Source organism: Mesoplodon mirus (genome assembly GCF_964341445.2).
Source record: "Mesoplodon mirus genome assembly, chromosome: 5".
Taxonomy (NCBI): domain Eukaryota; kingdom Metazoa; phylum Chordata; class Mammalia; order Artiodactyla; family Ziphiidae; genus Mesoplodon; species Mesoplodon mirus.
The window spans coordinates 48,416,446-48,553,649 of record NC_138980.1 but is presented as its reverse complement, the minus strand read 5'-3'; the positions used below and the strand labels follow the sequence as shown (position 1 = coordinate 48,553,649).

The 137,204-nt window shown below is 38.8% G+C and overlaps 1 protein-coding gene and 1 pseudogene across 4 annotated transcripts; both read right to left on the bottom strand.

The window, feature by feature from the left end:
- Positions 1-24,367: 24,367 nt before the first annotated feature.
- Positions 24,368-91,384, bottom strand: CLINT1 (clathrin interactor 1). Of its 3 annotated transcripts, none has more exons than XM_082621582.1 (12): positions 91,148-91,384; positions 54,074-54,178; positions 53,445-53,541; positions 51,572-51,680; positions 50,455-50,619; positions 47,199-47,376; positions 43,149-43,395; positions 40,961-41,030; positions 33,679-33,753; positions 29,692-29,984; positions 27,841-28,045; positions 24,368-26,642 (listed from the first exon to the last, which is right to left on the bottom strand). In XM_082621582.1, the coding sequence occupies exons 1-12, from the start codon at positions 91,186-91,188 to the stop codon at positions 26,296-26,298; spliced, it is 1,932 nt and encodes a 643-aa protein (XP_082477708.1). In that variant the 5' UTR covers positions 91,189-91,384; the 3' UTR covers positions 24,368-26,295. The 3 variants fall into 3 exon arrangements, with proteins under 3 accessions (XP_082477708.1, XP_082477709.1, XP_082477710.1); XM_082621583.1 differs by having other exon boundaries at positions 27,841-27,991; positions 91,148-91,383; XM_082621584.1 differs by lacking the exon at positions 91,148-91,384 and adding an exon at positions 67,491-67,509.
- A 13,363-nt stretch (positions 91,385-104,747) lies between these two features.
- LOC309805481 (RNA-binding motif protein, X-linked 2-like) lies at positions 104,748-105,768 on the bottom strand (annotated as a pseudogene). Its single transcript has one exon. The product of its transcript is annotated as an RNA-binding motif protein, X-linked 2-like (transcript).
- Between the last annotated feature and the right edge of the window lie 31,436 nt (positions 105,769-137,204).

The window sequence follows — 137,204 nt, the reverse complement described above, 5'->3', positions numbered from 1 at the left end:
ATGCCCAGTAGTGGGATTGTTGGATCATATGGTAATTCTATTTTTAGTTTTTTAAGGAACCTCCATATTGTTCTCCCTAGTGACTGTATCAATTTACATTCCCACCAACAGTGCAAGAGGGTTCCCTTTCCTCCACACCCTCTCCAGCATTTGTTGTTTGTAGATTTTCTGATGATGGCCATTCTGACCAGTGTGAGGTGATACCTCATTGTAGTTTTGATTTGCATTTCTCTAATAATTAGTGATGTTGAGCAGTTTTCATGTGCCTCTTGGCCATCTGTATGTCTTCTTTGGAGAAATGTCTATTTAGGTCTTCTCATTTTTGATTGGGTTGTTTGTTTTTTTTAAATATTGAGCTGCATGAGATGTTTATATATTTTGGAGATTAATCCTTTGTCTGTTGATTCGTCTGCAAATATTTTCTCCCATTCTGAGGGTTGTCTTTTCGTCTTGTTTATAGTTTCCTTTGCTGTGCAAAAGCTTTTAAGTTTCATTAGGTCCCATTTGTTTATTTTTGTTTTTATTGACATTTCTCTAAGAGGTGGGTCAAAAAGGATCTTGCTGTGATTTTTGTCAAAGAGTGTTCTTCCTATGTTTTCCTCTAAGAGTTTTATAGTGTCCAGTCTTGCATTTAGGTCTTTAATCCATTTTGAGTTTATTTTTGTGTATGGTGTTAAGAAGTCTTCTAATTTCATTGTTCTACATGTAGCTGTCTAGTTTTCCCAGCACCACTTATTGAAGAGACTGTCTTTTCTCCATTGTATATCCTTGCCTCCTTTGTCATAGATTAGTTGACCATAGGTGCATAGGTTTATCTCTGGGCTTTCTATCCTGTTCCACTGATCTATATTTCTGTTTTTGTGCCAGTACCATATTGGCTTGATTACTGTAGCTTTGTAGTATAGTCTGAAGTCAGGGAGTCTGATTCCTCCAGCTCCGTTTTTTTCCTTCAAGATTGCTTTGGCTATTCAGGGTCTTTTGTGTTTCCATACAAATTTTAAGATTTTTTGTTCTAGTTCTGTAAAAAATGCTACTGGTAATTTGATAGGGATTGCATTGAATCTGTGGATTGCTTTGGGTAGTAGAGTCATTTCACAATGTTGATTCTTCCAATCCAAGAACATGGTATATCTCTCCATCTGCTTGTGTCATCTTTGATTTCTTTCATCAGTGTCTTACAGTTTTCTGAGTACAGGTCTTTTACCTCCTTAGGTAGGTTTATTCCTAGGTATTTTATTCTTTTTGTTGCAGTGGTGAATGAGATTGATTCCTTAATTTCTTTTTCTGATTTTCACTGTTAGTGTATAGGAATGCAAGAGATTTCTGTGCCTTAATTTTGTATCCTGCTACTTTACCAAATTCATTGATTAGCTCTAGTAGTTTTCTGGTGGCATCTTTAGGATTCTCTTATGTATAGTATCATGTCATCTGCAAACAGTGACAGTTTTACTTCTTCTTTTCCAATTTGTATTCCTTTTATTTCTTTTTCTTCTCTGATTGCTGTGACTAAGACTTCCAAAACTATGTTAAATAATAGTAGCGAGAGTGGTCATCCTTGTCTTGTTCCTGATCTTAGAGGAAATGCTTTCAGTTTTTCACCACTGAGAATGATGTTTGCTGTGGGTTTGTCATATATGGCCTTTATTATGTTGAGGTAGGTTCCCTCTATGCCTACTTTCTGGAGAGCTTTTATCATAAATGGGTGTTGAATTTTGTCAAAAGCTTTTACTGCATCTATTGAGCTGATCATATGGTTTTTATTCTTCAATTTGTTAATATGGTGTATCACATTGATTGATTTGCATATATTGAAGAAACCTTGCATCCCTGGGATAAACCTCACTTGATCATGGTGTATGATCCTTTTAATGTGTTGTTAGATTCTGTTTGCTAGTATTTTTTTTTTTTTTTTTTTTTTTTTTTTTTTTTTGCGGTACGCGGGCCTCTCACTGTTGTGGCCTCTCCCACTGCAGAGCACAGGCTCCGGACGCGCAGGCTCAGCGGCCATGGCTCACGGGCCCAGCCGCTCCGCGGCACATGGGATCCTCCCAGACTGGGGCACGAACCCGTATCCCCTGCATCGGCAGGCGGACTCTCAACCACTGCGCCACCAGGGAGGCCCTGTTTGCTAGTATTTTGTTGAGGATTTTTGCATCTATATTCATCAGTGATATTGATCTGTAATTTTCTTTTTTTGCTGTGACTCTGGTTTTGGTATAAAGGTGATGGTGGCCTCGTAGAATGAGTTTGGGAATGTTCCTTCCTCTGCAATTTTTGGAAGAGTTTGAGAAGGATGGGTGTTAGCTCTTCTCTAAATGTTTGATAGAATTCACCTGTGAAGCCATCTGGTCCTGGGCTTTTGTTTGTTGGAAGATTTTTAATCACAGTTTCAACGTCATTATTTGTGACTGGTCTGTTCATATTTTCTATTTCTTCCTGATTCAGTCTTCGAAGGTTATACCTTTCTAAGAATTTGTCCATTTCTTCCAGGTTGTCCATTTTATTGTCATAGTGTTCCTTGTAGTAGTCTCTTATGATGCTTTGTATTTCTGCAGTGTCCGTTGCACCTTCTCCTTTTTCATTTCTAATTTTACTGATTTGAGTCCTCTCCCTCTTTTACTTGATGAGTCTGGCTAAATGTTTATCAATTTTTTTTATCTTCTCAAAGAACCAGCTTTTAGTTTTATTGATCTTTGCTATTGTTTTCTTTGTTTCTCTTTCATCTATTTCTGCTCTGATCGCTATAATTTCTTTCCTTCTACTAACTTTGGGTTTTGTTTGTTCTTCTTTCTCTAGTTCCTTTAGGTGTAAGGTTAGATTGTTTATTTGAGATTTTTCTTGTTTCTTGGGGTAGGATTGTATTGCTATAAACTTCCCTCTTAGAACTGCTTTTGCTGAATCCCATACATTTTGGATTGTCCTGTTTTCCTTATCATTTGTCTCTAGGTATTTTTTGATTTCCTCCTTGATCTCTTGGTTATTTAGTAGCATATTGTTTAGCCTCCATGTGTTTGTGTTTTTTACATTTTTTTCCCTGTAATTTATTTGTAATCTCATAATGTTGTGGTCAGAAAAGATGCTTGATATGATTTCAATTTTCTTAAATTTACTGAGGCTTGATTTGTGACCCAATATGTGATCTATCCTGGAGAATGTTCGTGTGCATTTGAGAAGAAAGTGTAATCTGCTGTTTTTGGATGGAATATCCTATAAATATGAATTAAATCTATCTGGTTTATTGTGTCATTTAAAGCTAGTGTTTCATTATTAATTTTCTCTCTGGATGATCTGTCCATTGGTGTAAGTCAGGTTTTAAAGTCCCCCACTATTATTCTGTTACTATTGATTTCCTCTTTTATAGCTGTTAGCGTCTGCCTTATGTATTGAGGTGCTCCTATGTTGGGTGCATAGATATTTATAATTGTTATATCTTCTTCTTGGATTGATCCCTTGATCATTATGTAGTGTGCTTCCTTGTCTCTTGTAACATTCTTTATTTTAAAGTCTATTTTGTCTGATATGAGTATTGCTACTCCAGCTTTCTTTTGATTCCCATTTGCATGGAATATCTTTTTCCCTCCCCTCACTTTCACTCTGTATGTGTCTCTAGGTCTGAAGTGGGTCTCTTGTAGACAGCATATATATGGGTCTTGTTTTTGTATCCATTCAGCGAGCCTGTGTCTTTTGGTTGGAGCATTTAATCCATTCACATTTAAGGTAGTTATCGATATGTATGTTCCTATTACCATTTTCTTAATTGTTTTGGGTTTGTTTTTGTGGGCCTTTTTCTTTTGTGTTTCCTGCCTAGAGAATTCTCTTTAGCATTTGTTGTAGAGCTGGTTTGGTTGTGTTGAATTCTCTTAGCTTTTGCTTGTCTGAAAAGCTTTTGATTCCAGTGTCTTCCTGTCAATGATTGTTCAGCAGTTAGTTGTGATTCCGTTGCTCTTGCAAGAGGGAGCCCAAACTTACTTTTATATTTTCATTAAAACTAGTATTTTTTCCCTGTCAAAAATAAGATAGTTCAATTACTGGCAATCAAACTAGTGTTTTCAAATTGCCAAGTATTTCTAAATGCCCTTTATAGTAGTGTATATATATATATAGTTTTAAGTTGATGATCTGTTGATTTCACATGCACTTTGCAAAATATTTTTATTTTATTTATTTTTGGCTGCATTGTGTCTTCGTTGCTGCACACAGGCTTTCTCTAGTTGCTGCGAGTGAGGGCTACTCTTACAGTGCACGGGCTTCTCATTGCGGTGGCTTCTCTTGTTGCAGAGCACAGGCTCTAGAGCACAGGCTCAGTAGTTGTGGTGCATGGGCTTAGTTGCTCTGCGGCATGTGGGATCTTCCCAGATCTGGGATCGAACCCATGTCCCCTGCATTGGCAGGTGGATTCTTAACCACTGCACCACCAGGGAAGTCCCTCAAATGCAATTTAAAAACCCTACATTTGTACTCTCCTCCCTTCATGTTTACTGTTTTTGATATCATATTTTACATCTCATTGTTTTGTGTATCCCTTAACTGCTTATCGTGGATACAGTAACTCTCCTACATACAAACATTCTGTTCTGAGAGTGCGTTCATAAGTTCAATTTGTTCATAAGTCCAACAAAGTTAGCCTAGGTACCTAACTAACACAATCGGCTATATAGTACTGTACTGTAATAGATTTATAATACTTTTCACACAAATAATACGTAAAAAACAAACACAGAAAATAAAGAAAATATTTTTAATCTTATGGTACAGTACTTTGAAAAGTACTGTAGTACAGTACAACAGCTGGCATACTGGGGCTGACACTGAGTGAACAGGCAAGAAGAGTTACTGACTGGAGGAGGGAGAGGAGGTGGGAGATGGTTGAGCCGAAGGATCGTCAGCAATAGGAGACAGAGGGCAAGCTGCAGTTTCACTCACACCTGACGTTGATGGCAGAGTTCTGGTTCCTTGCTGGATTCAATTCTATCTAACCTGAAAAAAATGATCCAGTGATGTCTGGGTAGCAGCTCTTTTATTCTCATCATAGATGACACAGTAGCACTGGTTTGCATTCTGAACGGCTGCTGCAACCTTTGTGTACTGTTCTACGTTCAGGTCCTGTGCCTCAAAAACTAGCAGTGCCTCCTCAAATAAAGAAAATCCCCTTGCCATTTCCTGTGTCGTGAATCTCTTTGTTTCTTCAGTTACTTCTTCCTCTTGTCTCTCTTCGTCCTTTCTCTGGGCCTCCAGTTCCATCAGCTCTTCATTAGTAAGCTCCTCATGTTGCACAGCAAGTTCCATCATTATCGCTTGGCACTTCTCAGCAGTACCAGCTATATCACCACTGCTTTTACGCTTGCTTCCGGACATCCTGGGCTTGAAATAAAGATACTGTATAGAGTACAGTACAGTAAAGTCCACAAAAGCACAACCACTTACAGTGGATGCATGCACGTGACAACGTACACCAAACAAGGGAAGTAACTTATGTGACTGGACATGCGAACACAGGTTCGCATCTTTGAAAGTTTGCAGCTTGAAGGTTTGTATGTAGGGGACTTGCTGTATAGATAATTTTACTATTTTTGGCTTTTAAACTCCCTACTAGCTTTATGTGTGGATGATTTCCTACCTTTCCTGTATGTTTGCCTTTACTGGTGAGCTTTTTAATTTTATAATTTTCTTGTTTCTAGTTTTGGCCTTTTTTTTTTTTGCCTAGAAAAGTTTCTTCAACATTTGTTGTAAAGCTGGTTTGGTGGTGTTGAACTCTTTTAGCTTTTGCTTGTCTGTAAATCTTTTGATCTCTCCATCAAATCTAAAAGAGAGCCTTGCTGGGTAGAGTATTCTTGGTTGTTGGCTTTTCCCCTTTCATCACCTTAAATATATCATACCACTCCCTTCTGGACTGCAGAGTTTCTGCTGAAAAATCAGCTGGTAGCCTTATGGGAGTTCCCTTGTATGTTATTTGCTGCTTTTCCCTTGCTGCTTTTAATATTCTCTCTTTATCTAATTTTTGTCATTTTGTTTACAATGTATCTTGGTGTGTTCCTCTTTGGGTTAATCTGGTATGGGACTCTCTTTACTTCCTGGACTTCAGTGACTGTTTCCTGTCCCAGGTTAGGGACGTTTTCAGCTATTATGTCTTCAAATATTTTCTCAGGCCCTTTATCTCTCTCTTCTGGGACCCCTATAATGCAAATATTACTGTACTTGATGTTGTCCCAGAAGTCTCTTAAACTGTTCTCATTTCTTTTCATTCTTTTTACTTCTTTCTGTTCAGCAGCAGTGATTTCCACTACTCTGTCTTCCAGCTTGCTGATCCATTCCTTTGTATGATTTAGTTTACTGTTGAGTCTTTCTAGTATATTTTTCATTCAGTTATTGTATTCTTTATCTCTGTTTGATTGTTTTTTATATTTTCTAACTCTTTGTTAAAAACTTCTAACGTCTCTGTGTGTCCATTCTTCTTCCGAGTTATTTGATCATCTTTAGATCATTACTATGAACTCTTTTTCAAGTAGATTGCCTATCTCCACTTCACTTAGTTCTTCTTCTGGGGTTTTATCTTGTTCCTTCCTCTGGAACATGTTCCTCTGCTGCCTCATTTTGCCTAAGGTGCTATTTGTTTTTTTATGTCTGTGATTAGTTACATTTCTTGACCTTGGAGAAGTGGCCCTCTGTAGGAGATGTCCTATACATCCCAGCAGTACACTCCCCTCTGGACACCCAAGCAATATGCTCTATGGGGTCCCCCTAAGAGGGCTGTGTGTGTCCTTCTGTTGTGGCAAGCTAACTACGTGGGTGGTCTGGTAGGCTTTGTTGGCCCCTAGCCTGGTTGGTTGCCAGGCCCTGCTTTGTGTGGATGCTGCTGGCTAGCAGGGCCTGGTCACTAGGCAGCTGACTGTTGAAACCTAGGAGGTCCTGGGGCTAGTGGTGGCTCACTGATCAGCAAAGTCAGGGTCCAGAAGACTCTGGGGCTGTTGCCCACCCACAGGTGGGTGAAGCCAGGTCCTGGGGTTAGTGCTGGACTACTGGCAGGGCTACTGGCTGGACTACTGGCAGAGTTGGGTCCTTGAGTCTGTCTGGCTGCAAGGCTCAGGGATACCAGAGCCAGTGTCAGATCACTGCAGTAGGGTCTGGGGGAGAGGTCTGGTTCCTGGCACACAGTTGGGTATGGGGTCTGGGGTGTCCTGAAGCTTGCGTTGGCCTGCTAGTGGGCAGGGCCAGAACACAGCTGGTCTCACGGCAGGGTCTGGCCTGCTATGGGTGAGCTGGTTACACAGCCTGTGGGATTGTGGTTTTCTTCTGCCTGGTGCCTGCCCACTGCTGGGTGGAGCTGGGTCTTGGCCCTCTAGTGGGCAGGGGCATGTCTAGGGGTGGCTGCGTGCTCAGGAAGACTTTAGGCAGCCTCTCTGCTGATGGATGGGGCTGTGTCCCCACATTTTGTTGTTTGGCTTGAAACATCCCAGTACTAGTACCTACAGGCTGTTGGATTGGGCCAGGTCTTGGTGCTAACGAGCTAGAGGTAGGATTCCAAGACAGTGGCCACCAGCAGGAGTGTCCATGCAGTAGATAGTTCCCAAATATGGCTGCCATCAGTGTCTATGTCCCCAGGGTGAGTTGCAACCAGCACCCTCCCCAACCTTGCCTCTCTGGGAGACTCTTCAGGACCAGCAGGTAGGTCTGGCCCAGGCTCCTATCAAATTACAGCATTTACCCTGGGTCCCAGTGCATGTGAGATTTTGAATGTGCCCTTTAAGAGTGAAGTCTCTATTTCCACCAGTCCTGTTGGACTCCCCAAATTAAGCCCCTCTGGCCTTCAAAGCCAAATGCTCTGGGCTCATCTTCTTGGTGCAGGACCTCCAGTCTGGGGAGCCCGACTTGGGGCTCAGAACTCTCACTCCTGTGGGAGAGCCTCTGCAATTATAATTATTCTCCAGTTTGTGGGTTGCTTACATAGAGGAATGGGACTTGATTATATTGTGAGTCTGCCACTCCTACCCATCTCATTGTGGTTCCTTCTTTATGTCTTTAGTTGCAGAAGATCTTTTCTGGGAGGTTCCAGTCTTTTCTTATCGATGGTTGTTCTGCAGATAGTTGTGATATTGGTGTGCTTGTGAGAGGAGGTGAGCACACCAAGACTCAGGGTCTTTCTACTCTGCCATCTTAACCCCTGAATGTTTCTAAATGCCCTTTAAAAATCCTATTCTAAAGATGTCAATTCAAATATTCCCTTAAGAGCACCTTAAATCTAGAATTTCCACTTCTACTTTTATTTGGTGACTGGGCATCTCAATTCTATTTCTCAAGTACAAGAATCACAGGAACAAATTAAAAATAGCCTAGAGCACATAATATTTAGAAAACATTGCAGTACTCTTTTTGAAATGGATTTCCTAAACAAGTAATCCAAGACCATCCATCTGTACTGTGGCTTGCTCTTAATACGTCTTCCCATCCCTTGAGGAGCCTTTGTGTTACACTACTCCAAATCTGCTGGAATTTTCTGCCTTTGAGATTTTTAAAAAATTATTTAATTAATTAATTTATTTTTGACTGTGTTGGGTCTTCATTGCTGCACACGGCTTTCTCTAGTTGTGGCAAGCGGGGGCTACTCTTTGTTGTGGTGCGCGGGCTTCTCATTGTGGTGGCTTCTCTTGCTGTACAGCACGGGCTCTAGGTGCACAGGCTTCAGTAGTTGTGGCACATGGACTCAGTAGTTGTGACTCACAGGCTCTAGAGCGCAGGCTCAGTAGTTGTGTTGCATGGGCTTAGCTGCTCTGCAACATGTGGAATCGTCCCGGACCAGGGATCAAACCCATGTCCCCTACATTGGCAGACAGATTCTTAGCCACTGCACCTCCAGGGAAGTCCCTGACTTTGAGATTTGGTTAATGTCCTGTGCAAGTTATATCACCATTCCTGCAAAAGAAATCAAAGGGTTACTCTTCAGAATAGATCAGTTTTTATTCGCTCTGTGGCTCATCTCCAGCTGGTAACCTTTAGAAAATGTAAAAAGACTTCATAAACATTCAGTGCTTACTTAAAAACATAATAGTTAACCATTTACTAGCGGTCTACTATGTGTGGCATCTGGGACAATGTGGTCAGAGATCAGGGATACGTAACAAAAAGCTGACAGTACATCTGTATGGCATGTACAGTCTTTAAATTGAAAGGTCTGAAATATTAATAGAGGAGTAATGAGGGATAGTGGAATAAAACTGGATTTGGATTCTAAAAACCTATCCTAGGAGACATGGCTTCACTGACAGCTTTTGCTCTCTTGGAGCCTGTTTCCTCATCTTTAAAAAGGGGATAATAACTGTTTTACCTTCTTAGCTTAGGGCTATTGTGAATATCAGGGAGCAAATGAGTGTGAATCCATTCTGTAAACTAATATGCAAAGACAAGTTATGACTATTTGAAATACTCAACTTGTCTTTATAAATGCCCCTTAGATACTAAAAATTCATATCTTTCACATATAAATTCACTATTAATGTATTTCAGGTTCAACAATAAATATCAAACTCTTGCCATACAATTTCCACTCAAGTTTTTAAAGCCCAAGTCAAGTTTTTAAACGGAGCCCTGTGATACTCTGTAATGACCTATATGGGAAAAGAATCTAAAAAAGAATAGATATATGTATATGTATAATTGATTCATTTTGCTGTACAGCAGAAACTAACACAACATTGTAATCAAATATACTCCAATAAAAATTTAAATATAACTAAATAAAGTGAGCCGTATGACAACCATGGCAATGAAAGCAAGCCATGCCTTTAGAATAAACCACCTCTGGTGGTCATAGTTTCCTCTGAGGAACTTTTGAGGACAGTGAAGTAATCACTTACCTCAGCCCCCAAAGCGATGATTATTTCTTTTAAGCTTTTAAACTCTAGTACAAATTATTAAGAGTATAGGAGACTTTCAAGATGGCAGAGGAGTAAGATGTGGAGATCACCTTCCTCCCCACGAATACATCAAAAATATATCTACACGTGGAACAACTCCTACAGAACACCTACTGAAGGCTGGCAGAAGACCTCAGACCTCCCAAAAGGCAAGAAACTCCCCACGTGCCTGGGTAGGGCAAAAGAAAAAAAAAATCAGAGACAAAAGAATAGGGATGGGACCTGCACCTCTGGGAGGGAGCTGTGAAGGAGGAAAAGTTTCCACACACTAGGAAGCCCCTTCACTGGCGGAGACTGCGGATGGCGGGGGGTGGAAGGTTTGGAGCCACGGAGGAGAGTGCAGCAACAGTGGTGCAGAGGGCAAAGTAGAGAGATTCCCGCACAGAGGATGGGTGCCGACCAGCACTCACCAGCCCAAGAGGCTAGTCTGCTCACCCGCCAGGGCGGGTGGGGGCTGGGAGCTGAGGCTCGGGCTTTGGTCCGATCCAAGGGAGAGGACTGGGGTTGGCTGCGTGAACACAGCCTGAAGGGGGCTAGTGCACTGCAGCTAGCCAGGAGGGTGTTCAGGAAAAAGTCTGGAGCTGCCTAAGAGGTAAGAGACCATTGTTTTGGGGTGTGTGAGGAGAGGGGATTCAGAGCACCGCCTAAACGAGCTCCAGAGACCAGTATGAGCTGTGACTATCAGCGTGGACACCAGAGGCAGGCACGAGATGCTAAGGCTGCTGCTGCAGCCACCAAGAAGCCTGTGTGCAAGCACAGTTCACTATCCACACCTCCCCTCCCGGGAGCCTGTGCAGCCCGCCACTGCCAGGGTCCCGTTATCCAGGGACAACTTCCCCAGGAGAACACACGGCGCGCCTCAGGCTGTTGCAACATCACTCGGGCCTCTGCCGCTGCAGGCTCGCCCCACATTCCATACCCCTCCCTACCCGCGGCCTGAGTGAGCCAGAGCCCCTTAATCAGCTGCTACTTTAACCCCACCCTGTCTGAGCGAAGAACAGACACCCTCAGGCAACCTACATGCTGAGGCGGGGCCAAATCCAAAACTGAACCGAAGGAGCTGTGTGAACAAAGAAGAGAAAGGGAAATCTCTCCCAGCAGCATCAGGAGCAGTGGATTAAAGCTCCACAATCAACTTGATGTACCCTGCATCTCTGGAATACCTGAATAGACAACGAATCATCCCAAAATTGAGGCGGTGGACTTTGGGAGCAACTGTAGACTTGGGGTTTGCTTTCTGCATCTAATTTGTTTCTGTTTTTATGTTTATCTTAGTTTAGTTTTTACAGTTTATTATCATTGGTAGATTTGTTTATTGGTTTGGTTGCTCTCTTCTTTCTTTCTTCTTTTTTTCTGTTTTTTATTACTTTAAAATTTTTATTTAATAAATTTATGTTGTTTTTTTCTTTCTTTTTTTCTCCCTTTTCTTCTGAGCCATGTGGCTGACAGGGTCTTGGTGCTCCAGCCAGTGTCAGGCCTGTGCCTCTGAGGCAAGCGAGCCAAGTTTAGGACATTGGTCCACCAGAGACCTCCCGGCTCCACATAATATCAGGTGGCGAGAGCTCTCCCAGATATCTCCATCTAAACGCTAAGACCCAGCTCCACTCAACGACCAGCAAGCTACAGTGCTGGACACTCTGTGCCAAACAACTAGCGAGACAGGAACACAACCCCACCCATTAGCAGAGAGGCTGCCTAAAATCATAATAAGGTCACAGAAACACCAAAACACACCACCGGACCTGGTCCTGTCCACCAGAAAGACAATATCCAGCCTCATCCACCAGAACACAGGCACTAGTCCCCTCCACCAGGAAGCCTATACAACCCACTGAACCAACCTTAGCTACTGGGGGCAGACACCAAAAACAATGGGAACTACGCATCTGCAGCCTGTGAAAAGGAGACCCCAAACACAGTAAGTTAAGCAAAATGAGAAGACAGAGAAACACACAGCAGATGAAGGAGCAAGGCAAAAACCCACCAGACTAAACAAATGAAGAGGAAATAGGCAGTCTACCTGAAAAAGAATTCAGAATAATGATAGCAAACATGATCCAAAATCTTGGAAATAGAATGGAGAAAATACAAGAAACGTTTAACAAGGACCTAGAAGAACTAAACAGCAAACAAACAATGATGAACACCACAATAAATGAAATTAAAAATTCTCTAGAAGGAATCAATAGCAGAATAACTGAGGCAGAAGTGACCTGGAAGATAAAATAGTTGAAATAACTACTGCAGAGCAGAATAAAGAAAAAATAATGAAAAGAATTGAAGACAGTCTCAGAGACCTCTGGGACAACATTAAATGCACCAACATTCGAATTATAGGGGTCCCAGAAGAAGAAGAGAAAAAGCGACTGAGGAAATATTTGAAGAGATTATAGTTGAAAACTTCCGTACTATGGGAAAGGAAATAGTCAATAAAGTCCAGGAAGGGCAGAGAGTCCCATACAGCATAAATCCAAGGAGAAACATGCCAAGGCACATATTAATCAAACTATCAAAAATTAAATACAAAGAAAAAATATTAAAAGCAGCAAGGGAAAAGCAACAAATAACATACAAAGGAATCCCCATAAGGTTAACAGCAGATCTTTCAGCAGAAACTCTGCAAGCCAGAAGGGACTGGCAGGACATATTTAAAGTGATGAAAGGGAAAAACCTACAACCACGATTACTCTACCCAGCAAGGATCTCATTCAGATTTGATGGAGAAATTAAAAGCTTTACAGACAAGCAAAAGCTAACAGAATTCAGCACCAGCAAACCAGCTTTACAACAAATACTAAAGGAACTTCTCTAGGCAGGAAACACAAGAGAAGGGAAAGACCTACAATAACAAACCCCAAACAATTAAGAAAATGGTAATAGAAACATACATATTGATAATCACCTTAAATGTAAATAGATTAAATCCTCCAACCAAAAGACATAGACTGGCTGAATGGATACAAAAACAAGACCCTGGGCTTCCCTGGTAGCACAGTGGTTGAGAGTCCGCCTGCTGATGCAGGGGACGCGGGTTCGTGCCCTGGTCCAGGAAGATCCCACATGCCATGGAGCAGCTGGGCATGTGAGCCATGGACACTGAGCCTGCACGTCCAGAGCCTGTGCTCTGCAACGGGAGAGGCCACAAGAGTGAGAGGCCAGCATACAACAACAACAACAACAACAACACAAGACCCATCTGTATGCTGTCTACAAGAGACCCACTTCAGACCTAGGGACACATAGAGACTGAAAGTAAGGGGATGGAAAAAGCTATTCCATGCAAATGGAAATCAAAAGAAAGCTGGAGTAGCAATTCTCATATCAGACAAAATAGACTTTAAAATAAAGACTACTAGAAGAGACAAAGAAGGACACTACATAATGATCAAGGGATCAATCCAAGAAGAAGGTATAACAATTGTAAATATTTATGCACCCAACATAGGAGCACCACAATACATAAGGCAAATGCTAACAGCCATAAAAGGGGAAATTGACAGTAACACACTCATAGTAGGGGACTTTAACACCCCACTTTCACTAATTGACAGATCATCCAAAATGAAAATAAATAAGGAAACACAAGCTTTAAATGATACATTAAACAAGATGGACTTAATTGATATTTATAGGACATTCCATTCAAAAACAACAGAATAAACTTTCTTCTCAAGTGGTCGTGGAACATTCTCCAAGTTAGATCATATCTTGGGTCACAAATCAAGCCTTGGTAAATTTAAGAAAATTGAAATTGTATCAGTTATCTTTTCTGACCACAATGCTATGAGACTAGATATCAATTACAGGAAAAAATCTGTAAAAAATACAAACATATGGAGGCTAAACAATACACTATTTAATAACCAAGAGATCACTGAAGAAATCAAAGAGGAAATCAAAAAATACCTAGAAACAAATGACAATGAAAACATGACAACCCAAAACCTATGGGATGCAGCAAAAGCAGTTCTAAAAGGGAAGTTTTTAGCAATACAATCCTACCGCAAGAAACAAGAAACATCTCAATTAAACAACCTAACCTTACACCTAAAGCACTTAGAGAAAGAAGAACAAAAAATATCGCCAAAGTTAGCAGAAGGAAAGAAATCATAAAGATCAGATCAGAAATAAATGAAAAACAAATGAAGGAAACAATAGCACAGATCAATAAAACTAAAAGCTGCTTCTTTGAGAAAATAAACAAAATTGATAAACCATTAGCCAGACTTATCAGGAAAAAAGGGGAGAAGAATTCTATTCAAATCAATAGAATTAGAAATGGAGAAGTAAAAACTGACAGTGCAGAAATACCAAGGATCATGAGGGATTACTACAAGGAACTATATGCCAATAAAATGTACAACCTGGAAGAAATGGACAAATTCTTAGAAAAGCACAACCTTCCAAGACTGAACCAGGAAGAAATAGAAAATATAAACAGACCAATCACAATCACTGAAATTGAGACTGTGATTAAAAATCTTCCAACAAACAAAAGCCCAGGACCAGATGGCTTCACAGGCGAATTCTATCAAACATTTAGAGAAGAGCTAACACCAATCCTTCTCAAACTCTTCCGAAATATAGCAGAGGGAGGAACACTCCCAAACTCATTCTACGAGGCCACCATCACCCTGATACCAAAACCAAAGATGTCACAAAAAAAGAAAACTATAGGCCAATATCACTGATGAACATAGATACAAAAATCCTCAACAAAATACTAAGAGAATCCAGCAGCACATTAAAAGGATCATACACCATGATCAAGTGGCGTTTATCCCAGGAATGCAAGGATTCTTCAATATACGTAAATCAATCAATGTGATAAACCATAATAACAAATTGAAGGAGAAAAACCATATATGATCATCTCAATAGATGCAGAAAAAGCTTTTGACAAAATTCAACACCCATTTATGATAAAAACCCTCCAGAAAGTAGGCATAGAGGGAACTTACCTCAACATAATAAAGGCCAAATATGACAAATCCACAGCCACCATCGTTCTCAATGGTGAAAAACTGAAACCATTTCCACTAAAATCAGGAGCAAGGGCTCTCCTGGTGGCGCAGTGGTTTAGAGTCCGCCTGCCGATGCAGGGGACATGGGTTCGTGTCCCGGTCTGGGAGGATCCCACATACTGCGGAGTGGCTGGGCCCATGAGCCGTGGCCCTGAGCCTGTGTTTCCAGAGCCTGTGCTCCACAATGGGAGAGGCCACAACAGTGAGAGGCCTGCGTACCGCAAAAAAAAAAAAAAAAAAAAGATCAGGAGCAAGACAAGGTTGTCCACTTTCACCACTCTTATTCAACATAGTTTTGGAAGTTTTAGCCACAGCAATCAGAGAAGAAACTGAAATAAAAGGAATACAAATTGGAAAAGAAGAAGTAATGCTGTCACTGTTTGCAGCTGACATGATACTATACATAGAGAATCCTAAAGATGCTACCAGAAAACTACTAGAGCTCATCAATGAATTTGGTAAAGTAGCAGGATACAAAATTAATGCACAGAAATCTCTTGCATTCCCATACACTGATGATGAAAAATCTGAAAGGGAAATTAAGGAAACACTGCCATTTACCATTGCAAACAAAAGAATAAAATACCCAGGAATAAACCTATCTAAGGAGACAAAAGACCTGTATGCAGAAAACTGTAAGACACTGATGAAAGAAGTTAAAGATGATACAAACAGATGGAGAAATATACCATGTTCTTGGATTGGACGAATCAACATTGTGAAAATGACTATACTATCCAAAGCAATCTACTGATTCCATGCAATCCCTATCAAACTACCAATGGCATTTTTCAGAAAACTAGAACAAAAAATTTAACAATTTGTATGGAAACATAAAAACCCTGAATAGCCAAAGCAATCTTGAGAAAGAAAAACAGAGCTGGAGGAATCAGACTCCCTGTCTTCAGACTATACTACAAAGCTACAGTAATCAAGACAGTATTGTACTGGCACCAAAACAGAAATATAGATCAGTGGGACAGGATAGAAAGCCTAGAGATAAACCCACGCACCTATGGTCAGCTTATTTTTGATAAAGGAGGCAAGAATATACAGTGGAGAAAAGACAGCCTCTTCAATAAGTGGTGCTAGGAAAACTAGACAGCTACATGTAAAAGAATGAAATTAGAACACTCCCTAACACCATAAAATAAACTCAAAATGGACTAAAGATCTAAATGTAAGTCCAGACACTATAAAACTCCTTAGAGGCAAACACAGGCAGAACACTATGACATAAATCACAGCAAGATCCTTTTTGACCCACCTCCTAGAGAAATGGAAATAAAAACAAAAATAAACAAATGCCACCTAATGATACTTAAAAGCTTTTGCACAGCAAAGGTAACTATAAACAAGACAAAAAGACAACCCTCAGAGTGGAAGAAAATATTTGCAAATGAAGCAACTGACAAAGGATTAATCTCCAAAATTTACAAGGAGCTCATGCAGCTCAGTATCAAAAAAACAAACAACCCAATCCAAAAACGGGCAGAAGACCTAAATAGACATTTCTCCAAAGCAGATATACAGATTGCCAACAAACACATGAAAGGATGCTCAACATCACCGAAATATAGCAGAGGGAGGAACACTCCCAAACTCATTCTACGAGGCCACCATCACCCTGATACCAAAACCAAAGATGTCACAAAAAAAGAAAACTATAGGCCAATATCACTGATGAACATAGATGCAAAAATCTATGAGGTATCACCGCACACCAGCCAGAAGGGCCATCATCAAAAAATCTACAAACAATAAATGCTGGAGAGGGTGTGGAGAAAAGGGAACCCTCTTGCACTGTTGGTGGGAATGTAAATTGATACAGCCCCTATGGAAAACAGTATGGAGATTCCGTAAAAAACTAAAAATTAGAACTACCATATGACCCAGCAAACCCACTACTGGGCATATACCCTGAGAAAACCATAATTTAAAAAGAGTCCTGTACCACAATGTTCATTGCACCTCTGTTTACAATAGCCAGGACATGGAAGCAACCTAAGTGTCCATCGACAAATGAATGGATAAAGAAGATGTGGCACATATATACAATGGAATATTACTCAGCCATAAAACGAAACGAAATTGAGTTATTTGTAGTGAGGTGGATGGACCTAAGGTCTGTCATACAGAGTGAAGTAAGAAAGAGAGAAACAAATACCATATGCTAACACACATATATGGAATCTACAAAAAAAAAAAAAAGGTTTTGAAGAACCTAGGGACAGGACAGGAATAAAGACACAGATGTAGGGAATGGACTTGAGGATACGGGGAGGGGGAAGGGTAAGCTGAGACGAAGTGAGAAAGTGACATTGACATATATGCACTACCAAATGTAAAATAGATAGCCAGTGAGAAGCAGCCACATAGCATAGGGATATCAGCTTGGCGCTTTGTGACTGCCTAGAGGGGTGGGATAGGGAAGGTGCGAGGGAGATGCAAAAGGGGGGAGATATGGTGATATATGTATATGTACAGCTGATTCACTTTGTTATAAGGCAGTAACTAACACACCATTGTAATGCAATTATAATCCAATAAAGATGTTTAAAAAAAGTATAAAGTGTTTGTGCACTTTTAAAGGGAGGGACTGTGACTCATTTTTTTAAATTGAAGTATAGTTGATTTACAATGTTGTATTAATTACTGCTGTATAGCTAAGTGATTCTGTTATACACATATATACATTCCTTTTTTAAAATATGTATTTTTTTCATTATGTTTTATCATGGGATATTGAATATAGTTCTCTGTGCTATACAGCAGGACCTTGTTGTTTATCCATTCTATATATAAAAGCTTACATCTGCTAACCCCAATCTCCTACTCCATCACTCCCCCGACCCCCTCCCCCTTGGCAACCACCGGTCTCTTCTCTATGTTAATGATTCTGTTTCTGTTTCATAGATAAGTTCATTTGTGTCATATTTTAGATTCCACATATAAGTGGTATTATATGGTATTTGCCTTTATCTTTCTGACTTACTTCACTTAGTATGATAATCTCTAGTTGCATCCATGTTGCTACAAATGACATTATTTTGTTCTTTTTTATGGGTGAATAGTATTCCATTGTATATAGGTACCACATCTTCTTTATCCATTCATCTGTTGATGGACATTTAGGTTATTTTCATGTCTTGGCTATTGTGAATAGTGCTGTTATGAACATAGGAGTGCATGTATCTTTTTGAATTATATATTTATCCAGATATATGCCCAGGAGTGGGATTGCTGGATTATATGGTAATTCTAATTTTAGGTTTCTGAGGAACGTCCATACTGTTTTCTACAGTGACTGCACCAACTTACATTCTCACCAATGGTGTAGGAAGTTTCCCTTTTCTCCACACCCTCTCCAGCATTTGTTATTTGTAGACTTTTTAATAATGGCCATTATGACTGGTGTGAGGTGGTACCTCACTGTAGTTTTGATTTGCATTTCTCTAATAATTAGTGATGTTGAACATCTTTTCTTGTGCCTGCTGGCCATCTGTATATCTTCTTTGGAGAAATGTCTATTTACATCACCTGTCCATTTTTGGATTGGGTTGTTTGTTTTTTTGTTGTTGAGTTGTATGAGCTGTTTATATATTTTGGAAATTAAGCCCCTGTTGGTCGCATTGTTTGCAGATATTTTATCCCATTCTGTAGGTTGTCTTTTGGTTTTGTTTATGGTTTCCTTTGCTGTGCAAAAGCATGTAAATTTGATTAGGTCCCACTTGTTTATTTTTGTTTTATTTCTATTGCCTTGGGAGGCTGACCTAAGAAAACATTGGTACCATTTATGTCAGAGAATGTTTTGCCTATGTTCTCTTCTAGGAGTTTTATGATGTCATGTAATATGTTTAAGTCTTTAAACCATTTTGAGTTTATTTTTGTGTATGGTGAGAGAGTGTGCTCTCACTTCACTGATTTACAGGCAGCTGTCCAGGTTTCCCAACACCACTTGCTGAAGAGACTTTTTTCCCATTGACTCCTTTGTCGAAGATTAATTGACCATAGGTGTGTGGGTTTATCTCTGGGCTCTCTATTCTGTTCCATTGATCCATATGTCTGTTTTCATGCCAGTACCACACTGTTTTGATTACTGTAGCTTTGTAGTATTGTCCGAAGTCTGGGAGGGTTATGCTTCCTGCTTTGTTCTTTTTCTTCAGGAATGCTTTGGCATTTGTGGGTCTTTTATGGTTCCATATGAATTTTAGGACTATTTGTTCTAGTTCTGTGAAAAATGTCATGAGTAATTTGATAAGGATTGCATTAAATCTGTAGATTGCCCAAAGCACCTATTATTACCATGTCCTTGCTTATGTCCCCAGTCCCACTCCTTCTACATCAAGCTCTGGACACACCCTACTAAACTTCTGACGTTTCTTGTCTTGGGGTGTTCACGTGTGTAGTTCACAGGGCTGGCTCCTTCTCATCTTTCTTCAGATCTCTGCATGCACAAACACATGGAAGAACATGTGTGTGGTGGTCCTCTGGTTTAGTGGCTCATTACCACATTGTAGTCTTGTTTCCTAGCTGGGAGTGTTTGGACTTTCTACACTTTTATCATGACTGTTTTGTGATTGTTTTCCTAGATTTAAATTTTTGATGACTGAGAAGTGAAATATCATGAAAAAAATCTAGGAATACTGGAACTCAGTCTACTACCTAATATTTTAGCTACATTTTAGAAAATACAGTCCACTAAAACTGGTTTATAAATTACCAGACACAAAAGATCAAATCTTCAACACTTCACTCATTAACAAAAGCTGATTCTGTTACTACTATATGCATGTTACTAAAACAGAGCTCTTCTGATATGGGAGGGAATTCTGCCTAGGATTTCCTTCCTATTTCCATGATTAAAACTCTGCCAGGCATACTTACTGAAGGGTGACCATGGTGATCAGTTACTGGAAGTCTGTTTTGGGGACCCTGCACAACAATCTTTGCAAAGCTACTTTTGGTTAATTTGTTTCTGACACGCCTGTTCTGTATTTATCAGAGGGAGGTCATTGTTCCATAGGTTATGACAATGAAGGGAGCTGATGTATATAAGGACAGAGCTAGCTACCGCCATTTCATGAAGAGGATGGAAATCTTGCTGGATTCCTCCTCTGTTAGGGATAAAATTTATCTAGGATTCATAAGGAACACTATGAATATGGATGCACTATTTCTATAGCCATATCCTTCTGTGAAGTATTTGACAGAGAACAGTGTACAAAATTGCCAGGCCCCCTTGCAAACAACTCAGAGGCCTTCAGGTTTGACCCGTTTTACTCTCTCTTCTCAAAGGATAGAAAAGGGGGTTCAAAAGGTTTAAAATTCACCAAGCACTCAACACCCAGTCTCTCAATCTAAGCTTCCCTAAAAAAACCTAAAGTGGGTAAGACACTTACTTCTTCATAATTATAAAAAGCTAGTAAATATGCACTATGTATCTGAAGAAATAATGTTGAAAACTGAGCAAGAGCTCTGGTGTCACCAATTTTTAATAATCAGGGTCCAGAGAACAAGTTCATGACAGGCATTTTGCTTGTGACTGAAGTGAAAGGCAAAACTAAATTTTTTGTACCTCAAGCAGCTCACCTTATAAACAGAATAAATCAAGTAAATGGATACATAGTTACTAAGAAATACTTATCTGTTAATTCTCAACAGACAGGAGCAGTTACCTGTGGCCTGAGGACAACTGGGGAGCCCTGAGACCCATTCAGGGGACCTGCGAGGTTCCACCTTTTCCAACCATATATTTCTGAGGCCGGACTTTTTTCATGTATTTCTACCAAAACAACATGGCACAGCAGATCGAATGCAGAAGCAGGTAAGAGAATCTTGCTGTATTCTATTAAGCCAGGTAATAAAGAGATTTTCAGAAATGTAAAACAATGCCACTCTTCTCACAGATTTTTATTTTGAAAAAGTTTTTAATAAAATTGTAATTTGGCAGGTGATGGGCTTGCTACTATAAAACCAATTAATATTTTTAAAGTTTCTCAGCTTTTATTTCAAATTTTCAAGTTTCTCACCTTTTATTTCAGTTAGTATTAACAGATAGGACCCACATAAACAAAAGCTCCTTGGGGTCCTCATTAGTTGTTAATGGCATTAAGGGCGTCCTGAGGTCAAACTGTTCCATATACCAACTCTAAGCACTCTTATCTCAAATGGAAGAAAGTGCTTGGAGCATTTGAAAAACACAGATGGACAGTTAAGAAAAATCAAATGGAAATGTAGGGTTCCATAGTCCAGGACTCAGTTATTTAAAGTAATGACATTTATGATTTTTATTTTTTTGGCTGCACCACGCAGCTTGCAGGATCTTAGTTCCCTGACCAGGGATTGAACCCCAGGCCATCGCAGTGAAAGCGCCAAGTCCTAACCACTGGACCTCCAAGGAATTCCTGACACTTGTTTTTGTTGTTGTTGTTGTTTTTTGCGGTACGCGGGCCTCTCACTGTTGTGGCCTCTCCCGTTTGCGGAGCATAGGCTCCGGACGCGCAGGCTCAGCGGCCATGGCCCATGGGCCCAGCCGCTCCGCGGCATGTGGGATCCTCCCGGACCGGGGCATGAACCTGTGTCCCCTGCATCGGCAGGCGGACTCTCAACCACTGCACCACCAGGGAAGCCCCCTGACACTTGTTTTAAAGGGTAACAAATGAAAATTATGTTTGCCCATCAGGACTTTCAAATCCATTCAAAATCCCTGGGAAACTAAGCATCTGAATTGGCTGCATGCTGATTCTTCCCCCACTGGGGTAATCCAGTGCAGTGTGAAGGGGTGCTAGGAGCTACTTATTATGTCTGTGAGAGCAGTGCATTAGCAAGGCTGCCATTTTCATAGAAGGAAGACACATAAGAATTAAGGTCATGGGCTTCCCTGGTGGCGCAGTGGTTGAGCGTCCGCCTGCCGATGCAGGGGACACGGGTTCGTGCCCTGGTCCGGGAAGATCCCACATGCCGCGGAGCGGCTGGGCCCGTGAGCCATGGCCGCTGAGCCTGCGCGTCCGGAGCCTGTGCTCCACAATGGGAGAGGCCACAACAGTGAGAGGCCCGCGTACCGCAAAAAAAAAAAAAAAAAAAAAAAAAAAAAAGAATTAAGGTCATAATGAGTTAAAAGTAAACATAAAATCTTCTTTTAGGGACTTCCCTGGTGGTCCAGTGGTTGGAACTCTGTGCTTCCACTGCAGGGGGTGTGGGGTTTGATCCCTGGTTGGGGAACTAAGATCCTGCAAGCAGCCAAAAAGAAAAAAAAGAAAGAAAGAAAAGAAAAGAAAAGGAGAGCAAATAATCCTCTTTTATGTTTTTGTTTTTTTAGTTTTTATATCAGATTGCTTCTCTGGATATTAGAATAACAAGATCTTAGTCAAGAAAATTGCAAGAAGTCAAGAGAAAAATTGAGATCTCTACTGCTTCTAAAAGCTGAGAACATTCTGAGGGTTATTTGTGTGGCAAGTCAAGAGCTCACTTTCATAGTTCTCTCCCTCACATCTGCACTAATGTGGTAAGTGTAAGTGAGTCAATACATTCACAAAGCAGCTCGTTTACAATTTGCTTGTTGGTTAAAAAAAGAAAGTAGAATTAAATACAGGCAGATAGGAAAATGCTCAATTAGAAATCAGCTTAGTAACAGTCTCTCAGGCTTTCTTTTATTTTTTAAACTTTTTTTTAAAATTTATTTTTGGCTGCATTGGGTCTTTGTTGCTGTGCACAGGCTTTCTCTAGTTGCGGCGAGCAGGGTCTACTCTTCATTGCAGTGTGGCGGCTTCTCTTGTTGCGGAGCATGGGCTCTAGGCGTGCAGACTTCAGTAGTTGTGGCATGCGGGCTCAGTATTTGTGGCTCGTGGGCTCTAGAGCACAGGCTCAGTAGTTGTGGCTCATGGGCTCTAGAGCGTAGGCTCAGTAGTTGTGGTTCACAGGCTTAGTTGCTGTACAGCACGTGGGATCTTCCTGGACCAGGGCTCGAACCTGTGTCCCCTGCATTGGCAGGTGGATTATTAACCACTGTGCCACCAGGGAAGTCCCTCAGGCTTTCTTTTTTTTTTCTTCTTTTTCTGCGGTACGCGGGCCTCTTACTGTGACGGCCTCTCCCGTTGCGGAGCACAGGCTCCGGACGCGCAGGCTCAGCGGCCATGGCTCACGGGCCTAGCCGCTCCTCGGCATGTGGGATCTTCCTGGACCGGGGCACGAACCCATGTCCCATGCATCGGCAGGCGGACTCTCAACCACTGCACCACCAGGGAAGCCCCCTCTCAGGCTTTCTTAACTATACACTCCTTTTAGGAGTATGAGGTTTTGGGATTTGCTATGTGATTAAATGACGTGCATGTAAAACGGTTAGCACAGTGACTGGCACGTAGGAAGTTCCTGATATGTAAGCACATTTGCATAAATAATAAAAATGTGAGGCAGAGAAACATTTACAGCATATATATGTCAGTGCTGCTGATCTCACTTATTTTAATTATCCAACACTTCCAGATTTTAAGTTAATTTTAGAAAAAATGTATTAGGGCCCAGAAAAGTCAGATCAATTGATCAAGGTGTCACACAATGAGGGCTTGAAATGGGATTAGATCTGTCTGCTTCCAAGTCCATGCTCTTTCCACAATGCAGTGCTGTCTCCCAGGAGAGCTGATACACAAAGCCAGTTTATTACAGAAATCTATTTACCGTAAGGTGTGTTCTGTGCTTAGGACAGTTAGCTTTTAGTGTTTCAAAAATATTTGAGAAGAAAAAGGTATTAACCCTTCCCTCCAAATATAAGTAACTATAGGCCTCAACTTATTAGTGACTAGCTCCAACGGCATTATGGGTATCATTCAGGCAACTTATTTTAAACAAAAAAGTAGACATCCCAAGTACTGTATAAGAACACTGTATCTATTTATGGTTCCTGAAGATCATATCAGAGAAGTAAAAAACATTTTAAGAGGGAAAAAAATGAATCTGGAATGGCAGGGGAGATTCACACATTATATGTAAATTGCAGGAACAGTAACTAATTCCTTCTCTCCCCAAAATAGTAGGCAAAATGAAAAACAGATACAACAGAGAAGCTATTGAAAAAGGAAAGAGGTACAGCAAGGGCAAAAGGGAGCCCAACAGATTATTAAAGAAGAGTATTTTCTTGCCAGCTCCAAACTATTTTGGGGTATTCAGACCTTTCTTTAGGTATCACTTAATAACCCCTTCAGAGACAAGTCATTAAATTGAATGGAACCCCAATGAGGCAATTCTTGTTTTCTTCTTTCATGGGCTCTGAAACAAAAAATACTGGTAAGACAGCAGACTGTACGTTGAGGTACAGTAATAACTAAGGTAGGGGTTCCCTTCTGTCTTCAGAACACAACATTGGAAGAAGGCATAGTAGTAAAGAAAATGCTTTAGAAATAAATCAGTTTTAATGGAAAGAAATTTTAAACACGAAAGTTTAGAAACAAAATATTTATTTCCTTTAAGAACCATACATATTTGAAAGGGTGATGCCATACCTCTCAATTTAAAGAAAAAATTCATTTAAGATTGCGGGTTTTAAATATCAGTGAAGATATTCTCCAAGCTGCCACCAGAGCCTGGCTTGATTGCTCTGAAGTAACAACACTTGAAAGCTCCTATTCTTTGAAACTAATTTAAACACATTGAATTGTTGAAAGATTAAAAACCACAGTCAGCTAATTACACTCTCTCTCATCTCTTATTCAGCAAATGAATCACTTTTCATTACCACTTAGCTGAAGTACATGAATTTCTGCCTAATTAGAAATGTTGTAGATGGAACATTAGCAAGAATGGAGCAGGTCAGGATATCTTTGCTGCTTCATTTTTAATTCCTAACAGCAGAGTCCGATAGGAAGGAATAGAGAAGTCATTAAATAATTTTAAATTATTTATAAAAATTACTTTGCCCAAATTATAATTATTTTTTCCCCAAACGGTCTCTAATGTCTAACATAATGAAAGAAAAAGCAGTTCAACATTGATTTTAATGAACATTTTAATGTTATGTATAACAGAACTATATTATGAATACAATGGAAATGAAGTTTTATCAATTTAATTAAAAAAATTTCAACACAAAGTAGGGAGGTAATAATTTGATGCCTATATTATAGTATTTATTTTAAAAAATATTCCCAGCTTGAGGGTGAAACAATTTTGCATTCCAAACTCTAGAATAATGATTTTCATGTGACCTTAATGCAGAATTACAGCAGGAAAACAAAAACATTTTAATTTCCTTTATTTGCCATTAAATCAATAAAATCTTTGACTGCTACAGGTCTCCTTTAATAATATATATATTTAACTTCTCTCTATTGGAACCATATTGCTAATGCCATATTAATACACTCGAAACCAAAACAATACTGTATAAAATCTAAAAGCCAACGTTGTTGAGTTCTAACATTTATATTTAAGGTCTTAATGGATTTTTACCCTTTTCAAAAATTTTTTGAAGACACCAAAAAAAAAAATAAATATTTTTCTTTTTGACTGTTCCTGACTATTACATGGTGGCTACAGGGATAAACACAGAAGGAAGCCTTGCCAAGTTATCACTGCAAAGTGTAAATAATGACTGCTAAGAACAAATAAAAATACTGGAGGTTTTTTTTTTCTTTTCTTTTAAAGGAAACCATAGAGCAGTCCTGAAAAAAATATTTTTCCGAGTTCTGCACAGGATAATTATAGCAGAAGAAATGGGAAAAGTCCCATAGCTATCACCAATTGCTTAAAGAGGTTTTGTTACAATAAAAATTTGGATAGTATAATAGCAGTATTGCTGGAACATTAGCAAAAGTATATACATTTCAGTTACCTTTGATTTAGCCATAATCACATATGTATGCCTTTTTTGGACAAAAATATATATTTTTATAAAAAACTGATCATCCAACTTTAATGATTTCATATATGGACTCAAGAGTGGTAGTAAAAGGAACAGACCCAATTGTGACAAGGCGATTCAGGGACAGAAAAATCAAGTTCTTCAGGAAAAGAAAAGTATAAAATTAGAGATTCAAACACATTTATTCAGCCCTATTCTAGTACTCCCACATATTATGATATTAAAATGGGCTCCTCAATTTATAAAGGCTTTCAGTGGTCTCACTACCCCATTTGTGGTCTAGTCTCATTGGGAAAAATGATTCTGACTGCCTCATCTGAAGCGCCCTTGCCTGGCCATCTGAAATACTAGATATTTCGTTTTTATAAAACAACCTTTTTGGTTCTTAATGTAGGTTTATTTTAATTAATTGATGAAAGAAAGGGGAGTTGACTTAGCATTTTCCATCCCAACATCACCTATCTGCACCACTAAAAATCCTTCATTCAATCTGCTCCTTTACAATCTCTTATTTGCTAAAGTTGGCGAAATTTGCAAAGGCATCTTGCTTGGGTTGCACAGTTCCAGAAGTCATGGCTAAGCTGGGCATGCCCATTCCCATTGTGCCTGTCAGGCCCATCCCAGCAGTTGACATCCCTATGTTCATGTTCATGCCCATCATGCTCTGGTTCATCATTGGACTATTTCCAAGAGGGGCCATTCCCATGGTGCCAGTCATCACACTGGGCATGCTCATAGGCATGGGTCCCCCCATCAGAGGGTTAGTTTGGGGCCGGACAGGAAGCATGTTCGATGGAGAACTGAGGTTTACAGCTCCGAAACTTTGGGTCATCACATTCATAGGCTGTTGCATATCTAACAGAAGAAAAGAGACAAAAGAACTTTATCACACTGAATTCTTAGATTCACAGAGCAGAAAAATAATACAATCTTCCTGACCATGAATACTTGTAAACTCCAATAAAATTACTTTATAGTGATTTTTTAAATAAAAGAAGTCAATTAACTTGTATTGTTTACTCTTGAGAAATATTCAGTAGCTGTTAGCTCTGATTTCCCCAAGATGTAGAAACAGTAAGAGTGGGCTGGCAGAAAACATCAGACACTTTAAAACCATTCCTATAAAATCTACTACTGAATCTAACCTAACAAGTTGTCAAGAGCTACTGTGTATCAAAACCTTAAGAAGTTTATATCCTTTGACTCGCTCTATTTTTAGAACATTATATTAAGGGAAAAAATCACAAGTAAAAAGATTTATACAAAATCATGGAGTTATTTATAATAGGAAAAAAGCTGGAAACAACTGAAATAACCAACAATAGAGGAAATGCACACTAATATGATGGATAACTATAAAGATCCAAAAATCACGCTTTCTTTTTTTTTTTTTTTGCGGTACGCGGGCCTCTCACTGTTGTGGCCTCTCCCGTTGCGGAGCACAGGCTCCGGACGCGCAGGCTCAGCGGCCATGGCTCACGGGCCTAGCTGCTCCATGGCATGTTGGATCTTCCCAGACCGGGGCACGAAGCCGTGTCCCCTGCATCGGCAGGCGGACGCTCAACCACTGCGCCACAAGGGAAGCCCCTTGCTTTCTTTAAGAATATTCAACACAGAAAAAACAATAATGTTGAATATGAACTGCAAGAAACAAAATATAGACAGAATGATCTCAAGTATTAAAAATGTGGTTAGAAAAGATGGATTATGAAGAAATATGAATTAATGGTGATTATCCCTGGATTATGGAGTTCAGATGATTTTTGTTTACTGACATATCTGCCTATATTAAAAATTCTTTCTCAACAAATACTTTTATTTTAGTGATCAGGCTCCCAAAACTCACCACCATACAATAAATGTTAACATGTCAAGAGCAGAATACAAAGCAATTCAATGTGCCAGGAGTGATACCAGGTATTGTGTGAAAAAAATCTTAAGTGAATACACAGTTGCTTTCAGTACAGTTTTATTTCATGGCTTGAAGTAGTCCTGGCATAAGGGCAAAGGATTACAAGTACACAAAGAAATGGGATGTCTTGCAGTAACTTACTCTGTTGTTGAATCATTGTATTGAGCGATGGCTGCTGGGGTTTGGAAGGCTGCATACCAGGTAGTAAGTTGTCTAGGCTGATGTTTACACTGGGGTCAGACCAAGTAGAGGGCAGGGTTTTGCTGACTGACTTCTGGACCATATCTGTATTCTGATTATAGAGAGGATTAGGCTTCTGCAGCACTGTGCTAACATTTTGCAAAGGCTGGAAAATAGGAAAATGCTCTAAAAATTAAGCATCTGCTCTATAAAGATTACCAGACGGCAATTTAATCATAGTAACTCCAAATATATACAAAAATTTGTAATAAACTCTTGAAACCAATAAGAACAACAAATGTTCTACATTAAGGTCTTCAATATCCGGAATTACCAGCTTCCCATAATATTCCTCTGAAGTCCAAATCATGTTTGGGGTGGGGAAAAAACTAACATATTTACACTAACAGTTATCCTCCCATCACCCCAAGTCTAGAAGCCACAAGCCTGGGGCAACTATTAACTTCGGGTTAGTGCAACTATAAAGAAATATACAAGTGGAAATTTATTCTTACAAAATGGAATTCGGGATATGATTTCTCATGTTAAAAAAACAAAACCATCAAAACAGCAAATTACATTCCACATAACCTGACTGACATATCCCTGCTCCAAGTATACTTCTATTGCCTAAAGCGAGCAACACTAGTGGAATTTGATACAGTATGGACCAATACAGAAGAAAGGAGAAATTCAGGAAAAAGCAGCAAAGGTGCCTGGTAGTTACTACCAGAATAATTTTAACAAGGACAGAAAAAGGGAAATAAATACAAATAGGAAGAATCATTAAAAATGGACTAATGCAGACTCACAACACAGTTGCAATTAAGATTGAAAATTAGTAGATTGGCTTTATGCTTAGACCATATGAAAGAAACAGAGTGAACTGGCTTGAGTTTGTTCAGTTCAATTTAATGGTACTGGTATGGCTTTCATGTCCTTTTTCTTAATGTTAGGTCTAATATCTGTTATACAGATCAGTCACCTTTCTGCTTCTTTCTTCTCTTCCTTCATCCTAACACCCAAAACAGGAGATTCTACATATTAAAATGAATAATTAGCCTCATAAACAAATATTCCGAATAGCCTGAGTCAAAAATAGCAAGTTCCTGATACAACTCAGACACATATATTCTGCACTTGTTTGAATTCTAAGCTAGTATTAGGTAATTTAGATTTAATTTTAAAAAGTGAATTTAAAAGTTCCTGTTTAGTTATTTTCCTTTATGAAAATAAGAGTTGAAAGAAGAGCCTATATAAACATAATGTAGAGCAGGTCCAGAATAGGGAAGAACATTTAGAGAATAATTTTCTATATTAGCAATATATCTCTATTCCTTCTTCTTCTCTTTTTTTTAATGTCTTTAATTTTTTATTTTTAGGCCGTGCTGCACAGCACAAGGGATCTTGGTTCCCCAACCAGGGATCGAACCCACATGCCCTGCAGTGGAAACGCAGAGTCTTAACCACTGGGCCACCAGGGAACTCCTTTATTCCTTCCTCTTAAAAACAATTTTTTAAACTATTAAATTCCAATTTGCTTATTATTAGTTCAATAAATTTTCAACAAATGCCTCCTCTGTGCAAGCCATCACACTTGGCTTTGCATGGACAGCAAGATGAGTGAGGAGGCCTTGCCCTGGAGAACCCAAATGACTATTCCAGGGGAAAGGACACAAGGTAAACGCAATGTACAAAAGTAATCTATGTGTCACCTGCTTATTTTTCTGTTTTATGCTAATCTGCCATTAGATTAGTTAGAGCATCTCAAAGATTATGAATCACAATTTCCAAGGGAGGCAGACAACTTACCTGTGATCTTGACATGGGCAAACCCAGACCTACAGTATTAGTGCTCATCATAGAGAAATTCATACTCTGGGAAGATGTCATTGTTGCCTGCGATGAGCCCATAAGATCAAATAAGTCTGAAGAATTTGAGGCAGCTGGAGGTGGGCCTGAAGCTGGTTGTGAGCTACTGACAAGCTCTACAGCTGGCTGTGAGGCACTGCTGAAGAGCTCACCACTGCCAGCAACAGGGCCTGACGGGGCTTGGTTGAAGGCACTCCAGTCACCAAAGTCTCCATTCCCACTTGCTGCTGTTACTGAGAAAGAAGGAAGGGTAAGAAAGTTTCTGAAATGCACAGAACACATATGACAATCTTCCAACTGAAACAAATTAGAGCTGATCTGTGTCCATCCAGATTAACATCTGCAGGTACCATCTCCATCTGGACATTATTCTTTCTCATGAATATTCCACCAGTGTTAACAAGGTGGCAAAGAAAAAAAACTTCCACATTTAAAGTAAAATCCATCTCTTGGCATTGGCAGGTCTGAGGTGACACAAAGAAATTACAGAAACTAAAACTTTCCTTCAACCTAAGTTTGCGTATCAAATATGTTTCTAGCTAAACAAATATGAACTAGCCTGAGATCCCCAAAAAACAAGAAAAAAACTCTAAACTGGTTAAACTCTTTGCTGGGAGATCCAGAATCCTCATGCAAGGAGTAACTCAGTAAAATCAGACAGTTCAACTCATTTTGTTCATTCATTATTTGGAAAGGTTCAAAGAGAAATCAGACTATGATTTATACCATCTCATGTAAATAAAACCCCAAATTCATTAAAAAGAAAAACCCAAAAACTCAATAAAATTAAGACTAGGATTACTAAATTTGTGTAAGAAGTTCTCACCCATTTGGCCATGCTTCCACTGACAACACAAAGGCTACAGAGAGCCATGATATATAACCTTAGTACATTGTTTACTTCAAATGGGACTGTTCAATCTATTTAAGTAAAAAGCGGGGTATAGTGTTAAGAGGGGAACTCACGCTAATATTTAAAAAAAGAAACAAAACTATCACTATGCTTCAAAGTATAATTATAACAAGTTTAAGATTTAATGCATAAAAAAGATTTAATGCATTTAATAATATAAAAATTAATAGGTTAGGGCTTCCCTGGTGGCGCAGTGGTTGGGAGTCCGCCTGCAGATGCGCGGGACGAGGGTTCGTGCCCCGGTCCGGGAAGATCCCACATGCTGAGGAGCGGCTGGGCCCATGAGCCATGGCCGCTGAGCCTGCGCGTCCGGAGGCTGTGCTCCGCAACGGGAGAGGCCACGACAATGAGAGGCCTGCGTACCCCCCCCAAAATTAATAGGTTAATTAATAGACTGAAATATTTAAGAGAACGGATTTTGTATTTTACTGGCTGTGTGACCTTACTTAACCTTCTCTATGCCTTTGTATTTTTATTTTATTTAAAGGAGAGCTTTTATTTATTTATGTGGCCACACCGTGAGGCATGCGGGATCTTAGTTCCCCAACCAGGGATCAAACCCATGCCCCTGCAGTGGAAGCACGGAATCTTACCCACTGGACTGCCAGAGAAGTCCCCCGTGCCACACTTTTTAAAAAATCTAAGTTGTGAAGATTGAATAACTTAATATATAGTAAGTGCCATTTGAGGTTTATTGTTACTTTGGATTAATTGTGAAAAGACAGAGGAGAGGGAAAGCATCACACTTTCTTTCCTTTAGGTATGCCATATAAAAGTATAAGTCAAGCTTCTATAAATTCTGCATACATAATACTATTTGGAACACAATAAATATAAAGGCAAGTGATACTTGAAAAAAATTTTTTTAAACTAGGCTATACTAAGTAAACAAACTTTGCTTTAAGAAAGGGACAAACAGATAAATATGAATTAATGGAAGTTGAAAAAAGCAAAGGTGAAGAAAGAGCTACATATAAACTGTCATCTGAAAGCAAACAGTATGTAGTTCAAGTTAATTAACACCATTTCTTTGCACTACATGTTCACTTACAACTAGGAAATACATTTTGTCTAGCCTAAAAGGTAACCAACCACTGTGATACTGTGTCTCATTATGCTAAATATCAAGAGAACAATAACATTAAGTTTTAAAATTATATCTTCTATTACCATTTTGTAATGTAAGCACCCTCAAAAGAGAAAATAATTCACTTAGAAACCCCAAGTTCTACCAACAATTTAATATAAGAACTGGGCTGATATTCATTACTTCTGGATTTTGCTAAAACACGTCTTTGATCTTCTTCACAAAAAAGACTGAATTAAGAGTTTTACAATTAGTTCTATGTATTAAACAATTTAAACAATTTAAGGAAGACTGCTGGATAAAGGTAAACTTTATGCTGATTTTCTATCTGCTTGATCTAGAAAACAGAATAAGAATGGAAACTGGGGCAAAATGTGTTGCCCCATCTGAAAACTTTATCTGAGATGATTAATCATGGGAGGAAGAGATTTCTAGTGAGGCATATATTGTTCAGCAATCATTAATCATTGTTGCAACAGTTTCAGCCCCTTGCATAATGGTGATCAGGTTATGTTAATCACATAAGATGAAGAGATGTTATCACTTAGCAACATTAACGTATTTGAATTATTTGCACTTTATATACATAAAAACTTTGAGAATTACACAGGCAGTCTGTAAAATTAGGGCAATGTTTATTTTCCACTTTGATTTGCCTAAAGCAAGGTATTAACCCTTACAAGGTATAACCACACTTCTAAAATGAAGTAGTTCATTACTCATTAAAACCTATGCATCTTTCTTCCTAAATCCTCACTAACCTAGACAGTACTAAATATAAATTTTAATCCAATTAATGGGGATAGATAACTCTACTTGAAATGAATAATAAAACTAATTCAGTTAAATATTTCCTCCTTGCCTCACCTCATGTTTATGATATTTATAGCTAAATTTTTTATATTATCTCTCAAACTTCAGACTGACCAGATTTTATGGAAAAAAACATTAGAACCAACCCCTTTACAACCTAAAAGACACTTAATAATGAACTCAGACCCTATTCTACACGTCTCTACAGACGTTACTCTATCCTTATAAAGAACCATGACAAGTAGCATTATTCCCAATTTTATAAAGGTGGAGGCTCAGAGGCTTTCATAAAGTTAAATAGCTACCAAAGTATATGGCAGGGGTAGTAAGATAAAAATATTAATAATAAGGAGGAAAAATACAAGCCCTTCACCTCAATCCATTATGTTAAGCCTATATTCTGCTTGGATGTTAGCTTTTTTTTTTTTTGCCATTTTAAAAAAATTGAGGGTGTAATTGACACATAACATTATCAGTTTCAGGTGGACAACATAATGATTTGATCTTTACAAATACTGTGAAATGATCACAACAAATTTAGTGTATTTTAAAATTTCTAATTTAACATGGAATGAGGATTTTTTTTTTGCCTGAGGTTCAACTGCTCACATTTAAGGATATGCCAAAATGAAGTTCAGTTATTTTTCATAGAAATTCTTTTAAGATATCTAAATTATAAAGAAATGAATTTTGGTAAGATGGTCTGCCCAACTCCAATGTCCCCAAATTTCATTCAAGAAAATCATATAAGCTAAACATAAACCATAATATTCTTCCTGCTAAAATGAGATTTATACTTATTCACACTCCCTATGCACCTACTCCCCACACCCCCGCCCCCAAAAATAAAACAAGAGTCACTTATGAGTGAGGGCAATTCTATTTAGGTGTACCTGAGTAGTCTGCAACCAGATTAATTCGTCTGGCACATTTAGGATACTGGCCCAATAAAGTACCTTTGTGAATAAATTCTTTGGGAATTGGGAATTATAAACACTACTACAAGTAGAAAATGGCCAAAAGAAGCAGATAGGGGTGGGGTGGTGAAGAGTTGTTTTGTTTTGGTAACATTTCCACTGCCCCTAGATTTCTGGCCAATCAAATCATATCGTACCTTGGGAAGGGAAATTGCTTGATGCAGCAGCTGAGCCAAAGTCAGCAAAGCCTCCAAATAAATCCGCTGATCCTCCTAGAAATTAAGTATGAGGAAAAAAAACCTGTCAGAACCACAGCACGATTGATAGCACTTTAGGAAGCCATTTTAGCACTGCACTCAAAAAATACCCAGTACTAGAGCCCCAAGACCCATCAGAACAGCTAGTTAGTTGACCCAGCTTTTCATGTCACCATGTGCCCTTTAAGCTACCACAGGACAGACTCTCTTACAGTATCCCTCAGTTCTATAACTAGTAATATGATAGATACTACAACTGTGGTTACAATTACCCCTTACTTACATTTCACGAACATAATGTAGGCATGCAGTGTATCTGGCCAATCATGCTCTTTTTAAGAATCTTCAATGGATGCTAAAACCTGGGTAAAATGTTGCTGAGTAATCAAATCATCACTCCACAGATTACTTACAAATAAAAAGAGATTAAGCTACTTTTACAGTGCAGAAATCAGATAAGTACCACCTTAAACAAGTGCTCAAACTTAATGTCACTAATAATCGGACAAAATAGCACTCATGGGTCTTCTAATATAAAGGGACTAAAAAAGAGATCATCACCCAAATTCTTCCCAAAAATATTTAACTTGACTCCAATCATGAAGGATCAATCAGACAAATACAAATTGAGGGACATTCTGCAAAACAGCTCTCAAGACTCTTCAGAAAATGTCATCATAAAAGAAAAAGACTAGGACCACTCCAGATTAAAGAAGCCTAAAGAAACATGACAAGTAAATGAAATGGGTGATCCTTGACTGGACTCCGGATATTTAAGTAAGTGCTATACTGAAATGACGTAATTGAGACACCAGGGAAATGTGAATATGGTCTATTATACAACAGTACTGTTTTAATGTTAAATTCCCCAAGTATGATAATTATATTATGATTGTGAAGGAGAATGTCCTTGTTGTAAGGAGATATGTGCTGAAGTATTTTAGGGGCAAAATGTCATGATGTTTGCAATTCTCTCAAACGGTGCACAATAAATAAACAAAACCAAAAAAGAACTAGAGAGAGACAAAGAAAATGTGACAAATTTTCTGCAGTTTGACTTTTTTTTTAAATAAAAGGGAAAAAAAAAAAAACAACCCAAAACCCTTGAAGTTGACCTGCATAGTAATCAGTTTTAATAGCTATAAGAAGAAAAATGAATGCAATGATTTAGGTGGACTATTTTTTCCTATTGTTTACTTGCAAATATTTGCAAAATACTTTCATTTTTAATCCTTGAAAAAAAAAACAGTAGCTTTTTGTTACTTCCAGACTGGTGTTTTTAAAGGGGTGAGATTCAAATCATAAGGCTGCAGATCAATCTGCATGCACAGCATCACATTCTCATACCAATTTTCATTTGTGAACACTAAATAGGTAAGAATATTTACTTTTATCTATAAGTTGAACAGTAACATTGTTAAATTTTATATTCCACTTCTCCTCAATTCAGTTATCAATGAAACATCAATAGTCAAAGGATCTAAAACCTTAAATAGTTGTCCTTATTTTTGTCCTTAAAGATTTCACCTCTTAAGAGTCACAACCGTAGAAATTTAGAGTGGCACTTCAGTTATAGTGCTTTTAGTGTTATGTGAACATTATATAGGTTACATCACAGCTGCTTAGCCTGCAGTGCTTAGAAACTAGCCAGGTGGGACTAGAACATCTGGGCTGCACTCAAATACCACCAGGGACAGCTTCCAACATCTGGTGCCATTTCTGAATTGTCTTATCACTGCAGGACATTCTGTCCCATCTGCTACACTCAACTGGGTTAATTAAACTAGAACCATCTCCCCTTCTTAATAAATAGCCAGCAGTAATAAAAGGAACAAATCAGTTTCTGACGCAGGTGAACTTGGTATTTCTTTTTAATGCACATTTACTGTAGTCAACTATCAGCAGGCCTAACAAATTCCTTATTCCTTCACCTCATTACAGATGCACATATTCACATATATGCTCACTCACCGTGAACTAACTTCCACCAAGGCCAAGGTTCTCTACTCCTAGCAACAACTACAGCTCATATGTCTGCTTGTGCTTTATCCAGAGGAAAATATCACAGTGATTTTTCTCTTCTTTAAAGGTACATAAAAATCATAATAAATGTGACAATAGGTACAAAAGATCAATGAGCTATATTTTAAAACTATATAAACAAGCACATATATTAATAAAATCTAGCAGGGAAATCAATGGTGTGAACAGTTGCTGCTTAATATTCATAAGTATGTCTTCTGTAATATTCCTTCATGTTAAAAATATTGATCAAAGTATACTGTTAGGTAACAGAATGATAGTTCATCTTTTATTATAACATTAGGGATTTGAAAATAGGGGATTATTTTCATTTTCTTCATCCAAGCAGTGAATAAACATCAATATGTAATTATTATGCCAAATGAGTTCGGAATTTTCAAATCTTATCCAGTCTGAGCTACAAAGAAAATTCATGCTGAGGAGTATAGCACTGAATACTGTGAATCACATCTTCAAACTGGGTGACATATTTTATTTTTGTCATATCCTGAATTTAATATTTCAAATAATTATCTATTTAGTTATTCTATTGCTCTACCTTCTAACACCTAAGCTAAAATTATACTATGTTCATAACTTGTCTATAGCAAATATTATTCTTTCCATCCACACTACAGGGAGTTTAATTTCAAACATGACTAATTTAAGAACACTGGAGGTAAAAGAGTGGAAACACACACATAAGAATTTAACAAATAGAAGCCACCTTTCCTTGCAAAGGATTTAACTTTTCTCCATCTTCGGAAGTGCCACAGATTTATACTTCTACTGTGTTTTACATAATGTGATCCTCAACCTTGGAAACTATCTCAGAAATTAAAAATCTCTTATTTCATTTAGCAAAAGTTTCTCCCTCCTAGGAGGGACTATCCAAACCTATATGCATGATGTTATTCGTACCAATGCCTTAAATTTAACAGACATTTTCTATACTTAAGCATTTTCCCCAGATAACTTCTATCTAAGGGAATTTAAATAAGAGTCTACCAAAAAGTGCTGCATGTGGAAGACTGCTAAATTTCACAATAAGAGCTGTCCTTCAAGATTCCCACATGAGAGGTGTCATTATAAATGAACCATTTCCATCTGCCTTTTCAGGGAAGCAAGGAGGTTATTTACAATCACCAGCTGGGAACATGTATTTTCCAAAGCAACACTGTGAACAGGAAAAATATAGCTGAACTAGACAGTGCTTTAACTATAAATGGAAATTTTCTTTAACAAAGAATTTAATCTAGATTACATTATGAAAACTTTTGCATGAGGAGTTCTAATAAATACAAAATTAAAAGAAATGACAAAAAATTGTAAATATATGATGAAGAACTAATATAAATAAGTTTTAAAAAAATCGACAAGAATAAACAACCCCAATTTTAAAAAAAGGACAAAGGACATGAATAGACAAGTTACAACTAGCAATATAAAACCATGAAAAGTTTCAGTCAGTCATCAAACACATGCAAAATAGAATGAAATATTATTTTCTCCTTACCAAAATGGAAGATTTTGAAAGATGCTACTTCACTACTTTATAACAGAGAGAAGTTTGGAAACAAATCAAAACCTAATGTCCAAAAAATAAGAGGCTGACTGGTCAAGTAAATTACAGCATATTTACACAATGTTAAGATTATAAAGCAATTAAAAGGTCCGTAAAATACCAACTATAATAAGGAAATGGTCATGAGATTTTAGATGAAAAAGAGTTTACAAAAAAATATAATAACAATAAAATCTTTATCTAGAAGCCTGAAAAAGATTTGCAACATAATAAATGCTTAATTTACAATGCTTGGTGTCAGTTTATTTATCTCTTGTAAAAATAAAATACACTGTGTGTGTGAGTTGTGAATAAATAAATAAATAAATGCTTAAATAAATATATTGACTGATTATATAGAAAATGTTTAAAGAAAGACTATTCACCAAAATTATTAATAGTTAACTTTATGTACCTAAGTTACAGTGAATTACTTTTCCATAAAGTTTCTAAAATGAGCACACACTGCTTTTAATTAGTGAAAACAGAATATGGTAAAACATTTTATTCTTAGTAAACTTAGGTTAAACTAGAGACAACGCCCATGAAAATTCTAATATATAAGTTGGGTTGTAATAACCAGTAACTTGGCTATAACAAGGTGGTTCACATCCATGTAAATATCCTCAACTAATTTTAGTGATAACAGAGTACAGGGCAACAGGTTCAAATGTAAATGTAATGAACATTTTGGATTTTATACACGTTAATCTTAAAAAATATTTTTTAACAACCAAAAAATCAAAAGATATTGCAAGCCCTGTAAAGTCTTTATACTTTCTCTTCAACCTCAGTCATTGTACTAGAAACAACTTACCTAGTAGTATGTTAATCAAGACCTAAATTCCTTAATTACAAAAGGGACAAAGGAGACAGTGAAAACTCTGAAGACGAGATATACTAAAACTGAAATGGAATGGTTCCTGGCATTATATTTGTAACTGGCTTATTTTCTAAATACATTATTATTCATTTAAAAAATGTTTACTTAGAAACATACTATATATAAATGTCACCAAAATATCATTTGAGTACAGATTTTAAAAGAACATCACCAGAGTGGGACATTTATCATCACAGTCTCAAGAAAATCTTGATGAATGGGTTTCACATGTGTATTTTTAAACTTGGTTGATATTCCACAATGATTTTACCACATATACTTCTGAAGATGCTAACAAAAAGGATGAAATAACACATAAAAAAAGAAAATCTGAGCATTTTCTCCAAGGAGACATTTATCTGGTGAATGGTACAGAAGCCATATCTGCTTAGGTTTACAGTTCATGTCCATATTACTTGCATGACAGCAGTATTATAAATATAGGCACATATGGTAAATGACACCCAAATGGCATACCAAATAGCAATGCTAATATGGTAGATTCTTAGACTTTCTTACATGTAGGTGCTAAAGATTTAACATCCAATTCTTTTTCCACTGCTGAATTCAATTTAAAATATATTATTACTAAAATATTTAAATAGAAATTCATAGTAATGAAATTCATCTTACTGATTGGAGGGGGTTCTACACAAACTGGTTAAACAAACTGTTTCAAGTAGGAGAGAACTTTAAAAAATAATTATGGGGACTTCCCTGGTGGCACAGTGGTTAAGAATTCTCCTGCCGATGCAGGGGACACGGGTTCGAGCCCTGGTCTAGGAGGATCCCACATACTGCAGAGCAACTAAGCCCATGTGCCACAACTACTGAGCCCATGTGCCACAACTACTGAAGCCCGCACGTCCAGAGCCCACGTGCTCTGCAACAAGAGAAGCCACCGTAATGAGAACGCAACGAGAAGCCCGCACACCTCAACAAAGAGCAGCCCCCGCTCGTGGCAACAAGAGAAAGCCCGCGCACAGCAACGAAGACCCAACGGGGCCAAAAAAAAAAAAAAAAATTTATTTAAAAAAAAGAGTGACCGTAATAATAAACAGTGAACAATTAAAAAAAAATTATGATGTCAATCCACTTTCGGTTGGTTTTTAGAAATTATTAAGATAAACATTAAGGCAAGAAATATTCCAGATTTCATTCAGACTTTGTCTCAATTACTGTATTAATATTAATTGCTAGTTCTATTTAATTAGCCAATCTACTGCTTGCACTGGAGAAGAAAAACCACTCAAACGTTTCTTGCCAAGCAAAGGAAGCATGCTGGTATTTAATAATTCTCTCTGTTCAAAGCAATCTGGCTAACACCAAGGAAAAAAGTTAGATTCACTCATCTGACCTTCCTAGTTAATTCTTCTCTGATTGCTCCATTAAAAATTTTCACAGATGCATGAAACGGGCTCTTTAATATTTCATACTAGGAAATCCAAAATAGTTGATATTCTGTGACACCAAGTCTGTATTATATGACTACATGCTAACTACCAGTTAATACTACTATTAAAATCTTCAAGTACAAAAAGACAGCACATAAATTGTTAAACAACTAATGTAGTTGTTTGCAAACTTGGGTATGACAGTTCAATAGAGTTTAAGGAATAATTTTACGAACAGTTACATTTACAGAAAAAAGGAAGTGGGAATTGAAGAATCTCAGAAATTGGACTGAACCAGACACCCTAGTAAGTTCACACCTAGTCTAAGAATTAATTTTATGATAGTAGGCAAGGGCAGGGAGAAAATAATAGGAGACTTTAAATTAATCATATGTACTAAACTATCAGTGAGAAGTAATTTTCATCATAAACACTAATGTAAATTTTAAAACAATTCAGTTTTGAAAAATTACACACAACTAGAAACAACAGATTTACTTTGACATTATTTCTATGTCAATCTCGCCAGTTACATTTTAATGTGAAATGAACTTTAAACATAAGTTTTATTTCTTAAGCTGTTTTGACTTGCTGTACAGTTTATTACGACTCCATAATCATCAAATGCAACCTAAAATAATCAATTTTCTTGAAAACAATTTATAGGGAATTACTCAAAAAAAAATCTAGCACATATTGGACATGAAACTGAAGAAATCATTAATCTTCTCTGTGAGAAAATCTTGGTAAATGGACTATTCTTTTGCTGCAGCCCTTTTTAAAATATGTCACACTTTCACAGAATGCGCCTTTCCTCCAAAGCACTCTGTATGTTTGTAACTAGGTAGCTATTTGTGACTCTTTGATTAATGATTACTTCCTCCACTTGACCTTACCATTAGGGCAAGAACTGTTTTACTAAGCATTATACCACAAGCACCCAGGCCAGTGTCTGGTTCGATAAATGTTTAGTGCATAAATGAATGAAAAGTTTAAATGAACTCTAGGCATGGGTAGTTTGACAGCCAGAATTAAGATTTATGGAAAGACAGTGAAATGGGCAGAGCAGTCCATTTCGCTTATAGAAAAAGCAAAGGGACCCCAAATACTCAGTGCTAGAGAAATTGAGATTACTGAATTATCAGTCAAATATTTAAGTGCTCACCTTCCTTATTTTAGGCAATTAAACACTTCCTCCCAAATAATGCTCAAAGTGAATTAATTTCACATTAAAAATAAATCTAATGCAAAAAAAATTTTTTTTAAATTTTCATTCCATCTTTTATTTGCCATTAAAAAAAATTACTCTGAAACCAAGGACACTATTGATAGAAAGAAAAAGCCAATGTGGAAGCTTACCTGTTGATTGGCTGGTGCCATCAAACAGATCAACAAGGTCACCAGATGACTTGCTGCTAGGCACTGAAGTCTGAAAACACACACAGAACTAAATAAGCTTAGAAAACATATTTCTACTATTTTTTTTTTAAAAAATCTGCTCTACTCATCTCTAATTCCCAACTGAGACACAAATACCTGTAATTATCTTAATAAAGGTAGATTTCCTTTTCTGAAAAAAGAGAAGTGACCTTGAACCCTTATGGAGAGAGAGTATTTTTAAAGTAATTCTATGCCTAGCATTGTAAAAGTCCCTAACATCCACACTCCTCTTTTCCCTAACTCACTTCTTTTCGGAGATCAGACAAGATTAGGCAGGTCCACTACTCCTGGGTTACTTTCTCATTTCTTACTGCATTTCACTCTGAAAAAATATACCTTCCAGATCCCACTCAAATCTTAACACAGAATCACTTGAGAAGCATTAAAGAAATATATATGCCCAGCTCCATCACAACATACTGAATCATAATTGCCCAGGTTGGGATCTTGGTCTGTACAGTCTTAGAAAGCTCCTTTAGTAATTCCAGTGCATAAGAAGGTCTGAGATCTACTGGATTGGAGGCCAACATCCTATCTAGCTCTAAAATTTTATGATTCTGTGAACTTCAGCAACACTGTTTGTATACCATACAGGTCAGTATAATTCTATGTTGGTCTGATATACCTTGACATCTGTTTTATATTTAGTTCCCAAACTAAACTGTGGGCCTGGAGTTGTAATATGATTTTTCTCCTATACATAGTTCTAAGCACCCTAATGCATAGGTCCTGTATGTTCAATACATACATGTTAAATTAGAACAGAAGTGCTAGGCAATAGGAAAACACTGTAAATTCCTAGGCATGTTAATTTGAGCTTTGAAGATTAAAACACTACATACTGTGGTTCAAAAAGGCCTTGAGGTTGAAAGAGATTTGAAGCAGCTGAGTAACTTGCCGAGAACTTCAGAGTTCTATGCATTTTTTTGGTAATAAAAACAAAGTCAAAAAGCTTACACTATAAATTTAAAATATTTATGGCAGTGACATACATTCAGGCTGTACTACAAATTGATATTTAAAATCCTTTTAAGATATAAAAGTCTCAGTTTACTGTTAAAAAAAGTTATACAGGTTGGATGATTTTCCCCATGCAACCATAAATGAACTCTCCATAACAGCCATCATGTAGTATTTGGGTTTTAATTATGACTATCTACCAGATCTTAGACAGTCATCAGTAAGCTAACTGTATCCACAGCAGGGGAAAACTAAGACCACAAGGAAATAACACATCCATTTCCCCCTTTTAACTACAACTAAAGTTGAGTTGTAATTTTGAGGTTTTCATCAAAACTAAAAAGAGCACAATATGGGTGAAATTATACACCAGAAGATATGTGGGAAAACTTGACACAGTTTTTGACACTAAGTAGGACTAGCTCTATTTTTAGAGTCACCTGCAATTTGCAAGATACATTAGAAAAATATTTTCCCTAGCTTTCAGCTATATTTGATGCAAAGATACAAGCTGGGTGAATACTAGTGGGGGGAGAGTAACAAAACAACTATTGAGGCTTTCAGGGCAAACCTCCCTCTTAGGCAGATTTCTGTCCAAAAGACTAGCTTGCAGCCAGGTATCTAGCAGGTAGATTTCATTTCTGTGGTGAATAAAAAGTGAAGACAGTTACAAGAATTAGTGCTGCTACTGATCAATACTGACCACAGAGCAAATAAACCTCCTTTTCAGAGGAACGATCTCTGTATTAAACAAGACCAGTTCCGCTATATAACTACTTGTCATATATACAAGTGGTCATTTCTTACAACTTCCAAACACTACCATGTTTTCCTTAGTGAATCTCACACTTGGTACCAGTGGTGGTGTCTAGAAGGAAACAGATGCACTACATTCTGATTCACAACCTTTCCCAAATGAACCAAGAGTGTTATTACTGTTTTCATAGAAAGTACATAGATAATCATTCAGCAGTTGGACAGGTTTCTTCCTCCAAAGAGATTTCTTATTATTAATGACTAATACATGCCAGATGATCTATAATTAATATGATTACCTAGAAATGCCTGAGCCTACTAATGCAGTAATTCTAAAAGTAATTTATAAGAATAAAACTGTGTATAATGTGTAAACTCGTGTCGTTCCCACCTTAACTGCAGACTGAGGTGTATGAGCTGAAGCATTCTGATCTGGACTTGCTTTGTCCCCCGTGTAATGTGCTGCTGCTCCAAGATCAATGGTTTTGGAAGGATTTGCTGTGCGCTTGTGTCTTGTGGTGGTGGTCTCTGTGGCCTGTGTGATATGGATATGTTTTGTCGTCACAGTCTCCTCTTCATCTTTGAATTCACCTTTGGGAGATCTGCCTCTTCTTGCTTTCTTTTCCTCATCACTGTCACTAAAAGATATTAAAAATGAAGGAAAATAATAAGACTAAGGATTACTTTAAAATGGAGCCCTCAGTGATTTGAGCTAAAGAATTTCAAATGCAGTAACTCCAAAATTCCATACTTTGACTATTTGACAGGGATCAAGAGAATGTTATCTAAGCTATCTGAATAATCATACGTATGCACTGGGGAGTGGAAGTGGGAACCCATCAAATTCCCCAGGTAAGTCTAAAATACTGCTACAAAAAAGTATTTACATAAATGTGTACAAATAAAAAAGCCTGAAATAATTCAAGTGCTTATTTATTATAGATTTAAAGCTTAATTAAAAAATAAAATAGCAGGGTTATTATCATATCAGAATCAATTGATTAGAGTCTAGGAGCTCAAATAGCTGCATTTGATAACCATTTTCTTGAAATGGACTGTGTGCAACAACTACAGTTTCATTTATATAACATGATTCTGTCACTGACTCTCATATACTAATGCAAATATATAATAAAATACTGTAATTTCAATGGATATCTTTTAAATATTATCCTATCTGCATTCAAATGATTAAACTCTCATCTGTAAATGCAGAAAAATGAGGTAATGCACTTTACAAGCACTGTGCTCTATTTTACTATATAGAATCACGAGATCAAACTTTTACAAAACTAAGAAAACTGCTTTTCAGAAAATTTAAATATATTTAAAGTATTTTAAAAGAATTCCTTTTCAGGCACATTCAAAGATTTTTTCTTCTTCTTAACATGCAAAAGGAAAAAAATACAGACTGAGTAAAGAACTGTGTCTTTCATATATGCCCCAAATTAAATGTGTCAGTACTAGTGTGCTCTCCAGTAATGACGCATTGGGTTTTTTTTTTCTGGTGCAAGTAGGACAGAGAGAGAAATTGCCTGAAATACGTTCCATTACCTATTATTTCTTAATTTCAGAGTAGGTGGTTTAAATTATAAATATTCTGAAGTAAAATACTTAAAATTCTCCTTAAAACTATGACTATTATTACTGATGCAATTTAACTCGGACTAATCTAAAGCAATCTCTACTTAAATATAAATCAATTTGGAACCTGTATAAATCAAGAATCAAGAAGAATGGCTTCCCACACTGAGCAAAGGGGTTAAATGTATTTTTATCTATAAACATTTTAGGGAATCTACAAGTTCTGATCAAGTGTTCAAAACCCCTTGTCACTTACTAATTTCTCAGCAACAAATGACCTAAAAATTCCCACCATCAGTCCTCTATCTAAGACTGAAACTTCTTACCTTTCTGATGTCCAATTTGATTACAGTGCAAGATAATTTCTTTACAAGGTGAGAATATAAACCTGACTAGCACACAATGAAATGAAAGCTTCATATATGATCAGTGTTCAAGAATTCCTGAATCTAATAATGAGCTAATAAGTCTAAAATTCTGATAGCATGCCAGATAGGTCCCATGCAACTTTGTCTAAAAATCTATTCTTCTCTCACAAATACTCCAAGATGTAAGTCCCTGGTTTGCTCTTTAGTTACTAAAACAAATAACATACACTATATTTTCACTCTTTTAAACCTGAATGTATGAAAGATTTAGGAACTCTAGCAGATCCTGTCTTACAGGCAAATGTAGAAAAGAAAAAATCAAGGGAGAAACAGAAAAAAAAAAAGAATAGGAAGACAAAGCAAGGAAAGAAAAATTGAGGGTGGAGGGCAAAGAAGAGAAAGTAACAAAACAAGAAGGTACACAGTTAGATTTCTAAGCAGCCTACCTACCTGATTCCCATACTTCTTCAGGAAATAGCAACAGAATATGTGGCTACTATGTTTTCTAAGTCAAACCCAAGTGTGAACACAAAGGCCACAAGAACATTAAAGAGGGAAAAACAGCACAGAGTATTTGAGGTAGGCATCGTTTTCCAAAGTTTAGTTATTTATTACCATATGCATACACTTTCAGTATAAAAGAGCTAGAAATATAGTTGTAAAATATATTCAAAGTATTAAAAATAAATTCTGGTTCTTCAAAGATCATATTCCAGAAACAGACAGGAATTCCACAGATTTAATAAATATGGAAACATACTGAGAAGACACTAAAATATTTTAGAATTTGAATAGTTTCAAAATTATTATTTTTATTTCTTTTTAATGACCCCTAAATCTGAACTGTTAAGATTTTTTTATAAGAGAAAAAGAGATGGTACTTAGTTACAAGAACTCACTTGAAGTTTTGGTTGCATCTCTGTGTTACTTTAGGCAAGTTCCACACAGCCTGATTGGGCTTCAGTTCTTACTCCAAAAAAATAATGGTAAAATCCTTGCTCTAGACTATCTAATAGAGATACAGTGAGGCACAAATAACAAAGAACTTACAAAACTTGCTTTGCAAATTAAGTGCTACATATATTGTCCTTACAACTGGCAGAAAAACTAGTTAATAGCTGTACTGGTAGGTAAGAAAACGTGAATGCTAAAAGGTTCCTAGTGCTGTTCTATGTAAAACTAAATACAAATACCCCATCATCAGAAAATGTAATCTATGAAAATATAGGTCATACTCAAAAACATTTAGTCCAAATATCCATCTGGATTTTTCTTTTTCTGGTATAAACTGGCACAGAATCTTAATGCAATGTCACAGAAGAATTTTCAAACCCCTAACTTTTGTTTAAATCTAATAAAATAATAAACTTCATTATCCCTCAGCAATACCTTAGATCCCTGGATCATCAGATGCCCAATTGCAAAATAAGCTGTCAAAGTTCTTACTGGGAAAAAAAATTCCAATAAATGGCCTGAATAAAAACATACAGGAGGGCTTCCCTGGTGGCGCAGTGGTTGAGAGTCTGCCTGCCGATGCAGGGGACACGGGTTCGTGCCCCAGTTCGGGAAGATCCCACATGCCGCGGAGCGGCTGGGCCCGTGAGCCATGGCCGCTGAGCCTGCGCGTCTGGAGCCTGTGCTCCGCAACGGGAGAGGCCACAACAGTGAGAGGTCCACATACCGCAAAAAAAAACAAAAACAAAAAAAACATACAGGAAATGTGATCAGTTTTAGAAATAGACACAGACAAGGAAAGTGTGTCAATACTAAATGCAAATAATGTCTGACATAGCATTTTATAAACAGCTGCACTGTATATATGATGTGTGTGTGTAAATACACACACACACAATATATATATATGTATAAATCAGCAGCAAATATACTAAAACTGGAACAATACAGTGAAAATTCGCATGACCTGGGAATTCCCTGGCGGTCCAGTGGTTAGAACTTGGCACTTTCACTGCCATGGTCTCGGTTCAATCCCTCGTCAGGGAACTAGATTAGCCTGCCCCCGTGCAAGGCTGACATGCAAATTCATGAATTTTTCCATATTTTTGCACAAGGCATTTTTAGGGGAGTGAAACTACTCTGTATGGTTCTGTAATGGTGGATACTATGCATTTGTCAACTATACAACACAGTAAACTCTAATGCAAACCGAAGAGTTTAGTTAATAATACTGGTTATCAATTGTTAATAAATGTACCACACTAATGCAAGATGTTAGTAACAGGAGAAACTGTGTGTGTGTGCATGCATTCTTGCACTCGGAGAGGTGGGGTTATTTAGCAACCCCCTGTACTTTATGCACAATTTTTCTGTGAAGCTAAAATTGCTCTAAAAAATAAAATCTATTAAAGAAACAAATAAAGCTGAATTTCAGACAATGCCAACACCCAAAACAAATAAACAAAAAAACCCAAGACCCAGCTGTGCCAATTTAGTACCCTTACCAAGAGACCCAGGAGACAAAGTGTTAATACCTGCATCTTTCTGGAGAGTCTTCTCTATCTTTCCTCCGGAACTTGCTGATGGTGTCGTCAATTGTGCTTCCAATTTTATCACTCAGTTCACCTAATTTATCACTGAATGGAAAAGCACTCTTGTTTTTATCCCAGTCCTCATCCCATTTTGATTTAGGCTCAGGATCATATCTTTCACCTATATAAAGCATTAAAAAAAGAAGCAACTCTAAGGACATTAAATTCAAAAGGTGTCTATAGTCCTTATTTCTGAAGCTTTTCCTCATAATAAAATAGTTTTCAAAGGAAAACAGAAAGCTCCCACAGTGCTGAATCAACACAATTGCAGCAAGGCACAGCATGTAGTGCCAGTCATTAAGTGGCAGGAATGCAGATTCAAAAGCTTTTGTTTATGAAAACTAACACAACCTCAATGCACAGCACAGCATATCAGGAAGTTCTTAAGGGCTGCTGAAAGGAGTAGAGGAAAACACAGAAACCAACACGAGCTACATAAGCAAAAGAGAAATGGAAATCTTCTGTCTTCACAAAAGTCACTTAATGCATTATATTTCATTCCCATTTCTTAATGGTTTTTCAATTATTAGAAAAGCACTGGACAGCAACCATCTCTTACAAAACACAAACTACAGGAAACACTACTCTGAATGCTACATATCCCAATATGCTGTAAAGACTCATAACTGTCATTCTTTACCATCAAACTAGAAAAATAAATGTACTTCATGGCATGGGAAAGCACCCTTCAATTATTTTAAAAAGAAAAGAATATTCTAACTACCAAAACCTATACAGACTAGAATCATGAGATATGCTCAAGCGGTTCAGAACAGTGATGATCTATTCAAACACCAAGCCCACACATTATGCTGGGACTGGCAAAACCTAGGGAGCCTCTGTGTGGATTTGATAATGGAGCCAGTAGATCACTGGCAGTGAAAAAAAGCCCCCAAATGTCAAGATTTGTTTTAGTCCTTGACTTTGAGGGCCTAAAGAAGAGATAGGAATTACAGGCACTAAATGGAACCTTCTCCATGTCCATCTTCATGTCCAAACTCAACTTAAGAGGCAAGAGTACAAGGTGCAGAAAAATCATGTGTGGTTAAAAGAGGACCGAAAATTAAGGCAGGGTGCAGAGAAAAAGGAAAGACCAATGAGAAGCAGCAAAATAATCAAAAGGTGGATAACTGAGCTTTTGTTTAAACTTTGGTTAACAAGTTCTGATGGCATGCAGAACTTTGGAGATCGAACAAAACCATTTTGCTGAATTACTCAGTAAAACTGCAAAGCCAAAATTTTCTGTGAGAGTTTGAGGACTTAAAAATACGTCTACTAAATCTGAAAGTGACCACCAACTTAAAGAGAACATGACAAAATGTTTTCTAGACAAAATTTAAGCCAGGATGGTATTATAAAAATGAACGGCTCTCCAACAATGTATATGTACACTTCAATAACAATGTGATGAACCAGACTTTGAAAAGAAACAAATTTACAGGATAAATGAAAGCAGATGAAAACTAAATTAGCACAGTGGACATCATACTAAATGAGTGCCAGAGATACTGGATATTGGCAAAACATTATCTAATGTCAAAATAAAAAGCATGTAAAATAGTTAAAGTTGATTAAGTCTCTGAATAATATATATAACATTAAAAATAATTTATAAAAGAAGGCAATGCACATACACAGGACATTCAACTCTATCTCTAATGCAGATGATGTAATTAGTTCACTCTAAGTCTAAAAACTTACTCAATTGTCTAAATTTATCTAATTATATATTGTGCTGATTTTAAAAAGGACTACTAGCAAGTAGAATGAGGAAAGGAGTGGTGAACAGCTCTTTCTACTCAAAAACGCATTAAACTGCTAAAGCTACTTTGAAAAATCTAAAGAATAAAATATTTACTTGGGTAAATAATTAAAAGACTTCTTACTCCCCTAAACAAATAAAAACGCCAAAACATATTTATGTGATTTATTTAAGAGAAACATTTTTGCCCAATTCAAGAACTGACTTAAATGTGATACGGGACGTTAAAAAAAGGAATTTTTCTGCTGTTAGAAAAAGCATTATTAACCAATTAAGTGCAGTATTTTTAATTTGAGGGTAAGAAAGCAGAGGATCAAAGGAGCGAAGACATTTTATAGATACTTGCAAGGTAAGAAATAGAAGACTTTTACACAGGTACAATGAAGGAGTTATGAGATCTCAGTATAATTCAAATATAAACAAACTTAGATATGGTTGGGGGGCAGTTAGAGAACCCCAATATGCAGCTGCTAAGTATACGTGGCCCTGGCCTGTCTGTGTGTATACAAAATGACAAGGGACTGTCAGTGTTCACAGAAGACAGAACGAGTCCAAAGGAACATCCTGTGAAAGAGAGTTCTTATTTTCTGTATGTTTCAAGCACCTACCTAGTGATCTATTTTAGGAAAACCATATTATTACATTAAAAATAAACATCCGGGTGGCGCAGTGGTTGAGAGTCCGCCTGCCGATGCAGGGGACACGGGTTCATGCCCCGGTCTGGGAAGATCCCACATGCCGCGGAGCGGCTGGGCCCGTGAGCCATGGCCGCTGAGCCTGCGCGTCTGGAGCCTGTGCTCCGCAATGGGAGAGGCCACAACAGTGAGAGGCCCGCGTACCGCAAAAATAAATAAATAAATAAATAAAATAAACATGAGAGATGAATGTTCTAGCTGTTCTTAAATATGTTAGGAACAATACAGTGATAGGCCTAGATGAAAAACTGATGGTATTGTCAGTTACCTTTTTCTACGTCAAATTAACGCAGTGCTTAATTAAGGGGAGAGACTCAGGATGGACTAACCTGTAGCTCTATTTTTGGCCAAAAATAGAACTAAACTGGTTTTGAATTAGGAGGATGAATCTCTTCATCAAACTTTTTTTTTTAATGCTCTACATGGTAAGTTACAGAAATCCTTTTTTCTTCTTAGAATGGGAACCCCAAGAGGAAAGGGCATATATCTATTTTATTCTCTGTATGTCAACTCAAAGTTTGGTCATTCAGTAATGCTTAATGGTTAAAATCATATTCTTGAAACACAAAAGTAAAAAATAGAAAGATTCCTAAGATCTACAGGAGCCAAAACGAGTATTACATATATCTCAATATTGTATGTATTCAAAATAGCATTTTTGTCTTCGGTATTTCAATGATTCTTAAAATACACCCAAGAAGCTAAACTGATGCTTAGGTGCCAGTCTGTCTTTGATACTCACTGTATCTGAATCCTCCAACACTGTCTGAGGAAACCCCAACATATTTGTCTTTGTTCTTCTTTGCTTTCTTTCGCTCTTCACGAAGCCTGTCATCATCCTGGGCAAATTCAACCAATTCTTTCACCTTCTGGCGAATATTTATACCTTGATCCTTGCCATGCTCATCTGTGAGGATGGTAAGGGAGAAACAAAACCTTAAGAATTCAGTTAATATGTATCAAACTCTTTAACACACACAAAAAAGACATGAAAATTTCAACACAAGAAACCAACTTCAATATTTTACAGTGAATAAAAAGAGGCAAATTGTGTTACTGAATTTTGTCATTTCCTCATCAAATCCTAAATCTTGAGATGCAATTCTGGCTTATAAGAGAGTGCAAAGATGAACTAAAAAGGACCACAGATAACGGTTCTATGCAAAATCAATTAAAGATCCACTAAAAAGGATTACTAACAATAACCATACAAAATGGGCTAATATCCAAAAATGTTATTTTCTTTTTCTATGGTATTTTAACAAAACAAAACAAAACGTACATTTTAATGACTGAAAAGCACCCAAACGCCTTCATCTCCCCAATACAAGTTTGGAAACACTAATTACCAGGATTTAGTGTAGCTGAAAAACTGAATTTTTAAAGTGCTTTCAACTGGGGTATGCTACAAAATGAAACGTGGTTCATTCTGTATCCTCTTTCACATTCAAAACACACTCTGGCCTTGCTGCCTTTGCACAGTAAATATTATTTGGTGGGAGGAAAAAAAAACCCCAGCTTCAAACAGATGTGTGTGTTTTGGAGCTCTAACCTTTTCTTCCCATATGATTAAAGCTATTCCTTTATGGACACCACAGGGGACCAGTCTCCAGTGCATATTTTAATATAAACCCGAACACTCATGTTGTGTTGGTTCTGTTGTTATTAGCCAGTATTTTCTGCAAGTTCTTGTCTTCACTAATTAATACTCTAGGGCCCCGCGTCTTGGATTCTGCACTCGTCACACAACCAGCAACAGTCACATTCTAATTAGAGCAGAGAAGCTTCTAAGCTGGTTCAGGTGACTGACAACTCCAACTACTGTTTTAATTTGCTTATAAGGTTTTTCCATTGCTCACCTACAAAGTGGTAATTTTCCAGGGATCGCAAATCATAAATGTGTTCTCTGGCACTTGTAACAACACGCTCTGATCCATTCCTTATGAGGTAAGCTAGGAGCAGCAATGACTGTAAAAATACAAAGCACCAAATGAGATTTAATGAAATAAATTCTGGTAGAGCTCTGGTAAATGGCTAAAAAAAAAAAATTCTAACATTAGCAAATAAATAATCTTTGTGTGTGTATGTGTGTGTGGGTTCTTTACCTTACATTAGACTTTAAAAGTACCTTTAAAAACTCATATTATCAATTTAAAGTTCCTCTTATACCAAGCGTACTAAATAATTATAAACTGTCCACTGGATACACGGGGCTTCCCTGGTGGCGCAGTGGTTGAGAGTCCGCCTGCCGATGCAGGGGACGCGGGTTCGTGCCCGGTCCGGGAGGATCCCACATGCTGCGTGGAGCGGCTGGGCCCATGAGCCATGGCCGCTGAGCCTGCGCATCCGGAGCCTGTGCTCCGCAACGGGAGAGGCCACAGCAGTGAGAGGCCCGCGTACCACAAAAAAAAAAAAAAAAAAAAAAAAAGATTAAAAAAAAACTTTGATGTTAAATATCTGAATGTATGATATAAATGAACACTAAGCTTTTAGAAAGCTGGTTCAGTTTTAGTGTTAGAAACATCAGTTTAAAGAGGACAAGTATTTGGTAATTATATGACCTCACAGCATTTTTCCCAGATAAAATTTAATTTGGGAGGTTTATGATATAGCTTGTGTTTAAAAAAACTTGCTGCTTGTTTTGGAAAATATAGATATTTTCTGCTAAAAACGTGATTTATGCTGACACGTAAAAAAAAAAAAGAATCAAAGGGAAAAAAAAACTTGCTGCCAGCAAATATGAGAAAAGAATGTTTACGGGATTTCTTTTTGAGGTGATGAAAATGTTCTGGTTTAGACATTAGTAACTACTCCACAACTTTGTGAATGCACTAAAAACCAATGAATTATGAACTTAACTTTGTTTGGAACAAACTTCACATAAAGATGATTAGATCTATGAAAATCTAGTTAGGTTGAAGAAATTGAGGGGGAAAAAACCCTCATTCTACCAGGAATTTATTCGTTAAAAAAGTAGTTTACCCAAGAATTATTAAAACAAACAAAAAGCTCTAATTTAAAAAAATTAATTTATAGAAATTTAAACTATTTCATCACTACTACTGTATAAGCTAAAGGAATGACAGTGAATGTTTTCAGAGACAAACAACATCAAAAACATGGAACTAAATAAAGCATTGATTTTCAATACTGAAAGCCAGAAACGTTGCTTTCAAAGTTTCAAATATAAATATAATAACACCATTTTGGAAAGCACAGAAAAACTTTCTGAGCAGCAAGAAAATATCATGGGGATGGAAGAACAGATTACTATCTTGTTTTAGAATTCTACATTATATGATGAGATCAGTATTAAATGAATCTAACAAAAGAGTACATACTTGCAAATTTTAAAATGTTAGAATTTTAACGCTTTAGAATATCCTGTTATACTTAAATTTAACATATTTTTGGTGCACAATACTGTAATAATACTGGCAAATTTTTATGTAGAGATGACAAAGCATATTAGAGGGTGGTTTTCATCTTAATTGCTCATACACTAAACATGCATATTACTATAGATTCATTACTTTCGATATGCACAAATATATGAAGAGTTGTTTATGGTGACTAGAAAACAGAACACAAACAGCAAATCTACTACTTTTACCTGTTTTAGAATATTCTATTCTAGGATTCAACATCCTTCATAATCACTTATATACACCTAAAAACTTCAAGCATTTGTCTTCAACGTGTCAAATAATAAATACAGACTAAAACCCATACCTTATAAACTCTTCTCCAATTTTTTTTGTTGTCTTTTAACATTCGTGACCAAAGCATGTTCATAAGTTCTGGAAATTGTTCGTACATAAATGTAGCCCTGAAAAAAGAATAATTTTCCTTAAGAGTTTGCAGTGTTTTAATTCTGACAGTAGATGGCAGGCTTGTTCTGTGTTTTCCTAAAGAGCTTTAAAAAATTAATAAGCTTAATTCAAAAAAATTTAGATATGCTTCCTTAAAAATGTCTTTCTTATATTTTATACAATATCAAGCACATTCATAAGTCCCACTAATTAATATCATATTTTACAAGCCCTTCATTCACTGGCATAATCGTCCAGATGTTCAACAGGGAAATATTTTCCTAGCTTTAAGTCATTTTATATGCATTTGTCAAAATTTTAACAAAGTTTGTCTAAACTTCATTGAAAAAGAAAAATTTTGTTTTACTTTTCTGAGCTAATATCTAAGGGGAATGGATCCTCTGTAAAATTTCCCCCATTAATATCTGAATGATTATATGCAAAATTTATATCTGGCAGCTGAACAGTTTAAAACTGAAAGCAAATTTCACATTTCTAGGTGAAGATAGTTGCATTCTTTCTGCACTGCTGAGTCAAATTATCACTTACTTGGCAATCTCTCCCATGAGTTGCCCAGAAGGTCCCCAAGGATCATCATTCGTTGCTTCTCGAACCTTAGACTCTATCTCTGAATAATTCATAACCACATTGGTGCTGCAGAGAAAAAAAATGCATGCACATACGCACAAAGATTAGCATCAAAACTGAGAAACACATGAAAACTTAATAATGACACTACTGGGTGTCCTAATGAGATACCTCTACAAGGTGGGAAAGAAAACATCTTTTGTGCACAAGCTACCCTGAGGACACTATATAACACATTTAAGTTATCTTTAAGAAGATTTTACTATTCCATTAGGCTTCAAGAATACAGATGAGAGATTACATTAGAGCTGGCATAAGTCCAGTAAAAAATGGCTTTAGGTCAAATTAAAAAGGAAATTGAACATGCTACAGTCTATTATAAAGCTAAGTTGTCATTTTGCTGACCAGACCTGGTTTACATGCAGTCTTAGGTTTCCTGTTCACAGAAATTCTTTAAATTAATGAGCAAAATTATATAAAAGCTAAATGTTATTTATACAGTATAAAAAAGCAATGAAAAATCAAAGATAACAGTCTAAAGATGTTTAGAACCAGTATGAACATTTAACTGTAGTCCTTGTCTTTTTTCACTTACTGTACCACATGTGTTTTCTGTCACTGTGTAGTCACTGTAACCCTCAGTGTTTTTTTTTTTTAATTAATTAATTTATATTTTGGCTGCACTGCACAGCATGTGGGGTCTTAGTTCCCCAACCAGGGACCGAACCCGTGCCCCTGCGGTGGTAGAAGCGTGCATGGAGTCTTAACCACTGGACTGCCAGGGAAGTCCCAGCCCTCATTTCTAATGGCTACATAATATTCCATCTGGAGACTGTATGATAATGTATTTAACTTTCACTTAAGACTTCACCAGTGGTCAAGAACATGGATTCTAGGAGTCAGAAAGATATGACTCCAATTAACTTTGTGATCTTTGGCAAAATTATTTTTTGGGTTGGCCAAAAAGTTCGTTTGTATTTTTCCCCATAAGATCTTACAGAAAAACCTGAACGAACTTTTTGGCCAACCCAATACTTCTCTTAATGTTTCCTCAAATGTAAAATGGGAACAAGGAAGAATACTACTACTATCTCAAAGGGTAACATATCAAATGATACACAATGGTACAGTGTCTGACATATATAGGAAGTGCTCAATAAAAGTTAGCTATTATTATTAGAGATAATATCACCTATTAGAATTTTAAAATATCAATATTAAGTAATATTTTTATAAGAAAGAACTCACTTTGAAAAAAATACCTTACAATTAAGATATGAGATGGCAAAATGTGTGGTTGTTAAAAAAGAATTTCTCATGCTTATATGGATTGAAGAATTCAAAGACATTCTGAGGAATACATACTGCGGAAATGTGACATATTATAGTAGTACTCATTGGACATGTAACACTCCAATTATTACTGAACAATTGTTAAAACAGATGCCTGTAAATATGGTAATTCAAATCTTCCACTTAAAATTGAGTTTTAGAAATAGCGAAAAAATAAGAATTTGGTAATAACTCTTATTAGTTATATCTACCCCACTTTTGCTGTATGGTTTTTCAGTCATCAAAAAGTTGTTTTAGGGCTTCCCTGGTGGCACAGTGGTTGAGAGTCCGCCTGCCGATGCAGGGGACACGGGTTCATGCCCCGGTCTGGGAAGATCCCACATGCCGCGGAGCGGCTGGGCCCGTGAGCCATGGCCGCTGAGCCTGTGCGACTGGAGCCTGTGCTCCGCAACGGGAGAGGCCACAACAGTGAGAGGCCCACGTACCGCACAAAAAAAAAAAAAAAGAGTTGTTTTAAATAAGGAAGGTTTGATTATAATTGGCACTCGAATCTCTCAAATATAAATTTCAAATTTATTACAAATACTTCAATTAATAAACAGTTCAAATTTTAAAGGAACCATTATGCATATAAATGACTTGACAAATCACAGAATAAATATGGCTTCTAGATTTACATTCAGAATACTGTTCTATTAAGGTAGAAAAGCGAAATCCTATTACTTTCTTTCTCCTAAAATACCAACTGTTTGATAACAAATACAAATTATTGCCATGCCACTAAAATAAATCCCTGGTCTCCACTGCGTCCTTCAAATTTTAAGACTATTAATGAATGGATTTTTATAAAAACCCATAATCATTCTATTAACAAAAATTTTATATATAAATATAAAGAAATAGTAACTTTTAAAAATAATTTTGCTAACAACTGAACCAAAATAAAATTAAGGTGGCCAATGACACATTTGCAATTTAAGATGCCACAAAATAATGGATTTCAAAATGCTGTTGTTTATCTTACTGGCTGAAGAATGCACAGCTTAGGCAGTTAAAAGTGCAGCTGTGGGAATGAACAATAGCAATTAGGATTATAATTCATTCAAGCATTTCATGACCAAGAATGCACTTGAAATTGTTTGCACTGTTTAATTTGTTGGAGAACAAGATGAAGAGTTAATCCCTAGGCCATGTACATGAAATATTTTTACTAGAGCCTTCATAAATGCTGTAGCTTTCCAAACACTACTTTCCTTGTTCAAGCTACAAAAACCCATGGGTCGAATGAGAAAGGTCCTGTTTTCCCTAACCCTTCGCAAAATTCTTAGCTGAAGGCCTATATGTGTTTGAGTGCTGTGTGTTTAAGAGGAAGAGGTGGCAGAGAGCCAATAGCTTAAGAATCTCCTTATTTCCTTGGTTGAGAAACAATGGGAACTATGTAAAAGGACAACTTGCCATTAGAACACACAACATAAAATATAAAATGGCAACAACATGGAAAAACATGGCAACAATAGTAACAAAAAGTAACAAAGTTAGAACTCCTCCACGGAGAGTATCAGGCTGTATTTTAAAACCATTTTCTAACAATACCGCTGCTTTCCAGAAACTGGAACGCTCAAGATGAGATCCGATGGCATAAAGAATTCCAAAACAAAGTATTTTTAAGCTGCACTTAATTCAGAAACAAATATAAACTAAAACAAAACAACACTGTATAGTTTGGCCTTATTCCAGGTCATTTAAAAATAACTGTTTCTAAAAAGGTAGAAATGGCATTTTGATCCTTCCTTTCCCATGTTTTCTATTGCCCTCAATCCACACCCTACCCATAATTCCAGTGCCCTTTTTAAGAAAGGAAAATAATTCCTCCCCTCTCCCCCAAAAAAGAAAAGTTAAAAAAAAAAAGTTATGTCCAGATGTGAAAGGAAAAAACATCCAGCTTATTAATTCCTAAAACTTCTTATGATTGACACAAATGTTTTAAGAATGGATAATTCAGACACTAGAGGGGGATCTCTCATCAGTTTTTTAAAACACACAAAATTCAGACAAAGGTCAAGGATCTGTTCTGCAAACAAAATTAAAGGAAATTACCAGGGAGTGAACAGAGTGAGGAACATAAGAAGCTGCTCATGTTCTGAAGATTTTTACCTTAAAGTAATATTGAACCACTGCTTTTTATAAGGATAAAATCCACAATTAAAATCAAACCAGTGTTTTCACACACTTCACATGTGCTCCTCATAGCACCCCAGCAACAGGCAGGTAGGACAGGACTAAGAGTCCCCAAAGAGAGTACTTAACTCTGCACTACCCAGCACTACTCACTCAGTTGGATTTTTAATGCTAACTACTAAAAGTTACCATCCTCAAGTCCTGTACACATGCTTCTATGGCTATATGAACACAGCCAATATTCAACTAAGTCAAGGGTTGATTATTCAATTTGTTAATGATTAGTGTTCATTTGGGCCCTCCTCTTTATTCCCTATTTTCTGCTTATTTCACTGGTCACTACTGATAAATATCAAGTTATTTTTACTCGGTAACAGTTTGGGTCCAGGTTTTAGAGGCAAAATTGGTTGAAAGTAAAAGCTAAAATGGAGCTTTACCTATAGATGGTCAGTCATTCTTCTAATCTGCATTAAGAATAATCAGTATAATGACTGACAAGAAAAAACTTGAATAGTCTTATGGTATTTTTTCCTGCCAAAAGTTCAAGAATACGCTTTGCTAAAACAAAACGACAAACCAGGAGAAAAGGTAAAGTACAGGTATAATCCAGTCTTAACTTAAAGGAATACGAAAATTGAAACAGATTTAGTAAGAAGCCTTTTTCCTAGCCTGCCTTTTAAATTTTACTTCTTTCTAAACAAAATGGAATCAAATGGGTCTGTATTTTTAATATGGTTTCTTATTTTTGTTTTAAAGTTATTATAAAGACTTTAATCATTCCGAGCTCAGGAAAAAATATTCAGCAGTATTTTCTATTAGATGGTTAAACTTGTGTTTTTTCGTACGAACATCCACACTTACAAACACAAGAGAGTCAGAAAAACAGAGGCAGCAAGAGACAGAGACAAATACAGCATTCAAAGTAGTGGCTTTAAATAATGTATTTTTTTTTCTTCAAACTGTGTTTTCTTTTTTCCTATATTTTCCAAAATCTCCCCTATGAACATTATATTGTAACCAAGAGAAAAGTATTAAAATGCCATTAAGAATACAAATGGAGTACTATATCATCATTAGCAACATTTTAACTATTTATAGGCAAATAAGCATCATGGTAGACCAAATTAGTATTATTTGTACTTCCAATGTCTTGTTATCAGGCTAGTAAGTGTAGCAAACTAGTAACTAAAATATATGTATACAAACTAAAATATGTATACCAAATGCTATGTGTGTAAAACCACAGGGACAACTTAGGTACCTAATATTGAAATTAATGCGATTAAAAAAAAAACTGTATTAGGGAAGAATAATTCCCAACATTAAAATCTATATTTAAAAGTGACCTCTTGATCTTAATGCCACAGACTTCAGAAGATACTTTTACGATATAGGTAAAACTCCCTCTAAAAATATCACTCTTTAAGAAACTTTTTAAAAACAATAAAACACCCTTAAAATGAACACTGAAAAAGACAGTTTTCTCAGGTAACAAATTACTTATGCCAGGAAAATCTGTTCCTTTTTTAAAATATTTCTAACCAAAAGAGCAGAGAAACAGTTTTAAGAATACTTGCTCTAAAAGCTAGATAATGGACCATGTAACATTCATTTTTCATCAGGGGATGATGGTCTTCACCACATTACCCTTATTTGCAAGCTGAACATTTACAGGTTCAATACTCATATTGCTACCCATCCAAAAAAAAAAGCTTTTTCTTGATCTGAAAATGAAACACAAAGCAATGAATTATGTCTTAACACAAGCAATGGTTCAGTAGAAGAATTAATGTTGCTAAAGCAGATGTTATTATCATATTTGATTATACAGTAACATAGTTATATAGCTACAGTGCTAAAACAAGGAAAAAACTATAGTACTCCATCTGTATCATAAGAAGAAAATAATGAAATATTGATAAGTACAGAAGAAACAAATAACAAACCTGATGCTTGCCACTTTCTCTCTAGTGCTACCACACTGCCATTACTAGCAAAAGCCCCCCTACCAAAAAATAAATAATTTAAAAATTTGAGTGAGGAGAGAGGGAAAAATATTTAATAGCATCTCCTTAGTAGAGAACTTTAAATAAACTTACACTCAGGATCACATGACTAGTAAATAGCAATAGATGTCCAAATTTTGTTAGGTTTTCTAATTCTAATTAAATGTAGCCCATTTTCTATTACGCCATAATGCTCTAAAATCAGAGAATTAGTAGTATCATCTGAGCTAAAAGTCTACTAATTAATATATAAGATGACATCACAAATTGTGCTACTAAAAGAACTAAATGCTGAATTAATGTTTAAAAAGATATATTCTCGGTCATGGAAATTACATTTTCCTTGGTTTTAGTAAAATTAAAAACAAACTATCCAGTTGAAAAGAAGGAAACCAATGTACCCCTCTTAAACATACATATTCTTAAAAGCAAGGTAAAGAAAACAGTTTAAATAGGAAAGAACTGAAATTGAAGACATCTAAAATCTGAGGCTCTCAACCATTCTTCTGCAGTAACAAGATTTCAGAAAAGAATAACCTGCTTACTTAAAAAAAAATACCCTATTTCAATCCACTTATAGGTATGTAGTATGCTCATGTGCATATTATTCATGACTTCACCTATTTACACGGAGGACTGTGCTGGATTATGTACCTTCTGTTTTCCTCTTCACTTTTCAAGAGGGAACATTAAAATGCTAAATGCTACAATATTTAATTGCTACTTTTAAAAATAATCAGCAAGAATATGCACTGAAATATTATACCTCTTCCTTTAGCTATCACAGTAAAAAAAAAAAAATTAAACCCAAATAAATATTAAAGAGCAATCTGCTGCCAGGTTTTATTGAGGGAGGAACGGGGTCCCACAGTCCTTTTTAAAGCTTCTAAGTTTTCAAATAATTCTAGATACTTAAAGATCCAGTTATAAAGATCGTATTATAACTAGATACCTAATACATTTTAAAAACATGGCACAGACAGAAAAACTAAGTCCAAACTCAAGCAGCCTGCCTATATGACATTAAAACCACAGAAAATGTATTAATGTTCAAAACACCATTTTAATTGTTCCCTCCCCACATATTATTATGAAAAGTACTCCTAACTGACATAACTATTTTTGAAATTCTAATTGTTTTAAGTTGTAAGAAAATTAAGGACTATATACTCTTTTCTTAATCAAAAGCTATTCTCACATAAATTCTACTACCAAATTCTTTGATCCATTCTCAGTGATGCTGGCCTTCAATTTCAATAAATAGTTCAGACCAGTATTATCATGGGGTGGAGAAATGAACTATAGAATTTTAATCACCTGTGATGTTTTACTATTACTGAACACTGTTGATAGATATGGCTCAATATTCTCGTAATCTTAACTCAAAATTTTACACTGCATTTGTACTACTTACAGATAAAGTGGAAAGATAAATTCTACAAAACTGTTTTCTATAAAAGTATTTTTCATTCTGCGGGGGGCAAAGCAAACAGAGAGCAAAATAAACACTAAACACTACTCTGCAGGTAGAAGAAACTATAATAAACCCCTAACATTCTTGGAAGATGAGCTGAAGACCTTTGTGTATCTTTAAAACTGTGAAAATAAAAATGTTAATGTAGACTCCTGACAGTCTCCCAGATTCAATCAAAAATTAAAGTATCCTGTGCATATTATACTTCCTTAACACAGGGTAACCAATATTTAGATTAACTAAATTTTATTTCTTAGGTGAGAAACTTTTGCATGGCAGAACATTTTCCATAAATTTCTTTTACTGATTCCATATGGATTTGATTGTGTCATCAGTCCAAGGTATGACCAAACCCTTAACTGTGTTCCTCTTTAAATACGCGTAAAACTTCTATTTTCTGCCTGTGAATCATCATTTCTTAGGCTCTGCCACATTCAATACCAGTACCAGAGGCTGGCTTTCTTTTGAGTCGTTTTTCACACACAAAAAGTTAAGGTGTTACCACAGCCCCAGAACTGGAGCACAACAGGGCTGAGCTGCAAGGTGGATGCCAGTGACTGGCTTATTAGCTAAGTGACTAGTTCCCATACTGCAAGTCAGATTTGGATCATAACAAAATTATACATTATTTCCTGTTAACAAATCTTCTAAGATCTGTTCTAAAAAGTCAAAACTCTGAACAGAAAAATCTATCAAGACTCTACCGTAATTTAGAAAGGAGACCGGTTACACAGTAGGAAATGTAATGCAAAAAAATTTTATCTAAGAACTTTTATCAGTAACTGACACCGATTTATAACGTACTTTCTCTTCCAATCTCTAAAAACAGCCATTACAGATTATCAGTATTCTAAATGATATCTTTATCTAAAGATTTCAAGCTTAAAAGTCAGCATTCCAAATCTACACAATTTCACAATGTGCATTAAAAAAATACTTGGGCCCTTGCTTATGTAACAGTTTACCGAACATTCCATGAAAATTTCCAGTATTGATTCAGTATCAGTTTGCACAAGCCAAAATTAACCAGACCCACATCTAAAATTTCTGAGATTCCTAACTGACTTGTTCATCATTTAAGTATAAAGTAGTCCTAACATGTAACTAGCAGAAATAATAAATCTTATGAATTTCCCCCCCCCAAAAAAACCCCAGAAAAATCATTATTTTATGGTGTATGTAGAATTCAAGGTAAGGGTACATAAGATGAATAATCATTAAAGAAATCAATACTCCAAATTTAATTTCAAATGGCAAACTTTGTACCAGACTAGAATGTATACATAAATTGATCACTGGAAAGATAATTTACAGAAGCAGTAACTAAAATACCTCATTTTATATGAAAGATCATTAAATATTTATAGTCCAACATAAGGTCTTTTGGGAAACACTAGAAACCACATATAATTATTTCAATTTTCAAAAAACACAGGAATTGATCCAAAACAAAAAAATACTTAAATTGGGATGGTAGTTGGATTTCTGCCCCTCAAAATCTGTCATTTAATTCTTTTTTCCAAAAGGTACCGACCTCTTTATCACTATTAAGTGTGACTTAAACTGGCACCTTTTCAAGAAAATAGTTTAGTAATTTATGTAACAGATGTGCAAAGGAAAACTACATGGATGAGATAAGCCAAGAAAAACATCCTGATGTCCACAACTAAATTATGACCTGTGGGAGAAAGAAACTATAAAACTATTTCCCTTTCCTTACAACTTCAGTGGTTAGCAATAGCAAATTACATAATCCATTTTATAGCAGCCCTTATTCAGACATTAAAATGAGCCTTGACTCCAGGAACTGTTCCAAAACACAAGGCCACACTAGAGGAAAACAGTGCACATCTAATGTATTTTCATGATCTGATTCATCTTTTATGGTTATTTGTAGAAAAGCAAAGTAGTATGTATATTAATTGATCAATAATTTATTAGAAATGAATAGGGCCCATATCTTGTCTCTGATCCTTGGACAAATCAACCACTGATGTGTCCCAGTTTCCTCATCTGAAAGGTAGTTCCTATGTATTACAGAGATTAAATGAAATGACATGTAAAGCATTTAGCACACATGGTTACTTTTCTGCCAGTATTTATCATTTTTAGTTTGAAGATATTCTTTATATGGCCCCTTAGAGTACACTGGCATGAATACTTATTACTTACCCATCTCATTCACTGCTGTGGGACTTTACAGTCATGGTAACTGGCAGCCTATCTGACCCCGGTGTGCACACTGAAATGAAGATTTCGAGCACATAACTATACAACAAGGCAGGATGGCTATTATTTAAAAATGGCCAAAGATCTGGAAATGAGTTTCACTAAGAGACAGTACAAGTATCAATACAAGCCCTAGCACAGAACTGCCATTTTACGCTTAACAGAGTTTGTATTTTGAAGTTCACTCTCTTTAATCTTGGTACACCACCAACCATGAGCTAGGGTTTTATTTTTACATTAAGCAGCAATTTCTCCTGTGGTGGTAATCTGACATCATCTGATAATGTCTCTAACATTTTTTTGGATTCACTAAACTAACTCATAAATATCAGCTACTGAAGCCACACATCCCAAAGCAGATTACACGAAAAACAAAGACTTTTAAGCTATTATAAGAAGAAACATATTTAGCATGAAGTTTATATCTACAATTTGGGGATATTGAAAAAGTTGCAGAATTCTGAGCTTCAAAGTACCAAAAATAAGGCCCATGTAACTCACTCCATGAGGTGTCTAGCTGAACAAAGGATGTTAGAAAAGCCATGACACCCAGTTTCTCTATCCTGTTTCCTCTGTAACAGCAAAATCATTATACTAGGAAATGTCTGGATATTCACGGGTCTTGATGGTTTATATGGAAGCCCTTCTAATGTCTCTCTAGCATAAGCACTGCTAACATGACCTGGGCAGCAGACGATAGGCTTAGAAAAAAGCTGTCCCAACATAGGCTAGTCCCACAATGCTAAGGAGTTATTATTTTCCAGAGAGGCACTCTGGCAGCATTAAGATTTGGGGAGGCTGGGAAAAGGGAAGACCTTTTGAGTGGTTCAGGGAAGCAGAATGAAAAACTGCTCCCAAGATGTTGCAGAAATGGTGCTTGGAACAATGTAGCAACAGAACAGGCAGAGGCAGCCACCACTAGGAATTTCTTCCTTTCATGGCCATAGGAAAAAAGCTCTCACAACACAAAACTGTATGAATATTAACCACTACCAACTATATAAAAACACATGTGCATGTGGACAAAGCCTAAAGGAAAAAAGCCCATAAGAAGTGTTGGGGTGAAAAAAAAAAAAAAAAAAAGAAGTGTTGGAGTGGAGGCACATTTGTTTAAAATTTCACTTACACAATGAAAAAACATGATCTTTTTTTAAAGAAAAGAAAAACAGTACTTGTATATAAAACTTCTTTTCACTTGCTAGGTAAGCGTCCATTGGCTGGAGGAGGATCAGCTTGCACTCCCCTGCCTCAGCAGCCTGTGTGTTACATCAATGCTCTGTCTGCACAGATAAAAAGCTTTCTAAGACAGCTATGGATGGAGGGCCAGAACGTAAAGGTATCAGGTTGCTCTCTGCCCCTTGGCTCCTGCAGAACACTGCTGCTTCAACAGGAGACATACCCAAGGAATGAATGCCAGTCCCAACCCAAATCCATTTTCTTATTTCCAGCTGACTTTTTCCTTTTTATCACGTATCTCTGTAACTGTTAAGATTTTCATTTTTTATTTTCTTCTGAAACAGTACTCTAGTGTTTTGTGAAAAATGCTCTGGGAGACATTAATAGGTGTTGTGTGAGAAATGTGTTACATGGTAAGGTTTAGGAAACGTTACGTAAAACAAAGGCAACTTTATTACTGCAACACTTGTTGGAGGCTTTACTATTCTCAAGTGCGTTATGGGTCTCCAACAGGGACTATATTAAACATTGCTAAAACTTTGGGGACAAGACACCTTTTCCCTTGTGACATTTTGAAAGTGTCCCAAGAAACCCACTTTGATGTATTTTTTTAAAAAGGCCCTTTTTTCCAAACTTCCAAAAATATTGTCAGTTGATACCTTTTACCTTACCATTATTTTTAGTATCTGTTATTTCTCATTTTTAACCTAATAAAAGCCTTTTATGTTTTTAAACTCTTATCTGTTGACTGGCTTTCAGCCTTTTACCTTGCTTTACTTCTTACTTATTTTTATCACACTTAAAAAAAACCTCTTGATTGAACTTTATTGTTGATCTAAGTTATACATATACTTTTTCTTTTTTTAAATTTGGCTGTACCATGCAACTTGCAGGATCTTAGTTACCCGACCAGGGATTGAACCCAGGCCCTGGCAATGAAAGCACTGAGTCCTAATCACTGCACCGCCAGGGAATTCCCTCAATATTATTTTAAGACTCATCTATTTTACTCTTTTTGTAAAGTCCTTTCTGCATTGGGTTTTAAAAAACTTTAAAACTTTATTCTAACCCCTTCAAAGTTCTCACTTTATTTCAGCTTCAAGTTTTAATTTCTTAATCCTCATTTAATAACCATTATGTTAAACATCTTTATCTCCTATATATTTTACTTATTTTATGATATTTTATAATGCACAGCTGAACAAGAACCACAGCAAAGAGCTCAGGAAAAGAGATGGATGGCCTCTCCCCATGGCTCCTTACTCTCACACTGGTAGCTGCTTTTCTAGGCTCCCTCATGCAGAGCTAACATTTTTCAAAAGGATCAATTATATACATATATGAGATACCCCAAAAGAAAGTCCCAAGAGCGAGAAAAAAATGATTATTCTTACAAATTAGAGCTGCTTTTTTTTTTTTTTTTTTTTTTTTGCGGTACGTGGGCCTCTCACTGTTGTGGCCTCTCCCGTTGCGGAGCACAGGCTCCAGACGCGCAGGCTCAGCGGCCAGGGCTCACGGGCCCAGCCGCCCCGCGGCATGTGGGATCCTCCCGGACCGGGGCACGAACCCATGTCCCCTACATCGGCAGGCGGACTCTCAACCACTGCGCCGCCAGGGAAACCCTAGAGCTGCTTTTTAACAATAAAATGTTCGTTCCTATGTATTTGAGAGGTACAACATGAAGGTAGCTTCACTGTTTTTCATCCTAATATATGATCTCAGGGCACATCATAAAGCTGGACAGGCTGGGTGCAGTTGTTGGGATGTCTGGAGTCATCTTCAGGAGTCTTTTCCCTCAATGCCTACTTCCCATTAATTTCCAAAACCTGTTCAATCTGCATTAAAAATACAGGCACTACCTCTAGCCTAGACTCCTACAAAAGCATTTAACAATCTCTTCATTTCAGGTGTATTCTCCTTTTATTCATCCTCCAAAGCACAATCAGATTCATCTTCCTAATATTTAGTGTTGGTCATGTTAGTCTACCACAAACTCATTACCACCTTCCCCTTAAAACATCTTCCTCCTCCTGTACAGTGAACAAACAGTACCATCCTGGGTTATGGCTTGAACATCACTATTGATTACTTCCTCTCCCGTCTGCTAGCTAGCATCCAATCCATTCCCAGGTCTTTTCAACCCCATTTTCTAAGTATCTCTCAAATATGTCCATCCACTTCTAGCTACACACACTGCCACTACCTTGGTCCAGGTTGACCACCATTTCTCACAGGGATTCCTGCCAACAACCTTGTAACCAGGCTCTCTGCTTCCCCTGTATCTTCCAACAGGCTAGAAACAAAGTCAACTCTTGCCGAAATACAAATCCTATCTATCTCAGCTCCCATTTTAAATCCAGCAAAGTCCTCCTTATTACCTTCGAGATGAAGTCTACATTCCTTCATATGAGATACCAATTTATTTCTTCAGTCCCATCACTGTTATTTTCTCCAGGTCTCTGAACATGCTATTCCCTCTGTTTCTAAATCCTCTGCCCAAACATCCCATCCCCCCCCACCTAATCCCACCTTATCATCAGATTTTAGCTTAAATGCTACTTCTTCCAAGAAATCTTCCTTCAACTCTGGGGATCTGCCTATGTGCTCTACACAGCAAAGTACATTATGTGCTTTCTATTACCTTGAACTAAAACTAAAACCAGTGCACTATATAACGGACGTGTTTGTTTACTTGCCTGTCTCCCCTTCTAGACTGAAAACATCCAGAGGACACAAATTGTCTAACTCACTTAAAATCCCCAGTACCAGGAACAGGCTTGGTGACAGCAGATGTTTAATAAGTATTTACTGACTAATTAAACAAAAGGATTAAAATCCTTAAATAGCTTCTTTCCTCTGACTAAAAAAGTCCTCATTGATCATGCAGGTGATCAGGACCTACATAATCTGGACTCAACCTATCTGTCTAGCCTTTTCTCCCACTACTTCTGTTTCATTTACTTTACAGGATAATCATACTGTATTACTAGTTGGAATTTAAACATGCCCTTTACTTTCTTACCTGAGTAACTGTTCACTCCTGGAATCCCCACCTCTTCTTTCAGTTAAAATCAAGCCTAGTTTTAAACGAAGATGCAAAAATGAAGCCTTCCTGACTCTTTCCAGCCCATAGTCTCCCTTTCCTATGAAGAAATAAACATTAATTTATAACTCTTATGAATTATATTCTGCCCATACAATGGCTATGTATGAATTTATCTTAATTCCCTTAATACAATGTAAGTTTTTAAAATGCAAGTAGAGTTGATTATTTGAGGACTCTGTATTTGTTAGTTTATATTTGCTCACTGAAATGTATTTTTAACACCAAAATCAATATTCACAGTGCTTTTGTGGTCATTTGTGAAGAGTGCAGCAAAATATTTGAGTCATCTGTCCTGCATTCTCAGATGAGGTCAAAAAGGTGATGCTCTGTCTTCTTGTTTCAGTTCTTGTACTGTAAACAAACGTCCGTTCTCTGGTCTAATCAGTGTTGCTTTTTCACATCTTTATGATTTTTCTTGATTTCATTGTTTAATATGGCCCCCAAGCTGACTGCTGAAGTACTGTCTAGTGTTTCTAAAAGTAAGAAGGTTATGATGTGCCTTACAGAGAATATACCTACGTTAGATAAGACATGAATTATAGTGTACTTGGCCCTGAGTTCAATGTTAATGAATCAACAATATACGTATTAAAGAAGGTGTCTTTAAACAGAAACACACATAAAAGGTTACTAATTGGTTGATGAAAATGTGACCAGAGGCCTACAGGAAACTAACCCTGTATTTCCCCTATGAACAAAGGTTCAGTGTTTGCAGTGACTTTTTAAAACATAACTACCTCAAATCATCAGAATTGACTGTACTTATATGTTATGCATTTTTGTTTCCCTCTCAGTGCCTAACAATGAATGCCTCACATAAAATGGGTATTTAATAACTGACCAGTGAATACATAAATGAAATCTATGATCTCCTGGTAACAGAGGGGGGGGATGGAAGATAAGGAAGCTGAGATTAAGATATGAATAGAGAGGACTAAAATAAACACCCACTGACCAACAAATACACAAAAGAGAATGACATAAGAAATACTACCCTCACAAAATTTCTTTTTTAAAAAGCTGACAGAGAATGTTTCAATCTCAGGCTTTTTGGAATCACAGCAAGAAAGACTTGTTAATTTACTATATCCCTTAAAATTAGCTTACTGACCCCTAGCAAAGACTTAAAAAGTTAAGATACCTTGGCATAGGACTTCTGTGTCCCACAGAAACATGTAAAGAGCTAAATATGAAATTTAAGGCTAAAAAAAAAAAACCAAAAAAAACTTCAAAGACTTTAAACTCATGCTCAGTATCAACTATGAATTTGAGAGCATCATAAATTTCACTTCTCTAGATGCTGGAATTCTAATATACAAGCAGCCCTCCCTTTGCATGGCACCTTGTTAACTGAAACTCATACATATTGGACCAGGCCCTCACTTGGCACAATCTATTACCACAGAAGAACTAAGCAAAGCAAAGACTGCACAGCAGTAATTCTTGTGTGCTCCTTCCAAAGTAACACAAATGGCAGAGGTAAATAAGCACATGTTATCGCCTGCTTCACATTCTATTCCATAAGATGGCCATATATATTTGCTTATTGGTTCTTAAACACTTCTGTAACTCTACAGGCCCGGCAATGTCTAAGCCCTTTAAAAACAATTCATCTAATTCGCCTAACAACTTTATGAGACAGTATTATTATCCCCATTTTACAGATGAGGAAACTGAGGTACAAAGAGGTTATCTCACTCTAGGCCACACAACCATTAGTGACCTCAGTATTTGAACCTAGATGATCTGACTCCAGAGATAAAGGTCCAGAGCTTACACTCCTAACTGCTATGCTATAATCATGACTTTAACCAGTGCCCCGCTTCTACGCTTGTCCCCACCCTCAATCTATTATTCAACTCAGTACCAAGAGTAAGGTACATAAGTGAGATCATTTCACTCCTTTGCTTATCAAAATTCCTCACTGGCTTTATACACTTAAAATAAATCCAAACTCCATGAATGGTCTACAAGTCCCTGAGCCTACCACTTCTCTTCCACATGCTCTTGCCATATTGTTCTCTTTCTCACCAGCTCTTTCCCCACTCTGTGTCTTTGCTCACTCCATAATGCCCTCTCTCTGGAACACTCCTCCTTTACTCTGTGTGCTCTAAATTCTTTAAGTCTTAATGTAGATACCATATTCTCAGGTCTCCTCTCACCACCCTAATTAAAACAGCCCCATTCATCATTCTCTACTTCAGCCCCTTTTCTTCATAACACTCAAAAAATACGTAATTATTTTGCTTACTTGTTCTTTTTATCTCTCCCCACCAAAACTTGCTTACAACTATACTTCAAGTATCTGAAAGAGTTCCAGATGCTCAGTAAATATTCATTAAATGAGTAAGCCAGGTTATCCTGTGGCTTCCTGCAATCCTTAGTACAACACCTCATTCTACCTTCTCATGGGTATCTGGCATGAGAAGCATACCTATAATTTGAGTTTTCTCTATCAGAGATTATCTAAGCATTAAGAATATAACTCATTCATTAAAAGATGATCATCACCATTTATTCTAAAAAACTCATCTGAAAAATGTTATCAGTCTAAAGGGAATGTTAATTATGTAGTTATTATTTTCAAATTATTCCTTATAAATCTCAACATGACCAAAGGGATATTACCTATGTTAAATTCAAACACCAGTGTTGTATCTCCAGCAAATTTCTCAAGCTCTTCTAACTCTTAATGTTCAAATTACTTTTATTTAATTATTTAAAATTGTGTAATTTTGCTGTGTTTTAACATTTATGCATATATAGTTATTTTTTTAATTGTTCAGAAAATGAGACTCAACATATGGCCAGTTTTTTCCAATTTAAGTCATAAGTGTTTCATATTCCAAATGAGTTATCTATTTGGTTTGGGGGTAAAGTAGGCATAAGTCTACATTTAAGCTATACATCCTAAGATTATCTACAGGAAATTAATCTTCAATACTTATTTCTACAAATGTCACAAACATAAGTATTTTACATTTGCTAGCTAAATAAAGCACCAACATCCAGCATTCTAATTAGAACAGTACTGCCATAATTAAGTGAGACTTAAATTACTCAGTAATCAGCTGCTAGTATAAACAATTCAAAAGCCAAACAGGAGATATAATAAAAAGTATGTGAAGTACAGGTAGATGGTTGTAACATGAAATACCATTAAGAAAAGTGTACTCTGTGACAGCATTTTATTGACATAATCAGATTATCTACAATGTATATACTTGTATAGCAAGGGCTTTGATTTTTGTCTTTTCATACTTAATTGATTTACTGAAAGCAAATTACATTGCTGGATGTGGGAATAGCAGGAGAGAATAGCAACGCAGCATCCTTCACAAATCTTATTCTCTTAAGGTTTAAAAATATGAAAACAAAATGTTAAACGTTAATTATCCAAAAGAAAAATACCACCACCACATTTCCAAAGAGGTCTTTATCCCATGTGCCACCTCTCTGTACTGTAGGTGTTCCTAAATGTAAGAAGCTCTAGCAACATCTTAATTATGACAAAAATCTCTCTAATCTACCATATAATCTCTTTTTAAAATCTGTCCCACTGCTAAAAAGAACCAAAGCCAGGGGTCCTTGCAGAAATGGCTGACTCCAGGGCTGAAGCAGTGAAAATACAGGACAAGCTTGAAACACCTTGTGCCAGAAAGGGCGAAAAAAAATAAAACGGCATGACGAAAGGATACAGGCCAGCTTCACAGGGCTCTCACTGGCTACATCAGTGACAATTTGAGTACTGAAGTAAGTGGCAGACAGTAATAGATTACAATCCACTGAATAAAATGAAAATCCATGAGAGAGGGATGGAGGAAAGAAAAAAAATAACAGCTCTTGCTTAAAGTAAACTGATAACTCTGAAGAGAAGGGGAGGGATGAGCATCACTATTTTTAACCATTATAGTAAAGACTGGCTCAAGCAATCATCTGTAGATGCTAAATCCAGGGGGGAGTCTGATGAGCAGGGGGTCTCAGAGTATCTCCCCACAGATTGCTTATCAGTTGCAATTAGATAAATAGTGACTATATGGTAGAGGAGTCAGACAACACCTTGAATGAGTGACCAAAATTAACATCACTATTGAGCAACATACAGAAATTGCTTTCCCCCCCGAAAAGGACACAGCATCACTTAGTGTAATTTTCCAGCTCAGAATACATAACCTGAGGAAGTACCAGCTAAACTTAAATTGAGGAATATTTTATAAAATAACTGGTCTATAACCTTCAAAAGTGCCAATGCCATTTTTGTTAGGAAGAAAGGTTAAGGAACTTTTCATTAAAGGAGAGTAAAGAGTCATGACAATTAAATACATGATCCCAGATAGAATCCTGTACTGGAGTGGGATAACTGGCAATATTGGAATATGGGCTACAGGGAGATAAAATTATTGTTTCAATGTTAAATCTTCTGAATCTGATAACTATATCATAGCCATATGGAGAATAAACCTTGTTCTCAGAAAATACACACTTAAGTTTTGAGGCAAAGGGGTCATGTAACCTACTTTCAAATGGATCAGATGAGAGAGAGAGAGAGAGAGAGAGAGAGAGAGACAGAGTGTGTGTGTGTGTGTGTGTGTGCGTGTGCGCGCAGACAGAGAAATAGAGAGTAGAAGAGGAGGGAAATGACAAGTAATTATGGCAAAATCTTAAAAATTGGTGAATATGGATAAAGGGTATACAGGTATTCTCTTTGCTATTCTTAAAACTTTGATTTCAAAATAAAAAGTTAGTTAAAAATCTGCCTCACTGCACAACACTGTGAATGTGCTAAACACTACTGGATTCAATACTTTAAAATGGTTAATTTCATGCTATGTGAATCTTAACGGCAATAAAAAACATTTTTTTTCTAAAACTATCCCTCTAAGTAACACAAATAACTTGGAACTAAGTCAAACTTCATGAAAGGATTGATTGGTTTATTTCTTTTTCATTTCAAGCTGTCATTTTCTTGATTCTATAATTTGGAGAACATTTATTTCAGTGTCAAATTAGGCAGTAACTAGCTTTCTCAAGTGCAATCATTCCTCCATTAAAGCATCGAAGAGTTTTGATAGAGTGAACACTATACATTATGCTTTTAGATATAGAATGCATCAGTTTTAATGTAAAGGAAGTTTATCACAGTTAAAATGCATTATGAAACTTAGGCTCACCTGACTTTTTATAATTAGTATCATTCTATTTTATAATTAAATTATAGTAAAAAAGAACAATTAGTAACATAGCATATGCAAATCATTCTTTTGGTACACCAACTACCACACACACACACCCCAAACCATTTTAACATGTCAAGCAATGTTAAGTACTTATATGAGTAAAAAATCCTAAAGGTTAAACATTTCACACAACTTATAAATAGGCCAATCACACCCTCAAGGACTCTCTTAGGATTATTCTAGTTACAAAGTTCCCATGAAAAACAGTAATCTATTACCATTTTTTTAAATGACAAAAGTTAATAAAAGCTAGCTAAATGTTATATTTAGATACAACAGTAATGTTCTATTTATGACTCTAAATAACTAGGACACCCATTCCCACTTGCTAGAAAAACTTTTAGTTAAATATTTAGCATAAAGTATTTATTTGAAAATTGTTCTGGAAATACCAGTCATTACAAATTCAACTGTATATCTTATGACACACATTAACAATTCAAGCACAAGTTCCTCAAATGCAACTTCTAATAAATTTTGAAAGCGTAAGCTCCTGAGGTCCATATTTTTTTTAAGTATGGGAATATTACTCCTATTCAACAACCAGAAACAGTCCTTCCCTACTTTAAGCAGCTTCAGACTTGCATTGTTTTGTGTGTAAGTTTAATTGTGAAACAATCTTTCCTATTGCTGACAGTTGCTTAAGGTCACTTGCTCAGGTTACTTAGTAAATCATTTTTTTTTTTCCAAAAAAGAAAGGACAGTGTGATGTTTTTCTTATCAAGAGATGTCATATGTTAAACTGGTTTCAGAAGCAAATCAAATAACCCAGTGTATTAAAAAAAGAGCATAGCATAAGAATTGTTAGCATCATAAATCCCAATTCTAGTTTTTACAGGTATGATAAAAGAGTAGCTACTAAAATAATAGTAAAAATTTTTACTGTTAGAGGGGTTTAAAGTTTATTAACACTTTTTGCCAACTTTTAAATTCCTACTCTTTAGAACTAATCTAAGGAATGACAGTTTTTGTTCACCTCTATCTTTTAATTTTAGGTTACACCTTTTTAAAGCTATCTCATAATGACCAAACAAAACAAAAGAACAAGAATTTACTGAGAACACAATGGTAAACCTTTTCACAATATATTAACTCATTTAATTCTCTCATCATTCCTGGAAGGTAGACCTTATGCCCATTTCATTCAGAAATGCACAAAAAGTCTCTTGACTTATGATGTCTTCCCTCAAATTACTCCTCCCACCCCTCATTTAAAAATAAAACTGAAACCCAAAGAAGTTTACTCAGCTTGGGCATACTCATAACAAATTATCTTTTAAAATATGTGGCACCCTATTTAAAATACCCTATTAAGGTAATTTTATTAACTATATTATGAGACTCCTTCAGGAAAAAAATCTAAAAGAAAGTACTAAAATTACTTAAGCTTAAAAAAAAAGCATAAAAGCCTTCTAAGAGAATGAGAAAATTATGAAACATCCTGCACTGGGACAATATGTGAAAACTGCAGTGGTTGAGAGTCCGCCTGCCGATGCAGGGGACACGGGTTCGTGCCCCGGTCCGGGAAGATCCCATGTGCCGCGGGGCAGCTGGGCCTGTGAGCCATGGCTGCTGAGCCTGTGCGTCCGGAGCCTGTGCTCCGCAACAGGAGAGGCCACAGCAGTGAGAGGCCCGCGTACCGCAAAAACAAAAAACAAAAAACAAAAAAAAAGTGAAAACCACATCTTTGTAGACACAAATGCTTGACGTTGTACAGTTTGATCACATCGCTTATAGATGTTTTCACTTCTATGTGATTAGGTTCAGATGCACTACCAAATATCAAACACTAACTGAAAGTATATCACTAAGAAATCCTATCAATAGAATAATAAAATGAGAAATCCTGCACCTCAGCAGTGATAAGTTTGTAAAACTACCGGTAAGTGAACTCAAATAATTTAAAATTTTTAAATAAAATTTAAAACTTAAAAATATTAAGTAAGTCAGCAATAGTTTTTCCCCCATTTTCATCCATGATGGATTAAACTTAGATTTACTCAAATGCATTTCCAAATCCCAAAAACTAGGCTCAATTTTTCTGACATGAAGGAAATTGTTTCCAGAACCTCACTACTAAAATTTTGAAGCCTAAATAATTTATTTCCCCTCAAACTCAAACAAACACAAACCACCAAACATCTACACTTTAAATTATTTAATCTGGACTATGAGATTGGGGTGGAAGGGGGACCTCCCTTTGCAACAGAACAGCTTCTTAGACAGTATTCAGGAATGTCATCCTCTGCTTGGAACCATTTGGGAGTAGGTTCTTATCAGTGAGCCCACATCGTTTGACCTGTCTTTAAGATTTTTCACTCCATGTCTGACTCCTTATTTGGCCTTATCCTCCTTTCAGCAGACACATATTTTGAAATACCAGGATCTATCTTTTTCATTAAGCCTTTGCTCTGTCTTAATTGTTCTTTCCATTCTCTGAATTTCTACAGTATATATACCGATACCCCAAATTCAGATATCATATCATCTTACATTATTCTGTCTTTTTCATGTGCTTGTCCTGTGCATCCACTTCACAGGATCATAAGCTGCTACTGGAACTATAAGGTCTGTCAGTCAGTTTACATACTGTACAGTGCTTGTTGTAGATATTTAATAAGCACTCACTGAAAGATCCTTAGAAGATATGGCGAAGATTAGTAAGGGTATCAGTAATATATTTTCAGTTATTATATACCATTTAAACATTTACAACCTATGCCAAAAACATACTCCTTGGATAGGTACATAATGAACTAGGGAAAATTATTCCCAAATTATTCAATCTGAGCATAAGAAAAATTGGGAAAAGTTGTACATAAATCAGAGAGTAGTAAGACATAGCACTACAGGCACAGCTAACTGACCACAATATAAAGATCAAACAATTGTGTGAAACGTAAGCTGGCTACAGGGGACTAATTCTGAAACACATACTACAGCTCATGACTGTCATGACATTTTTTTTAGGATTAATTACAGTGAGCAAGTTCATTACAAGAAAAAAAAGACTTCCTTTTTCACCTACAGCTGTTTGCTTCTCTATCATTGAGGGGCATCCTACTTACATTGTTCAGAGTATTACAAGAGGCCAGAAAAATTTTCTTTTATGACTGGTACATATATGGAAAAAAGGAATAAATACTCATTGAATTTGGTTCAGAAGCTTATTATAAACTTTTTACAAGTAATTTTTAACTTGTTTAAGGCATACACTAGTAATTCACCTCTATTACAGTGAATAATGTCTTGTACAAGTTAGCAAAAACTGTTAAATATATGTTCTGAAAGCAGACACTAGATTTAAATCTAGACTCTATTTTCTAGATGTGTTACTTCGGGCAAGTTTCTGGACTTCTCTGTGGTCATTTTCCTCAACCACAAATTGAGAATAATAATAATGTTGTCACTATTGTTCTTGGCACATGACAAATGCTCAATAATGATTTGTTTTTTTTAAGAAATATCTGTAATTAAAAGATTTCCTCAGTAATATAAAACAACTTACCAAATTTAACATACTCATTCAAAAAAATATTTATTGAACACCTACTGTATGTCACACACTGTACTTGGAGTAAGTAATATAGCAGTAAACAAAACGAAGTCCCCGCCCTCAAGGAGTTTATATCCCAGAGGCAGCGGACAGAACAGATTATAGGATTAAAACTTTTATATGCCTTCATGAGAAATGAGCCACACTTCAGAAACCCATTCAGTACCAAACTTATAATTATAAACCAAACATATCAAACTAAGGATATTATTTTTAACCATTATGGTTTAACTTCAAGTAAAAAGTGTTTATCATACAATCTTAAGTCACTTTTAAAAATTACAAGTGATGAATATGCACTGTTCTTTAATGATTTGCTAAAACTGCTAAAACTGCATAGAAACAAATAGCAAGAAAAACAAGAAATTGAATTTTAAATATATGTCTTCTTTCTACTATAAAAATAAAAGCTACCTAAGGAAATTCCCTGGCAGGCTAGTGATTAGGACTCCATGCTTTCACTGAGAGGGTCCCATTCAAGCCCTGGCCGGGGAACTAAGATTGCATAAGTCATGTGGCACGGCCAAAGAAAAAAAACCCTATCTGGACGAGAATTTTTTTAAGTGAAACATTTTTAAATGCATACATACACGTTTATCACATAATGGTGAGTTTGTATGGAAGTTATAAAAAAAAAATTATATTAGAATTAGGTAGAACTTACTCTCCTAAGAATTTCTAAAGTAAATACAATTCGTATGTCAAGAGAAGACACTCCAAAATAATTGGTTAACTAGACTTAAGTACAAAACATCTTGGCTATTGTTACACATTAACAAAATCACTCATATTTACTATAGTCCATAGTCATGAGGAGCTATCAATACATGGGAATGCATTATGTTATTTTACCTGTATGAAATTTTCTGGCTAAAGGGCTCTGGTAAGCCAAAAGAATTTCTTGCCAGTTTGGGAGAGTGTACTGAAAAACTGGAAAGCACACTGCAATGTGCCTTCCTTATATATACTGCTCATCCATCATCAGATTATGAATTGGATATCACATTTTAGAGGATTCTTTTTCTTGATTTTGTTCAGTTTCTTTAAGGATAGACTGTCAACTTCAAATTGCCCTCATAAAATAAATCTTTTTATATTTTAGAAGAAATATTTTAGATTAGCAGCATCTTTAAAATCTTGAGAAAATACAAAACAAGCTGAATAAAAATTAGCAGATGGAAATGCAATATGTCCTTCCAAAGACTTTATTCCTTACTTATGTCTTTTGAAAGAGTTATTTCTGTAATATGCTTTACAATATTAAAGGCATTTGTGATTTGGTGAACACAACATAAGGCACACATTACAGATATTTTTATAAGTTCTCCTATACATTGCTTAACATGTCTATTGAGGTGAATATACATTGAAAATGATGATTTATATATTGAGACACAGCTCTTACATACTTGTAAATAATCTACTCTGACATTTTCTTTATTCCTTCAAACACTATATTCCTTTCACTTTTTTCTACACGTTATAAATTACTTTTTTAACTATACAATAATGACAGTGTTTCAAGACTTTATTTTATGTCAAGTGCTATGCTAAGTGTTTCACATAAATATAATCCTCACAAGAACCCTGTAAAATAAATACCATCCTATTTTATAGATGGGAAAGTTTGGAGATACTGTCCCAATCCCCAAGATCACTATTTCTTAGTGGTGGACCTAAGATTTCAATCCAGTTCCGATCTCTGAACCACAAACTTCTTCCCAGATCCAGTAAACATCACGTGGAGATGTCTAAATATAAGAGTGTGTATAGGACTTCCCTGGTGGCACAGTGGTTAAGAATTCGCCAGCCAATGCAGGAGACACTGGTTCGAGCCCTGGTCTGGGAAGATGCCACATGCTGCAGAGCAACTAAGCCCGTGTGCCACAACTACTGAGCCTGCAAGCCACAACTACTGAGCCCGCCTGCCACAACTACTGAAGCCCACGGGACTAGAGCCTGTGCTCTGCAACAAGAGAAGCCACCACAGTGAGAAGGCTGCGCACCACAACGAAGAGTAGCCCCTGCTCACCACAACTAGAGAAAGTCTGCACGCAGGAACGAAGACCCAAAGCAGCCAAAAAAAATTTAATAAAAAAAGTGTGGATAGCTAGCAAATTACTATAAAAATATATAGATGGGACTTTCCTGGTGGCGCAGTGGTTAAGAATCCACCTGCCCCGTTGCAACATCACGCCAGCCTCCACCGCCACAGGCTCGCCCCGCATTCCATACCCTTCCCTCCCCCCAGCTTGAGTGAGCCACAGCCCCCTAATTAGCTGATCCTTAAACCCCATCCTGTCTGAGTGAAGAACAGACACCCTCAGGCGACCTACAGGGAGAGGCGGGGCCAAATCCAAAGCTGAACCGCAGGAGCTGTGCGAACTAAGAAGAGAAAGGGAAATTTCTCCCAGCAGCCTCAGGAGCAGCGGATTAAATCTCCACAATCAACTTGATGTACCCTGCATCTGTAGAATACCTGAATAGACAACAAATCATCCCAAATTGAGAAGGTGGACTTTGGGAGCAAAGATATATATACTTTTTTCCTTATTCTCTTTCTGTGAGTGTGTATGTGTATGCTTCTTTGTGTGATTTTTGTCTGTATAGCTTTGCTTTTACCATTTGTCCTAGGGTTCTGTCTGTCCACTTTTTAAATTACTTTTTAATTCTTTTATTTTTAATAATTATTTTTTATTTTAATAACTTTATTTTATTTATTTTCTTTCTTTTTTCTCCCTTTCCTTCTGAGCCATGTGGCTGACAGGGTCTTAGTGATCCAGCTGCGTGTCAGGCCTGTGCCTCTGAGGTGGGAGGCCAAGTTCAGGACATTGGTCCACCAGAGACCTCCCGGCTCCACGTAATATCAAACGGCGAAAGCTCTCCCAGAGATCTCCATCTCAATGCTAAGACCCAGCTCCACTCAACGACCTGCAGCAAGCTACAGTGCTGGACACCCTATGCCAAACAAATAGCAAGACAGGAACACAACCCCATCCATTAGCACAGAGGCTGCCTAAAATCATAATAAGGCCACAGACACCCCAAAACACACCACCAGACGTAGACCTGCCCACCAGAAAGACAAGATCCAGCCTCATCCACCAGAACACAGGCACCAGTTCCCTCAACCAGGAAGCCTACACAACCCACTGAACCAACCTTCGCCACTGGGGACAGACACCAAAATCAACAGGAAATACGAACCTGTAGCCTGCAAAAAGGAGACCCCAAACACAATAAGTTAAGCAAAATGAGAAGCCAGAAAATCACACAGCAGATGAAGGAGCAAGGCAAAAACCCACCAGACCTGACAAATGGAGAGGAAATAGGCAGTCTACATGAAAAAGAATTCAGAATAATGATAGTAAAGATGATCCAAAATCTTGGAAATAGAATGGAGAAAATACAAGAAATGTTTCACAAGGACCTCGAAGAACTAAAGAGCAAACAAACAGTGATGAACAACACAATAAATGAAATTAAAAATTCTCTAGAAGGGATCAATAGCAGAATAACTGAGGGAGAAGAATGGATAAGTGACCTGGAAGATAAAATAGTAGAAATAACTACTGCAGAGCAGAATAAAGAAAAAAGAATGAAAAGAATTGAGGACAGTCTCAGAGACCTCTGGGACATTAAACGCACCAACATTTGAATTATAGGGATCCAAGAAGAAGAAGAGAAAAAGAAAGGGACTGAGAAAATATTTGAAGAGATTATAGTTGAAAACTTCCCTAGTATGGGAAAGAAAATAGTCAATAAAGTCTAGGAAGCACAGGGAGTCCCATACACCATAAATCCAAGGAGGAGCACGCCAAGGCACATAGTAATCAAACTACCAAAAATTAAATACTAAGAAAAAATATTAAAAGCTGCAAGGGAAAAGCAACAAATAACATACAAGGGAATCTCCATAAGGTTAACAGCTGATCTTTCAGCAGAAACTCTGCAAGCCAGAAGGGAGTGGCAGGACATATTTAAAGAGATGAAAGGTAGAAAACTACAACCAAGATTACTCTACCCAGCAAGGATCGCATTCAGATTTGACGGAGAAATTAAAACTTTTAAAGACAAGCAAAACCTAAGAGAATTCAGCACCACCAAACCAGCTTTACAACAAATGCTAAAGGAACTTCTCTAGGCAGGAAACACAAGAGAAGGAAAAGACCTACAATAACGAACCCAAAACAATTAAGAAAATGGTAATAGAAACACACATACCAATAACTACCTTAAATGTAAATGGATTAAATGCTCCAACCAAAAGACACAGACTGGCTGAATGGATTCAAAAACAAGACTCGTATATATGCCATCTACAAGAGACCCACTTCAGACCTAGGGATACATACAGACTGAAAGTGAGGGGATGGAAAAAGATACTCCATGAAAATGGAAATCAAAAGAAAGCTGCAGTAGCAATTCTCATATCAGACAAAATAGACTTTAAAATAAAGACTATTACAAGAGACAAAGAAGGACACTACATAATGATCAAGGGATCGATCCAAGAAGAAGATATAACAATTGTAAATATTTATGCACCTAACATAGGAGCACCTCAATATGTACGGCAAATGCTAACAGCCATAAAAGGGGAAATCAACAGTAACACAATCATAGTAAGGGACTTTAACACCCCACTTTCACCAATGGACAGATCACCCAAAATGAAAATAAATAAGGAAACACAAGCTTTAAATGATACATTAAACAAGATGGACTTATTTGATGTTTATAGGACATTCCATCCAAAAACAAGAGAATACACTTTCTTCTCAAGTCTTCATGGAACATTCTCCAGGACAGACCATATCTTGGGTCACAAATCAAGCCTTGGTAAATTTCAGAAAACTAAAATGGTATCAAGTATCTTTTCTGACCACAATGCTATGAGACTAGATATCAATTACAGGAAAATATCTGTAAAAAATACAAACATATGGAGGCTAAACAATACACTACTTAATAACCAAGAGATCACTGAAGAAATCAGAGGAAATCAAAAAATACCTAAAAATAAATGATAACGAGAACACAACGACCCAAAATCTATAGGATGCAGCAAAAGCAGTTCTAAGACGGAAGTTTACGGCAATACAATCCTACCTCAAGAAACAAGAAACATCTCAAATAAACAACCTAACCTTACCCCTAAAGCAATTAGAGAAAGAAAAAGAAAAAAAAAAACACAAAGTTAGCAGAAGGAAAGAAATCATAAAGATCAGATCAAAAATAAAAATGAAAAAGAAATGAAAGAAACAATAGCAAAGATCAATAGAACTTAAAAGCTGGTTCTTTGAGAAGATAAATAAAATTGATAAACCATTAGCCAGACCCATCAAGAAATAAAGGAAGAAGACTCAAATCAATAGAATTAGAAATGTAAAAGGAGAAGTAACAACTGACACTGCAGAAATACAAAGGATCATGAGAGATTACTACAAGCAACTATATGCCAATAAAGTGGACAACCTGGAAGAAATGGATAAATTCTTAGAAAACCACAACCTTCCAAGACTGAACCAGGAAGAAACAGAAAATATAAAAAGACCAATCACAAGCACTGAAATTGAGACTATGATTAAAAATCTTGCAACAAACAAAAGCCCAGGACCAGATGGCTTCACAGGCAAATTATGTCAAACATTCAGAGAAGAGCTAACACATATCCTTCTCAAACTCTTCCAAAATTTGGCAGATGGAGGAACACTCCAAAATCATTCTATGAGGTCACCATCACCCTGATGCTAAAGCCAGACAAAGATGTCACAAACAAAGAAAACTACAGGCAAATATCACTGATGAACATAGATGCAAAAATCCTCAACAAAATACTAGCAAACAGAATCCAACAGCACATTAAAAGGATCATACACCATGATCAAGTGGGGTTTATCCCAGGAATGCAGGGATTCTTCAATATACGCAAATCAATCAATGTGATACACCATATTAACAAATTGAAGGAGAAAAACCATATGATCATCTCAATAGCTGCAGAAAAAGCTTTTGACAAAATTCAACACCCATTTATGATAAAAACCCTCCAGAAAGTAGGCATAGAGGGAACTTTCCTCAACATATTAAAGGCCATATATGACAAACTCACAGCCAACATCATTCTCAATGGTGAAAAACTGAAACCTTATTTCCACTAAGATCAGGAACAAGACAAGGTTATCCACTCTCACCACTATTATACAAAATAGTTTTGGAAGTTTTAGCCACAGCAATCAGAGAAGAAAAAGAAATAAAAGGAATCCCAATCAGAAAAGAAAAAGTAAAGCTGTCACTGTTTGCAGATGACATGATACTATACATAGAGAATCCTAAAGATGCTACCAGAAAACTACCGGAGCTAATCAATGAATTTGGGAAAGTAGCAGGATACAAAATTAATGTACAGAAATCTCTTGATTCCTATACTCTAATGATGAAAAATCTGAAAGAGATATCAAGGAAACACTCCCATCTACCACTGCAACAAAAAGAATAAGATACCTAGGAATAAACCTACCTAGGGAGACAAAAGACCTGTATGCAGAAAACTATAAGACACTGATGAAAGAAATTAAAGATGATACAAACAGATGGAGAGATATACCATGTTCTTGGATTGGAAGAATCAACATTGTGAAAATGACTATACTACCCAAAGCAATCTACAGATTCAATGCAATCCCTATCAAACTACCACTGGCATTTTTCACAAACCAGAACAAAAAATTTCATAATTTGTATGGAAATGCAATAGACTCTGAATAGCCAAAGCAATCTGGAGAAAGAAGAACAGAGCTGGAGGAATCAGACTCCCTGACTTCAGACTATACTACAAAGCTACAGTAATCAAGACAGTATGGTACTGGCACAAAAACAGAAATATAAGTCAATGGTACAGGATAGAAAGCCCAGAGATAAACTCACACACATATGGTCACCTTATTTTTGATAAAGGAGGCAAGAATATACAATGCAGAAAAAGCCTCTTCAATAAGTGGAGCTGGGAAAACTGGACAGCTACATGTAAAAGAATGAAATTAGAACACTCCCTAGTACCATACACAACAATAAACTCAAAATGGATTAAAGATTGAAATGTAAGGCCAGACACTATAAAACTCATAGAGGAAAACATAGGCAGAACACTCTATGACATAAATCACAGCTAGATACTTTTTGACCCACCTCCTAGAGAAATGGAAATAAAACCAAAAATAAACAAATGGGACCTAATGAAACTTAAAAGCTTTTGCACACCAAAGGAAAAGATAAACAAGACGAAAAGACAACCCTCAGAATGGGAGAAAATATTTGGAAATGAAGCAACTGACAAAGGATTAATCTCCAAAATTTACAAGCAACTCATGCAGTTCAACATCAAAAAAAACAACCCAATTCAAAAATGGGCAGAAGACCCAAACAGACATTTCTCCAAAGCAGATATACACATTGCCAACAAACATATGAAAGAATGCTCAACATCACTAATCGTTACAGAAATGCAAATCAAAACTACAATGAGGTATCACCTCATACCAGTCAGAATGGCCATGATCAAAAAATCTACAAACAATAAATGCTGGAGAGGGTGTTGAGAAAAGGGAACCATCTTGCACTGTTGGTGGGAATGTAAATTGATACAGCCACTATGGACAACAGTATTGAGGTTCCTTAAAAAAATAAAAATAGAACTACCGTACAACCCAGCAATCCCACTACTGGGCATATACCCTGAGAAAACCATAGTTCAAAAAGAGTCATGTAGGGGGCTTTCCTGGTGGCGCAGTGGTTGAGAGTCCGCCTGCCGATGCAGGGGACACAGGTTCGTGCCCCGGTCCGGGAAGATCCCACATGCCGTGGAGCAGCTGGGCCCGTGAGCCATGGCCGCTGAGCCTGCGCGTCCAGAGCCTGAGCTCCGCAACGGGAGAGGCCACAGCAGTGAGAGGCCCGCATACAGCAAAAAAAAAAAAAGAGTCATGTACCACAATGTTCATTGCAGCCTTGTTTTTAATAGCCAGGACATGGAAGTAACCTAAGTGTCCATCAACAGATGAATAGATAAAGAAGATATGGCACATATATACAATGGAATATTACTCAGCCATAAAAAGAAACGAAATTGAGTTTTTTGTAGTGAGGTGGATGGACCTAGAGTCTGTCATACAGAGTGAAGTCAGAAAGAGAAAAACAAATATCGCATGCTAACACATATATATAGAATCTAAGGGAAAAAAGGTTATGAAGAACCCAGGGGCAGGACAGGAATAAAGACGCAGACATTGAGAATGGACTTGAGGACACGGGGAGAGGGAAGGGTAAGCTGGGACAAAGTGAGAGTGGCATGGACTTACGAATACTACCAAATGTAAAATAGATAGCTAGTGGGAAGCAGCTGCACAGCACAGGGAGGTCAGCTCGGCACTTTGTAACCACCTAGAGGGGTGGAATAGGGAGGGTGGGAGGGAGACTCAAGAGGGAGGAGAGGGCCTCCCTGGTGGCGCAGTGGTTGAGAGTCCGCCTGCCGATGCAGGGGATACGGGTTCGTGCCCCGGTCTGGGAGGATCCCATATGCCGCGGAGCGGCTGGGCCCGTGAGCCATGGCCGCTGGGCCTGCGCATCCGGAGCCTGTGCTCCGCAACGGGAGAGGCCACAACAGTGAGAGGCCCGCATACCGCAAAAAGAAAAAAAAAAAAAAAAAAAAAAAAAAGAGGGAGGAGATATGGGGATATATGTATATGTATAGCTGATTCACTGTTATAAAGCAGAAATTAACACACCACTGTAAAGCAATTATACTCCAATAAAGATGTTAAAAAATAATTAGTAGAGGGCTTCCCTGGTGGCGCAGTGGTAGAGAGTCCGCCTGCCGATGCAGGGGACATGGGTTCGTGCCCGGTCCGGGAGGATCCCACATGCCGTGGAGCGGCTGGGCCCGTGAGCCATGGCTGCTGAGCCTGCATGTCCACAGCCTGTGGTCCGCAATGGGAGAGCCCACAACAGTGAGAGGCCCACGTACCGCAAAAAAAAAAAAAAAAAAAAAAAAAAAAAAAAAAATCAGTAGAAAAGAAGGAAGAGAATAAAGAACATTGTCACCAGTCAGAAAAAAAAAAAAAAAAAGAATTCACCTGCCAATACAGGCAACACAGGTTCAAGCCCTGGTCCGGGAGGATTCCACATGCTGCGGAACAACTAAGCCCGAGCACCACAACTACTGAGCCTGCGCTCTAGAGCCCATGAGCCATAACTACTGAAGCTCACGTGTCTAGAGCCCGTGCTCCGCGATAAGAGAATCCACTGCAATGAGAAGCCCGCGCGCAGCAACAAAGACCCAATTCAGCCAAAAAAATAATAAATAAATAAATCAAAAATATATATACGTAGATGGACACACTCACATAATTAGACTAAACAATGAAAGCTCATATGCAGTGACACGTTAGGGGAAAAAAAAGAATAAACAGTTAAATACATTGTCCCAGAATGTTAAGTAAAGTCAGCTGAGACTAAAGAGAGCTAAATCTTTACACATAAGACCCATTACAAGTACTAAAAATGTACTTTGAATCTATGAAGTAGTCTTGCTGCCCCCCAAATTGGAACTTGAATTTATCAAGTGAGTAGATAAAATTACCAAATTGCAGGAAATACAGAGGTTAGAAAAACACTTAAACAACCCTATGGGATCCAATTAGCAAAAACCAAACTGAGGAAAGTACAAAAAACTCAGTTTCTTTAATACGTAAACCTTAAGAGGGAAAAAAAGAAGACAGAGATTGAGCCTACACATTAAAAGAATCAAGAGATATACCCACCAACTCAGAAACATCAAAGAGGAATCATGAGGCAAATGAGAAACAAATGCTGATTGGGCATTTGATATTAAGTAATCATCCTTTTTAAAAGGTGTGATAATGGTATTATGATTATGATAAAAAAGATTGACTCTTTACTTTTTGGAGATTGATATACTTATAGATGAAATGATACAGTGTCTGGAATTTGCTTCAAAATAATACGGAGTGGGGGTGGTAGGCAGAGGCACAGATAAAGCAAGACTAGTCAGACTGTTGAAGTTAGGTCTGTGTACACAGAGGTTCATTACAACAGTCCCTCCAGTTTTGGATATATTTGAAATCTTTCATAATAAAAGCCAAAGAGTAAATTCCAACCAGACAGATCTAAATATTAAAGATAAAACAATAAAATTTCTTCAAGACTAAAAAAAGTTATTTAAGTTGCCTATACTTTTCCTTTTTTTCTTAAAGGAAATATTAAATAAACATTGGAAATAAGTAAGAAAATAATACAAGGGCATAGAAAAAGCTTCAACTGTGGAGTCATACTGTAAAACCTAGGAGTGAGTACTATTAAGTGGTACTTAAAATAAAAAAGGCCAAATACTTTGAGTGGATGCATAGTAAACAAATGAAAAACTACTTGAAAACAGGAAGGGCACAGGAAAATGTAAGAGGCAGCTAAGAGCTTTTTAAAAGCACCTTGGCAATGGTACTAAACAGACTAATTTGAACTACAGAAAATCACTCCTAAGAAATGCTGGCAAAGATAAAATCATCTTTCTTTGCAATTAGAGTCTTTCTTAATATCTACTTGTGTCCAGTTACTAGAAGAGAGGAAGGAAGGATAATGAATTTACTGTTTCAGCAATAACAACTGGTTTAAAGAAAAGTTGATAGGGGGAGACTAGAAAGCTGAAAATCACCTTTGTTTTCAAGTTCTAAGAAGCAAACTGAACAGAGATTTACTGGTAAGATAGGGAAATAGGGGGAACACATCCGAGGACTGAAGTGGAAAACCAATGATAAGTTCAAGTGCACCAATTTGCAGTGGCAAATTTCTTGAAGGCAGGTATTGTATTTTTCAAGTTCAGAAAATACAGTACTATTCCAATAAATAATAAATGTATTATCTGTTGAAATAACTGAATTAAATATTTTCTATAAAAGCAAAGGGTTCTCCCTCTGGGGTCAGCTAGACTAGATCAGTAGTTTCCACAGTTCTATTACATTATGTGACCATTTAGAAACTAAAATCATGCAAATAACACCAACAAAAATCAACTTATGGGAGAAAAAATGCAAGCTATGCTTAAGAGAATAACTTAAAATGGAGTATCTATAGCAGTTGCCTTAGGACCTTGGCCAGCCCTGTTTGAATCACTATCGTAAAAAGAATAGGGGCCACTGATGAAATAGATTTACTGTTAATACTACTCCCTGCATGAAAGAGAAGGATTGGCTGGGCTTGAACAGTAAGTAGCAGTTTGATTGACCACTACCAGGTTACCTTCACTGCATTTCCAAAATTTGAAGAAAAAAGGCAACAGAACTGTAGCAACTTTCAATTTATACCATAAACAGGATAACAAAATATAATTTTATGTTCAATTTTAATAATGTTCAATTTTATTACAGCCTCAAATAAAGGGAGGCAGGTCAAAGGATGACGATGGTCGAGCTTTTCCCAGTTGGTGGGAGTGGTGCCACTTATCCTTTCCTGCCACAGCTCTCTTTAATGCAACTCGAGTACAAGTGGGAGGAAACTGGCACTCCAAGCTCTGGCTGGCCTATGGTTTTATCAGCTTTTCCTCAGTTCCACAATGTTCTGCAAAACAGAGCCATTTACTACCACCAGCAGGTGCAACAATTGTGGAAAATACCTCCCCAACCTTCCATAAAATCTCAAAAGCCAGTATTTGAAATATATCATTATACTTAAGAACTGCCACCATGCTGGATCTAACAGTAGCTCCAGAGGACACATTTTCAAAGACCACATTTTTCTTTCTGAAGTAAACCTCAATGGGTAGGGATATATGCTAAATAAAAGTCCTAATTTTCCAGAGTCATGGGTTGCACTTATTTACTGCATAAAGCATTTAAATATAATATTTATTGATTGCCACATTTAAACAAAATTCTTTTTTCAGCTGCAACTGTCTCTGGAGGATAATGACTTTCTAAAATTTATCTGCTCTTATGAAATATTTGCTCTGTTTCTTTGCCCCCTGATAGAAATTCATGCCTCCAATATGCCAGCGAAGTTGGAAAAAGTCTTACTCTAGCCCAATCCCATCAATTTAAAGATGAGGAATCCAAGGTCTGGAGAGTCATATGATTCTGCCTCAGATCAGACATACGGCTAATTTAAAAGGCAGTATCAGAATCTGAACCCAAGTGTCCTAAACCTCTAGCCAGTGCTCTATCATATAAAGCCTCATTTCTATTCAACAAAGCTCTCAGAGCAGTCCTTAGTCACTTCATTGTTTCCTCATTTGCAAGTTTCCTCATCACCTTATCCCCTTGATAATCAGAACAGCGGTTCTATGGATCTGCTTCACCTTCATTATAGCAATTTAAGGTGAACAGTCTAAATGTACACAGTGCCACAGTTACTGGTTCTGTAAAATGCTTTCATTTGGGGGGAAGAATTTCTTCTCTCCTGCCAGTGAAAGATGAAAATTAAATTCTGAGTATTCATCAGTAAAATAACCTCATGTTGTAATCCTAATATCATGTGTCAGACACCCACGAAAGCTTTAAAAAGTCCTTGGTGGCAACGTTCTTACATGTTCTTGAATAACTTGGTTCAAGTCTCCATTCTAAATTGGGTAGTAAAAAGGAAGAGAGAAGTTATTTTTCAACAGCAGCTCTTCCATTAGATTGACTTGATAACTATTTATGTGACAAATTTAACCTGAAGCACTTGAAAATTAGTAACAAAGGTGATAAAAACAATATGAAACGAACAATTAAAGCAGAAATATTGCCTTGACTTGTCTCCTGAAAAATGTACAGTCTCTTCAAATTTTTGAGTACTACAGACTTAGTCCCCTAAGAAAAGAAAGTGTTTTTTTAGTGGTTTTTCTTCCACTGTCCTCTGGCTAAGAAATAAAGAGATAGTTTTGTAGAGGCTTTTGGATTTTTAAAGACTATTTAAGCTGGTATCCTAGTCTTACACCAAATATTAAAAAACAACCAACGAACCTGGATCTGAAAAAAAACACCATGATTTTATTTTATCTTTGGAAAGCAAAGGTTATATAAATAGCAAAACAAACCTAAAATAAAGGACTGAGAACTTAACGGTCAAATAAATAGCTGATAAAGCAAAATCACCAAATCACTTTTCAAACATGGAGCTTCTCTCTTAATGAAGTTTAATCTTACTCTTGATGCAGAACATCTGCTATAGTTATCAAAAGCATACTGATCTAAACCTACTGTATTAAGGGCTTTATATGCTATCTAAGTCCTTAGCCCTTAATTCTCACAACAACACTCTAAGTATCTATCATTATTTTCATATTGCACCTGAGAAAACTGGGGCACTTCAAGGTTAAGTAATCTGCCAAGGTTACAGAGCTTGAATCCAGCTCTGCAGGTTCACAAACCTGTGCTCCTTAGGCACTCTACTGCCTTCTTGGGAGCACAGAAAACTTGAAAATATGGTCAGACTCTAAATTCTATCTGAGGTATTACCCAAGCCACTGTGAATTATTTTCTTATTGAAGCGTAGCTGATTTATAATATTAGCTTCGGGTGTACAATAGCGATTCGGTATTTTCATATATTGTACTCTGTTTAAAGTTATTATAAAATATTGGCTATATTCCCTGTGCTGTACATTACATCCTTGGATCTAATTTATTTTATACCTAGTAGTTTGTATCTCTTAATGAATTATTTTTTCTGGGGTCAAGAAAGCCTGAAGAATTTGCCATCTACACTTCCTGATTTTAGGTTGGGTGAGTGGCACAAATGAAATGTTTTTGTCACCGCACATTGTATCATCACTAAAACCCGAAAGGAAGGGGAAAATTCTTAAACTTTACTTCCTGCTGGCCTAGCAGACCTTACTTAACCACTGTTACATCTATCTGATACACTCAATTTAAGTGTAAGATACTAAAGTTACGACTTTAATCTTAAAGAAAATCAACTATAAAATCAACATTTTACGTGTCAGGGAAGTTAAAAGTAGATCAACAGGATATAAACCCGGGTTGTTTCCTTCTTTAGGGGAAATTTCTTGTTAATTCAATGACTTGTTAATTAAACCAAATGGAACAAGTGGCCCTCCAAAAATGAAGTGTAGTGGAAAAGGAAACAGAGGAAAAGAATCACAGTAAGCTATGTGCTGATCTACTCTCACTGATGTTAGAAAAGCGAAGGATGAGTCTCCTCTAGAGTAACTTCAGTCTGACCACAGTGGCCACTTGTTACACCTACCACCCACTCCAACACTTCAGGTTAATTAGGAATTAAAAGAAACCCAGCAAGGTAAAGGACACCTCCCGAGCAGGCCTAAGGTCTCTGCACCACACTCTGAGGTGCACAGAGAGCCAGTGAAGTGAGTCCTCCACCCGCAAGCTTTCGCTGCTGCCCAGGAGGCAAAGCCCAAAGCCTGGGGCCAAGACAGCTCTCCGGCCAGGGCACTGACCCATCTCTAGACAACCCCGCCCCCTCCCCGACCAAAGTGTCTGTGCCTAGAAGGGTGGGGGTAGGGGCAGGGTGAGGACGGCCTGCATAGGAGAGAAGGGGGCTAAGAGGATGTTTCGAACGAAGAAGGGTCCCTTCCCAGACTGGCGGTTCGGGACGCGGCCCGGGGCCGAGGAGACAACCGGACGCCGCCATGATGGGGCCGGCCGAGACGGGGGGGCGTGACGCGGGAGGCCCCGCGCGCAGACCGGGCTCCCCTTTCCCCCCGCCCCTCCCCCGCGTGGGCCTCGGCCACAACTGACCCCAGATACTCACGCTTTGTCCACCAGCTCCCGCACCTTCCACATGTTCAACATCGTGCCCCGAGCGGGCTGAGCCGCCACCTCCCTTTCCTGTTCCCCACGGACCCCAGAACCCTTCCGCGCCGGGACAGATCCAGGCCGGGGTCGCCGCCGCCGCCTCAAACTCCCCCAGTCAGCGCCTTATCGTGCCACAGCCGCGGCGGCGCCGCCAGTGACACGTCGAGACGCGGGGACAGAGGCTCTGCGTGGACCGGAAGTGTCCGACTTTCCTCCCGTCGCGCGCGGGGCACGCTGGGACTTGTAGTTCTTTCAGCGCGCCAAGCGGGCCAGTTAAGCTGAGAGAGTTGCTGAGGTAAGATTAGTAGGGTTCCTCTTAAACTCTCGGGGTTCTCCCCCCCTCCCCAGCCCCCGACCCACAGAACCGGAAACTCTTAGGGGTGGGGTCGGCAGTCTGTGCTTTAACAAATCCTCCATTCTCACGTTTCAGAACCACCGGTATAGAATCTCGTCACACAAACTTGTTTTTCAGATATAAAGCATTGTTATGTTATTAATAATGATTACATATAAGGAAGTGTGATTGGTATATGTATTCCTCATTGACAGAAGCAACGCTGAATTTGGTTCCAAATGTCCAAATATACTTCCTTCCCAGAGCTTTAGTTTACATCCTTGTAAATTGAAGAGATTGTATTTTAAAACCTATCCCACTCTAATTCTGTGATACGGGGTTCTTATATTTAGACAGCTACTTGATATCCTTGTTAAATGTTGTATTATAAAGCTCAGAAATTCAGTTCACACTCCCTGGGAAACTGTATAAAAACAGCAGTACAGGGCTTCCCTGGTGGCGCAGTGGTTGGGAGTCCGTCTGCCGATGCGGGGGACACGGGTTCGTGCCCCGGTCTGGGAAGATCCCACATGCCGCGGAGCGGCTGGGCCCGTGAGCCATGGACGCTGAGCCTGCGCGTCCGGAGCCTGTGCTCCGCGGCGGGAGAGGCCACAACAGTGAGAGGCCCACGTACCACACACAAAAAAAAACAAAAAAAAAAACCCAGCAGTACAACACTATGACAGGCCCAAGAACTTGGCAGGTGTATATTCTTAAAGCGTAAGTATACATCCACACTGCATTCATTGTTTTATTTATATGGTTGTTGTCATTTTATTTTTCACTTACTCATTTTTGACAGTTCATGTTAAAGCCACAAGCAACCTTAAAGTTCATTTGGTCCAACTGCTTAAATTTTATAGTTTTTTTCATTCTACAAATTTTTACTGAGCATTTTCTATGTGCCAGGAGTGGGGAATGCAGCTGGGAAGAAGACAGACAAGGCCTCAGCTCTCTTGGATCTTAAAGGTCCTTTGGAGGAACACATAGTAATCAAGGGAACATTTAAGATAATTGCAGATAGAAAGTGCTTGAAGAAAACAGAAGATAATGTTATGAAGAATGATGTTAGAGGCAAATAACATTAGGGAGTATTTAGGGCCTCTTTGAGGACTTTTTTTTTTGGCATGAAGGATCTTAGTTCCCCAACCTGGGATTGAACCTGTGCCCTCTGCAGTGGAAGCCTGGAGTCATAACCACTGGACCACCACGGAAGTCCCCTGATGACATTTTATTTAAGCTGAAATTTGAATGATAAAAAGGAGCTGGCAAAAAAAAAAAAAAACTGCAAGAAAAGAATTCCTGGTGAAGGGAACAGATGACGACTCTGATTCGCAAAGGAGACCTGAAATTGATTGCTGCTAGTCATGAAGCTAGGTAACAATGATCCCAAATCAAGAATCTACAACATGTGACCCCTTAGTTAGTTCTTCAGGTCAAATCACCCCTTCATACTGCATCCACTTAATAACTGGAAGCAGCTCTGAAAAAGAGTTTCAATAAGACTTCGGGATTTCAACAAGACAAGCAAGTTGAAAGAATTGCCAGGCAGAAAAGTACAAAAAGCAGAAATCAGGACAAAGCTATCTGAGAGCTTTGTCAAGATAGGATTGCTCAGGCAGACAGAAGTAAAGTGAGTTGGAGAGTGGGTGGGGAGGGGCAGGTAAAGAGATAGGCAGAGAAATGGGGCTTTCGAATGAGAAGTTTGTGTTTCGTGTTGAAAGGACTGTCCAGCTCAAGATTCAAAGGGTGGAATGTGGCCTGGGGAGATAAGAAAGGGAAACTGCTTTCCATAAATAAGAGCTCAGCAAGTTAACTTTCAAACAAGCGGGTTCAGGGTATACCAGCAGAATGAGCCTGGCATAAAAATAACCACCTTCCCTGCCCTCGACCTGTTTGCACATTCATAGTAATTCATAGCTTCACCAGAGTTACCCAGAGAGTACAATGCTATTATCTACTTTGCCTGATCCAACAAGTTTGAAAGTGTCTAGATTTATTCCAGAGTCGTCACCTGTGGTGTTTCCACAGTTGACTAATGCCATCTAGAATATAACACAAAAAACCTGCCTGTCTACCTTTGATTTAAGAGAGCCCTTAATGGACTCAGAAGAAGCAGACAAGGAGAGTTTGTTAAAAAGTGCTCTGGTCTCTAAAGACTAATCATTTGCATTTTAACAAAGTGTTCCATTTTTACCCTTTATCTTGCAAGTTTAGGAGCAGTTTCCATAGTAACTTCTTTGTGGCAATTTAAATGTGTCCACAGTAGAAAAATAAACAAGAAAAAGTCCCACCTACCCCTCTTCAGGAAAACATATTTTTCACTAAATGGGCTTTTAGTAAGGCCAAACCAACACAAGGTTTGAAAGCAAATGTACTCAGTAGTGTTATTTATGTGCCAGGAGCAATTGTAAACACTGCTTCTCTCCTATGGCTGGCTCCTTGGTATTTCCTCCGGAGGAGTTTGATTCCTAGTACAGGGCTGTGGCAGCCATGGGAAGGCTCCGGCCAGATCTTTCTTTAAGAGAACCAGTTGAGAGGACTGTGCATGACCAGCAGCTCCGACAGCCACTTCTTGGGGATCAGCCACAGCATTTATGCCAAGGCTGTGCTGTCATTGGGCTGCTCCCAGGCAATGACTGAGCAAGGTGTTCTGGAGTGAGGCTATTTCTGCCCAAAGCAGGACTCCTCTGCTGGGCCAGCATTGCCTTGGGCTCCCCACTGACCTGGCCCACATTTCCTCAGAGCTTTGCTGCAACTGGACAGATTCTCTTCCAACCCAATCTTCCTTCTCCTTTCTCTCTTGACAGAACTTCCTTGTAGTCTGAAACTCTTCCCACATACTCCTGTTCCTTCTTCCATTTATCCTTCAATAAATCTCTTATACTTCTAATTCCATCTTGGCTTTTGCTTCTTGCAGTATCCAAACTGACACAAGAGGCAAACAGTTGTAACTTGGTTTCAGTATTTGGCCCAGTGAGTGTTGTTTTTGATCACACCTAACTATTCCTCTCTAGAAGTCAGGATACTTGGTTTCGAATCATATTATGAGGGTTGCCACAAGAGCTATGCAGATTATGTATTGCACGGCCCCAGGACCATTTATGTGGACTACCATGAACTGTCAGACAATTAACCACAGACAGGAAGTATAAAGTAGTGGTTAAAAAGTGCAGATTTTGGACTCAGACAAACCTAGGCCTAAATTCTGTATCTGCTATTCAGTAGCTTGGTCATTCTGAATAAGTTAATTAAACCGGTATAGCATAGTGGTTGTGAACTGGGACTCTGGAGCCAGATTGCCTGGGTTTGAGTCTTAGTGTTGCTGCTTACTAGCTATGTGACCTTGGGGAAATTACTTGCTATCTCCATGACTCAGTTTTCTTATCATAATGGGAATAACAGAAACCTACCTTAAAAGCTTTTTCAGACAATTAAGCTAATGTTTAAGAAGAACTTAGAATAGAATCTAATATAAAATAAATACTCAGTAAATGTTAGTAATCTTGATGCTACTGCTGCTGCTAGTAATTGTATTAATCTGTAAAATTTATTCAATATTGCAAGTATTTAGTAAGCTCCTACTATGTTGCAGGCACTGTGCTAGGTGGTAAGGTGGTAGATGTATAATTGGAGATAAAACAGACATAGTAAACAAGCAAATAGATATGGTAAACATACTAAATTCAAAGTGATGTGCTGAGGATTGAATGAAGCAATACATATAACTCATTTCACATTGAGTCCTGCATGTAGTAAGTGCTCACTAAATTCTACCTCACCATTATTATCAAATCCCTTATGTGGATCTCAGCTTTTATCCTTATAAGCTGAGGGGTTGGTCTATCAGAATATCCTACACCTAGCCGTACATCAGAAATCCCTGCACATCTTTCAAAATTTCAGATTCTCTTTCCTAACCTTTGAGTTCTTGACTCAGTAGATGTATTAATCCCTATACTTTCGGTCACAGGTGACAGAAACTCCCAAAACTAGCTTAAGCAAAGCAAGAGAATTTGTTGACCCAGGAGACAGAGGAGTTCGGAGATAGAATTTGCCTCAGGAACTTAGCAGATATGGTCAGAACTCTCTCTGATTTTCATTTTCCTTCATTGCAGATAAGTTTCTTCTAGTTGGCAGGAAATAGGGCTACTACTGTGTGGAGAGTGGGTTGCATTTTTTTTGATTAGGCAACCAGTGGAAAGGGACACTTTAATCTTTCATCCAGTGAGTCTAATGGCACTGGGAATGACTGATTAGCCCAATTTGGATCATGTACCTATCTTGAGGCCATGCATTATGGAATTGCTAGTCCTAGGAGAACCATGTAGAGTTGGGAAAGAAAAGTTCTCTGAAGAAACTCTGAAGAAAGCCATGCCTCGACAGACAAAAACAATAGTTATTTAGTACTGCAGGTCTAAGGTAGGGTCTAGAAATCTGTATTTTAAAAAACCTCTTAAGTGATTTTGCCAGGGCTTGGGATGCCTTGGGTTAGATGACACAAGGTTCTTTCTAGCTCTGACTTTTTTTTTTTTTTTTGGTCCACATCACACAGAAGTTGGGTTGTGGAGAGCAAAAGAAAAAAGACTGCCATGGGGATAATTGAAAAGAAAAAGAAGCAATGAAGAAGTAAGGAGTTAAGTGGAGCCACAGCATCGTGCAGCAGGTAAGCTGGTAGGAGGGCATGCCCTCGCTAACTCTCTGTTCTGCTGACAGTTGGGCTCTTCTTGGCTGAAATTCAGTCTCCTTTCAGGGCTGTTAGAGGGCTTGGGTGGACCTATTCAGAGAGCCTGGTAGGTTCTCTAAAGGGCTAACACATTCCAAGTCCTTTTGCAAGAATGCTCAGGTGCTGGCCGTAGGTGAGATGGAGGCAGAAGTGCTCTTGCAATCATTTTCCTGCCTCCTGGAATGCTCTGTCCCCGACCACAGGCAAGCCCAGAGTAGATGTGCTGCTCCCAGTGGCTGGGCCTCTGAAGCTCTATTCACAGGAATCCAAGTTGCCGTCAGTGAAGCAACTAGGCAGCCTGTGACTGTGGGAACTGATCCTGCTTTGTCAAGTGAGATTCAGGAGTGAATTGGGTGGATGTCAGAAAGGATGGGCTGGCTGGTTTCTGAGGCAGGGTCTTTCTGGATAAGGGCAAGTGTCCTGGGAAAGCCCCCAGGTGTTCAGAGTTCACAGGAGGCTTTGCTGGTCCTTGAACTCTTTATCAGTTCATTAAAAGAATTGTGCTGTAGTGGAAGAGCTCACTGCAGTGGACATCAAAAGAGTCTGAGAGACCACTGTTCTTTAATAAACAGAATGAATGTGGGTAAAGACTGGAGGTGAGGGGGGAGGTCAGTCAGCGCAAGACGTGCTTTTCTGGTAGGAAAGAGTTGACATTCAGTGTTTATAGAGCATCTGCAGTGTGCAGTAGGGTTAAATAGTTGACTAAAACCTGTTGTTACCCAAGGGGCTTATAGTCTAATACGGAAGATAGACTTATAAACAAACAAGCAAAAACCAGAGGGAGATGTTTAATGAGGCAATATAATGGGGGTGGGGGGGTGGGGGAAGAAGGTCAGAAGAAGGCGGTGGTATCAGTGGGATTTGGTTCACAACCCATAGCTGTGTGACCTTGACTGAATTCCTTGACCTCTCATGCCTTGGCGCCCTTTCTGGGTAAATGGGGCTGAAAAGAGTCCCTGACTCATAGGACTTTGTTGTGGGCCGTGAATGTGATGACATACATTAAATTTCTAGCACACTGATTGACATGTAACAAGGACGGATTAAATAAGATCTGTTATCATTGCTAAATCGTTTGTATTCAGAGATTGTGGGTGATGTGGAGAGGGTATTATAACAGGTTCATTAAGTCTTTAAATAAATATGTGTTTGGGCATTTACCCCATTGCCAAAATCATCCTGTGAAAACAGACACGAATTCCTGTTCTCATGATGTTTAGTCTGAAGGAGTAGGTGGATGTTAAACAAATAATGCTGTGGTAAAGCTATCATTGCACACGATGAAGAATGCTGTAGAAGAAAAAGAACAGGGTGCTATGAGAGAATGTAATGGTGGTGTTTCCTGAAGATGGGATAGGGACAAGGGCAGGGAAAGGCCTCTCTGGGAAAGTGACATCTAAAGTGAAGGTGGAAAGATAATTTTGAGCTAATGAGGCAGAGAGAGGAAGAGTATTCCAGATAGAAAGAACAGCCTGTACCCAGGCCCAAGGTAGCGTGCAGCTCGGCATGTTCCTGGATGTGAAAGAAGGCTCAGTGGTGGGGGTGAGGGGAGGGAAACTGGTCAGAGATGAGCTGGGGACGTGAGCAAGGGTGTGCTGGTGATTTGGCTGCTCAGTCAACTTCCCAGGGATTTCTCTGCCTTGCTCTGTGCCCTCCTGACCTCTGTGGAGTACATCATCTGCATTCTCGTGGCTTCTGGTTTCCAGTTGGGTTCAATGTTGTGAGGGTGGATCAGAAAACGGGGGGAGAGATATTTCTTTCTCCTTCCTTCCTGCTTTAGCAACAGGGTTCTGGCCCTCTGTGGCCACTGCTGGTGTCAGGTGGCCCCCCTTCCATGGCTCCAGCTAAGTTTCCTTCCCTTTTCTCTTCAGGCTTTGTGTGGCAATGTTTTCACCCTGAAGCTAACACCTGGGTGCTTCCCCAAATGATGTGAGTTTCCTCACCCTGCCTGCACGGCTGTAAATTGTCCCATTGCGGTGTTCTGTTCAGCTAAACTCTGAGTGTGCCAGCGTCTGCTACTGGGAACCTGACTGATAAAAGTAGTTACACTATGGAGGGACTTGTACGGCAAGTTAAGAAGATGGCTGGCCTTCCCTGGTGGCGCAGTGGTTGAGAGTCCGCCTGCTGATGCAGAGGACACGGGTTCGTGCCCCGATCTGGGAGGATCCCACGTGCCGTGGAATGGCTGGGCCCGTGAGCCATGGCCGCTGAGCCTGCGCATCCGGAGCCTGTGCTCCCCGACGGGAGAGGCCACAACAGTGAGAGGCCCGCGTACCGCAAAAAAAACAGAACGTGGCCTTTTAGATTTCTATCTGCAGTGCAAAAGAAGCTACACATATGCTTTAGTCACTTCCTTGTCACTTTATCTTCTTCCTGCTACCGCCCCGTTTCTCTGCTCCCTTTAACAGAAGGCTGTCTTCTTCACAAACAGGCTCCTCGTCATTACTTCTGAAGCCGCAGTTGATCACTTCTTCCTTCTCAAAAACTCCCTCTCTCTTAGCTTTCATGACCCCACAGTCTTTTAGGTCTACATGTCGACTCCTTCAGAAACCCTTTGTTCCTCTCCCTGGCTTGTAGACGTTGAGGGGCTGCCTAGGGCTTCTTTCCTTCTCCACTGCCATCGTCAACCATAATCATTTCTCATCTGAACTACTGCAAATGCTTGCTAATTTATTCTTCCAAGATCTTTTTGAATCATAAATCAGACCATGTTACTACTTGCACATAATACTTTATTGGCTTCCCATGGCACTTCGAATCCAAACTTGAACTGTCTGAGGTCCATCCCTGGTCTAAACAGCTGTATCCTGGAGGATATACTGAAACTGTGACCCTCATATGGGTTAAGGCTCAAGGCCGGTTCTGAGAAAAAGGGTGCTAAAATCTGTCATTGACAGTGTGGCAGTACCCCTTTTTTTAACACTTAAAAAATATGTTTATTCCAGCCAATCCTTCCTAGAATAGGTCTTCATGGTATTGACTGGATTTTTATAGCATCTTGGACTTTCAGTTTAAGTTTGGAAAGTTACCAAGGTTTGGTTCCCAATTTGTTTGTAAACCCTCCCTTGCAGTAGGGTTACTTCTGCTACTCTTGTTGATGTGTTGATTTGACTCATTTCTTCTTTTTCATGCTAAGTATCTATTCTGGTGACAACTTGTTATTATAGAAAAGGAGTGTCATGAGTTTTGTTTGGTTTGCAATAAGTTTCCGACTATAGAAGCCGCTTTTCCTGTGTGTTAGCAGTTCTCTTGAATTATCATTTGAGTCTTAAGGCTTCTGGTGGGCGTTATCTAAACCTAGTTCCTGTTGGGCAGGTATAACATTAGAATTTCCCCATCTTTGATGATTCATCCTGAAAAGTAGTGGGTCACTGATCTGGTCTGGGAAGCCTAAGAACTGACAGATGCAAACACCTATTGGGAGGGGAAGGATGGAGAAAAAGATAGCAAGGATTATTATCTTTTTGAAGTACAGATTCATCCTCTTTCTTCAGAATCTTTTATTGGAAATGTTTTTGGTTTTTTTTAATAACCAAAATTAAAATATGTTCATACATCCTCATATATCTACCCTTTGACCCAACAATTCAAATCCTAGGTATTTATCCAAGAGAAATGGAAATCTATGTCAAAATACTTGTGCAACAGAGAACTATATTCAGTATCCTTTGATAAACCATAATGGAAAAGAATATAAAAAAGGAGGTATGTGTATGTATAACTGAATCACTGCTGTATAGCAGACATTAACACACTGTAAATCAACTATACTTCAATTAAAAAAAAATTCTCATGCAAGAATGTTCACTGTAGCTTTGTTCACAATAGCCAAAATCTGGAAACAACCCAAATGTCCATCAGCAGGATATGGACAAATTGTGATACACCATTTGAATGGAATACAACTTAGCAATGAAAAAGGAATGAACTACCAATGTATACAACAACCTGGATGAATCTCACAGGCACAACAGTGAACAAAAGAAGCCAGACACAAAAAATTATGAATCCATTTATATAAAATTCTAGAACAGTTAAAATTAATCTAAGGTGAAGTAAATCAGAACTGGTTGCCTGAGGTGGAAAGAAGGGTGGGGACAGCAGAATTAAAAATGAAATACACTCATTTCAATAAATGAAACAGTCCAAAAATATGTAAAGAAAAGTTGATCCTTTTCCATTTATTTTCACCCCCTATGGTAATCCTGTTAAAAGCATATGTATTTTTCCACACTGTCTTCATGTTCCTATAAATATAAACAAATATATGTGCACATATGTAACTTTTGCTTTAGGATCATACTATACATGATGCTTGCTTTTTAAAATACCTGCTTAATGACATATTATGGATATCCCTCCAGTTCAATAAATATAGATCTAATTCATTCTTTTTAATACTGGTGTGATTCCTTAATATGAATGTACCATAATTTATTGAACCATTTTCTTATTGATGGATAATCAGGTTGTTCCTACTTTTTATTTTTGCCACTGTGAACAATATTGCAATAAAATAGATCTTTGCACATCTATCTTTACATATGGTGTTTAGAGTAGGTTCTCAAAAGTGGGACCAGGGAAAGATATGTTCTATGTTTTTTTATTTAAGGATGTTGGCAAATTGTATACCAAAGAGAGGATAGCAGTTCTTTCTCTCACCAAGCAACATATTGAAAAGCCCATTTTGTCACATCCTCACCAGCACTAGATGCTATTGCTCTTTAGAATTTTTGCCAATTGTATTGATAAAAATATGTTGCCTTAATTTCAAATTACTCCTAACTGTGGGGAAAAAATATGTTTTCATACCTTATGTAAAAGTCCCTTTTAACATCCCTCCCATTTTTTAGTCCTGGTTCTTCTTAGGCAGTGTGGCTCACACCCTTCAAACTTGTATTTTCAGGTATATTGGGAGATGGGAGGCAAGCATGGCAGGGAAGGAGCCATTCCCATTCTTTTTGTTTGTCTTTCTTCTACTTCAAATATTCAGCCTAATGGGATGAATGAAATGAGTGATATACCCAGAGATATGAAAGCAGTTGCAAGCCTTAGCTCTGTGGCACAGGGCAGAGACACCAGAAGAAGTGAGTTGAACCTGAAGTGTATTCCTCAGCTGAGTTTGTCACCAACCTTGCTTCCACTAGCACTGCATTTCCTTCAGCCTCTTTGCTGCAGATGTTAGCTGGCTTAAGCAGAGTTAGTTAGAAAGGCCTTCTCTGAACCCCCTGCCTGAAGTTGGTTCTGTCATTGCCTATCATGCAGCCTGCTTATTTTCATCCTGGTACTAACAGGAATCTGTGATTGTCTTATTTATTTATTTACTTGTTGTGTTGGGCAGTGTCTCAGAACTCAAAACAGAACATAAAACAGAACTCAAGAGGGTTTAATTGAAGAGAATTAAGCCAGTGGACCCTTCATGGAGCCAAGGTCAGGGTTAAGGGTATTAATAAGGATGTCGAGGCATCTGGGACTAAGCAGCAGTGAGGACCCATCACCATCAGTTTCAGTTCTCTATTGCTATGTACCAAGGTGCCTACAACTTAGTGACTTAAAAAAAGCAACCACCATTTATTTGCTCACGATTATTCAGTTTGAGCAGGGCTTGTAGAAATGGCTCATCTCCGCTCTGTACTTGGTAGAGTTGGCTGGGGAAATTCAACTGGAGCTGAGTGAGGATCCAAGATGGGTACATTCATACATCTTGTGCCTCTGTGCTGGGGTAGCTGGACTGGTGAGTGGTGGGCTAGGCTTGTCTCTCTTTCCATGTGATCTCTCCCTGTTTAATAATTTAGCCTGAGCGCTTATTAGGTGGCTGGGTCCCGGGAAAGTCAAAGTGGAAGCTGCCGGGCCTCTTAAGGACTTGTCCCAGAACAGACAGAGCATCACATTTGCCATGTTCTTCTGGTCAAAGCAGGTCACAAGGCAAGTCCAGATTCAAGGGGAGGTGAACTAGGTACTACTTCTTAAGGGGAGGATCAGCTTGAACATATAGGTTGAAATGAATCATTAATAGCTGTCTTTTCAGATAATCTGCTACACATGCTTCAGTATGAAAAGACAGAGGAAGAAGGTAGAATTTCCAGTGAGATCTGGTGCTACAGAGGAAGTCTATCCTACAGGAGATGTAGTAGTTGAAGTTTACTGCCAGAGCTGTGAGGCTGAGGCAGGGAGAAGAAACACCCTCATCCCTCGCTTCCTGCTGCCTCATTTCTTGCTAGTAAAAGGGAGCCTGGTCTACACAGCTCTCAGAGGTGAACCCTACCTCTCCAGAAGCAGGTCAGAAAAGGCCATTGAATAGGTTGGGGATGGGAGAGGCATTGAAGAGAAGCAGCCTATTTTTAATTATCCATTTTTCATATTAGAATGTTTCATCAAGGGAAGGGAGCATTTATCCTGATCACAGCTGATTCCCTGGGTGTAGCAAGTGCCTGGCACTTTCCAGGTACTCAGTAAAATGTGTTGAATGAATTGAGTTCAGTTATCTGAGAGTCATAAACTTGACGGTCCTTGTTTCTGATACTGCAGAGGAAACACCTGAAAGATGGCAAGATAGAGGTTAATGAGAAATGAAACCAGCTTGGTCCTAAGGCCATAGCTTCACTTTGGGGCTAGTCATCGTAGAAAGCATGATGCAGATTTCCTAGAGACTGACATGGAGTGCTACAATTTCATGTAGAATACTTTTAGAGTCATAACAACCAATCTGACCTCCCTGGTGATTTTCTGAGCATTATTCTTGCCTCACTGGGTTCCCTGATGATGGGCTTAGGTGCCCTGAATTGATTTACCTGTTTTCCTTAATGTAGCACCTGTAAGAAGCTGGAATTTATTTTTTTAATTGAGATATAATTCACATATCATAATAGTCTTTTAAAGTGTGAATTCAGTGATTTTTAGCATATTCACACAGCACTAATTCCTGAACATTATCATTAAACCCATATTTGTTAGCAGTCACTTACCATCTCCCTGTCTTCCCAGTCCCTGGCAACCACTAATGTACTTTCTGTCTCTGTGGATTTGCCTACTTTGGACATTCTATATAAATGGAATCATGTAATATGTGACATTTTGTGTCTGGCTTCTTACACTAAGCATGATGTTTTCAAGGTTCATTCATTTGTGGCATGCATCAGTGCTTCATTTCTCTTTCATGGCTGAATATTACTCTTTTGTATGAATATACCATATTTTGTATATCTGTGCATCAGTTGATGCATATTCATTCTGCTTTTCAGTTACTTTGAATAAATAGTGCTATGAACATTTGTGTACAAACTTTTGTGTGGACATATGTTAATTCTCTTGGGTATAAACCTAGGAGCAGAATTGCTGGGTCATGTGATACTTCTATGTTTCCTTTTTTTTTTTTTTATGTTTACCTTTTTGAGAAACTGCCAGAGAGTTTTCCAAAGTGGCTGCACCACTATACATTCCTACCAGCAATGTATGAGGGTTCCAGTTTCTTCACGTTCTCTTTAGAGCTTGATAATGGCCATTCTAGTAGGTGTGAAGTGCTACCTCACTGCGGTTTTGATTTGTGTTTCCCTGGTGGCTAATGATGTTGAACATCTTTTTATGTGCTTATTTGCCATTTGTATATCTGTTTTGAAGAATTATGTATTCAAGTCCTTTGCCCATATTTTAATTGAATTTTTTGTCTTTGTTGTTAAGTTGTAAGACTTCTTTATATATTCTAGATACAAGTCCCTTATTAGATGTATGATTTGCAAGTACTTTCTCTCATTTTTTTCCCTTAAAAATGGTTAATTTTATGTTAATTTCTTCTCAATAAAATAAATAAATAAATAAAGTTGTAAGGAAAAGATGTGGAGACATATCAACCAAAACCAAAACCAAAACAAAAAAGTCTAAAATTTCAAAAAAGGGGGGGAGGGGAGGTGGGAAGGGAGCAGGCTGATGTTAAGAATCCTTATCACATTCACAGCAAGCTGTCTGAGCCTAGTGAAGCCACACTTCTCTACTCTATGGTTATACCTGCCAACTGGAAAGGTTACTGCAAGGGTTCTAAATATCTCACAAAGACTGGAATTCTAGAATTGCCTGGTATTTCCCCTTCCTGGCCATTTCATCATAAATTGGGGTCACAAATTCAAGGGCCATATTTATGAACGCAAATTTAGGATACATACTCTGGTTAAGTACCAAAAGTACCAAGTATACTCCCAGGGACAATGGATTTTGCTCAAAAATCCAGGACATTTAGCTGTTAAAAACTACAGCTCTCTCAATGATTCTAACACTCAAGGGATTAAAAGAACTCATCCTCAGATATTTTACATATAGAAATAGTAAAAGCATAACTGAATTTCACTGCATTTTAAAAACACAGTTCAGGGGCTTCCCTGGTGGTGCAGTGGTTGAGAGTCTGCCTGCCGATGCAGGGGACACGGGTTCGTGCCCTGGTCCGCGAAGATCCCACGTGCCGCAGAGCGGCTGGGCCCGTGAGCCATGGCTGAACAGGCTGTGGCTTCAGTGATGCCTGTGGTCATTAGGATTAGAGGACTCCCGGTCCCGGGAGTGCCGGGCCCTTTTACGCCTGTGGGATTTATCTTGACTCCTACTTCTACTTCTGTGACTACGCCCCTCAGAGCGCCCACTGTGCCGGCTGCAATGTGCGTCTGAGCTTCGACCTCTGTCTCCATCTCTGTTCTTGTCTTCTCTCTCTTCCCTCCTGCTTGATGACTTGTGTTCGTGCTTGGGCTTCTCCTTCCTCGGCTCCCTCTCTCGGTCCTCTGTTCCACCACGGCAGGTCGCCCTAATCTCAGGGGAGCTGGGGTGGGGCTTCCACACTTCCCTGGACTCTGACTTCTGACCCCTCTCTGAGTTCTTGCCACTGTGCTTTTTAGAGCCAGGGTCATCCTTTTCCTTTATCATCTTGCTTCTGGGCGATGAAGAGGAGGCTGGCTGCTCTGCCTGTACCTCCTGGTCAGTCTTCTCTTTTTCTTTCTTTTCTTTTTTAACTTTCTGTGTTTTTTGTGTTTTCTGGTGGGTTTGCCATCTTCAGAGCCCTCAGATGAACTCAGTGAGGGAGTGTGAGCCCCGCAGCCCCTCTCCTGCAGCTCTTTGGTCACATCATCCATTTCTTCTGAGTCCTTAGGAGCCCGATAGTTAGACACATGATCCACTCGGACAGATTTTCCTTTGATCTTGATCCCATTAAAATTGTCAACAGCCAGAATTGTGCTCCTCTGGTCTTCATAGCAGAGGAAACAGAATCCTTTGGATTTCCCAGTCTTCTTGTCCCGTACCAAATTAATGTTAACAATTTCGCCATATTGTGAGAACACACAGATGATGTCCCCTTCAGTCAGCTCATAAGGAAGCCCTCCCAAGAAGATCCAGGCGCTGTCCTTGTACTCCGAGTGCCAAGACACCTTCTCCGCTTCCCGCATCTGGACCTCACGCTCATTCAGCTCGTTGATCAGCTTAACTTTAGTTAAAGGGTTCATCTCTGCGGGTTCATGCTCAGAAGCTAGGAACCGACTTCACGCTCAGAACCTAGGAAGCGACTTCCGGGAGAAGCCGTAAGACGCATGCGCAGCCCCAGCGCCACGCGCCCATTCCTTTCTCTCATTTTGTACGCTGTCTTTTTCACTTAAAAAAAAAATATTTAGGGACTTCCCTGGTGACGCAGTGCTTAAGAATCTGCCTGCCAGGGTTCCCTGGTGGCGCAGTGGTTGAGAGTCCGCCTGCCGATGCAGGGGATACGGGTTCGTGCCCCGGTCCGGGAAGATCCCACATGCCGCGGAGCGGCTGGGCGCGTGAGCCATGGCCACTGAGCCTGCGCATCTGGAGCCTGTGCTCCGCAACGGGAGAGGCCACAGCAGTGAGAGGCCTGCGTACCGCAAAAAAAAAAAAAAAAAAAAAAAAAAAAATCTCCCTGCCAATACAGGGGACATGGGTTCGAGCCCTAGTCCGGGAAGATCCGACATGCCACAGAGCAACTAAGCCCATGTGCTACAACTACTGAGCCTGCGCTCTAGAGTCTGCGAGCCACAACTATGGAGCCCGTGTGCCACAAACACTGAAGCCCACGCACCTAGAGCTCATGCTCCACAACAAGAGAAGCTACCGCAATGAGAAGCCTGTGCACCACAACGAAAGAGTAGCCCCCACATGACACAACTAGAGAAAGTCTGCGTGCAGCAATGAAGACCCAATGCAACCAAAAATAAATAAATTAAAATAAAATAAAAATTAAAAAAACCTATTTATTTATTTATTTATAATAATGATTTAAGACCAGTCAATTGAGTCCTTTTTTTTTTTTTAAACTTTGTTTATTTTTGGCTGCGTTGGGTCTTCATTGCTGCACACAGGCTATCTCTAGTTGTGGCGAGCAGGGGCTACTCTTGGTTGTGGAGCATGGGCCCTAGGCCCATGGGCTTCAGTAGTTGCAGCATGCGGGCTCAGTAGTTGTGGCTCATGGGCCCTAGAGTACGCGGGCTTCAGTAGTTGTGGTGTGTGGGCTCAGTAGTTGCAGCACAGGGGCTCTAGGGTGTGCGGGCTTCCATAGTGTGGCTCATCGGCTCTAGAGCACAGGCTCAGTAGTTGTAGCACATGGGCTTAGTTGCTCTGTGGCATATGGGATCTTCCCGGACCAGGGATCGAACCCATGTCCCCTGCACTGGCAGGCGGATTCTTAACCACTGCACCATCAGGGAAGTCCATATTTATTTATTTATTTATTTAGGCTGCACCGAGTCTTAGTTGTGGCACATGGAATCTTCGTTGAGGTGTGCGGGATCTTCGCTGAGGCATGTGGGATCTTTAGTTGTGGCATGCAGGGTCTTTTAGTTGTGGCATGAGGACTTCTTAGTTTTGGCATGCAGACTTCTTAGTTTTGGCATGCAGACTCTTAGCTGCGGCATGCAAACTCTTCATTTGTGGCGTGCATGTGGGATCTAGTTCCCTGACCAGGGATTGAACCCGGGCCCCCTGCATTGGGAGCTCAGAGTCTTACCCACTGGACCACCAGGGAAGTCCCTCACTTTCTTGATAACGTCCTTTGAAGCACAACATTTTAAAATTTTGATCAAGTCCAATTTATTAATTTTTTTTCTTTGGTTACTTGTCCTTTTGGTGCTGTACCTAAATACTGCTTATTCCAAGGTCACAGAGATCTACCTCTATATTTTCTTCTAAGAGTTTTGTAGTTTTAGTTATTAGATTCAGGTCCTTGATCCATTTTGAGTTAATTTTTGTATATGGTGTGAAATGGGGCCCAATTTCATTCTTTGCGTGTGAATATCCAGTTGTCCCAGCATCATTTGTTGAAAAGATTATTCTTTTCCCAATGAATTATTTTAGTTGATTGATGATAACTCTCAGAAGTTATTCGTAATGTCAATAATAATGACTAGAATTATTGCTGGCTCTTAGTTTCCATGAAGAATTTTTGTCTCCTTCAATTTGGGTACTTTTGTTTCAGAGGTCATTCCAGGATCTCAGACTTGTATTCTTTTGTTTTTTTCTCCCCATATCTACCTTTTAATTTTTATTTTGTTTTATTTATTTATTTTTAATTTATTTTATTTATTTATTTTTGGCTGCATTGGGTCTTAATTGCTGCGCATGGGCTTTCTCTAGTTGTGGCAAGTGGGGGGCTGCTCTTCATTGTGGTTCGCTGGCTTCTCATTGCAGTGGCTTCTCTTGTTGCGGAGCACGGGCGCTAGGCACATGGGCTTCAGTAGTTGTGGCACGCGAGCTTCAGTAGTTGTGGCGCACGGACTCAGTAGTTGTGGCTCACGGGCTTAGTTGCTCTGTGTCATGTGGAATCTTCCAGGACCAGGGCTCGAACCTGTATCCCCTGCATTGGCAGGCAGATTCTTAACCACTGCACCACCAGGGAAGTCCCAGACTTGTATTCTTTTTTTTTTTTTTTTTTTTTTTCTTTTTGCGGTATGCGGGCCTCTCACTGTTGTGGCCTCTCCCGTTGCGGAGCACAGGCTCCGGATGCGCAGGCCCAGCGGCCATGGCTCACGGGCCCAGCCGCTCCGCGGCATATGGGATCCTCCCAGACCGGGGCACGAACCCGTATCCCCTGCATCGGCAGGCGGACTCTCAACCACTGCGCCACCAGGGAGGCCCCAGACTTGTATTCTTGATTAACACAATGCTGAACCCACTAAGGGAGGTGGCTGAGGGAGGACAATGGTGTAAGTCCCAGTCCAAGTTTGAAAGCCCAAGAACCAGGAGTTATAATGTCAAGAGCAGGAGAAGACAGATGTCCTAGCTCACAGGGAGAGAGTGAATTCACCCTTCCCCTACCTTTTTGTTTTATTCAGGCACTCAACAGATTGGATAATGTCCACCCACATTGAGGAGGGCCATCTGCTGTACTCGTTTCACCAATTCAAATGCTAACATCTTCTGAAACACCCTCAGAAACATACCCAGAAACACTGTTTTACCAGCTATCTGGGCATTCCTTAGCCAAGTCAAGTTGATGCATAAAATTAACCATCACAAGGATTAAATGAGTTTTAATCCTGTGAAATGCGTTACAGATATAAAGAAGGCAAATGTCAGTGCTTTGGCAAAAGTTGGACTAGGTTGTCTGAAAGCAAGCTTTGCACTTTGATTAATTACCTGGGTGACCTTGCCCAATCACTTAAACTCTCAATTTCCTGTTCTATGAATGCAGGTAATAATGACAAGTTTAAAGACCTTTCTGAGTTATCCTGAGACTGAAACACTGTAGTAGGTGTAAAAGTGCTTTGGAAAACTTCTTATTCTGGGCATTGCTTTCATTCTAAAAACTGCCCTTGAACTGTTTATAGTACCGATTTATCCCTGTGCTTGGGGCCAGCCCCAACTAATGTTTACAATAATAAAACATTAACATGAGATTTCTTACAACTTAACTGGGTAAGGGCCAGGCCCTGGTACTTGCCTCACAGAAAGTAGTTATACAGCGTTTATTAACAACCAAGCTCTCAGGGAACTCTCAATGAATACTTTTGGTGCTGGGGTAAAATGTGACCAAATAATATCAACCATAGTCTTTTATTGATGACTTAGAATATAGAGGAAGTATGTTTTTTAAACAAAAGTCTCAGATGACCTTATTTACATTGTGGTGCAGCTAGAAGACCTAAGTCTTCATACCCTCGCCCGCACACCTCCCATCCACCCCAAGTAGTTATGGGGAGGAAGATAGTTTGCTCAAGGGAACCCTATTTGAGGGGAGGAGGACAGTGAACCAAATAAAGGAACTGTAGTAATCCAGAGCACTAACTCCAGTGTTGAGAAAGATACATTTGCAAATTATGAAGCATTTAGGTATGATTCTCTATATCCCTGTGGGTTGGTTTAGATTTAACTGCCTTTGGTGATTAATGTTAAGTTTTGGAAGATACAAGTAGGTCCAAATGTTATTGACAGGCCAAGATAGAAGATCTTTGTCACCTACCATGTCAAGAGAGACACCAAAGAGGACTGGACACCTGGAGTATCAACAACCCCCTCCCCTACAGCGCACCTCCTCGACAAATTTCTGAGTGTTATGTCAGACTGAGTAACTCAGAATTTGAGATATTTTCCCTAGGGGAAACACATCCCCTGGTTGGGGAAGAGATATGGCCCTGGGGCAAAAACAGTCCTTGTGAGGAAGGGTGGAATTTTCCAGAGATTAGAGAGGAGGGTGATGCTTTCATATGAGAATATGAGGGTCCAGAAACAAGGTTAGGATCTGGGGGGATTCCAGGAAGGAAATTCCCTTTATGGAGGGTTTAACCTCTTAGGTGCTTTTCCTTTTAACCATGAAAAGTTATACTTAGTATTTAGTTTTATACTATTTCCCTCATATTCTGTAATTGCCTTTGGCTTCTTCCAACCCTTCAGTAAAGTTTGATACACAGCTTCTTATCAGCTGTGCCTCAATTTCCTTATCTGTAAAATGGAGATAATATCTACCTCTTAGGTGAGGATTAAATTAATTAATACATGTTAATTAATGTGCTAATTAGGGCTTCCCTGGTGGCGCAGTGGTTAAGAATCCGCCTGCCAATGCAGGGGACACAGGTTCGAGCCCTGGTCCGGGCAGAGCCCACATGCTGTGGAGCAACTAAGCCCGTGCGCCACAACTACTGAACCTGCACTCTAGAGCCCGACGAGCCACAACTACTGAGCCTACATGCCACAGCTACTGAAGCCCATGCTCCTAGAACCTGTGCTCCACAACAAGAGAAGCCACCACAATGAGAAGCCCACGTGTAGCAACAAAGAGTAGCCCCCGCTCGCCACAACTAAAGAAAGCCCACGTGCAGCAAAGAAGACCCAACACAGCCAAAAATAAAATAAACAAATAAATGTATTTTTTTTAAAGTGCTAATTAACGAGTTAAATTAGGATACCCACAAGCACTTGGCCCATAAAAATGCTCAGTATATGTTCACTGTTGTGCCTATTGTTACCATACCTTCTCCTCTTCCTCTTCTCAAGGCCTTTCTTTTTTTTTTTTAATTTGGCCACACCATGTGGCATGTGGGATCTTAGTTGCCTGACCAGGGATCGGAAGCACAAAGTCTTAACCACTGGAGTACCAGGGAAGTCCCTCTCAAGGCCTTTCAGACAGCGAAAGGAGCCAGAGCTACTTCCATTTTTTGAGGCTACCAGTTTACAAAATATGATTGCAAAATATTGGTATGCTTTAAACATTTATATATGACACATTAATTCTTTGCAACACACACATGAAAAATACTAGCAATAAAACTGCGCTCTTTATGGGGTAATTACAATGGTATACAAATTGTGTACTATGGACACTGTAGCTCAGGGATAGGATACAAGCCTAAAGCTGAAAGGCAAGGCAAACATCAGTATCTTCCAGTCCTGTCCCCTTATCTTCCTATCTTTATTTATAACCTCATTGAGAAAACTCTTTAAAGGAGAACTTTAGTCCTTTCATGAATGGGAGTCCAGACCAAAAGTCCCCTCTGCACCCCTCTACTCCCAATCCTTGTGCTCAAGGCAGATTCATAAAGGGAAGTAAGGGCCCTCTCTCCCCAGATCCCTCCCTCCACCTTTGCAGAGAGAGAAGTGGCCAAAGACCAAGTAGCCTGAAGGAGCAGTCAAGCAGACGATTCTGGAAGGGACAAATCATTAACGTCCACTTCCACCTCAACTCTTCCCCTAACATTCATGAGGAAGATAAAAACCTAAGGGGAGAGAGGAGCTGACATTCTAGTAGCTTGAGTAATGGCTGGTTGTATAGAATCACAGGTGAGCCAGGCTTCAGCTTCATGGGCTGATCCTTTCATTGTTATCTGTCTTGATGGAAATCTTTCTAAAATGGAGTCTACTTCCCCACGTTATTAAAAAGAGTGTACTGAAAATAAAAAACAAAACCAAAACATAGTCTACAAATGAAAAAGATGGATGACATTTTATTTGAGATACCATGTGCTTGTGAATCATGTCTGAAGAGTTTTATTTTGGCAGAGAGGAATACCTAGAAACTCATAGCAGAAGATAAAAAATGCACACATATTTTCCACACTATCTCTGTTTTCTTTATATTTTCAAGTTGGTGTCATAGCTCTACATATATCATCATGGGGATGAAGAAAAGGCTTTGTATTCATTACTGTAAAAGTGAACCTGCAGAGAAATGTGACTGCAAGCATTTCTGTTGGATGAGGACCATTTAAAGTGCTTTTTTTTTTTCTGAAAAAAAAAATGAAGAATACTAATAGAGGACAAAGCTAAGAAAGCTCTTAAAACTAATTTCCTTAAGAACAAAGAAAGAAAACAAAGTTTTATTTCCAGATTGAGGCCCCTCCCTCTTGACTCAAGTTTTGGCCATTATTTCATTCCCTTTTGAACCCCCAAGGTACAGTGGGTTAAGGGAAAGGGGATATACATTGTAGTCCAAAGTCTTGGGTGCTGGTTTATCTCAGGTCCTTACCAGTTTATGGTTTCAGGCATCTCTGAATCTTGGATTTTCTATTTGTAAAATGACCCAGTTTCTCCCCTGCTCCAGGAACATTATAAAGATGAAAAGCAGTAGAGATTTGTGACTATACGTATAGATGTATGATATTGCCTAGTGCTTGTCCTGGAATCTACCTGTTGCTCAACAAAGGGCAGTTGCTATTATGTGTTAGTCACATTTTATTCCCAATTGCTTCCCTTAGTATGTTAACCTTCCCTGTTTTCATCTCAGTTGTTTTGCTCTTGCCCAGTGGGATGCATGGTATGACCATCCATTCGTTCATTCATTTATTGATTTATAAGCTTTTTATTATGGACAACTTCAAACATACCCAAAAGTAGAGAGCATGGTATAAGCAAGCCCAATGTACCCATCACCTAGTTGTGAGCATTAACTCATTGCCACTCTTTTTTTCATCTGCACTCTGTCTGCCTGTTTCCCCACTGGATTATTTTTAAATAGATCCCTGACATTATATCACCCATACATAAATATTTTAGTATGTTATCTCTAAAAGATAAGGACTGTTTTAAAAACACAACCTACATTAGCACACCTAAAAACAATTCCTTAATAATGTAAAAAATCTCAGAATCAGTTAATGTTCAAATTTCCCAATTGTCTCACAAATATGTCTTTTAAAAAATTGCTTGGTTTCATTAGGATCCATATGAGGCATATAGATAGCATTTGATCCATGTATTTCTTAGGTCTCTGATAATCTGTGGGTACCTCTCTCTTTTCTTTTGTCCTTGCAATTTATCTGTTGCAGAAGCAGGTCACTTGGAAGTTTGGAGTTTTCCAAATTCTGAATTTTGCGGACTGCATTCCCATTGTGTTGTTTAACATGTTTCTCACCCCCACAACACTGCCCACCCCCCACCCCCCGCCCTGGATTCCCTGTAAACTGGTATTTAATTGTGATCTAATTCAGATTCTAGTTTTTGGCAAGAATATGTCATGGATGTTGTTATGGGCTGAACTGTGTCTCCCCAAAATTTGTATGTTTATGTCATAATCCCTGGTACCTAAGAATGTGAACTGTTCTTGGAGACGGGCTCTTTAAAGAGGTAATTTAGTTAAAATGAGATCATTAGGGTGGGCCCTAATCCAGTATGGCTGGTCCCTAATCCAGTATGGCTGGTGTCCTTATAAGAAGAGGAAATTTGGACACAGTTACAGAGTGAAAACCTAAGAAGATGGACCATCTGCAAGGCAAGGTGAGAGGCCTTAGAAGAAATCAACCCTACTGACACCTTGATTTCAGCCTTTTAGCCTCTGTGAGAAAGTGAATTTCTTTTGTTTCAGCCGCTAGAAAACGAACACAGGTGGTGTTGGGAATTTCTATCACGAGGCACATAGTGAGGGGTCGTCTCCCTCTATGGCAATATAAACTGCCATTGAGGATTATTATTATTATTATTATTTTTTGCGGTACGCGGGCCTCTCACTGCTGTGTCCTCTCCCGTTGCGGAGCACAGGCTCCGGACGTGCAGGCTCAGCGGCCATGGTTCACGGGCCCAGCCGCTCCGCGGCATGTGGGATCTTCCCTGACCGGGGCACGAACCCGTGTCCCCTGCATCGGCAGATGGACTCTCAACCACTGCGCCACCAGGGAAGCCCCATGGAGGATTATTGACTAGATCCATTATTTCATTCAGGGTTTGCAAAAATGGTCACATTCTAATTCTATCATTACTTTTTCATTCAACTGGGATTTATTTGTTTTTCTAAAGAGAAATGTTTCCTTCACCAATTGTTTGGAAACTCTGAGAACAAAAATAAATGGTTGATTTTCTCTGTATTCACCAGTATTCAGAATAGTGAGTTGGTTCCCTAGCATCTTTCAGAAATGCTTCTTTTTAAAAATGAACTCACAAAGTTTAGTACATTTGACTTGTTTGAATTAATTACAGTTGTTATTCTATTTAATGTTCAGATTATTCCAACTTTGGCCAGGGGGAACTTTTTCACTATGGCTCCTGAGTCCTTTTGACACAACACCAGACTTCTTTAACTGCTTCCTTGCTTTTTATTATTACACGATATCCAGACTTGTCTTTTACATTTTCTGCTTCAACCTCAAGTCAACCATTTTTCCAAGGAAATGGTATTTGGAGGCCATGATCTGAAGATTAGCAGTGCTCATTTCTATTGAATTTATTATTGTTTTTATGACATTGCAGTGGAGAGATCTTGGCAATACTTTTTTTATTTTAAAAAGGAAAGACAGGGGCTTCCCTGGTGGCACAGTGGTTGAGAGTCCACCTGCCGATGCAGGGGACACGGGTTCGTGCCCCAGCCCGGGAAGATCCCACATGCCGCAGAGCGGCTAGGCCCGTGAGCCATGGCCACTGAGCCTGCGTGTCCGGAGCCTGTGCTCTGCAATGGGAGAGGCCACAACAGTGAGAGGCCTGCGTACCGCAAAAAAATAAAAATAAAAAATAGAAAAATAAAGGAAAGACATCATGAGTTCATAATAATACAAATTTATTATTACAGGGTATTATGTAATATCTTTGATTTTCATAGTATTTGTATCTATTTTCTCCTAATCTGAAAATCTTGGTTCCTAACAACATTAACAATTACTTATTTGCTTTATTCTACCATGAATATAATAGTTTCAGAATAATAGCAGCAATATTATTACTAACAATATGATGACTAAACATAGTTTAAGGTAGTTTTGCAGTTCTTTTTCTTTACTAGGGATACATAGCCAAATTACTATGTTTTAAAATCATGTGAAATAATTCCTTTCAATATACTGTTAGTTTTTGTTTTACTTTGTTTTTATTTCTTAGGCAGTGCCTTTATTTTTATTTTTGTTAGTTAATCATCTAGACATTTAGGTGGTTAAAAGTCAAATCTATAAAACAAATTATATGCAGAGTCTAGTTTCTCATCTTATTCCCTCTATCTTGTTCACTCTCTCCCCAGCAGGTAACATTTTGTTTTAAATATATGTAATCTCTTTTATATATATGCATATATATATATATAGATAGATATATAATATGTGTGTATATATATATATACCATAGATATCATGTATGTATAAGCATATATGTATTTAAACAGGAGCTTACTGCAATAACTTTTCTCTGTCTTGTTTTCTCACTCATTGTTATACCTTGGAAATCACTTCATAGCATATTTATAGCTTGGAGAACTCCACTGTGAGCATGGACTATTATTTATGCAGACAGCTTCCTACCGATGAACACTTAAGTTGTAGCCAGTCTTTTTCTATTCCAAGTAATGCAATTTGCACTTGGCGCAGCATACACAGAAATTTTCATATTTTTGTAAGTGTATTTTTGGGATCAAAACTTGGAAGTGGAATTTCTGAGTCAAAGAGAAAATGAAAATTTTGTAGATATTGCCAGCTAACCTCCATAGAAGTTGTACCATTTTGTCTTCCCACCATAAAGGAATGAAAAGTTCTGTTTCCCCAAAGTAACATCACAGAATAAGTGGTCAATCTTTTGAACTTTTTGCCATCTGATAGGTAAGAAGTGGTATCTCAGCATGGTTTTAATTGACATTTCTCTCTCTATGAGCAAGATGGAACATCTTTTCATATGTTTAAGAGTCATTTGCATTTCCTTTTTTTATGAAAGAATTCTTTCTGACTCCTCCCTTTCTATGATCTCCCTGTAGTTTCCAGGTTCCTGGTGTTCCCCTGTTCAGTCCTCAGGCCTTTAGGTACAACACAGCCTTGGACTTCCTACAGCTGTGCCTGCATCAGTGGTGGGAGAACAGTAAGAAAGAAAAAAGCAATAGGTGTTCTCCCCACCTCCTTAGGCTCAAAGTCCCTCTGATGAGAGAGAAAGGCTCCCCTCCTCAGGAAGTAGACACCTGTAGGCCCTGGCTGCTGTTACTGTAGCTATGGTTGCTACTGTGGGATTGCCTGAGGGCTGGTGCATGAGAGCACAGAGAAAAGGACAACCCCCAAGGAATTTTCCATTCTCCCTTAGCATTAGCCCAGCTCTAGAAGGCTTCTCCTGGACCTCTCTTTCTCTGCCTCCTGCCAAGCTCTGGATATCAGGATGTCTAGAAACCAGGTTGGGGATACCAGGGAAAAAAGGGGAAATTCACAGCTGGTTTGGTGGTACTTCAAATTCTGATCTTCTCTAATTTGCCTTCTATGGTTTAAGTTAAGAAAACTTCAGGCTTTCTAGCCATATCTACTGGGAGAGAATGTGCTTACATCATCTTACCTGGAACTGGCACTCCTGCCTCAGGGATTTTCCACTTATTTTCTTCCCTGCTTGAAATGCTTTTCACATAGATCTTTGATTGACCAACTCCTACTCATATTTCAGGTTTTAACTCAATTGTCACCTGCTCAGATAAGCCTTTTCTGACTACTCTCTATAAAGTAGCCTCTTCCAATCCTAGACACCCTTTGCCACAGTATTATGTTGTCTTCATAGCATTTATCATGACCTGAAATTATCTTCTTTACTTGCTCCTCATCTGTATCCCCCTAAATCTATGAAGACAAGGACACATCTTGCTGCTTACTTTCTCACCTGCATTTAGAACATTGACATCTAGAAAGTGTTCAGTAAATAGGTGTTGAATAAAAGAATGCAAAGGAATTAAGCAGTATTGGGGTAAAATAAAATTTGTTGGCTGATGGTCTGAGGAAGTATAATATCATTACACTGAGGCCACAAGCATGGGGTAGTGGCCATGTGGTATGGGAGTAGAAATCAAAATTGTGGCCCTCATCTTGGCTGTGCCACTAATTTACTCTGTGGTATTGGAAGTTACTTCATCTCTTTAGGTTTTAATTTTCTCATCTGAGAAATGCTAGATTGAGGTTTGTTGAACATGAAAGTCCTTCCAACTTCAGCATCTTAAGCTTCTTAGATATTTAAGTCAGCAGCATGCCTTTAAAATTTAGTTACATGATCCAAAAGGATCAGTTATACCAGAAGAACCTGTCTCTCCACAGTACGAAATTTTCCTTTGGCAAGAAAGTATGAATGAGATAATGATGGGCAACGAGGTCTCGGTAGGTTCTGACACTGAAATGACCGGCTCGCTCCTGGCAATATACATCTATTTCAATCATTATTTTTTCTTCTCCAATTTCAGGTATCACATCTAGTCCAAATATAAGCTTAGCTCCACTCCCATACTACAGTGTGATTTTAACTTTGGGAACTGTTGGGTGTTTCCTTACCCAGATTCTCCACACACACCACACGCAGAGAAGGAGGGAGTTTCCTGAAACACCTGGCACTACCGACCTGCCTCCTCCCCACACGTTTTCCCAGCACTGATCCTCCAGTTAAATCTGGGTTAGTAGAGTTGCACCTCCCCTTCCCACTGTAACAGGTGTGGACCCAGAGATCCTATTATTACTAGCTTGCAGCAGACATTCTGGGCCCATCCAATTTGGCTTAAATATTTTGGTTTCCCTCAAGTTCCTTGGGAGTTTGGATCTGAGAAACCTCAGGCCAAATCCAAACACATCGAGGCCCTAGAAGTCTGAACCAGGAATGTGGTGGTATGTAAATGAATCACTTTGCTATTTATATTTCTCTCTAGTGTTGGTGTATGAATCATATCCAAATTATTTGCCACAATGGAATCAATAGCCTTTTACAGAGAAGTCTGGAAAAAGGACCTATTTTCTCCTTTTCTCTAGTTTCTCTCATGTTTTCATCTATTTACTGGTATTAGATGGATACTCATTCACAAAACATTTGCTACATTCTGGATGCTGTCTAGCCTTTGGGATGAATCTAGATGCAAGAAGAGCTTTTATTTTCCTTTATAAATATTTTGACCTTTTATTGCTATTCAGTTCTTCCTTTACTGCATCTCTGAATCTCTGAAGATAGTGCCTGTGGTTTCCTTAATATAAAGCTAATAAAATTGTCACTCAGAGTATTTTTAAATGACATGTACAATTATTAGATAGTCTTGCTGCTGGGCAGTGGGGCATAATTAGATTTTGCTGTCATAAAGTATTAAAGTGAGAAAGTTTATGGACTGTATGTACTGTTTGGATAGAGTTATTTTTCTTTATTTATGTGGGCCCATGTTTAAGAGTGATTCAGGGACTTCCCTGTTGGTCCAGTGGGAAAGAATCTGCCTTCCAATGCAGGGGACACGGGTTCAATCCCTGGTCCAGGAACTAAGATCCCACATGCCACGGGGCAGCTAAGCCCGCGCACCACAACTACTGAGCCCATACGCCTCGACTAGAGAGAAGCCTCCATGCCACAACGTAGATTCTGCAACTAAGACCCGACACAGCCAAAAATAAATAAAATAAAATAAATAAATAAATAAAAAAGAGTGATTCAGAGATTCAAAACTGAAGTGCACGATTGTCACACTTTAAGTTCAGAGATATTCATTACCGTGTTACCATACAAAACACTGGATATGATCTGATCGTTCAATATAGAGAACTGATTAAATAAATTAGAAGAGAATTCAGTACAGCCATTACAATTATTGTAGAGTTGTAGTAATATTGGAATGTGTGTACAATATATTATTAAATAAAATAATTAGGTTATAGCAGCATATGACCCAGTTTTATTTTTTAAATTATAAATAAATGTATTTGTAAAAAATATAAAAATAAGTTAAAAATATAAAAACTATTACGATTAGTTACATGTAAATAAATAAATTATAAATAAGTAGTTTATCAATATATTATATACACATATGTAAATGCACAGATATGTGTGTATATTTATATATGTTTATATATATATATATTTTACCAACCTCAAGGAAAATTCTGAATTCTCTGTAAATATTAATAATCAGTGATTATCTTTAAATTATGGGTGATTTATGGTATAACATGGTTAATCTCAAGAATTTTGGAGCTAGACCACATGGATATAAATCCTGGCTCTACCAGCCATGTGACCTTTGTTTGGCAAGTTACATAACCTCTACATGCTTCAATTTTCCCTCTGTAAAATGAGGATGGTAAAAACTATACCTGCCTCATGGGATTGTTTTGAGTAATAAGTTATTTAAGATAGGAAAAGTGCTTAGAATAGTGCTTGGTATATAGTAACACTATGTAAGTGTCATTACAATTTTCAGTATTATCCATATTATTAGCAATGATCATGTAGTCTTCTATACTTAGAAAACAATTCAGTAAATGTTATTTTTAACCAAAAACATATTGCATTATTGATGCAATCTTTCCAGCAATGTACCCCCCTTGTATCATAAATATATCAAGTCAGAAGGAAATGACAATGAAAATAATGTGCATTAGGGTTTTTGAATACATTATTTAAAAGCCATAAATACATTCACCCTTTTCTGTCCATTTAGTGTCAAATATAAGCAGATGATGAAGAGTTTCTCCTCCAGCAATGATGTCTAACTTTGGCACACATCAGAATTTCCTGGAGGTCTTGTTAAAACATAGATTGCAGGGACTCACCCCCAGAGATTCTGATTCAGAAGGTCTAGGATGAAGTATGAGCATTTCTAACAGGTTTCCACTTGATGCTGGTGCTGCTGGTTCTCAGGACCACACTTTGAGAACCCTGACCTAGAGTACCTAATGCCATAATCGGGCGGAAGGGCCTTTTTTCAGTCACTCCCAGCTGTATGATGTTCCTTCTTTCTTCCCTCCCTTTCTTCCTTCCACAAACGCATGGAGCATCTACCATGGGCCAGGTACTGTGTTAGGTGCTGGGGATAAAAAAAATGTCTTGCTTTCCGTGAGCTTATAGTTTAGGGGGAAACTTAAGCAAGTTATTTAATCTGACCTCTGATATCTTAACCAGACAATGAAGAGTTTAATCATTAATTCATTTTATTGGCAACTATTGGACATTTACTATGTCCCAGGCTCTATGCAAAGCAAAAACAAAACAAAGCTATTTAATTATATAATGTTTTCAGTATTCATAAATATTCTAATTGATCCTCACACCAACCATTCATGGTAGATAAGGTACGATTCACCCTGTTCCACAGATGAGCCAACCAAAGCTCAGGGAAGTCACGAGTGCCTGAGCTGGAAAGTAGCTAAGAGGGACTTGAACTCAGCTCCTTGCTTCCCATTCCAGACAGAGTCTTTCATCTATATGCCATTGTGAACTAAATTTTCTCCAAGGTCTCTTTGTGCTCTTTTAGTGACTGTGATAAATACTGGTTGAATTAAATGGTGGTCATTTTTAACATTGTTTCAAAGCTGTGGATAATACTTTTAGATAAGCATCTGGAAACTCACTTAACATTGTTGGAAGTACAAGTCAGCAAATATTTATTGAGTGTCTCATACACAATAGGGAATGTATGACGCGTTGGAGATTAAAAATATATATAAAATACAAATGTATCATAAAATATAACGTTAAGGGCTTCCCTGGTGGTGCAGTGGTTGAGAGTCCGCCTGCCGATGCAGGGGACACAGGTTCATGCCCCGGTCCGGGAAGATCCCACATGCCGCGGAGCGGCTGGGCCCGTGAGCCATGGCCGCTGAGCCTGCGCGTCCGGAGCCTGTGCTCTGCAATGGAAGAGGCCACAACAGTGAGAGGCCCGTGTACCGCAAAAAAATAAATAAATAAAAATTAAAAATATATATAACGTTAATGTATATAACAGGACATATGTATATATTTATATATGTATAAATACCATTTACCTGATTGATATACAGATACGCTTTAGTTTTTTTTTTTTGTTTTTGTTTTTGTTTTTTTTTGCGGTACGCGGGCCTGTCACTGTTGTGGCCTCTCCCGTTGCGGAGCACAGGCTCCAGACGTGCAGGCTCAGTGGCCATGGCTCACGGGCCTAGCCAATCCGCGGCATGTGGGATCTTCCTGGACCCGGGCACAAACCCGCGTCCCCTGCATCCGCAGGCAGACTCTCAACCACTGCTCCACCAGGGAAGCCCCGCTTTAGTATTTTGACACAGCTACCTTGTCATTTCATCTGTGCTTTAGTTAACAGTGGCTCAAGGGACTCATATATATTATATATAATATAATATATATTATATAAATTATATATGACTATATATTATATAAAAACATATGTTACATAATTCCTGTTTTTGAAGTCTAGTAGGACAGATAAATAAAAAGGAAATATAATACTACAACATGATGTGGTAAGGACAATGACAGAAGAATGCCTAGAGTGCTAGGGGACAACAGAGTGAGGACACAAACCCAGCCTGGGGAAAGTTTCCTGGGAAACTTATGTCTCAGCTGATTTGTGTGAGATGAATGAGCAAAAGCAGTGGGGAGCAGGTGATCCTAGCAGAGTGATCCATAGAAACTGAGGCTCCAAGGTGTAAAACAGCAGATCGTGTTCAGGGAGTTGTATGTTCTTTGCTGGACCTGAAATGTGATGTGTGGCTGTACAAAAGTCTGGAGAGGCGGGCGGGGGCTTAGTAAGGCATGCTTGGGCATATCCTGTATGTGGTAGGAAGGCTACGTATCCTAGAGGTTCAAAGCTTGGGCTCTCAAGTCAGACAATGTATCCTTGACCCCACTTCTTGTATGTATTAGCTGGTGATCATGGGCAATTTAATCTTTCTGAGCTTTGATTTTCACAGCTGGAAAATGGAGATAATAATGCCTGCTTCTATGGGTTGTTCTGAGGATAAAATGAGGTAATGCAAGTATATCTCTTGACATAGTGCTTATTACAAAATAATCTCCCAATAAATGATAATATATGATAATGATGATGATGATAATTATTATTAGAAGGGACCATTATACATAACTGCCTAGTTGTGCATCATATTGTAATCATACTGAAAAGTAAACAATTGGTGATGACTCCCTGGGAATTGACGGTCTTAGAGACCACAGTAGCTTGGACAGAGAAAGCATGGACAAGTTGGGTGACTTTGCATTTCTTTGTCTATCAGGAAAGGTTTACTGTTATTTACCAACAGTGGAAAGACAGAGAAATGACCATGGTTCAGCATCAGGGAGGCCGTCATTAATAATTACTTAGTTTATGCTTTGTTTTATTCATTGTGGTGGACTCAGAGCCAAAGAATGAGGAGGTAGATTTTCCATTCACATCGGAGGAAGGGCAGGCAGCCTTGAGTTTCAGGTTCCTGGTCCACGGGTGCATTGACCACCTTGTTAATTTTCCAGATGAGAGGGCTGTGCTGAAGTTCTGTCCTGAAGACGGGGGCGGGATGGGGATTGTAGACTCCTGTGTAGGGTGTCTGAAATCTGGGCTGCCTCTTGTACAAAACCCTTCAAAAATCACAGGCCCTTGGCCAGCAGGTGGTTGTGTAGCTGCTGTGCTCTTGGGAAGAATGTCTCAACCCCTGTGGCCTAGGGACTTAGGGAGGGGAAGGCTGAGGGAGTGAGCACACAAAGTGGCCAGTACCAACAAATGGAGGGAGCAGCTCTCAACCCTCGCACACATATTAGAAGGCACAGTGGTGATGACAGTGACCAGCAGGGACTGACCAGAGCTCTTACCTCCATTTTTCCCCCAAGTGCACCACACCCATGCTCTGATACAAACCAGGACAGAGAGAAGCCACAAAAATGACTGATGACAGATGTCATCTTCTCACTGACCTTGTCGTCTGGGACATGAAGGTGGATATTGTATGGTTTATAAAAATAAAAATATGTGACATTGGGACTTCCCTGGTGGCACAGTGGTTAAGAATCTGCCTGCCAACGCAGAGGACACGGGTTCAAGCCCTGGTCCGGGAAGATCCCACGTGCCGCGGAGCAACTAAGCCCGTGTGCCACAACTACTGAGCCTGTGCTCTAGAGCCTGCGAGTCACAACTGCTGAGCCCACGTGCCACAACTACTGAAGCCTGTGCAGCTAGAGCCTGTGCTCAGCAACGAGAAGCCACCGCAGTGAGAAGCCTGCGCACCGCAACAAAGAGTAGACCCCACTCACCACAACTAGAGAAAGCCCTCACGTAGCAACGAAGATCCAACGCAGCCAAAAATAAATAAATAAATTTATTTTTTAAAAAATGTGACATTGCTCAAATTGGGAGTATTGAGTCACAATTTCTACTCACCTTTCATACAGACTTCAATTCATTGCAAGTATTGGCAAACATCAACTCATATGCCAAAGAAAACTGGCATAGGAGTAACCTTCCCCACCTGACTGTCGGGCTTATTGACTTTCTCACTTCCTCCCTTCTCTGTTCTCAGTCCCTAGCACCCACAGCACCCTACGTATGGGCACAGCCTCCGCGAATGGAAGAGCGTGCATTGGAGTCTTGGATGGGTGCTTTTGAAAGACCACAGACCCTGGTTGATCATATTTCCTGCTGGTGGCCAGGAGGTTTTAGCAGGCACTGTATTTTTTTCTATTAATGACTCTCCAGATTTGGGACTGTTATCAGCTCTGCCACTGCTGCTGTCACACAGTCTTGGCAAGAAAATGTCACACTACCCTCACCACTGCCACCCCCCACCCGCCAAACCCCTTTCTCCTTATAAACCTCAAAGGACTCCAAGGAAGGAGTAAGTTGCCACCTGCTGCACTGCCCTCCACCAGTTTGACTGGTTTTTCCTGCTACAGCAGCCCAGTCTCTGAGGCCTTGGTGACCCATGGAGACCTATGCGGTTAGCAGCCATAGGACGAAAATACTCAGGTTTGGCAGGCAAACAGTAAAATTGGTCTTTTAAACTGATTCCGAGAACCTGAAGAGTGACTTTGTTGTAAAACCTGTGATTTTCCTTTTCCTTTCCAATGAGTTGGGTTTTTGAACTATACTTAGTATTCAGAACTCAAAGTCCTCTCTGTGCTCATTGATGAGAACATATTACAAAGTGAACCCTTTCTCTCAGTAAGGGGCAGAGGGTTTCTGAAGAGCCCTGCTGTTGTCCTTCAGATGGTAATCATATTTGACACGCTTCAACTGGCCACCATCACACCAGGTTCTTAGTACATTTCTGAACAAGGAAGAGGGAAAAACCATTCTACTCTTAAAAAGAAATGTGCAGAAATTACTAATTTAATTCAAGCCTTACCTAGATAGGAACTGATTACTATAGAAAATGAGGCAAGAAACTCATATGTACTGGAATACCTACTATGTGCTAGGGACTTAGTACACATTCTCTTGTTTACTCCTCCAACTGGCTAGCTGGCAAGCTTGGCAGGCTATCTGGCAGGCTGCCATTAATTAACATGGTAGCAGCTCCAGGAGAGCCACACCAGAAGCTGCAAGGCCAATTGAGTTGCCCAGTGTCACTTATGCCATATTCTTTTGGTTCTTGTGAGTGATGAGGCCAAATCAGATTCAAGAGGTGGGCAAACAGATTCCACTTCTTGGTGGGAATTGCTGAAAAAGGGTATGCAATATAAAGGGTGGGCAGAATTATTGAGACCATCTTTGGAGATCAACTGTCACAGTGGACCTGAAAAAAAGAAAGGAATAATGATAGCTGACTCATACCTGTCAAGGTGTAATATTAAATGAAAGAAGATTCAAAAACTGATTTGAGGGCTTCCCTGGTGGTGCAGTGGTTGAGAGTCTGCCTGCCGATGCAGGGGACGCGGGTTCGTGCCCCGGTCCGGGAAGATCCCACGTGCCGCGGAGCGGCTGGGCCCGTGAGCCATGGCCGCTGGGCCTGCGCGTCCGGAGCCTGTGCTCCGCAACGGGAGAGGCCACAACAGTGAGAGGCCCGTGTACCGCAAAACAACAACAACAACAACAACAACATCAAAAAAACCAAAAACACAAAAAACCCTGATTCGAGCCCCTTGCTAGAAAAGTGCAGTGTATGGGCAATTATCTACTATAAAGAAACAGAAGTAATTTCTGTTTGTCACCATGACCTACAAAATCAATTAGGTAGATTTCATCAGGTTTGGAGGGTATGTCTGCAAAGATCAGAAAAATATGGGCAATACTGATTTGGCATGCATGGGATTCACTTGTGAGGAGCTCTCGCTAAAGAAGCCATTCTTTAGAGCAGTTAAAATTGAACTGAGGCCTGCAGACGGCTGACTGGGAGAGACAGGCCAAAGGACTGAGATGCTGGAAGCAGAAAAAAACAAAATGGTTTCAAATATGAGCCCTAAATTGAAAGTCAAAAGGGTGAATGCTCCTAATGACAGGCACTGATTTGCAACTGAGCTGCTTATCACATAAGCAACTTTGAAAAGCATGCTCCTGGGTAAGCAATAAGCAGGATTTCGTTAACAATGGTTAATGATTTCCCAGGCCACACCAGGTGGACACCCTTGTTATTAGGGTCTATTGTTATTTCCCTGTCTCTAAAGGCTTTCTACCGCTGATAGTTAGCTCTGATAAGCAGGGCTTCATATCTCAATGAGGTTTACTTCTTAGAATGGCCTTGGTGCCTCTGTTTCCTGGTAATGGATTCAGAAAGCAGCCAAGGAAACACTGTAACTGGTAGGGGAGGGATGGAAAAATCCATGAACTTAATTAAAATACTGTACTCATGGGAAGAATGGCAGTAACATGAAATTGGGATGTAGAAGGCCTGGCTTTAATCTTAGCTCTCTACTCACCAGCTATAAAACCTTAGATGCTTCCGTCTTTTCCACGCCCACAACAGGAAGTATCTGTAGTTATCTCTTGAATCTAATCACTGTGCAATCCATCTCTCCTGCCATGATCCAGGCCTTCATCAACTATCTTTTGGGTTAAAGTAACACCTTTCTAGAGTTCACATCTGAATATGCTGGCTGCTCTTCCCTGTTTCTCCATTGCCTCTCTGGACACCTGAGTTTGAAAAACAAGACTTTTTATGTCTTGGACCTGTCCGTCTTTGCAGGTTACCTCTTGCCACTGCTCTCCCTCTGTGGCAGCTTGACTTTTTAAAAAATAGACTAAATTCTTCCTCCCTGTACGCACATGCTTTGCAAAAAGATTGTGTAGCTTCTCCCATCAAGAGGTAGAGTCTGTTTTCTCACCTCTTGACTCTGAGTCGTCCTTGTCACTTTGGCTTACAAATGCACTGGAAGTGGCACTGTGTTATGTCTGAGCCCAGGCATCAGAGGCTTGGAGTGCTTTTGCTCTTTCTTTTGGAATCCTGCCACTGCCATGTGGACAAGGTCAGGCTAGCCTGCAGGGGGATGAGAGACTATTTGGAGGAGAGCCCAGCTGTCACAGCCAGGGCTATCCTAAACCAGTCTATAGCTAGCTAATACCCAGACATGCGAGAGAGAGACTACCTGCCCAGCTCTCAGCTGTCTGCTGATACATGAATGAGCCAGCCAAGACTAGAAGAACAGCTCAGCTGAACTATAGACTCATGAGCAATAATAATGATATTATTTTAAGCCACTAAGTTTTGGGTGGTTTGTTACACAGCAGCAGCTAATTGATACACCCTTAATTTCATCTCTCTGTATTGTGGCGTCCAGTCAGGCTAAATTTCTTGCAGTTTTCTATATATTGCCATCCTGATTTTTACCTTTTGATCTTTGCACAGGCTGGTTCCTCTGCCTGAAATGTTCTTATCTTTCAGCTTCACCCTTTGCCTGGCTAAAGTCTGTTCATTTTTATGATTAGCGTAGATGGCTCTTCCTCTAGCAAGATTTGCCTAACCCTCATCAAGAGCAGGTTAGATGTCAGTCACGTTCTCCCATAGCATCCTGCCCTTACCTCTTTTGTAGCACTTGTCACATTGTATTGTAATTACCCTCCTCTCATCTGACTTCTCACCGGCCTTTAAATTCCTGGAGGCAGGGCCTGTATCTTTTTTGAAGGAGCACTGTTTAAACTTAGCATGTCTAATATATAGTAGGGACAAAAGAGAACTTTGTCAGTGAATGAAGTTATTTTACTTCCCTAAGTTTCAGCTCCTTCATCTATAAAATGTAAGGGGTGGAAAGAATCCAATGATTCTTGATGAAAATAGGTTTTGTATTGCATGCTGCCTCTGATCTATTGGTCCTGAATATCTGTAGTTCTGTACTGAGAAGGATTGTGGGGCTGTGACTAGAGTTATAGGGAAGAATGTCATGATTAATGAGCTATGTCTGTTATGGTCAGGAAATAGGAAGTGACAGCAAACCTCCCAAGGATGTGGCAATCTAGGGAAAGATGATTCCTCTGACTACTTTGAATTAGAATCTTGCTCAACCCAACCATAATCTGCACTATATATTGTGCTAATGAAGGGAAAACCAAATGTGAAACTGACTAGATGCTAAAATTAATGTCACTTGCTATGGTAGAGACTAGGTGCTTGCCAATCCGTTTTCTCTTCTGTCTGGGCACATATATTGGACTATGTTTCTCCAGCTCCTTGTATTAAGTCTGGGCCATGTGACTAGTTCCCACCAATGTGATATAAGCTCAAGTAATGTAAGTCACCTCTGGGCTGGGCCGTTTAAGCACAAGGTAGCCTTCTTTGGGCTCTCTCCTTCTCCCTTCTTGACAAGCTCCAAAGAGAGAATTCACTGGAAGGATCTGGGTGCTTGAGGAACTGCATTCCACACTGGACAGTGATGGGAATGAGAAATAAACCTTTATCTCTCAAATCACTGAGATTTGGGGTGGTGGGGGGAGAGTTTTTTACCCTACTGTGTCTGCCTACTTTTTTTCCTCTTTAGTTTTAGGTGTGCAGACATCAGGGAGTTAGATGCCAAATGTTAATGGCATCTATAGAAGTCAAAAAAATTACGTTTGATACTTCAAGTGTTTCAGGTCACCTAAAGTAATGACTTTATAAATAGAGATACTTTACAGTATGTGCTATTCTCACCTGCATTTATTATTGCTTTTTCTACCCTTGGATTCTTTTCCCATATAAAGTGACCCACCACAGGGACATGATAAAAGCCCCACATGGAGCACCCTCCCCTGACCCTCTCTTTGCGCTGCACGGCATGCAGGTGGGATCTTAGTTCTCCGAACAGGGATATTACCTGCGCCTCCTGCAGTGGAAGCGCGGAGTTTCTCGCTACCCTTTCCTTCCTTCCCTCCTTCCTTCCTTCCTTCCTTCCTCCCTCCCTCCCTCCCTTCCTTTTTAATTTTTTAAAAATTAATTTATTGAATTTTATTTATTTTTGGCTGCATTGGGTCTTTGTTGCAGCACACAGGCTTTTCTGTAGTTGCGGCGAGTGGGGGCTACTCTTCGTTGTGGTGCGCAGGCTTATTGCTGTGGCTTCTCTTGTTGCAGAGCACGGGCTCTAGGCGCATGGGCTTCAGTAGTTGTGGCACACGGGCTCGGTAGTTGTGGCGCACGGGCTTAATTGCTCCGTGGCATGTGGGATCTTCCCGGACCAGGACTCGAACCCATGTCTCCTGCATTGGCAGGCAGATTCTTAACCACTGTGCCACCACGGAAGCCCCTCTTTTTAATTTTTATTGGGGTAGAGTTGATTTACAATGTTGTGTTAGTTTCTGCTGTACAGCAAAGTGAATCTATTATACATATACATATATCCACTCTTTTTTAGATTCTTTTCCCATATAGACCATTATAGAGTATTGAGTAGAGTTCCCTGTGCTACCCCTTTCTTTTGATGTTACCCAACAGACCCCACAGGTGAAAAAGTTTATTGTTCTTTAAGCCCAAGAAGGTAATGACTTCTACCTTCAGATTTCCTGCCTTCCACAATTTGATTGCAAAAGTTTCTGAAGCTCCTGACAGAAACAGAAAATGTAGATTTAAAATATTCATGCCTTTCTGTCTGCAGCAGCATGGGTTCATGAACATGCATATTCAGCCAGTCAGCTGTTGCCTTCTGGTTCAGGGAGGCAGGACTCAGGCTACAGGACACGAAGCGGGAGAAGTTGAACTTTCCTATATGTCTGCCCTACAGTCTTGGGCCTCTTACCTCCTAAGTTCCTAGATATCAAGCCCTCATTCTTCCCCCAAAAATTATGGTCCCCAGAGCTGCCTGTTCTTCATACAGTAAAATGTTTCCCCTAATGATCCCAGCAAAACTTCCCCATCTGTGGCCCAGCTCTCTCAGTCTGCTCTCTTTTCAATGTACTAATCCGATCAATTTTGGTGAACTAATGACTGGCTGGGTACCTAGTAAGAGAAGTGGCTTTCCTTCACCTCTCATGTAATAAATGAACATCTCTATAGTAGCTCACGGGTTACTTGATGTTGTCTAAACTAGAAGTTTCACACTGGGCCTTTTAGGCCAGTAAGGAAAAAAGGAAGGCTCTGAGACTGACCACTGCGGGGAGGTCCTTGGACAAGCATGGCCTCTTGACATTCCTCAAGTCGCCCTTTGAAGGTAGTGGTGTGACCTGCCAGTGCCCAGGGCCAGCCCAGTGTGTATGCTGTGATGCTGGAGGAGACTAGAGCGATGGAGACAGCAGGAGTTTTGATGGAATGGGCAGCAGGATTTTAATGTGTGCCAGGGTGCATGTGAAAGGGCTGTCTGAGTGAAGGTCAAAGGGTGGTGTAGATTTCTGTTAAAAAAAGGGCAGGAGTAGTGCACTGGGACTGGGTGGGGATAGAGAGTGGTTTTAGAGTGCAACAGGCTAACAAGAAAATGAGGCCACTTGGAGTGTGTTTTTTCCATGATTGGTGGATTTTCGTGGGTGTCATAGAGTGGGCCTGAGGCTTAAATTTGCCTATGACTTTGATTGACAGGGGGAGCCCACACCGCCACCGCCACTATACAAGGTCATATTTATTGAGTCCTTGCCATGTGCCCATGGTTCATTTATTGTTCCCTACAACTCTTTGTGGTCTCAGTATCATCATCCCCTATTTACAGATGAGGAAATGGCAGTTAAAAAGTAACTTGTATGAGGTTAGCCAAGTGGCAGAAACTTGAGCGCTGTTCTTAACCCACCACACCTTCCTGTTAAAAGCGTCCCCGAGAGGTAAGGGGGGACAGAAATCTTTGTAGGGCCTGGACCTCCTGTTATCAGCCTTGCCTTTTTCTTGATAGGTAGGGGAAAGCCTAAAGTGTGAGGGAGCCAGTGCCGAGCTGTTCAGTCAGAGTCAATGCTGCCAGCGAGGATTCCACCAGCATCTTTGGCTGGCCACACTCTCTCCGGGCAAGTCTTTGCCACCAGTATTCTTTCGCCGATTTGAGAAAGCGAGCTGCCAGCTTGCATAAGATAAAGCCTCATCAGTGCCAGAGGAAGGGAAACATCAAGGTGAAAACCCTAGAGAGGTCTGGGATTGTCATAAACCTCGTTGGTCAGGCAGGGTCTCCTGATGGAAGATTCTCCTGCCATTAGATGGTCCTGGAGGAGGCTGACATGCTGCCCTTCAGAGAGCGAGGTGATGACAAAAGACATGCAGACATAACTGTACATATGTGAGTGGAAAATCCATTGTGACAACAGGCTGCAGGATGGACTTGGCCAGCTGGCTGGATCTTGATTGCCACGGCACTTCTGGAGAAGTCAGCCGTGGCTCCAGTACTGGCCGCCCATGTGCGGGAAGTGGTTCAGCAATCAGGTCTTTCAAAATCAATTTAGCTCATGCTCCAAAGTCCGGGCTGTAATTGATAGCAATTTCCTCCCTGGTTTCCTGAACTGTTAGATAAGAGTGCTGAACTGTTTTAAACCTTTTTGAGGCCAGGACTCACCTTCAAGTGGAATGTTAAGAGGCACATGCAATGAGATTTGACTTAATTCTAGACCTTTCCTTTCCTCTAGTATGAATAATTAGCAGAGCAATCCCCACCTTTGGTACCTGGAGTTTATGTATAGTGATCCAAAGAGGGAAATAAAGAAGCCCGTGCCCAGTGGTGGTGGAGTAAAAAGATTTCTACCCACCTTCTGTGTTTTATGAAATGGGGATGACAATAATGAACTCTGCTGGGTGGGTACAGACCAATTAGTCCAAGTTTGTAAAGCTCAGTCTTATTACAGCTTTCCTGCTCGAGGAGAGTAAGCAGGACCATCCTGTGACTTTGCATGTGAAACTAATCAGATCCTCCAGCTCTTCAGATGCCTTGACAATCTTGGGCTATTTGCATCTCAAGGTTAAAGGAGGCTGTTGCTTTTTGGATACTAATCAGTTGTGAAAACTTTTGATCTCTTGGAAACGAAAACCCAGTGCAATTGCCCTATTCTGAGCGTGGTGAGAGCTGAACAGGGGAGGTGAAGAGAGGCTGGCTTTACTGGAATGAATAGTGTGTTTAGCAGTTGTGAGCTTTAGTTGCTTTCCTTGGGGCTCTGTGGAATCCTGGAGAATCACTTACTATTTCTAAGTATTTTTCCCCCAAATGTGATCTGAATTTTGTCTTATCTCCCCTGGGAGAAATTGGAGAAATTACTGTGATAAAACTGTAGATCATCACAGCTTGTAGATTTAAATTACAAAAGCTTTGCATACATGTTTTCTGGGTACCATATATATATATGCTTATGTATACATATGCATACTCTTTTCCTATGGTGCTATTTTAGCCATACTAGGTACTTTTTAGGGATGAAAATTATTCTTCTACATCATGGTTTCTCAGCAGTGGCAGTGTTGACATTTTGGACCAGATCATTCTCTGCTATGGGGGGGGACTGTTTAGCAGCATCCCAGGCCTCTACCTACTAGATGCCAGTAGCACCCTGTGAAATTAATTAAACAAGGAAGCCATTAAACTGAGGTGGTTCTAATGCCTTACTTAGCAGTCTATGTAAGCAACCACAACTAAGGCTGTAAATGCCCCAAGGTTAAGGTATCAAAACCTAAGGCTAACCAAGCACAAACAGCTAACCTAGGCTTTCCCAAATAGGGCAACCACTTAAGCCATAGCCAATCAAATACTTTCCTTGCATTGCTTCTGTGGTCTTATCTCTAAAAGTCTTGCCCCCAGCTCCTGTTGGAGGAGGTTCCTAATCACTTCCCATTTGGTACTGCCCAATACGAATTGATTTTTGCTCAAATAAACTCTTAAGAATTTTAATATGCCTCAGTTTATCTTTTAACAACCCCTAAGTCATGACAATCAAAAATGCCTCCAGACATTGCCACGTGTCCCCTGGGTAGGATTGCTGGATTTAGCCAATAAAAATATAGGGTTTAGTTAAATTTGAATTTCAGAGAAACAATGAATAAATTTTAGAATGTGTAAATTTAACTGGATGTACTATATTTAATGTGGTAACCTACCTGGGGGGACAGTCTCCCCCTAGTTAAGAGCCACCCTTCTAGATAAAGATTTGCATTTATCAGTGAACTCACATTACCAACAACCTCATCCTCCTCTTATTCCTGCCCCACTTTTCTTTCTGTCTCATCTCTCTCCCTAATTCCAGCCCTTATGATACACGATAACATAAATTACATTGTGGGTCTCACGACAAATTGTCGCTAGCCTTAGGCATGAGAGCAAATAGAAACAAATTACTACTGTATGTGTAGTATTACGATACAATGGGAGTCAGTCAAAAAAAAAAAGCCAGTGTAGGCAATTCAACATCATTCCTCTCCAAGCAGGACCCTTCCACAAATGGCACAGGACCCAGGCAGGCCTTTGAGGAAATGGAACTCTGTGTGCTTCCAGAGTCTCCACAGACCCTTTGAAAGTCAAGCCCAGGAGTCACTGTGAATTTTCCTTTTTGTCATTTAATCAACAGACAGTTTTTGAGCACTGACTGTGTCAGCCAGGTGCTGCGTGGCATACAAATAAGGAAAAGGCACAGTTTGTGCCTGGTAGAGAAGAAGAAGCAGGTTGTCCCTCCATAGAGGGGTACTTGCTGATAACAGGTGGCGCATTCCCAGGGCCTAATCAGGATGCAGATGATAAGCAAAAGGAGAAACGGATAACAGTGGGCAGGGTGGGAATCAGGAAAGCTTTGGTAGAGTAGTTAAGATGCAAGGATGGGTCGAGTTTGGGGCGGGGGTAAACAGAGTTAGCTGGAGACCTGGGACTGCCTCCTGAGGATCAGTGATTTGGTGCTCAGAGCAGACCAATAATATGGTGATGCTTTAAATTGATAGTCCTTAAATATTTGTTCAGGATCAGTTTAGAAGTGAAGTGGAACATGCATGGAGGAGGATCAGAGAGGAGGCTAGCTTCTGTTAGTCTTTAGTCTCTCCTTGATTGTCCCCAACAATTTATTATTGCTCCACTTTGCAAAACAAAAGTTAATTACACCACTAGTTTATTTATTTATTTTAATATTTACTTATTTATTTGGCTGCACGGGGTCTTAATTGTGGCACGCGGCATCTTCTTTGCACATGCAGGATGGGCATGCAGGGTCTTTAGTTGTGGCATTCGAACTCTTAGTTGCAGCATGTGGGATCTAGTTCTACGGATGGAACCTGGGCCCCCTACATTGGGAGCATGGAGTCTTAGCCACGGGACCATCAGGGAGGTCCCTAGAGCAGTAGTTTAGAGGTGATCTTTTGGTGCTGAGCTTGCTCTTTGATGGGACCCTTGCTCCCTACGCCCTCTGCAAGCAACTTATCCTCAATGTTTCATCCAATTCCATGTGGAGCTTTTAGTGAGACAAGGTCTCCACTTTCTTTGATTTGTCATTGTATTTCAGTGCCTCTTATAGATTATTAATTGCCCAACTTAGTCCCCTGTTAACCCAGCTCTAAAGCTATCAGGATACTATTGACACATATGCTGTGATTAACCATTTATGTAGTATTCATTCTTTGAAAAGGTATTCACCAAATGCTCCGTGAAGGGCTTTCGCTAGTGGTGGCAAGATACAGTGGTCCCATGGAAGGAGTGTTAGATTGGGAGGCAGAAGACTAGCTTTGAGCTCTGGCTTTGCAACTAACTTGCTGAATGTTTTTGTGTAAGTCACATCCCTGCCTTGGACTCCCATTTATTCCTCTAAAAATGGGAGGTTAGATTAGAAACAGGGTGGCAAAACAGATTTTATCTGACTGATTGGTAACAGCTCCCTTGAATGCTTCATAGAGAAAGCTTTTTAGAACACATCTGGGCTCCGAAAGAAAGAATAATCAATTAGCACTGTCTACCATGGGTGAAAAAAGGGGACGGGGGTGGTGATGATAGCATGGGTGCCTCATTTTTAATATCCCTTGGTCAAATAGGCTCTAAGAAATTCCAATTGGAATTCTGAAACCTAATGCGATTATTTGTTAAATATTCAAAGAGATTTTCTGTATTCAGAATTGGGATTCTGTGAACTTTGTCAAAATTACAGTTGGGTTGTTTAGAGCAGAGGAATAGCTATAATTCTTTGCTTCATTTAGGACAGCTTTGCTTCTAACCTGCCATCAATTGGATCTATACATCTGTGGTTTTTATTGAAGTGGGGAATTTTTACACTGATAGAGTCATATTTTCACTAAGCCCACAAGCACACATTGACATTTTTCATTATTAAGTGATAGGATCCTAACCAAAACAAAATAAAACAAAAAGTCAAACAGTATAAACCAAATTAAAATGTAAACTACAGGCTGAGTGAAAATATTTGTAAATATTTACCTAAAATATATTAAAAGATAAAGAACTCCTAAAATCAACAAGAAAAAGATAACTCTGTATAAAAAGAGCAAAGACTATAATCATAACTGAAAGAAGAAATGTAAATCTCTTGACATATGAAAGATATAAAGATATAAAAAAGCAAGATGCCATTTTTCTCTATCATATTGGCAAATGATATTCAGTGTGGACAAGGAAAGAAGGCAGAAAAGCGTATAAATTGACATAACCATTTTGGAGGACAATTTGGACTCATCTATAAACACTTGAAATGCATATGTCCTTTGACCCAGCAATTTTAATTCTAAGAATTTATCTATAAAAATACTGGTTAAAAAAATATATATATATACTCAAGGATATTTATTGGAGCACTTTTAAACAGCTAATAGAATCAAGTTAAGTACATATAATCAATAAGGAACAAAGAAAGCATGATACGCCTACATTGTAGTATACTATACGTGCCAGATTATGCTGGGTCAGCTTGGTTTAACTGGGAATCATTTCCCAGAGTTCCCTTCCCTGTATGGTTCTGTGTTAAGAGTTGGCTGAAAGAGGAGGTTTTGTGAGATTGGGCAGGTGGAAGTGAAGAAAGAAGTAGCCATTACTCTCAGAGGGTTGTTGTGGTCAGTTGTGGTGACAGACAGGTGCTGGTAGGGTTCCAGTTTGTCCTTGGTGCTCTCAGGTCTTCCTAACTGTGGGTCCCAGACTGAGCACTAGATGCTTGGCTGTGGACCCACAGAGGCAGTGGCAACACAGAAGCAACAGCTTTCCATAGACCTTTCCACAAGCTCCTTACTTGTGGTCAGACTTCAGAGGCTGATTGCTCTTGGCTTCTCAGATTAACAGGTTAGTGGTTCTTCTGATCATCTGGTTTTCCCTACTTGCCCTTTATTTCTTTCACAGTTTCTTTCACAGTTGTGTAAGATCCGATTTCTATATTAAAGTATTTATTTTATAAAGTATTTATTTTATATACTCAGAATGGTTTTGCTTCCCTGACTGAACCCTCTCTTTCACAATTGTGTAAGATCCAATTTCTATATTAAAATATTTATTTTATATACTCAGAGTGATTTTGCTTCTCTGACTGAACCCTCTCTGATACAGTTATTGGTACTGGAATGGTTCCAGGAAATCAAACCTTAAAGATTGGGATCTGGAATTAGCTGTTTGATCGGATTTGATTTTATGGCATAAATGAGCCTGTTGCCAGTGGTAAATGGGACACTGATAGTATGTGGTATATAGTGGCAAATCACTTACTTAACTGATCACCTGTAGTCACCTGGAGCCAAGTGCCTATGGAAGGCAAGGTAACCAAGTAGCTGCTACCATAAAACACTGTAGTGGAAGTAAAAATTTAAGGACTGGAGTTGATTAACTACTTCAAGGGCACCAGAGAATTTGGAGAAAGAAAATAATAAGCTCAGGGATTTTAATTCTTAGCTCAAGGGCCAAGTAAGGAAACACAAAGCTTCTATGACTTCTCTGAAAAAAAAAAAAAAAAAGGCTTATCTTTTGTAGCCATGGGGTAAGGATTTTGAAAGTCAGACCCAAAGTCTAATCCTGTGAGTGGCTGAATTACAACACAAATGGAGTTCACAAGTCTCACAAGGTCTCGTATGTTAAATTTATGCTTTGTGTTGGCAGGAGTGGGATCCTGAAAATTAAGATGGGGATATATGGGTAGATTCCAGTAAAGCTCAGCAATTTGAACCTCCAAATTTTTTTATATTGGTACAATACTATTTTTTTTTTTGCGGTACGTGGGCCTCTCACTGTTGTGGCCTCTCCTGTTGCGGAGCACAGGCTCCGGACGCACAGGCTCAGCGGCCATGGCTCATGGGCCCAGCTGCTCCGTGGCATGTGGGATCTTCCCGGACCGGGGCACGAATCTGTGTCCCCTGCATCGGCAGGCAGACTCTCAACCACTGCACCACCAGGGAAGCCCTACAGTACTATTTTTTAAATACAGTTTTAAAGGTTACACTCTACTTACAGTTATTACAAAAACATTGGCTATATTCCGTGTTGTACAATACAACCTTGAGCCTATCTTACACCCAATAGTTTGTACCTCTCACTCCCCCGTCCCCATAGTACCCCTTCCTCCCTGCCCCCTGTAACCACTAGTTTGTTCTCTGTATCTGTAAATCTCCTTCTTTTTTGTTATACTCATTAGTTTATCATATTTTTTAGATTCGACATATAAGTGATATCATACAGTATTTGTCTTTCTCTGCCTGACTTTCACTTAGCATTATGCCCTCTAAGTCCATCCATGTTGCTGCAAATGGCGAAATTTAATTTTTTAAAAAATTTATTGAAGTATGGTTGATTTACAATGTTGTGTTGCTTTCTGGTGTACAGCAAAGTGATTCAGTTATATGTAGATATACATATATGTATTCTTTTTCATTTTATTTTCCATTATGATTTATTACAGGATATTGAATATAGTTCCCTGTGCTATACAGTAGGACCTTGTTGTTTATCAATTCTATATATAATAGTTTACATATGCTAATCCCACACTCCCAATCCTTCCTTCCCCCACCCCTCCTCCCCCTTGACAACCACAAGTCTGTTCTCTATGTTTATGTGTCTGTTTCTGTTTCATAGATAATT

What these genes read in the sequence shown, in the direction of transcription:
- CLINT1 (XM_082621582.1), bottom strand. Translation starts at nt 91,188, where the DNA reads ATGTTGAACATGTGGAAGGTGCGGGAGCTGGTGGACAAAGC. An exon ending in CACCTCAGTCTGCAGTTAAG is followed by an intron (nt 41,031 to 43,148) that starts GTGGGAACGACA and finishes GTGTGTTTTCAG; the next exon opens with ACTTCAGTGCCTAGCAGCAA. An exon ending in TACAATGATTCAACAACAGA is followed by an intron (nt 26,643 to 27,840) that starts GTAAGTTACTGC and finishes TTCTTCTGTTAG; the next exon opens with ATATGCAACAGCCTATGAAT.